Source organism: Cinclus cinclus, chromosome 11, assembly GCF_963662255.1.
Source record: "Cinclus cinclus chromosome 11, bCinCin1.1, whole genome shotgun sequence".
In the NCBI taxonomy this organism is placed as follows: Eukaryota; Metazoa; Chordata; class Aves; order Passeriformes; family Cinclidae; genus Cinclus; species Cinclus cinclus.
Genome location: NC_085056.1, coordinates 16,139,029 through 16,260,924, shown reverse-complemented (window position 1 = coordinate 16,260,924; position 121,896 = coordinate 16,139,029). Strand labels below are relative to the sequence as shown.

General features: G+C 48.6%; 2 protein-coding genes across 2 annotated transcripts; one reads left to right on the top strand and one right to left on the bottom strand.

The window, feature by feature from the left end:
- Positions 1-577: 577 nt before the first annotated feature.
- On the top strand, positions 578-71,319 carry LOC134048140 (hydrocephalus-inducing protein homolog). Its single transcript, XM_062499739.1, has 64 exons — positions 578-1,093; positions 4,022-4,141; positions 6,123-6,242; positions 8,622-8,756; positions 10,156-10,358; positions 13,515-13,643; positions 14,974-15,168; positions 18,080-18,272; positions 19,374-19,473; positions 20,676-20,794; positions 21,976-22,199; positions 23,974-24,041; positions 26,262-26,494; positions 27,286-27,386; positions 28,627-28,762; positions 29,210-29,374; positions 30,290-30,442; positions 32,235-32,473; positions 33,708-33,882; positions 34,150-34,293; positions 35,614-35,757; positions 36,247-36,563; positions 38,132-38,294; positions 38,829-38,888; positions 39,195-39,404; positions 40,270-40,398; positions 43,260-43,437; positions 43,947-44,149; positions 44,875-45,008; positions 45,961-46,097; positions 46,689-46,781; positions 47,871-47,992; positions 48,080-48,307; positions 48,711-48,821; positions 49,866-50,105; positions 50,359-50,539; positions 51,012-51,179; positions 51,477-51,650; positions 52,778-52,905; positions 53,363-53,491; positions 53,783-53,957; positions 54,437-54,578; positions 56,912-57,170; positions 57,659-57,817; positions 58,246-58,433; positions 58,608-58,790; positions 59,030-59,149; positions 60,394-60,553; positions 60,659-60,831; positions 60,987-61,185; positions 61,860-61,959; positions 62,527-62,626; positions 63,113-63,281; positions 63,563-63,801; positions 64,123-64,180; positions 64,797-65,001; positions 65,369-65,601; positions 66,178-66,329; positions 67,264-67,456; positions 68,003-68,111; positions 68,704-68,958; positions 69,301-69,443; positions 69,789-70,010; positions 71,158-71,319. Exons 1-64 carry the CDS (start codon positions 578-580, stop codon positions 71,317-71,319), a joined length of 10,815 nt encoding a protein of 3,604 aa, XP_062355723.1.
- A 9,753-nt stretch (positions 71,320-81,072) lies between these two features.
- NUDT7 (nudix hydrolase 7) lies at positions 81,073-85,536 on the bottom strand. The gene is made up of 3 exons (XM_062500160.1): positions 85,291-85,536; positions 83,718-83,876; positions 81,073-81,870 (listed from the first exon to the last, which is right to left on the bottom strand). The coding sequence occupies exons 1-3, from the start codon at positions 85,534-85,536 to the stop codon at positions 81,487-81,489; spliced, it is 789 nt and encodes a 262-aa protein (XP_062356144.1). The 3' UTR covers positions 81,073-81,486.
- Between the last annotated feature and the right edge of the window lie 36,360 nt (positions 85,537-121,896).

Here is a 121,896-nt window from a genome sequence, read left to right as displayed (position 1 = left end):
ATTTTTTTCCCTCCTTTGTTTTCAAAAGTACTTTCTTAATTCTGGTTGACTCAGAAAGTTTTTCACTTCAAAGTTGTTTTACTAAGACAAACCAGTTCTGCTGAAGACACAAACAATCTGTGCTGTTACTCAGCAGCATGGAGTATGCACTCATTTAACAAACCTAAGTTTTTTAAAATATATAAACCTATATATTACAGATAGACTTGGAAAGAATATTAAAACCCCAAGTTTACTGCAAGTAGGAAACTTGGAACCATTATGGTTCTAGTGTGTTTTAATTGCAATGCTGGGAATACAACTGAAAATCAGTCTTGCATTTCATTCGAAGACAGAGGTTGATAAATATTGTACATTTTGGTTTTTCTTTTAGCACACCTTTATTCTGAAAGACAATGACAAAGAGAAATACAGGATGTGGTAATGTCAGTCTTCTGGAGCACCAATTCCTGGCTGCTGATTAGGTGCTGAACCATGACACCAGGAAATTACTTCTGCTGCTTGTGTGTCCCTAAGAAGAACGGGAAGCTGCACGCTAGTGCCCAGGACCTGCAGCTCGCTGACTGGCACTTGCACGATGCGCCGAACACAAACTGTTGAGACCCTGGGTTTTCCCGTTCTGACGGGCGGCGCGGAGCTGGGTGCGAGGCTCTGGCGGTACCGAGCGCTGCCGCCGTGCCCGTCACGTTCCGGGCCCCGGAGCGGATCGCTCCCGCTCGGCCCGGGGACCGAGGGGCACCAAGGCTGGAACAGGCGGGGATCGAGGGGGGGAACGAGACGGGACCGAAGGAGGGAGCGAGGCCCGGCCGGCTCCGCCGCGCCTGTCGGGTGCCGCGGTTGCCCGGTAACCGCAAACGCGGCCGCTGCGGCTGCGGCGGCTTTGTGGCCTCAGCACCCGCTGAACGCGCTCCTGGCCCGCTGGTCGCAGCCTGAGCGTGTGCGGGCGGCCACACTGCGCCAGTGGCCAAGTGAATTGTTGTCAGAGCTTTGGTCTCTGAGGGCGAGAACTGAACTCGCAGTTTGGTTTCTGCGAGGGAATAATGAACTTGCAGAGCTTTGCTCTCTGCGAGGGAGTCCCGAATTCCATTTGAAGGTAAAGATTGACTAAAATTGTACTTTTTGGTTTTGTCACATCTGTGCTCTGAAAAAGAATGCCGAAGGGAAATACAGGATGTGATAATGCCAGTCTTGGGGTGCAGCAGTTCAGTGGCATGTAACTGAACAGTGGCTGAGTGAATGAGCAATATGTGGTCTACTGATTGGGCTTTATTTTCACTGAAGAAATCCAACCTTTCCTAAGTATACTAATCTCTACATTCTTTTCCCTGTAGTGATTACTTAAACTGCTTAAAGGTGGATGAGTTCTGTTCAAGTTTCAGTGGGTTGTTATGATCTGGCTATCAAAGTTATTAAGGAGTTGCCTCTGAATTAAGGTGCAAATGAGACCGTATGCCAAAGTAAATAGTCTGAATTTTATGTAACAGTAAATGTGAGGAAGAGAGAGAGAAAGAAATGGAAAAAGAGGGGGTTGGGGATGGAGGTGGGGATTGGGAAGGGAAGGAGAAAGAGAGTGATAGAAACAGATTAAGTAGAAAATATCACCCTTCCGTGGATCCCACTGACATACCATTAAATGTTCTGGTCTTTTCCATGGTGAAGTCTCACAAAACACAAGACTCCAATGGATTAATACAGACTTGGGCAATATGGGACTGCCCAGGTATCTACCTGAGGAGGGGCAAGTGTCTTCTGCTACTATCAAATAATACAAAATCTTTAGAACTAGTATATCTCAAGTCTGCCATGAGCTGGGCTCTGGATTTTCAGATCTGTTGTGTTACTTTGCATCCCATGCAGTCATCTGGTGCAAGGCCTCAGGCGTGGGTCTGGGGGCACTTTGGTGGGCTATGACACCCCCTCAGCTGCCCCCGTGGGAACGTCCTCTGGATGTGGTCTCGTGGGAGTGGGGAGTTTTAGAGCCAAGCCAGTTTGTGTGAGGGAGGATGGGTGTCCACTGCCTATTGCCAGAGGTTACACCACACCCAAAATTTCCTCCTTCTCCCTCTCTTGATGGGAGGTTTGTGTGCAAACCTGGCCTCAGCAGAGGAGCCTGTGGCTATGACTTCCCCCCCCCCCCCACAAACTCAGAGCTGATTTTCAGGACAGCTGCTGGGTTTGGCTTTGTTTTAGATGCATTTTTCTCCCTCAGCCTTGTTTAGGTCTCCCCAGACCTGAAATAATAGGACAATAGTGTCACCTTTATCTTGGCTTAAGTTCCCTTAGGCAGCTTAACTCACAGTCCAAAGTTCCAGTCAGGAGGCATTTTCAGTGAGGGGTGGGCTTTGGTGGTCACAGCTGCTTTATACAGTTTTGTCACCTAAAGCAAAAAGTATTTTATAACAATATTTAAGCCATTAGCCATAACATTCCAGTCTCTCACAAGTCCTGTGAGGAGCAGCTGAGAGAGCAGGGGGTGTTTAACATAAGAGGAGGTCCGCTCTTGCTATTTTAAAGTAATATTCAAGCTACAGTTTTGTCTGTCCTGTCATTAATGTTCAGATTTTTAGCTCCAGGTTTCAGTATGATCCATCTTTGAATTGCACAACATAGTCATATAGTTAAAATAAAGTCCAACTAGAGGCCTAACAATACTAGTTACTTATGCCAAACAAGCACTTAGCTACTTTCAAATAATACAAAAATTTTAGCACCAGTATATCCTTTGAGTCTGCCATGAATTGTGTTCTGGGTTTTCTGAGTTTCATTGTTGCTCCTTCCAGTTTTGTTGAGGCATTGTCGTTCATCTGCGACATCCTGCCTCCACAATGGCTTCTGCATCCCCGAAAAAGACATCGACACCTCGTCTTCTGTCCAGGGAAAGATTGAAGTCTATTACTGTAAGTACCCACTGGAGCTGTGTTGAGGCTGGAAACCCCCCTCATGTCCCTCCTCTCCCTGCCCTGCCTGTTGTGCAGCAGCACTGTGAAGCTGCAGAACCCCTCCCCACCTCTCTGTGCCGTGTTCCTGTGGCTGGGGGCTGTCCTGGTGCAGTAGGGAACACTGAGTGTTGCTTCAGGGACAGTCCAGCATCCTGCCTGGCTGTGCCACTGTGGTCAAGTAAATCCGGGTTCAGCCAGTGTAAAGGTGAAGCCCCAAGCGTGTGCTTTTTTCCCTTTCCCTTTGTCACAGTAATTCCTTCTGCCAAGCTGGACACTCACCTGTGCTGCTCTGACCAACCTGCTCCTGGGCATGTGAAGGGAGGGGGGGGGAAAGCTCAAACTCTGCCCAAAGCCTTGAGAGGCACAGCTGGTCCCAGCTAGAATAGGTTCCACACCAGCTGGTCTCGCTCATCTCCTGTGTGGGACACAGATCCAGCCCTGCAGACAGCAGAGGAGGAGTCAGGGCCACAGAGGTCCCTTGGCTGTCTGGAGCTGTCTTGACTGAAGATGCCCCACTGCTGAGGCTGTGTCAAGGAGATCCTTTTGGTTTCTTCTGTGGAGGGGTCTGTGAGCCAAGCAGGAGAACACAAGTGCTGATTAACAGAGAGAACTAAAACTTGGACACATTCCTGTGCACCTCCCTCTTGGTACAACTTTGCTTTCTTGTGTCTCTTGGACTCACCCAGCGGTGTTCTCTCCTTGCTGTGAGTTTTGAGTGTTGTGCAGGGATGGAGTTAGGGGAGTTCTGAGAGCTCCTCCCCACTCTCTGAAAAGGTCACTGCCTCAGTCCAATGACACAAAAGAGGAAACAGGTGCCCAAAGAGCAGAAATCCCCAAACATGTCACATCTAATCACAGAGAAGCTAATGGCACAGAGCCATGTGGTTGAAGTATGTTGGAGCATTGCACTCTGGATGCTGAATTTGCTGATGCTAAGTATTTCAGCAGGTAACTGCCAGGGCTTGCAGAACTGTCCTAGGTGATGAGATCGCAAATTATTCATTAGTAGCAAGTGACCAAGAAAAGCCTCTAGGAACAAGGGCATTTCTCAGGCTCTAGCTGGTGTTTTTTTCGCCTTTCAGCTGACCCCCTCTACCTTACTAAAGGAGGAGTTTTTCAAGAGGAAGGAGCATGCCAGTACTGGAGGGAGTTTTCTGCCCAAAATTCACCCATTGGTGGATGTGGCTAAGACTGATCAAAAGGTAGCCTTTTCCTGCTCTTTTCTATTCTGTTTGATGCAAAGTTTGAAGAGGGTGTGTGCTTGTGACAGGCTTGTCTCCAGCAAAATACCTCAGTGTCCAGGTCCTGCTGTCATTGCAAACTGCTGGAAGTGGGGGACTTGGAGTCCTGATCTGCACTAAGCCAACACAAATAACCTCTGCTGAAGCTGCTGGGGTTTGCTGGAGTGTAGCTGCCATTGCTAAAACAAAGGGGGGAAGGCTGGGGACACAAAGACACAAAATTGCCATTTGCCATTCTCCTGCTGAAATAGCCACCTCTTGCTTTGGTGTGGTCACCATCAAATGCTTGGGGTCATAGGATTCCCTCCAGAGTGGCAGTGTTGGCCTTTGAAGGCCGAGGACCTGCAGTAATTCCTTCAGATTTAACAAAACTTAATGTGTTAATGTTTTGGGTTGGAACAATGTGTTGGGACCCTGATGGGGTGTTTGATTTTGCAGGCTGTCAGATGTACAGGGGACTCCCCCTGGGCAGAGGCGATGGATGTGCTTTATCTGGATCAGTGCCTACATAGAGAGGTGTGTTTAAAGCTGCCTTTCTTGCAGGACTGGCTCAGTATAAAGCACTGTCCAAACAGGTAGGTGACCAAGGTGGGCTGTTGAGCAGGAAATTGGCAGCAAGAGGCATGTAATACATGGGTTAAGGATTGCCCTGGAGAGGGGCCTTAGGAGCACCTCAGAGAGGGGCACAACTAAGGGAAAAGTGTGCTGCAGCCACTCCCTTCAGCAGATTGTGTCTGCTGTGAAGGCACACAGGAGACCTGCTTGTGTCTCTGCACTGACAGCAGTGTGGCTGGAGAAGGCAGACAAAGCAGGGGAGAGTTTTCTCAAAGCTATGTCTGCTCCAGAAGCATTTGCTGCTGTTGTGGCATTCCAGATGTGCCACATTGGTATTAAATAAGATAGCAATAATAGATTACAAGAAACCACTTTTACTCTTACCCAAGTTGCTTAGAAAAGAAGTGAACCTTATTTCTCATTCAGCATTCACCTTATTTGTCTTTTTCCCAACTTCTGTGTTACTTTATTTTTGCCTTTACCTCTGTTAGAAATGTACTAACGCTTAAATTCAATTAAAAGGGAACAAAAGCATAGAAGCAAAAGAAAACTGTTTATTAGTAATGATTCAGCTGAGCCAGGTGTGTCTCCCTCTCCCCTGAGACAAACACACCCTCAAGGAAAATGGCAATCGTTCTATACCCTTTATACCCAGCTGGGGCAGTCCCTGTCTCCTTTGCCATTGGATGGGTACTGGGGAACTCACATTCTCTCCCGACTGACAGCTTTTCTGTCCCCTCCCCTCTCATCCTACTTCCATTTGGTCAGGTCTTCAAGCCCATCCCTCTCCCAGCTCACCGCAACACCCAACAAACCAACCTGAACAAACAATCAAAACAACACAGAAAACCAAAATTTTTCATTCTTGAACTCAATAACCTTTTTGCTTCAGCAAAATTTCACCTCATCTCTCACATCTCCTCTGGTACTGTTCTGTATTTAATGATGTCTAAGTTCTAGATCAAAAAAGATAGTTGCAGTTGTGTGGGCCTTGGTTTCCCTGTCTCAGAGTAAAGGACATCCCAAAATTGTTTCCCATGGAGCCTGATCTAAATTCCTGGGTTTTACTTACTCCATGAGTGCTCAGTCAGTGCCCCAGACCTGTGTGATCACATGGGCACAGAGCTGTGTGTTAGGTAAGTGCTGCCTGGCATTCTGGAGAGGAAACCTGGAGAAATACATGCCAAAAGAGCAGCTTGGCTTGAGCCTGCTCTATGTGGCCCAGCAGCTCTTGATCAGTTCAGAGTGGAGGTGGGTGAGCTACTGTTTCCCCAGTGTGTCCTGGGCACACCCAGAGTGTGTACTTCAGTGGGGATCAGTGTAAAATTCTCCTTCATGAACCTTCCTCCCAGCAGCTGAACCTCTCCCTGCTCTCTCTTGCCTCCAGTTGTTGCCAGTTGCCCCGAAAGAGACCTTTATTCAGGTTTCCCCACCAGAGATGGTATTTCAGAAATTCGTCGCTCATAAGGTCTCGGACGTGGTACTGTCTCTCATAAACAAGGACAAGGTAAGTGCTGGGACGTGGAGCTTTAACACTGTGCTGAAAGAGGAGAGTGGTGTAATTCCCATAGTGTACAGCAAAGTGAGTTGTCTGCTGCAGCACATCCAGAAGAAAATGTCTCAGCACCTTTGTTCTGCAAGATGGTGGGAATCTTCCTGGGGAATTTTGGCATACTTTGATGGTTGATTGTTGCAGTGGGCGATGGCGAGGTACTGCAACTTTCTGAAGGCATCTCCAGTAGTGGAATAGAGTCACTTCAGTGGCACAGGCTTATTCATGGGGGAAGAATCACACCTGCTGGATAACTCATGCAACAGACAAAGGAGAGACAGGAAGCGTCTTTGTGCAGGGTTCCACAAGGCAGATTTATTCCAGCACAGGTGAAGGGCTCAGGGGCTAAGGCAGTGAAACATCCAGGTTTAAATATGGGGAATGAGGGGGCAGAGCAGAACATCAGGGCCAGTGGGCTGAGGGCTCAGGGGTGGTACAAAGGTGGGACAAAGTGTGATAGTCAGTAGGGTAAAAGGGGGTGGGACATTGCAGCAAAATGGGGCCAATGGGTAAGCTGGGAAGGGAGAACATTCCAGGGAGCATATGAGGGGAGGGGAAAAGAGGTGGAGAAGGCCAGTGGGCCAGCCAGGGAAATACAACTGGGATGCATTAACATAAAACTGCAAAGGACTGTGGGGAGAAGTTGTTCTCCATGCTCTAACGTCCCTCTCACAACTTAGGGCCTTTCTCTCCAGAACATGGAAATTGCTGACTCTTGGGCAGGCTCCAGGGCCTCCACAGTTGATGATATCTATCCCAAAGGAGTGTCCTCTTGAAAGCTCTGCATTGATAGGGATGTTTAGAACTGTACAGTTTTTACCTGCTTGCATGCTTCATCTTGAGTGTATACCACATCCTGTGTCTCCTTGGCTAATCTGGGTTCCTAGGAGGACTCTCTGCCTCTGTCAGCCTGTTTGGCTTCCTTTGTGCAGCTCACAGTCAAAGCTAAGAGGCTGAGTCTTCTCCACTTTATGCTGGAATCACTTACCGTTAATGGCATTGGCACTGCAGGAAATGTGTTCTGAAACAGCCCTGGAATCAGACTGATGTAGCAGAGGCAGCAGGAGGCCTTTAGGTGCCACTTCAGGCTCCTGCTAAGCTTCATCCAGCTCTGCTCAGGTTTTCCAAAAACAACATGGTACTCTGCTTTTCCTTTGGAGAAACCACAGCACATCCAAAGCCATGTGCTCCTGGAGGTTTTCATCTTCACCTGAAGAAATTGTGATTGTTTTGCAGTTTCCCAAGATAGTTGAGAGGGAAAAGGCTGAAAAATGTCAGCAGTTGTGTTCCACTGTAAAGAGGAAAACTGAGAAACTGAGACCATTTGAATTTCAGTAGTGGAAACATTTTCTTAAATGAGGCTTGTGCCAAGAGTGGTCCAGTGGGAAGACAGAAGAGAGTCAAAATCATCTGGGTTAGACTTTTTGAGAGCATGTTGGTGCTCAGAGGTTGATATCTGTGTGCTGGAAAATGCATGTTTGCTGTGTCTGTGTATCCCAAAGGGTAGAACCTGTCCTCCTGGCTGCAGGCAGGAATGCCCAGCAGCCCAGCCTGCCTGCACAGGCAGCAAGAACCCCCAGAGAGCCAAGACTGGCTTTTAATACTGGAACCACACTGTGAACCAGTGCTCCTCCAGACAGAAAATGCCTTTGAAGCCCATAGTCGATAGGGACAGCCTGTCTGTGTTTTTGTCACTTTAGGCAAACTGATTGCTCTCATTGTCTTATGATTATTCCTTGCTGCTTCATTGCCCATTTAAATTCTCTTTGCCAGCTCCTTGTTTTAGGGATTGTCTTGCTGTGTTCCTTCTTTTGCTTTTCAGGTTTGCTTTTATTCCCAGTAAGACCACAGTGTTTGGTCTCTTCTCTTGCTGGTCTGCCTGCATGGCCATATCCCCAGAAATGCCTTACCCAAACCTGATCTACTAGAAGAGAATTTCTTCCTTCCCCCAGAATAATGTGCTGTTTTGCTTTCCAGTAGCACATCCCCCCTCTGGAACACGACAGCATGGCTGTGTGCAGGCAGAAGCCAGCAGGTATTTTGGCCTTGTTGAAGATGCAGATCACTTGCTTCAGGAGCTCTGTCTCCATCCTGTTGGTGCTGACCTGCTCGGCCCTTCCTTCCCACCAGGCATTGCCCTACTGCCCCTGGCCAAAATGCTGCACCCAGACAGAAGGGATTCAAGTTCACCCTTGTGAATTATGTGCCTGTACCTCCACAGCTGCAAGTGCTTTGGAAAAGGGGTCAGGGAAGGATGTCACCAGGGCACGGACAGGTCTCCTCTTGTCCTGTTTCCACAAGTGGCAAAAACATCATTTTATGTCTTTCCTGCAGTTTCCTCAGCTGGTGCAGGTCTACATGGAGAGATCACCTTATTTCGAGCTGTTGTGCCCCAATGATGCATACCACATCATCCCACCAGGCACATCTTCCCATGTGCGCATCCGCTTCACCCCCGACGAGACCAAGGTGAGACTGGAGGAGCCAAAACACAGAATTATCTCCAATGCCATTGTTTTCCCTGCACTCTGGGTACGGCCCACTCCATGCTGTGAGCTTGGCTCCAGGCTGGGGACAGGCAGCCTGCAGCCAGTCACACCTTGGCATGTGCTGTCAGGCACTGCAGCCAGGCCTGACGGGCTCTGCCTGCCCTCCTTGCACATTGCTGAGCATTCCCGAGGGAAGATGCACAGGGAGCAGTCTGAAAATAGCAGAGGGGTGTTGATAGATGTTCAGCCATCTCTTGGTACAGTGGAAAGGGTTTAATTATATGGAAAACAGTAGCGGAACAAAGAGGTCAGAGAGCTTTCCTCCTTCCTGACTGGAAACGGCTTCCCTGCCTCACCCTGGGCTGGAGCAAAGATGGTGCTTTTTCACACCCTCTGTTCTCCAGTCTTGCAGCTGTGCTGTCCCAGAGCACAAATGACCATGACACAGCTGCAAGGCCAGGCCAGAGCATGTGCTATTCCTGTGAGCCCAGCCTGGCACAGGCACACTGAGCTCTAGGGGCCCTTAGTCAGCAGCAGGTTGCTGAGCTGCAGGGGACTTGGACACCTGCCTGAAAGAGCTCGTGTAGCACAGGTACAACCTGCAGGCAGACCTGTGACCCCAGAGCCTGTGGCGGTGACACTGCTGTGGCTGTGTCTTCATGCCTGTCACTGTGGTTGCTCTGTTAACTGGAACCCATTCCATGCCAAGCATGCTTTTGTGTGGAGGTTTGAATACCAGTGCTGAGGCCCTGGCAAGTCTGATCTCAGCGCTGTGATCTGGAGGCTTGTTCATGCAGAAGGGTTTAGGACATGGCATGGAAGGGAGGAGGGAAAAAAAGAGAGGCTCTTTCCAACAGCATCCTGCTACCTCTTAACACTGTTCTTCTCCTGACTTGGTTGGAGAGGCAAAGTTAGAGTGGAGTTCTGAGCCAAGTGATGTTTCTACATCAGGCCAGAGGTGCAGGAGTTCTTTGGATACAGCTGTTTTCTCATCTTCCTTTTGCTGCTTAGAGTCAGTTTAACACTTTATCCTACTCTCAAATAGCGGGGATAGAAACCTAAAGAGGAATGTCCTGTGTTCCCTAGCTCCGTGTTCCTTAGAAGGGATTTAGGAATTATTTAACATCATTAAAATTTAGAATAAAAATTACAGTAGCCTAGGGCAGTTCTCTGTATGACCCAAGTGACACAAGAGATAGGTTTTGCAAAGTGCACTGGTGCCTTTAAAATGTGACAGTTTAGTACAACTTAGTGTTCATTTTGTAGTGGAATAGGTAAATTGATGCCCTTGAAGGATTATAGGAACTGTTGTTTTTGTTTTTTTCTGCCATGGGGATGGCACTAAATGCCCTGTGCTGAGACAGTTTCTTTTCCTGCAGGATTATTCCCACGAACTCATCTGTCTCACTGCAAGGGACAGGATAGTTGTGCCAATTCGGGCCATTGCTGCCCAAGCTATCCTCCTGGACTTCCCTGACCAGCTGGACTTCTCAGAGTGCCCAGTCAAGTACAGCAGCCAGAAGACTCTGCTGGTTCGCAATGTTGGTAACGTGGAAGCTCATTACCAGCTGAGCACCCAGAGGTGAGGCAGCTCATCTGTCCTTGTGCAAAACACCTGTGGGTGATAGCAGAGCTGGTAAAGAGCAACAAAAGAACCAGAGCATGGGAGCTGCTGCCCTGCAGCCCTGGTTGGACATGTGGGGTTTGCTGGTGCTTCTCATGTTTTATGCAGGATGCAGCCTTTGAGCTTTGTGTGTCCCAAATTTCCTGGAGGCTGCTGGAACATGTTAGTAGCTGGCTTGCACTCTCCTGGGCACAATCAACTTCTGAAATGGTTACTCAGCACTGTCAGCCAAACAGACCTGTTCTCTGGGAGACCACAGGCACGTGGCTTTCCTGTGGTCCCTGCATCAAATGCCCAACATGAGCTGTGTTGCAGGCAGCCAGTGCAGGTCCTGTCACTAAAAGCTGATCTGATTTCCCTTGTCAGCTGAGGGCATCAGTCAACTCTTCTGTTCTATGACAAACCTTTGCAAGCCAGTTTAAAATTTCAAACAGATGATTTCAATCTCTGAATAAGGTCATGCCCCCTTTCATTGAGATTTCTTTTTAAACACTCTGAAGTTTCTGTGTTTCTGCTGATTTTTCATTTTGGTTTGTGTTAAATGTTTGCTCAAAGATCCTGAATTCTTCATTGGGAACTTTAATAAAGGGCAAGCTCCTCTCATGTCTATCAATATACCACATGCCCATAGGTACATGCACAGGTGTATAGGAAATAGGAGATATTTAGTGAATATGTGAAAAGCATTTGGACTGATTCAGAAGATAAAATTATAGAATGACTTTTGCTGGAGGGGACCTCTGGAAATCATCTGAGCAGAAACACTGTTCAAAGCAAGACTGGTGTCTGGGGATTGCAAGGTTCCATTGGGAGATCTGAATCTGTCTTTAGATGCCATACAAGAAAACAAGCATAAAAATGGACCTAGTTAAAAAGCAGAAGAAAACGACCTATTGAAACCCCCTCCATACCTTATCTTTTCTGCCTGTTGGGTGCAGTAGTGATTCACTGAAAGGGTAGATCTAACAGGATAAGACTATGTTAAGGAACAGCTCACAGTCAGCAGATAAAAGCCAAAAATTTAGCCTGTCAGCCCCATCTATTGCTAGTGGTTTTCTTCTGGTTGGTAGAGTGTCAGGATGTCTTCTTCACAGCTCTTCTATCTGTGGGCTCAGGGAACAGGCTCAGCTTAGTGATGTTGGCTGAAATTCAGATGAGTTAAGTTTAACTGCAGAGCTTGTGTCCTTGGGTCTTGGGGAGCCAGGTCTATGTGAGAGATGACTGCTACAGCACTAACAGGGGAGTCTGCTGGGTACAGCCTGGGGTGGGATGTAGGAGTTGCAGGGGCTGATTTGCACTCAGTTTTTCAGTCCTGACAACTGAGTCCTGAACTTGGCTGTATCCTCTTCTCTTGATCATTTGAAAATAAGAAGATCCCCTCCTTCTCAGGCAACCCTTGAAGTCACCCCCAGGATTGTTATTCCCATCCTGCCATCTGAGGGCATGTAACATGGGGCAGGACTGGGGATGGAATGGAATGGAATGGAATGGAATGGAATGGAATGGAATGGAATGGAATGGAATGGAATGGAATGGAATGGAATGGAATGGAATGGAATGGAATGGATGGCTGAAGAGTGGCCAGGGATTCCCTTAACTGGCAGCTTCTCTGTTCTGGCAAAAGAATATGTCCTGTGCCTTGCCCACACCAAGCCCCAGCAGAGACCTGCAGCAGTCTTGGCATCACTCCTGGGGCAGATGCAGGAGCACGTACAGTAATCCAGCTCTGGGGCTGGTGGGGTCTTGTCTTCCCTCCCCTCTTTCCAAAGTCTCTCTTCCAGCACATGAACAGTGCTGGCCCAAGGCTTCTCCCTCAGCCAGTAGTGATGTTCTCACTGGTGGTAATGGGAACAGCTCAGGCCCATAACTGCAGCAATAGGTCCTTAATAAGCACAACCTGAAGCAAGTTCATCAGCTGTCACTGCCCACATGAATAAAGTTCAGCGTGCCAGATGTTCTCCTTATTTTTGCATGTGATGCATGCATCACCAAACTCCCCAGAACACACTCTTAAGTGACAGATTGACCACCAACAAATCACCGAGGCCAGGAACTTTTGTTTCCTCAGTGGGGCTGCAGAAGAGCACAAAGCCCAGTAGCTGCTGGGCAGAAGCACATTTCACCTGAGCTGTCCCTGAGCGTCAAAATATAGAGTCTTGTGTTTGTCAGGCAAGAGCTGTTGACCTGGTGACCAATCCTGATTGCTCCTGTTAAATCCAAAGTGCACCAACATATCTGCATAATTATTTCCAACACATTGCACAGAGTTTGTCTCGTGGGCCAAACAAACAGTTACCAGCCTGGATGACAACCTAGAGTCCCAGACTGCATTGCTGGTAAATACACAGAAACCTCCTGTTCTGCTTCCTGATGTGCTCCTGCTAACACTGCTGCATTTAGCTCTGATTGTATCCTTCACACTGTAAATGGCATCCTCCTTTTGGGTCTTGTTTCCATGTCACTGTATTGCTCTAATCTGCATTTGCACTTTTTCAGAGTTTTGATTGCTCCTTTTCTTAGAGCAACTTTCATTGAAATGATGATAAAATGTGCTCTTTTTAGGCTAAATTGGGATGTCTTCAAGGTAAAATAAACCAAAGAATCACACTGCAAATTCAACAGAAACTATTCCTTGCTCTTCAAGGAAAAGTTCCTTCTCCTTGTCTGATTCCTAGGCTGTAATCTCACAGGACAGGTAGTGCCCTAACATTTGCATCTCTTGAGATGAGGTTTATAGGCAGCAGGAAAAGGGAAATTCCTGAGGCAGTCGGTGTCAAGTTGTGCATGCAAATAGCTCGTAACCTTCTCTGTGCTTTTCACAAACCATTCTCTGATGGGATTGCTGGCAATTGGACCCTTGAGTCTCATTGCAGAGGGCTGGGTGCAGAGTATGGGGGAGATGAGGTCATTTTATCCCACAGGATCTTCTGAGGGCTGGATCTCCTCAGAAGTGGGTCAGTAGCTGTTCCTGATCCTGTCTGTTCTGTCTGTCTTCTGTTGACTGTGATCTGTCTGCTCCCTGATTGCCCAAGTGAGCTGAAGTGACCTGCACTGCAGAAGGAGTATCATCCCCAGATGTGGCCCTGAGTCCTGATCCCTGTCTTTGTGTTGCAGTCCTTTCTGCGTGGTTCCAGACAGGGGAACTCTGGCCGCTGGTGACACCATGCAGGTGACAGTGGGATTTCACCCGCTGACGGTCGGTGACCATTCCGGGTCCCTGGTAGTGTGCTGCAACACAGGTGAGTGCTGGGCACTGCATGGGGCACGGGACAGTTCTCCACCATCACTCCCTGTTGTCCCATCCCCCTCGATTCTCTCTAGTTGTACCACCACCCCTGTTACAGCTTTACCCCAAAGAAATCTTGAGAACTCATTGGTGTTTAGGGGGTTGATAAAGTGGATCCTCTCTTAACAGGGCAAAGATTTTTGGAATCCTGTTTTGCTGGGAGTTGCTGAGTGGAGGAAGGAGGAACCCTGATTCTCCACTATTGTGTGGCTATGCCTGGGTGCAGTTAAATTATTTTATTGTTGGGCAGTGCTGTATGTGAGGTGTGAAGTCTCCAGCACAGTCTCTCCAATGCAATGTATTTCTTGCACACCTCTGTCCCGTATGCTGCTTCTCCATTGGCTTGTTACAGACCCTTTTTCTGTGTTGCCCTCTACACATATATTTAGTTTCTGTCTAATAACGTTTCCAGGCCCTCGAGTTCCTGTTTGGTGATAAATCAAGACAATTTTTTTCCTCATCCCCTTTTCCCAGGCAATTCATGCTGTTGCAAACCTCTCGTATCTATCTCCCATTTGATTTATAGACTGAGAAATCCCATTCAGTCTTAATATAGAAGCTGCTCTGTTCTTAGTAATCTTTTTTTTGTCTCCTTTTTATTTAATTTGAAATGCTCCAGCTTGGTTTTTGAGATCAGAGCAATACAAAATATTTCAAGACTGATGTGGCTGTGGGTTTGGACAGGGAGATGATGATGGTGATTTTCATGGTGTTCATTTTGTAGAGGTTTGTCATCTTGCAGAGCCGGGCTGGTTGTGTTTCCTCATCTGTGTCCCCTCCTGCTGTGGGCTGTCACTTCACTGGTTCCTCTGGGCCTCCTTTTTCTGCCTACATGCCCCCAGGCATATTTGCTTGTCAGCAGCAAGGGGTCCAAGGGATCAGGAGAGACAGGAGTCTCGTGGGATGCCCAGGGGAGACCCTGGGCAAGGCAGGACTGAACAAGGCTCCTCAGCATCACGTGGAGGGCTTTGATGCAGAAATCCTGGTGATCTGAGTGGGTCACCTGAGCACATCTGCCCAATCTCCTGTACGTACTGTCACCTTGGGGCCAAACCTCTATCAACACAGTGAGAAATAAGGTGTTTGAGGAGGTGCCCAGGACATCCTCATGCTATAAACGCAGAGCTGTCAGGATGCGATAAATGTACTGATCCATCCATTTTAACTCATTCAGCTAAAAACTGTGACACTTCCTTCTGCAACCTGTGGTTTGTTCTGCTCCTTGTGCTTCCATCAGCAACTGAGCTGAGCAAAGACTCCTCTTTGCTTTGTTCCAGGTGAAAAAAGCATCTACACAAAACTTCACGGAGAAGCTGTAGATGTCAACGTTGGGTTGAGCACCAATTCCGTGGAGGTTGAGAACACTTTCATCACCACATCAAGCTACACAACCGTGTTCATCGAAAACAGGAGTAACATCACAGCCCACTTCCAGTGGAAGACTTTTCCTACTGAGGAAGATGAGAATGAAGAGAAGAGAAGGTTGGTTTGAAAGATGCATTTCTTTCAAGTGAGATACATGGGCCAAGACTAAAACTAACATGGCCTCAGGGGGGTGTTGGTGTTTTTGAATGGTTTAGGCCAAGTAAACTATCCCTGGCATTAGGATGTGTGTCTTGGGCTTCAGGAGCTCAGCACTCAGCATTCCAGTTCCATTTATACTCCAGCTAAGGATAGCATTTTGGGAAGGAAAGGTTGATTGCAATGACTGGATTTCCTGAAGTTCTAATTGGGATTTTGCCTCTCTAATCTTCTTCCTACATGACCTGGCAACATCCTTAAACATTTCCTGAGTTGCCAGCCCCTCTTTCCAAAGGTGATACACCCACCTATTTTTTTTTCTCCTTAGTTCCTTCAAAAGTCCCTTGCCCCCATCCAGGCTGGTTGTGTTCCCTGTCAACTTATCTTTCAGCACACAGGGACAGTCTGTTCCTGTGCCTTCAAGACTTCTTTCTTGAAGTATGTCTATCCTTCCTGGACCCCTTTGCTTTTAAGGGCTGTTTCTCAAGGTACTCTCCAAACCCGTCTCTTGAACAGGCTGAAGTCTGCCCTCCAGAAGTCCAGAGTGGAAGTTTAGTTGATGCCCCTCCTTGTTTCACTGAATATTGAGAACTCTATTATTTCACAGCCACTGTACACCAGATAGTGGTGAGCAGATGAAGTTCATTAGTTCTTAGGGAATCTCCTGCTGATATCCAGTACCTGGGTCCCAGGGAGGCAGCAGACTTCCCTGTGGAATGGATCTGGTCAATACACAGGGCCCTTAGTTCCCCTTACAGGGGAGTCACCCACTACCACTACCCTTCTTTTCTTCTTAATACTTGAGGCTGTGATCTGTCTGACAGACAAAGTGCAACTGAGGCACTCTCCAGACAGAATTTTTTCTTTAATGTCATTTGCCTGACCCTCTGGATGCAGGGCCTCATACCTATTCTGTCAGGGCACTGGGTAGATGATAGGGGTCAGGATGGAATTTTATTACCTCTCCAGTAGAGAGCCATTTCCATTCCCCACTGTCTCCTAGGTCTCTTCCTTCTGCCTGATTGCAAGAAGGGCAAGGCTCCTCTGACTCCTGCTGAGCTTCTCTCAGGGTTGGAAGGGTGTAACTCCACCAGCTAATTTCTGTTTCACTCTCCCTGATGCTCCTCAGCCTTTGCACTTCCTCCTTAAGCTCCGCCACCAGACAGAGCAGATCATTCACCTGCTGACACTGCACGCAGGTGTCTTTTGCACTATCCTCTGATATTAACACCAGGCTCAGACCCTCCTTGCAGCCAGGGGCTGGACAGCTGAGTCCTTCCTGGGGGGTTCTGTTTGAGTTAGTACACTCTTGCTGGCAGCAGCAGCAATGGATTTTGATCATTTGTAAAACATTGCTGGGGAGGAAAAAAAAAAACAAAAAGAAGAAAGAAAATTAAGGCAATCACCTCACAGCCAGTCAAAAGACATAACCCACTACACAAGAAGGGTTGATGGCTGCACTCTTTCTGCTCAGCTTGCTTGCGTGAACTGCAGTGCAGAAACTGAAACAGCGCTGTGCAAACTGCCATGCCAAAACTGCCATGTAAAAACTATCATGCCTAAACTGCCATGCCAAAAAACTGCCATGCCTAAAACTGCCATGCCCAAATTGCCATGGCAAGCCCCAGCTTTCTTTGAGCCAGGTCCCAGGTCGCTTGCACTCCCCAGAGCCATTTTAAATCACTTGCAAAGGACCAGGAGATGGACCCTTCCCCACCTGAATGGCTGGCAAAAGGGTCCTTTAGTGCCCTGGGCTTCTTGGTTTTCCACTCTTCTCTATCAACTTACACAGTGTCTGACTTCCATACAAGCTCTCTGTGTTAAAAGAAAATCCCATTACCTTCTCTGGCTACTTCCCTGGGTTGTTTATTTCCATTTTTTCCCACTTGCTTGCCTCAGCCTGGACCCCAGGTGATCCACATTTCCCTCTGAAGCAACTAGGTTTTCCCAGAGTAAACTTCAACCTGGTTTTGGTTTTGTGGGTTTTTTTCCAATTACATCTGTTTTCATGCCAATTTGTGTTCTAGACTGTCACCAGGACATTTTATTCTTCCTTACTTCCAGTCTTAGGGATGGTTTTATCTCCAAGGCCACTGTACTGCTGTCAGAGAAGCTTTTGAGATCTCAGAGCAGAGAGGTTGTTTTCATGAGAGGAGATAGTGCAGGATCCTTTCCCTCTTAGGACATATCTACCACCATGCACTGGGATGGGAACTCAAAAAGCTCTGAGATAATGAAAGGATCTCTCCAGGAGTTTGCTGTCTCCCTCTTGCACAACAAAGTCCTTCCCCCTCTCAGAGCGTCTGTTTTCATCCATATAAAACCTTGAATGTCACTGAAGGGGTTCGGTGTCTGAATTAATCGATTTCCTTTGGAATTGCTCTGGGATGATCTTGTGAAAGACAGAGTAGGGAACAGGCCAGGTCCAAAATGGAAGAAACAAAGAGTGATGCTGGTAACACGTAGCTGCAACCCAGCGTTGTCTCCCCTTCCCAGGGAAGTCCTGCAGTGGGTGCTCTGTGATCTTTATCTGCCTTCCCTGAGCAGCTCAGGGGTAGGAAAAGCCAGTTGAGGTGCCTGGTGGATTCTCCCTCAGTTTTGGCAGAGGCTTTGAGGCAGGAGGTTCTTCTGAGGGATGCTGGCTTTCCAAAACTCTCCTGAGCTTGCAAACGTGGAGTAAAACTACCTGCTGTGCCAGTGAACGAGTTGTCCTCTGATCCATTTAGGACCCTCCATGGCTTGGGGTCAGTGCTTGCTGGGGAGCTGCTGCTGCTCCTCCCCAAGTGCTTTGCCCTTCTGCACTCACACTTCTGTCTGCAAATATGTGGTTTATTAAATGATCTGCTGGTTTTGTCTCTCCCTGTGGCTGCAGGAAGTGCTATTTTCTGCGGCCATGGAATGAGCTGTGGCTGGAAAGCTTCATGGAGGATAAAAAAATAGAGCAGAAGAAGGGCTATTGTGAAGATAAAGCTGCCCTCATGAGCCATATGGTCCAGGAGAAGATGGCAAAGGTGCAAGAAGACCCCATGCTGTTCTCTGATGACATTTTTTCCATTGAGCCAATGGTAAGTGATAGCTGAGAACCTAATTTTCCTCCTCTTTCTCCTCCTTCTCCTCCTCTTCCTCCACCCACCCACCCTCCCCATCCTCCTGGATGCCAATGTACTCACTCAGCAGATCCTCAGCTGGCTCCATGTGCTGGGAAGAAAGACATCAAGTCTCTGGTGCTGCTGCAGAGTTCGCTGCTAAAAGCATTTCTGCCCTGCAGGCTCAAGGCAGGGCTGGGAGCCTGACAAAGCTGAGCTCTGCTGTCAGAGCTCCAGCTCAAGGGCACTTCAGTGAGTGTCCTTGCACTGTCCACAGGGACCAGTTTGTGTAGGTAGGGGCTCCCCTGTATGTGGTGTGCAGGGTTTAGCAGAGGGTGTTGGAGCTCTGCCAGTTCACATCTTGACCTGAAGCATGCAATGGTTTGCTGGAAAAAGGAGGCCAAATTCAGCCCTAGGTTAATCCTAGAAATGCCAATCCCTTCCTGCATCCATGACTTGCACTATTTCTGAGTCTCCCTTCCAGTGTCATCTGTGAGCCTGGACTCAAGGCTGGAAGGTTTAAATGGGCCTTTTGAGTTCTCTTGCACACAGGGACAGTAGACCTTTTATTTTCTGTCTATGCAAGCAAACCCCCACCTCCTCCCATCAACCAGAGCCCTGATTCTGAGTATTGGTATTGTGAGACGTGATGAATGCCTGGTGTCTGCACAGTGCAAAATCCCTTCTCATCTTGGAGTAAACCCTAGAATAATCTCAACCTCTGCTTTCTTTCAAAACACATTAAACTACTATTTTTATTTCCAAGGAAGGGGATCTTGGTCTCTTCTTGAGAAGAGCCACCACTGCACAATGGCAGTTCCACACTGCTGTAGCTGACAGCAGCATGATGTGACCAAGAGCTTGTGTCAGAGCAGTAGGATTGCTGTGGAGAGTGGGAGCTGATCAGCTGAGCATGAAGAGCTTCCAGCAGTGTGCTGAGCTGGGTTTGGAGTGTTTCCTTGGGCTCCTTGTGTTGTTCATTCATCATTGATGCTCTAAATAAGGGTTTACAGGACTGAGGTTGAAAACAAGAAATGTGAAGTTTGAAGATTAACGTTTTGCTGTCTCTTTGTGCCTTAGGAGGGAGAAATTGGGCCGAACTGTTGCGCCAAAATCAAGGTGACCTTTAAACCTCTAGAAGCACTGGAGTATCGAAGTGTGGCTTACTGCAACATCTCAGGTACAGCTCCTTTCCCCTGCTTGTCTGACCCACAGTGAAGCCATGGTGCAAGCCTGAGCCCACTGGGCTCCCCTGTAACTGCTGGGAAGAGTCCCTGCTCAGCAAGGCAGAGCTGGCACATTCCCACTGGCCCTGCAGCTTCCAGGGAGTCTCTCGTGCAAGGCCAGGGCTCAGAACACCTGTGTCTGGATTACTGATCCCAGAACAAGCCAGGCAGTACAGGGAGACGTTTTCATGCCATGTCTTTGCCAGCATTTCCACAAAGGCCAAAGAGCTACAGAGCAGAACAGCTTTAGTGAACCAGCGCTAAGCCCCTCTAGACCACTGACCTCCAGGATGGGTCCATTTGACATGGATCCATCATCAGGCAGTAGGAGCTGAGTTAGAAATGTGCTCCCTGCCCCTGGATCACATCCCACTGCCCAGACACCAGCAGACCAGAGGTGGCCGAGTCCTGCTGAGCCCAGGGTGTTGGTAGAAGGACCACCCTTGGCCAGCAGCTTCTTCTCTCCCTGTGTGAGAATTGTCACCTTGCAGCTCTGTGGAAATAGAACATGGTACTGAGTTTCAGAAGTTGAGGACTTCGGCAACAAAGTCATGTGCTACTGGGCCAGGTAGTTGGGCAATTGCCAAACTCTTTATGAGCTTTATGCCTTCATTGAATGGATTTCAAAGCTCCTCTAAGTGAATGGGAATGAAACCATAGAATCATAATATATTAAGGATGGAATGGACCTTAAATATTCTCTAGTGTCAAGGCCCTTACCATGGGCAGGGACACCTCCCACTAGACCAGGTAGATCCAAGCCCCATCCAGCCTGGCTTTGAATACTTTGGGCTGGAACCTCCACAGCTCCCCTGGGGAACCCGCTCCAGTGTCTCACCCCCCTCACAGTAAAAAATTTCTTCCTAACATCTAACCTAAATTTCCTTTCTTTCAATTTATACCCATTACTACTTGGCCTGTCACAAGACATCAAAGATGTTTTAAACTCAAACTGGTGGCTAAAATTGGAAATCAGCCCAAGGAATGGCTTAGAAATTGGAAGTCAGAGATATCCTGAGGGAAGGGTCCGTATCTTCTCCTGGAACATCAGGAGCTGGTCCCATGCAGCTCAGAGTCTGGGACTAGCAGTAAGGCAGCCTGGAAAACACAGAATAACAGAGAGAATTATTGTACTGAAATGGACATTTCTCCCCAGGCCGAGAGAGCAGGCTGCCCCTGCGCCTCAGAGGGGAAGGCCAAGAACTTTTGGTTGAATTCAGCTATCATACACTGAACGTTGGGAAGATTTTAGTCGACACCCCCCACGTCTATGAGGTGAGCAGCAGGGCTTGGGATGGATCCTGATGGCTCCTGAGGCAGCAGCAAACCTGGTGGACCTGTGGAATACCTGGCAACCTGGGCAGTTGTGAGCAGGGAATATTTGATGTACTGGTCAAATCTGGGGGGGGGTCAGGAAGGTGTGTCTGTTGTTCATGAAACCCCAGTTCCTGCTGTTGGGCAGCCTTCCTTGGGGATCAGCTGAGAGGCTTCCTGAAAAACAACCCCCTGGCATATGAAACCAACACTGGGTCAAAAAGCTGCACGTTCAGAGGCTTTTGTGGCAGCTCCAGACACAAGGCACCTTTGTACTGAGATGTTCAGAAGCAGCTGGAATAAACTGGCTACGTTTGAGCTTCGGTCCATTGCAAACAGTTTTCAGTCAAGTGTCTCCTGCTTATTCCTGGAAGTGACAGGAAAGTCATCCAGCCTGCTGGCTCAGTACTGGCCCTTACAAAGGGCTTGGGAGTTCTTCCCTTGCTGACCAGTCCTTCACTATACTTCAGCCTTGGTGCATCTCTGGCTCTGGAAAGAGAAGAGTGTTCCTAGGAATAAAGCAAAGGATTTTTCTACCTATTTGCTTCCCCTGCAATAGTGTCAAGTTTGTTAAAAAATAAAATCAGAGAGAGCAACTGAAAGAGGTAGAAAATGAGGCACTACATCATGCCAGACACTTTCAAAGCTTGGCTGTGGAAGGGAAAGACATTCTGATCTTTCCTACCAAAAGATGGTGCTGTCTATGCATTTTGATGCCTCATTTTCAATGTATTGTTTTCATGATATGGGACAAGGTGAATGAGTAGATGGTACTGCTGGAGTTGTGCTAACTGGGCCAGCAGCAGCAGCTCTGTGGTGAGTCACTGTGCAGCTGCAATCACCCCATGCTGCTCTCAGGGCCAGGTCTGAATGAGCTTGCTGATGCTGACCAGAGGTGGACTGCTCTGTGTCCATGGGATAGCCCCAGAGTGACTCTGGTTATGTGGAGTTACCACTGCTTTGCATGAAAACCCAAAGGCAGAACTCGTCCTGTTGTATTTTTTTTTTTTTTTATTTCTGACATTCAGCAGCACAAAGCATCTTCTGCTGCTTTTTCTGGGTGTTAATCATGTCATTAGACAATAATTCACACGAAGGGAAGATTGCACATGTATTTCCATTTTGCTTTTCTGCTGCTGCAGGTGAAACTGATTAACCATGCAGCTGTTGATGCTCCCTTCACCTATATCCCCTCAACCTCAACCGTGGGCTACTGCTTCAAGTTTGCACCTGAGGAGGGCATCATTGCACCAGGTGGGATCCAGACCATCCAAATCTCCTTCAGTGCCACTGTACTGGGGAGGTTTGAGGAAGAATTCCAGTTCAGTGTGGCTGGATCTCCTACGCCTGCAATCCTGACAATCAAGTAAGGACTTTGGGAGCTTACTGGGCCCATCTGTAGCTGACTCTGGGACATCCCCCACCTACCTCATTTTGTGGTGGAGCAGAGAAAAAAGGCATTGCCTGAGGTCTTAATCTTGGCTCTGGTTCTGGCATCCCTTTAATGTGGGGGTGCCTGCTGCCCTGTGTGGCTACCTGGGAGCTGGAGTGACTACTCCCTGTAGGGATGTCTCCTGCTTAGGCTGTGGCAGGCAGTGGGATGGATCAGCTTTGGGCAGTACTGCTCTGGGATGTCCCACCTGAACACCCAGCAAGGCCCCAGGGCTTTGGAAATGGGCCAGCCTGGGTGATTTGGCACCAGCAGCAATGGTTTTAAAAACTCTCCTTAACAATCCATCCCAAATGGGCAGCAGCAACCTCACCTCACCTCACCTCTCATGGCTATGGTGTGGGGGACAAGCTGTGCTCCCAGCTCCTGTGCAGAGTGCTCTGGTACCTTCTTTCCACAGCCAGGAAAAGGCTGATGTGGGAGGCAGGGAACCGTGCAGCAGGAACTGTCCCAAGGATGTGGGCATCATCCCGTGGGCTGGTGCCATTGTGAGATAATCCTGGCCCAGCAAAAGGGAGAAGGGGTGATAACAGGGGAGGCAGAGCTCAGTCCTCAGGACCACAGCAGCATGAAGGCTTGTCCCTGCTAGCCTGAGCCATGTGCTGGTAGGATGATGTAGTGTAAGCAGGAAAGCTGGTGCTCTGGAGCTTTTGAGCTAGGCTGTTGCTGTTGGGAGACCCTGGATCAAGGCAGTAAAGAATGAAAGCAATCTGCAGTCAATTATACCAATAAGATAAGGGAGACGGATAAAAAAGAACAAGAAAGTTATTACTTAGCAAGAGAAAAGTGGTGAGTAGGCCTTCCCATGGTAGGGAAACAATTGTGCTGACTTTGTTTTTGTAGGAAGAGTGCTGCTTTTTTATATTGGAAATTAAGATGGAACCTTCCACCGTCAAATAATTGATTTTTGTCTGTCCCTCCCCCAAACTAGTCATGGGATGTTATGGCATAAGCAGCTTTCTCCTTGAGCAAGGGCAAGTGTGTCCTGTTGAGATGTGTAGAGCAGAGCCAGTGGCAGTCCAGTGAACACAATAGGAGGCACAGTTCACTGGTCCTTGATTTTTAACCAAAAGGCTGAGTGGGCATTGATTGGCATCAACCATGAAATAAACTCGAGTGCTGTGCAGCTTCAAGTGCTGACTTGAGTGGATGTTGGTGACTTTTGGAGCCTGTCTGCTGAGTTCATGGATAGGTGAGATGGTGTGGTAGATTCAGAACATCCATGTTCGGCTGTTTAAGCTATTGCTCTTGACTGTGCTAGCTGGTGCACTGGTGACAAGCTGGTCCTTTCCTCTAGGATCCATCTGTCCACTGTTGCTGCTCTTTTCAGAGGAGGTTTGGGGCTCCCCTGGCTTCATATCTCAAAACTCTGGTTACAGAAGTTTGTGGGGACACTTTTATGTCCATCATATTACAGATGGGGAAACTGAGGCATGGAGCCATGTCTGGGTTTGTGCTCAGGGTCCTTCATGGGACCACCAGCAACTTGGGCACTTTTCCTGCCTGCCCTGTGCCCAAAGCCGCATCCGTGGCTGTGGCTGCTAGCCACTTGGGCTTTAGCTGCCTCCTGTCCACATGACACATGGTGGTGTGTTGATCTGAAACCCACAGTGCCCCTGATTAGGTTTTATGCCCCCAAACCAGACACTTTGCAATTGCCTTTAACCAAGCCATTTCCTCCTCATCGCAGGGGACATGTCTGTGAACCGACTGTACACTTCAACGTCGATGAGCTCGACTTCGGTGACATTTCCTTTGGTGAGTGTTCCCTGGGCTTAGACACAGCATGAGGGATCTGTGCATTCCAAAGTGGAACGCTTGAATGTGAAGGCATCCTTCACTCACGTTCTGCCACTGCAGCAGCCTCTTCAGGGTGTGAACTCGAGGGCTGCTGCTGCCTCTGGTAGCATTTTGCCATTGTGAGATCAAATAGTACCAAGGAATAGAAAGGCATTATTTTTTGGTATCTCTGTCCTGGTTTAAAAGACAGATGTCTGCCAAGGAAGGTGGGGATCTTCCTGAATGGGAAGATGACCCCCTCCCTCCAAATTACTATACTTTTGAAATTCCAGGGCTTCCAGGCAAAAATATGGGAAAAGGAATAACAGTTCTTTACTAGAATATATAAGGACAACACATAGAACAAGACAATAACTGAAGTTTCCAACCCGGAAAAAGTACTGTTTTTGCCCTTTGGTGTGGTTATGATCACAGGCAGGAGGAGCTGTGGCCTCTGGCAGGGCAGTAATCCCCTCCCAGCTGGCACCGGCAGGGAGGGCAGGGAAGGGAGGAAGGGAGGGAGGGAAATCACTCCTTCTGCAAACTCATGGGCAGCAGGGGATCTCAGCAGTGCCAAACAGCAGCAGGCAGAAGCAGGGAAGGCAGGCGAGTTTGATGATGGTGCTGAGCTGCAGCCTAGTGAAGTGCTGGGGACAAGCACTCAACCTCCCACAGCACCACACGGCCGAGCTTCTCCATCCCCGAGTGGAAGGAAGGAAAGGTCTGCTCCCTGCAAAACCTCAGGTCCCACTTCACAACTGCCCATGGCATCATGCCATAACTCCCAAAAAACCCTGAACAGAAAAACCCACCCCCCCCCCCCCCCCCCAGCCAAAACCCCCCAAACCCCTATCCCCTTCCCAGACCAAGGGGGAAATTCACTACGAAGCCTAAACCCACAGCAATGAAGTTCATGAACTTTCTGAGAAAACCAATTGCCTTTCCCAAGCTGCTTCTTCCCCACCCTGCATCACCACTGAGGCACTTGTTAAGCTGCCTTTTGAATAAATGAAGTAAGAAAGGCATCAGGTAGAAATACTGTTCTGTAACAGGAGATTGGTCCTGCTTAATCCCATTTCATTCCTAAGTTTTCTTCAGCTGAAGGCAGCTGTTGTATCTTTTGAGTTTTTTGAACTGCTGATTGTTGTCTGCATGTGGTGACCTCAGTCTCATTTGAGGTTTTGACATCTGTGTTTGTCCTTTTTGTGCCTCTCTTGCCTCCCTGCTGGAGTCACTGCTGGAGCTGGCACTGATCACTGTCGATGAGCGTGGAGAAGCCCTGGGCTGTGCCTGCAGTTGGCTTTTCCTCCCCATCTGTTTTCAAATGACTCTTGGTGAGCAGGCCCAGGAAGAAGTCTCCTCCACACAGAGCTGGCCAGCCAAACCATATATCCACTGCAGAGCAGGTTGTGGCTGGTGCCTGTGTTCTGCAGGACATCCTCACCATGCATGGCTGTATCTCTGGCTTTCCAGCATGGAAAGGAAATCTCACAGCTAAAGTGGGGTAAACCCTTGCAGGCAGCAATCACAATGAGCAACACGGGTGTGAGCAACACGGGTGTGATATCTGGGTTTTTTGGGTGAGATGGGAAATGGTTACTAATTGCTAATCTCAAAGCAAGGCTTGGGTTTGCCTGCAGTTTAGTGGGCTCTGAGCTGTCATGTGCTCAGTCTGTTTGGCCCAAACCAAGAGATGCCTTAAGGATCCTGCAGAGAAAACCTGCATTAGGGTGCTTTGCATCATGTTGTAGTTCCTGATTCCATCCTCACTTTCTTTTACTGTAGCTTCTTCTCAATGACAATTCAGTGTTTATGTGTCTTGAAAGCAGTGGGAGTGTTGGCAGATGTAACAGGGAATTTTACAGCTTGAATTTTCAGAGTAAATGCTCAGTGTGGGTACACACTGATCAGTGAGAGATAACTGGTGCTGGTTTGGGGCAGGTGAGGGAGCTCCTCCCCATCAGAAAGAGAGAAGCTTGCAGAAGTGTTCAGCGGGACTAAGAGTGGGCATTTGAAAGGCTGCAGTCTGGAATCAGTGTCAAAGGGAACTAAGTGATGATTCATTTCTCATGCAGCTTCTCAGTGAGCTGTAGTTCAGATAATAAAGAGCTAAACTCCAATCACACTTCTACCAGGATATTCCCACCAAGAGTCGTGACATAATTGCTGCCTAAATGGATATTTGTGTCCTTTTCCTAGGCTTTCCCTACACCATGACCTGTCGCCTCACTAACCCCTCCCCAGTGTCCCTGAGGTTCAAGCTCCGCATGTCTGACGATGGCACTCAGCCTGCTGTTAGCAGCTTTGATCAAATACACAAGCATAATGACCCATCCTGGAAGCATGGAATTCATTTTTATGTGGAGCCAAGAGAGTTTACAATGAATCCCAGCCAAGGGACCATCCTTCCCCAGGGACACCAGGATATCGAGGTATGGGAAGAGTGCAGCCGGTGGGGCTGAAGGTTCACTGCAGTGTGGGAGGGCTCTAGCTCTGCTGCCAGCTTTGAGCATCGTGTGAGGGAGAGATGTGCACTGGCGTGAGGCCTCTGTTAGCTGGCTGACTCGGCATATTCCTCGAGGAGACCTGTTTCACTTCCAAAATCACAAGCTGAAATCATGTACCCGATGGTCAAGTAGTGATGCTGTTCTTGTGTTTTTGAGAGCAATTTCTTTGATTGCAAGTGGGCAGAGGAAGGATGAGGACACAAGGTGGCTGTTAGAGAAATGTCATTGTATAAAGCAGTTTGCTTTTGTTCTTGGTTTCATTTCTCTTCTCCTGGGGAGCAGAATGATTTGTGTTCACCGCAGGGATCTCCAGTGGAGACAAAAAACTCTGCAGCCATGAACTGCCCAGCACCTGCTGGGCCACACTTTTCCCTCAGCTTCCTGCTGTAAAGCTGAACTCAGTCTGTTCAAGTCAGCAGATTTCCTCTGCATTTATGTCATTGTAGTCAGATTGGCCTCTTAATTTGAAGACAGTGGTGTGTAGAACTTTGTCTAATGTTTTGATTTAGCTGACCTATGTCCTGATAGCAAGGTATGTTTAACAAATCTGGTATTGCCAGAAGGCTTTTGTTACTCCAGAAGACTGTGTTCTACACATGGACCAGCAGAAGAATTAAGGCAAAATCCTCTCTTACCATGAAACAAAAACTGGAGGATATAACATGTGGGTAATGAGCTTTTGTAAGGAAGAATTTACTGTTCTTCTCTTCCACCAGGTGACCCTGTGTTCCAACACCATGATGGAATTCTACCGGAGAATGCTGGTGGACCTGGAGGGTATTGGCAATGGAGTGGCATCAGTGACCATCATGGCCAGGTACCAGCACTTCCCTGGCCTCCCCCAGCACGCTGCCTTGACCAGGGTTTGCTGGCTGGAGCTGCCAAGGAGAAGTGTTGTTTAATGACCTCATGTTCTGCCCAGCCGGATGAGAGAACAGCAGTGCTTGGAAAGCAGCCTGTGCTGAAAAGCACCCCTGCTCACAGCCCAGCATGGTCCTGGGCCTTTTTCTAAAGGGACCAGGAATGATGTGATTTGTTGGCCTGGTTTTTGGTGCTTGAGGTGGAACAAATTTCCCAAGGGCCTCCTTTCCCCCTTTCTGCAAGAGGTGGAGTCGTGCTGGGTTGTAACCAACCCACATTGGTTTGGGACACACCAAGCAGCTTGCTGAGAGTCAGGGCCTGGTTCTGTTAATGAGGGCACGTGACAGTGGGAAGTGGCTCAGAGCAAGAGTGATGAGAGCATTATCTTATGAGGGGAAAAAAGCCCTTGATGTGGCCGGTCAGCTCTTGTTTTTCTCCTTGCCTCTGCTTCCCATTTTGAGCGTTAATGTTCTCAGACTAAAACCAAAAGTTGTTCTTGCTGCAGCAGCATTCCATTCTGCTATGCTGCCGCAGGCGTCAGTTTAATGACAAGAGAGATGCAGTTCCCTGGTGCTGTTCCCTCTCCCAGGCAGAGCCATCCAGTCAGTGCCTGGGCTGCAGTTTTGTCAAGCAAGTGCAACAGGGGACAGTCAGTGTAGAGGCGTGGGGTGAAGAACTGAGGGAGATGTAGGAACTGGGAAGGGGTGATCACCCACTCTGCAGGACAGGTAGTGTCTCATGCCCTCCAAGGTTAGGGGAAATTGTTGAGTTCTCAGGCAGGGCAACAGTGCCAAGGGAGAGAAGGGAGTCATTTTTACTGAGACACTAGAGTCGTGTGTTCCTTGGGCCTTGGTGAGCACTGATCCTTGTTGGGAAGGCTCCCCCAGAGCTCACGGATCACTGGGAACTGTTACAGGAGTCCTTGCAAACCTTCTTGGGTAAAGGAGGGGCTGAGACAGCTGTGGGACAAAGTGCTCTGCTTGGGGCATTTGGCAGCCTCTGGGTGCTGCCTCTCAGGGTTTGACCCTCCTTGACAAGACATGTTTGAGTGGGAAGACTTTGAAGGCAATTTATCACTGTAGGGCTGTTAAATATCTATTTGACAGTGACAAACATGTTATGCTCCAATCTTCGAGGGTAAACGTTCTCCATCCTCTCAGTATCTCTGATTCCCCTGGGGTCATCTCATTGCCCAGATGTCTCGTTCCTGAGCTGCGAGTGTACCCTCACGTCCTGCTGTACAATGAGTGCCGCCTCAAGGTGCCCTACGAGAGGAAGTTCCTCGTTGTGAATAACACCAACCTTCCTGGCTGCTACGGGCTTATTCCCCAGGTTTGGCATCACATGCACCTCCTTCTTGCAAATATTACTGAGGAGATTATTACAGGGGAAAAGGGTTTGGATAAGTCTTTGCTGGTTTCTATTCAGTCTTAAAGATCTGCTGAGAGCAGGATCCTACCTGAATGTAAACTTCAGGATGCAGTGTAACCTCCTGAGGAAACAGTTTATGTTTTAGTCTTCAGGGTCTTTTCTTGTGGGACACCTTAGAGGGTTGTGAAAAGCTGCTGTACCCACAGACACCAGCTCCTGTGTTGGCAGCCTCCTTGCAGGATCCCCTGAGGATGCTAAGCCTTCAATTCTTGCATCTTGTTTCTGCCTTTTATCTTTGCCCTGGGGATTTTTAAAAATGTGTGTAAGTTGCCGTTGTGGTGGATGTTAAGGAGTTTAAAGTTTATTCGGACATCCCTCTGAAGTTGCATTTGATTCTGTCCCTTCTAGAAACGCAAGGAGGACACTCCTGTGTTCTACTCCAGCCCCAAACCCTGTGGGATTGTCCAGCCTCACAGCATTGCAGAGATTCCAGTTACAATCGAAGTCCAAACATTGGGCGAGCATCGCACCAGTGTTCTTATCAGCGTGTTTGGGGATGAGAGAAACCCACGGGTGAGTGCAAGGGGAGATGTGTGCCTTTGTGCAACTCGTCCTGGCAGGCTGCAAAGGGTATGGGGATTGTTCTGGGGAAACCAGGCACAGGCTGCTTTGGAGGACAGGAGGGATTGGTGGCATAAACAGCTCATGCCTTATAGGTGGTAATCTCAGTGTCTGACACAGAAAGTAGTTCATCTAAGCTGGAACCTAGGATAAAATCAGTTAATTAATCTTTAAAATGCTATTAGCTTTGAAAACATCTGTTTTAAAATGTCAACTCTCTGAACACAAAAGAGGACGTCAGAAGACTTCTGGGAACCTTGAGCTTTCTCTAAAAGAAAGGAAAGCTGGCATTTCAAGAGTAGTTGCAAGGATTTAAATTTATATTAAAACATATGGAAATGATGATGCCAAATTCCCTGGATGGCACCAAACATCTGAACCTGGGCCATTGTGACACTGCATGTAAATCAGTCAGTCAGGAAAGACAGACAGTTCAGGCTGTGCCTGGGAACCTAAGTTTGACAAAACAGTTGTTTCAACTATCAGGCTGCTTACCTTAAAGAGGAGGGTTTCTCCCCACCAGAATAACCAGTTGTTTAACTTTCTGCCTGGTCTTAACTAGAAATTTCTTGCAAAGCTTTTACCTTTGGGTCAATAATTTTGTAATTTGAAAGTTTCTCTTACCTTAATCCATTTTAATTTGGAGGTGAACATGTTTTGTGTGGGTTTTTTTTGTTTTGTTTTGTTTGTTTTGTTTTTGTTGTTTTTTCCCCAAATGCCCAGTATTTCAGCTGGAGAGTGGTAGCTGTCCCTAAAGAAATAACTTGAGCAGAGTTGAGCTGTTTAAGCTTTTTTAGGTTGCCCTGTTGCGGTTTGTTTTGTTTTTCTTTTTTAAAAAAAATCTTTCTTGCCTGCTTCCTGAAACAGCATATAGTATTACAGAGCATTGGAGAGCTGACAGACATCAAGCTGAGTCCAGGGCTGGTAGAGTTTGGTGTGATCCCACTGCTACAGCCTAGTTCACAAATTCTTACCCTCTTCAACAATGGTCTTATCCCTGTAGACTTCAGGATACAGATGGTAAGTATCTGTGGGGCTGTTTTCCAGGGAAATCCACTGGTCAGTAGCAGCCATTGCTTGGTTTTTATATGCCCGTTTTTCATATCGCCCTGTGTGAGAGGAGGCAAGATACTCCAATATTCCATCTGAGCGAGGCAAGAGAAACCTGGCTCTGGAGTGGTTTTAGCTGGGGCACCCTTCAGTGAAATCAGATGCAGAGATATTGGAGCAGAAATTAGTCTGGATTGTGTTGACAAGTTCTCCCTTAATTTTATTGAAGGTCTTTAGCTGTCTGTGTCACATTTTTGGAGTCTGAGATCAAGGGAAACCTGTGGTCCTTTGCTCTCCAGAGAGCATGGATTTCCCTGTGGTTTCCCTGTTCCATCTAGACTTGCTTTGTGCCAAGCTGCTGTTAATAGTGGAGAGCAGGGTGCAAGGTCTGTTCTCAGACTGCTTGTCCACACAAAGATGTGTGGGGGTTGTGTACCCCCACAGCCTCTGATCTCTGTGCTGTTGAAGAGCCTCTTTGGGGACCAGCTGCAGAGAAAGGCTGCTCAATATGTCGAGGCTGCATAGGGCAGAAGGAGCTGGACCTACTCCCCTGGCAGGGGGAGCAGGGCTGGTGCAGCCAGTGGAGGGCTTGTAGGCTGGGGCTGGGACTGGGGTGGAATGACTGCTGGAGGGGGTGATCTGTGAGGGGCTTGAGATTTGTTCCTCTTCATGTTGGGTGTGTTGAACTTGTGGAGCTGGTTAAAACCTCATACTATGGACTTGTTTGAGTCTGTGGATAAAGCATCAGGCCGTGTGGGAGAGTCCAGGCTCAGCCTCCTGGGCCAAGGAGGAGAGGCATGAACTTTCCTCTTGTTTCTTTTCCAGCTGTTTGGGGATAATGCAACCTTAAAGTGAGGGATTTTTCCAGGACAGCTTTCCCTGACTCCACAATGAAATTCTGCTTTCAGCCTGTGCAGGGAATAATGCACCTTGGCTGGGTGGGCCTGGCGTGTCAAGGATGGGTTTCACATGCTTGTACCAGGGCCAGACCTGCAGAGCTGTGTCTGTGCAGCTGTGCTGCTGCAAGGCCTTTCCTCCCTCCCCGGGGCACTTGCAGCTCTCTTGCCCCATCTGTAGAGGGAGGTCCATGAGAAACCAGAGGATGAGATGCTTGGGAAGACCAAGCCATGCCCAGAGGGCAGGTCCTGCAGGATTTTTTTCTGCTTCCTGCTTTCCTGCTCTGCTATTTAGAGGTGCCACTTAGAGGTGACTTTTCCAAGGCAGAGGGCACTGGGGCACCTCTGTACAGCTGATGATGGGTGGGAAGCAGGGGTCCCAGTCCTTCAGGGGCTGTTGAGAAGCACTGATGGACCCTGGAGAAAGGAGACTTGGGGGTTTTGCTCAGCTGGCTTTGCACAGCTATTCTTCAGGCTCTCAGCAGTGTCCTCCAGCTGTGTGGTTTCTGGAGTAGGATTTGAGCAGTCCTGGCTTCCTCTGGCCTTGAGCCTTTGTGGGAAGCCAGGAGAGAGAAAGCAGCTTTCCTTGGCACACACTCCAGAGAAAGACTAGGGAAAGAACACACTCTTGAGGATAAGCATCCCTTGGGTTGGCCAAAACTGGGTTAACTAGGTGAGTCTGTTAAAGGAGGGGGAAATATGGATTGAAAAACTCTGCTGTTGCCTGATACTGTAGCTTAAATATAGAGAAAGTAAGGCTTTATGATTTTTATCCTCTCCCCCTTTAGTCTTTCCTTTTCTTATGTCCCGCAAATAACCAGGGTGTATGGTTTCCATCCTAAATGCATATTATGCTTGTCTTACAGGGTTTCAAATCCCGGTACTTCAGTTTTGAACCCAAAGAAGGAGTGATCCCTGCTAGGGGCGAGTTTCCTGTGACTGTCACAGCAACCCTGGATGACACTGGGTTTTTTGATAACACTATCTATGTGTTCATTCACAACACCTTGTCATTCAGCGTTCTGGTCCACGCTATGGGCATTGGCAGCACAATTGTCATAGACAAACCATTCATCCCAGAGCTCAACCTGGGATACCAATTCAGGTAGGAGATCTCTCCACTCCCACCTTACCTCCTGTCTCAACAGGGAGTAGTTTTGCTGTAGTCCTTCAGGAAAGATCCTCTTCAGTGTTCAAAGCCCTGACTCCTTCCCCGAAGGCAGAGATTCCTTTAGAAACATGTGATGGCCAGTTGAAAGTTGTTAGATGCCCTCAAAAGCCACTGAAAGGGAAACCAGTTGCTAAATGGCTAGTACATTGTCCTGACTTGACCAAGTAATGCTCTCACAGGCTCCCCAGAACAAAAGGTTCTGAAATGGTGCCCGGATGAGGCGGTCCCTCCGTGAGGCTGAGGGACCAAGGGAAGATGGCATCACAGCCTTCCCTTCCAAAATGGTGCCTCTCAGGCAAGCAGGGGCCCTGGGGACAAAGAGACAGGAGGGTGACAATGCCCAGCAGGAGGGCAGGAGCCCTCAGAGCAGTTCCAGAGGCAGATGGAAACTTGCTGGTTTGTGTGGGGTCCACAGCACCGCTGCCGCTGCTTCCTTGTGTTGTTCATGGGCTCTGCTGCTGCCCTGCTCTGCCCAGGACCTCGCTTGGTTTTTTGCTGCCAGCAGAGTTTGCAAAGTTCACTTTAAAACAGCTTCTAATTGCGAAATGGATGCCAGTGCAAAAATTCCTACAAATGACTATCAGAGCAAAACCAAAGCTGCTGCGAACAGGAGAGGTCCTGCTCCCCTGGTTTCCTGTCCTGGAGCAGGCAGGTGATTTTTACCAGCTTGCTGGGATCATCCAGAAAGTGTCTCTGAGCTGGCTTTTAAAAATGCCTGCAATCGTACCCCCACACAGAAGGTTCCCAAGTGCAGGATCTCAAAGATTCAGTAACAGTTTTGGGTGTAGATTAATACAAAATGCAGTCACAGTATGAATGACCCCAGAACAAACATTTTGAAGGAAAACACCAGGTTCTGTTAGCCTCGCCTGGAAAATGCTACATTACCATTATAAACATATTTCTCTTTGCAATAATGACTTCAGAAGGGCAGCTTATCAGACACTATTTCTAATCCACATAAAGAGCTGGAAATGAAGACAGTCTCCAAGCTATTAACCCCTCAGATTGGTCATTAGGAGCAATCTGATGACCAAGGAAATAGCTACTTACATACTGTTTTCCATCCTGGCTTCTATTCTAGCTTACTTCCCTGTACTCGTCGGTTCAAATTAACAAACCAGGGCCGCCATTTCCATCGGCTCTTTTGGAGTGTGGAATGTCACAGCCCACCTGAGAAGAAGGGCCAGAGCATCCCAGCCCTCAGCAGCCCCCTGGCCGAAGATGATTGCCAGAGCCCCAAAGGCACCAGCCCCGTGTTTGGGCTGGAGCCACTGTCGATGGAGCTGCAGCCGGGCGAGTCTGTGGACATGGTGCTGCGAGGCTTCTCCCCCATCGAGCAGGTGAGGTCCCCACCAAGAGCTGAGCCTGGGGAGCCATCAGATGCCCTCCCCTGGGCTTGTTCCACAGTCCCTTGATATTGGGGTGCAGTGTTACAGAAGATTTAGTGCAGAATAAAGAAGCTGCATCACAGGAAGAAAAGGGGACATTTGCCATAAGTCTTAAGGCAACAATAGGGCCTGTGGTGGGTGGTGGGTGCTAAGCCAACACAGGGCATTTGCTGGATGCCCTGCCACCACCCAGCAGTGACAAGAGACCTTTGCATGCAGGAGGTGCAGGATTGCGTGATGTGTAAAGCTGACATAGAGGTAGCCAGCATGACAGAGAAGATAATAGAAACAACCATTACCTGCAAGTTTATTGATCCCTCTATAGAAGTATCAGCCAGACAATTCTCTTTCCGGGTGGAGAAGGTAAGTTTCTGGATTGCATCCTGACATTTAACAGCATGGCTGAGGGGGTGTGTGCTTGTGTTAAAGCCCCTCTTTACTGAGGCACTTTGTGAACTGAGTTAAGATGCTTTTAGAGATGAGACTGGTATTTAATTTCCCCAATGTAAAATTGCAGTTACAGCTGCACTGCCAAGGGGGATCATGGCCACTTCCAGAGAAATGCCAGTCTCTCTGCTCACTGCAAAGGGAGATATTTCAGGATCCTCCAAGGCACAGGGATGTCTGTACCCCAATGCTGTAGGGAGGCTGGGAAAAATGGAGATTCCTGTGAATTCCTCAGGCTGACAAGGAAAAACCCATCATCTCCTGTGTCTCTTTGCCTTCTCTGCTGTTGGCATGGATGCTTTATGATATAGATATGGTATAGCTCTGTTCATTTCCCTAAGCCTCACCTGCTTCAAAGGACCCCCAGACATCCTGCAGTTGCAGCAATGATAACACTGAGGCAGAGCAAGTGTCCTTTAGTCGCTGGATCCCACTCCAGCATCATCTTTCCCTATCCTGCAAGTTGTCTGAAAAAGAGAAGATGTTTTGTGATCTGTTTTTTGTAGTTTCAGGCCTCTCGTCTGATTCCTAGGCTTCCACTGAAGTACAGAATCCCTGGAACAGGCAGTTCAGGTGTAACTAGAAGCTTTTCAGCTCTCCCTGATTCTGCCTGGCTTCTGCTCAATGCCACACACACAGACTGATGGCATACTATGGCACAGCACCTGCCTGATATCAGTACATGCAGAACTAGTTTCCCAAACTCTCTGGTTTCTGTAAACCGTGCAGGAAGCCCATCACTATGGATAGAGAGGAAGGAGGAGCCTAGGCTGCTCATAGCTTTGAGACCAGACACTGTGTCCCTGTAGCAGGGGCTGCAGGACACATGTTGCAGATGAACTGCTTTGATGAGGCTGCTAGAGCCTGTATGGTTGTAAGAAATGTCTGTATGTGAGTGATGATCATCTACTGCTGATCTGCCCAACAGAGAGACAAAACTGGAGACAAATGGTCTGGATTCACTTTCTGCTTTGGATCTTGTTCAAGCAGCCACCTCCTCTGAGGGGCCTATTCCCTCATCTGCACTTGGGAATGTTTCCCTGTCCCCCAGAGGATGCTGTGATTTCTAAACATGAAAAGCATCTGCTATAAAGAAAAATCTCCTGGAAGGGTAGACACAAATAGAAAGGGTAGAGATGTATGCACTTCTGGGGCTGAAAATTGTGAGATGCAACAGAAGCAGAAAGAGGTCTGTGGCTAGCTGAGGCTGTTTTTCCTTGTCTCCTGTTTCCATAGAAACCCAGTGATGATGTCCTGACTCTGCAGTACAAGCCTTTGGCTTTAAAGAACACCTGCTTGCTGCCACTCGACCTTATGCTGGACTTGGAGCAGCCGTTTCTGCTCTGCGATGCGGACCAGCAGCCCCTCCCGGATGGCCAGGTGAGCAGCCCTGGACTCCTCCAGTGGGGTCTGAAGAGGAGGGATGTGGTGGTGCCTTTCTGTTGGGAGAGCCTTGAGTCAAGAAGTTTATTCTGTAGTGTCAGCAGTGGATTGGCCTGAGCTGCATCAGCAGAGCTGCTGAAGGAATCAAAATCTTATCTGAATTGAGAAGGTCCATCCTGGCTTTAAGGCACAAGGAGAAGGAGCAGGCAACTAGGTCTGGGCCAGCCATGCAGTAAAGGTGTCTCCTGGAAAGCATCCCAGCTCTCCAGCAGCCACCCCCTTGTATTGTTGCTGAGCACAGAAACTTGGGCCTGAGGGAATCCTGGACTAGACTGTTGTGGCTGCAGTCACACCCTTGCTGTAAAGGAATGAATGATGAACCAAGAAGCCCATGCTGGGAATCACACTTCAAGCATTTACTGTTTCAGCTGTGAGACCTTGGGACGTCATCACACGGGTGATTAATTACTGTTCATCTCCTTGCAGCCTGTGCCACTGGATGTAGGACAGACCTGTCATCTCTACATTGCATTTGACCCATCTTATAAACTGGATTTTCATAGCTGGAAAAAAACAGAGGTTCTGAAGATAAACATGGTCAGGGGCCATCCTTATGTGGAGTGTATCACCCTTCAAGGAGAAGTCCACTTCCCCAATCTCCAAATCCAGCCCAGCATCCTGGAGTTTGGCTGCATCCCAGCTGGCACTGAAGAAGTGCGTTCTCTGGAGATAACCAACTGCAGCCCACGGCCTGTCCAGTACCACTGGTCATTCCATTCAGACAGCCAGGTGAACAGGCTGAGGTATGTGTACCTTTGCCATCTTCTCAAAGCTCTTGTTTCTGGTGTCCTGTTGTACTTTGGCAAAAGCAAGGCTGTTTGCCTAGGATCTGACAGACTCTTCTGACTTTCCCTGGTGCAACTAGCACTGACCAGCTGTAGTCAAGCTGGATGTTCAGGGAATGGGTTTTCCACCAGTTTGGTGCTGCATAGCCCCCATAGTGGTTTCCCCTGGGAAGGAAACTGCAGTGAAAGCTGCTTTCTCATATCTCTGTGGCCTGAGGCAATGTCTACCTTGATGAAGGGCTCCTAGTCCCAGGTCCACAGTGCAACTGGAGGCCCTTTTGGCCCCCCCCCTGGTTTGGGATGGGTCCTCTCTGCAGGAGCTGCTCTCTGCTCCTTGCCTTCCTCCCTTGCATCGTGCTGGAGGATGCCCAGAAAGTCCCAACACCAGAGAAAGAACTACTGAGCTGATGCTGAACATCTTGTTACCTTCCCTTTCCTTCTTTTCTGAGACAATTTCTTTAGTGCTAGGATGATTTCTTTCCCAGGGGTCAGCTTTCAATGGACACCTTGGATTCTTCATTCCCTTTTTTTGTGACACTTGTTACTCATTTTGACTTTTCCCCACTGCAACATGTCCCTTATGGGTTCTGTACTGCTTGGCATCAGGACTTGTTCATCACATCATCTCCTATCCCTGCTTCCCAGAGAGTTTCTACTTTAGAGTGAAAAATAAAATTTTCTGGGCACCGTGGTCCTGAGAAGTTGCCTCAAACCATTCATTAAAACTAAAGACAGTAGAACAGATTATTAGAGATCTCTTGGAGGTTATGATGAGAGAGCCCCTCATCCAGAAATGAAACCCAGCCTTAGATAACAAGCTACAAAGCTAAAGACAGGGATTCTTTGGGGAGCAGGTCATTATAGGCACTGAATGCCTGTCTGGGAATGGAACATCCAGGTTGTGTTTGACTGTGTGGGGAGTGCTTGCAGCTCAGCAGGGTGACAGGCAGGCATGGCTCAACTGTGTCTCTGACGTGGCATAAGAAAGACAAGCAGAGTTACCCTGAGCACCTGCTTCAATTTAAAATGGGGAATGTGACCTGAGTCACCTGGGAGTGTTGGAAAATGTCATCCAACTGCTCCAACACTGTCAGGGAAACATCCCTGATAAATACCTGGTAGAGCTGCGGAGTTTGTGGAGTTGGGCACTGGGGAGGGGGCTGTGCTGGCTCATCACTGGCCAGGTGTGCCCCTTGGTGCCTCAGATCTCACCTTTTTGCTTGCTTTCTCTGTCTCTTCCTCTCCCACTGTGATTTTTGCATCCCCACAAGGTGTTAATCCCAGTCCTCTGGAGTTCCTCAATGCAAGCAGTTGCAGCTGCCTGCACCACTGCTACCTCAGTGTCATCCCTGGGCTGTCTTTAGAACAGAGCTGCTCCAGCCTGGATTGAGAAGGGCTGGATCAAACCATTTCTCAGTTCAACGCACCAGCACCCACCCAGCAGCTGCATCCTGACCAGGAGCTATTCGTGCAGGTGTCCCTTCCTCCCATGGCAGGTCCCTGTTCATAGTTATGTTATTTTCCAGACATGAGTGTTACCCACCTAAGTTCAAACCCCAGCCACCAAGGGTGAAGAGAACCTGTTTGCCTTTGTCATCTCCATGGAGACGCTTCAAGATGACAAAGATGAAGGAGACAGCCTCACTCCTGAAAGAAGAGCAGGATCTTCGCCAATCTTTAGGAGCAGAGGTAGATTTTCTTGTTCACTTACTGCTTGTGTTGCCTCCCCAGCTTGTCACCACCAAGTCATGGTCGTGCTGAACTCCCTTTTTGCTGACCTGCTGTCCTGTGCCCCGAGGGTGGGCTGGGCAGCAGGGCCAGTGGCTGGACATGGGGTGTGTGGGAAGGAGAAATAGGAGAGTTTTCTTTGGAGAAGCATGCTGAGATCCTACAGACCTGTGCTGAGTGTGGAACTTTGTGGCCATGTTTTCTTCACAAAGATAAGATGAGGCTTTTATCTGCATCATGATGATAAGACCTCCAGCTTCCTTCCCAGAGCAAGCTGTGATGAGTGCTGATCTCCATGTACCCTCTTCCCAACCCAGCCAAGACCACCTGTTTCCAGACCTCTGCTTTTACCCGAGAGCTGGTATTGCAGTGGTGGCCCTGAAGGTGTCTTATAAACTGAGACTTTGCAAAGTAGCTGTCTCTTCCTCCTAGCATAGAAAATAGATTGTTTTTCAGGTGCTGCCATATACTCCTGAAATACTCCATTGCTCACAGGAGTTGAAGGAATTCAAGTTATCCATGGACGTACCTCATACTCCCCTTGAAGTGGAGAAGGTAAGAGAGAATCTGTCTCACTTCCACATTTTCAGTATGGCAAGCAGGACTGTAGCTCCCAATCCCATTGGTGGCCTGCAGCATTGCCCACAGAGGGGCCTCACATCCCTCTAGACCCATCACAAAGCACTGCTGAAGAAACTGTTTGTTGGAGAGGCCATGCAGGACATGTCATAGGGCTGCCCAAAGATGCTGTGCAGCACCTGTGGAGGGCTCCTCCAGCTCTGACTGTACTTTACTCCAAGGCACAGCTGTTCTTCTGCATCCATTTCCACACTCAACATCTCAATCGTTCCTGTCCTCCAGGCTTTCAGTATCCTGCCGCAGTCGGGTGTGCTGCAGCCAGGAGAGAGACAGAAGGTCTCCTTCAGCTTCTTTGGCCACCTCAACACCATCGCCAGTGTCACGGCGCTGTGCCATGTAGAGGGAGGCCCCACCTACGAGGTGGAGCTGACCGGGGAGGCCTCATGCATCAGCTACTCCCTGAGCCTCCAGGAGATCAACTGCGGCTTTCAGGTACCACACGTGTGCCCTGGCACAGCTCCTTGCCTTTGAACCATGGCCGATGGGTTCCTGCCCACCTCAGTCCAGGGCTCCTCCCCCTTCCCAGCCCCTTTGTTGGCTCTGGAGCTTGGAATTACAACCTTTGAGGGACACATCTGGCATCCAAGCTGGTTTTAAATGGCCATCTCTAACCCTCTCCAAAATGCTGGGAATGCCTCTTTTTCAGGGTACCTAACACTGCTTCCTGGGGCAGGCAGGGCCCCAGGGGGGATGCTCAGAGGGGCATGTCCCTGAGACATCCATTTGCTGATCCACTCCTAAAGCCTGATCTTCCCAAGGACATGCTCTTGTCTAAAGCTCTTACTTAATCCACACAATATCCAAGTGAATAAGTTTGGCTTCCAGTCACTATAGTTGGAGAGTCTGTCCCAGAATAATCCCCACATTCACTGTTTTTCAGTTGAAAGGGGCAGATATTTCCAGCTGCTGGCCCTGTCTGTTTTGCCCTGTGTGACTCCCTTGTTGCATGTATGTTGCTTGCCAATACTTGCATACAGGTGCCTTCTGGATTGCCTCAGTGCTGTTTCTGTTCCTCCTGGCTGTTGGTGAACCCTCACAGTGCAGAGGGCCTGGGTCCCCTGGTTCCTTTATTACTGGCCCTCACATGGTTGTTTACCACACCTCTGTGTGCTGCCAGAGCTCCCTGCTCCTGTGCAGGTGCCCTGTGCCTGGGGGTTCCTTAGGTTCCCCCGTGCCTGTATCTCCTCCGTGGTCCCTGCTCCCATTATGTGTCTGCTTTCAGCCCCAGGAGAGAGGAAGGAGATTCCCAGCAGCAGGCCTGGGTCTGTAACTTCCCACTCCTATGCCTTCTCTCCAGATATTTAATGAAATTTGTCACAGCACAGTCACCCTGGCGAACACTGGCAAGATTAAATTCAACTGGGTGCTAAATCCTAGCACTGCAGAGCAACATCTGCCTGGCGTGTTTCTGGTCATCCCCCCCACTGTAAGTACCACATGTGACCGACCCCAGTCCTGTGTCAAGTGGCCCAGGAGAGTGTTAAAGGGAAAAAAGAAGGGGGGGGGGGGGGGGTGGGAGGGGGAAAAAAATCAGAGGGGAAAATCCCAAACCCAGCCATTAGAGAGAGAGGGCTGTAAGTAATTTCTGCTGTTTCTGCTGGGTGCAGAGAAGCAAGTGCTCTCCTGACAGACTCCCTCATGGCCTTGGCTGGTGGGTGGCTCTGCTGTCACAGGGCACACACCAGTGGGAGGAGGCACAAGTCTGTTGGTCACCTCAAGTGATGCGCTTCACTGGGTTCCTCTGAGAACGAGCTGTGCTTTTGGAGCCCGGAGCACACTTGCTAAAAACAAAAAGTGGCTGACAAAACAGGCGAAGGGCAGGTCTTTGTATGGAAATCTGAGGGAAGGTTTATTGGGTCTGGAAGGGAATCCAGGGACAAAGACAAAACTGGGTTGAGGGCACAGGGTTAAATATGGGACGAAAGAGGCGAGTCCTGAGGATCAAGGTCCTATAGGGACAGGGAAAAGCGGTGCAGAGGAGGGGCAGCCAACCAGGGGAACCAATAGGGTAACAGGGCTGGAGCAATAGGGCAAACTATAGCCAAGGGGCATCAAGGAAAGGAAGAACTTTCCAGAAAGGGTACATCCAAGGTGAACAGGGGTGGAACAACTGTACAAACCAATAGAACTCAAGATATTAACATGTGCCTGCAAAGGCCTCTGGGAGGGAGGCACTTCTCACCCCAGCCTTGCCTGCTTCTGCCTCTCCAGAGCTGAAGTGGTACAGTGCCAGTAGCAGGCTGGTTGCCCTTCACAGTTATTGTCTTGTGCTGCTCTAAGGGGAATAGAATAGAAGAGAATTCTATTTGCTAGATTTCTCAGATAAAAACAAAGTGCAAACAAAATGCAAACAAAGCAAGTATTATATCTGAAAATTGCTTTTTGATAAAGAAAGGGTGTGGTCCCAACCAGAAGGGGATAAAACAGACAGCGGAGAAAGTGGGAAACTCGAAGTAACAGTTGGCAGGCACAGAGCGGTGCTGCTGTAACCCTGGGGCGCTCTGTCCGTGTGCCGCTCGGCAGATGGAGCTGTGTGCGGCCAGCCGCCCCGAGCGGGCACGCCTGCCGCAGTGCTGGCCACCACCCGCAGCCGGCAGCAGGCGCGGCTGGCCCGCGGGCAAACAGCCGAGCACCAGGGTGCCGCGGCGAGCGGGGAGTGGCTCTGCCGGGAGCCGGACCCTCCAGCTGTTCCCAGCCCAACAAAAAGCCAAAAACGGCAGGGAAAAACTGGCAGCGTTGACTGCTTTCATATGGGAAGATTCCTCCCGTAATTCAGCCCTTTTAGGAAGACTATTGGTCAGACAGGCAAAATTCTCCTGGGCTTTGGAGTCTGCTCGCAGCCCCCCAGAGCTGGAGCCTGCATGCATTTTCTCCTCGCAACCTCCTTTCCACGTGGGGTGTGTTAAGGGTCCCGGCACATGTACAGCCCTTATAGTAATTTTCCACCCCGTATCAGAAAGTGTCTTCTTAACATATATGGAGGCATAAATTAAAATTTAACTGGTTCCTCACAGTCACTCTGGGACTCTGACAGCTGAGATCTCAGGCTGTGCTGGCACTGGAGCGTTGCTGAGGGTCACCTTAGCCAGGCTGTGCGATCACACAGGACATAGCCCTTGGCCCTGCCTCCCTGCTGCCAGCGCTAAGCAGCACTTCCATATCCCTTCCTAGGCTTGCTGCTCCCTGCCTCCTGCAGCTCTGCTGCTGTGCAGCGGCTTTGTGGGGCAGTGAGGGAGCTAGGGAGCAGCAGGGCTGGAAGAGCAAGGAGAAAAATTAGCAGCATCCCACCACTGTCCAAGCTTCTCAGTCCTGCCTGGATGTCTCCCAGCCGAAGCAGCACTCCTGCCTTTGTCCCTCCTTGCAGCGGGAAGAGGAAGCCGATGGCGTTCCCATTTCTTCATGCCTGTCTCCTACAAGGGATGAGAGGAGCTGCTGGCCCTGCTGAGTGCAGGGATTTCTCTTCCACAAGAGAGCCCTTTTTTTTTTTTTTTTTTTTTTTTGTTAAGGTGGGCTCTTGTTGGCAGAGGGCAAACCCCATTGGCAGCAGAGCTGTGCTTATATCAGGCTGTGCTGAGGCTGCAGCCTTATGAGCCCTTGGGAAAACACACTGCACCCTGGGGCTGGAGGCTCGACCTTATGGGCACAAGGGATGTAGAAGGTGTGAGAAGCGAAGCCCACTCCTCAGTTAAAATTTAAAGAAAATTAAGTAAGAGACAACAGGGGACAAAGTCAATAAATCAAGTCACAGCACTGGGTGCTTGGCTTGGGTGCTTAGCTGCAGCCAGAGGCACACCAGTCAACACATCAAGACCCCTTATATACCCTGGGTATTGCATCAGCCTCATACATATTTACAAATGGTTATATGTATTGAAATATTTTAACATAGTTCCTCCTCCGTCCCACCTTTTTGGAGCATGTGCAGTTGTCCTAGTCCTGGTCATTTGTCACTCTTCAGCACATTCAACAGGTTTCCATTCCTCCACTGGTTAAATGTTAATGTTGCATCAACTCTTCACCAACATTGGTGTCACAATGCAACATAACATTCACGTTAAAAGAACTCTAAACTTTAGCAAAACTTCTTTTACAAAAGTCATCATTATGAAACATAGTATTTACTTTAACAATTGCCAAAGCCAAGACTGTAATACATTTATCACAGAAGTGATGTAGTCTGATGGTTTCTTCTAGATGAGGACCTGTCCTCTCAGCCTGTCTGTCCCCTGAGCCATCCCCCCATCAAACATTCTGATGCATTCCCTCCCTCCTCTCCCATCCCTGCAGGGCTCCGTTGCACCTGGTGAGAAGCAAGTGCTGAAATTCTCTTACATGCCAGGAGTACCAGGAGCCTTCAGCAGGACTTTCCAGCTTAAAGTGGCAGAACTGGACCCAGAGGATATCTACCTGAAAGGAGAAGCATCCTTTCCCATGATCAGTGTAAACCTACCCTGGAACACCAAAGGTGGGCACTGCTTGTCTGCCCCTAGGAAGGGTCCCTCAGGTTTTGTTCCCTACCATATGCACATAGGGTAGCTCATGCTCACGTCCACCAAGCCTGAGGGTTACAGGACTCCCAGACCAACTCAAGCCCTCTGACTGCTTCATAGGTCTTGAGCAGGGGATCCCACATGGGCTTTGTCCCAGGAGCCATCCTGCAGAGCTTGCCTGCACATCTGGCAGGGTCCTGAAGGATGATGGCTAGACTGAAAGGCTTGGGAAAGCTGTAAGAGAGCCTGGCAGGGCTTCTGACAGGGTTGGATTTGCGTGACATTGCAGGCAATGAGATGCTCCTCTGTGGGGAGGAAGATGAGTGGGAGCAAACATGAGGATTCAGAGAGGACTAGCAGCATCCATTTTGCATAGATAACTTCTTTCTAAAAGAGCGATTTCTTTCTGGAAGAAGCCAGTGTTGGGAGGCAGTGACTTGCCACTTAGCTCACACTTCTCTTTGTGGATGTTTTCTTCCTTCAGGAAATGAAGAAAATGAAAAGCTCCTAAGACCCCTGCAACAATACAGTCAGCGGAATCAATCAGTTGTTCAGAAGAAGACTCAGAGCCCCAAGACCTTGAATTCTCAGACCCCAAAGACTAAGACCTTGAAATCTCCAACCCCGAAGACCCAGACCTTGAAGACTCAGAAACAGAAGCCCGGAGTGCTTGACTCTGGCATTGTAGTAAGAGCAGCTGCAGCCCCATTTGGCACATGCCACCCTCTCCATGGCACCTGAGCCTCTTTCAGCCCACAGCAGTGTCCCAGTGCTCTGATGGCACCTGGGACTTCCCTGCCCACTTAGAACCATGTGTCACCGCAGCATTGCCCCTAGGGCTTCCACTCTGCTCATGCTCTCTGCTGGGGTTGCACTAACTTCCTAGCTATCCCAGGGGAGAGATCCTGAAGGCCATGCTCAAGGGATGGAGCTGATGGTGCTTTGAAAGAGATGCAGGTCATTGCTGGGGAGTTTGTTGGTCCCAACCCATGCCCTGCTAGATTTACAGACCTGAGCAGCAGCTGCCTGATTGTGCCCTGGGACTGTGCTGGTGCTGCTCATCTCCAAGAGGCACCAGCTTGGTCCCAGTTCCCTTTCAAGACAGCTTTTGTCCAAGCTGCCTTGGTGCTGGCTGGGGGCAGGCAAGTCTCTGGAGCTCTGGAAGGTTCCTGGCTTGTCTGCCTGGCCAGATCAGGCAAACTTTGCTAACAGTGGCTGGGCAGGTGAAGATGCTGGATTTACTTCCTTGGAGATGAGGTCCTGGCTAAGAGAGCAGGAGGTGTCACCAGCACTGAGCAGCCAGACAGGAGGACCCCACACCCCCTCTCAACAGGAGCAGGGTGGGATCCTTTCTCAGATGCAAACCTTGGGAAAGACCTTTGCTAACCAGGCACTGTCTTCTCTTTCCTCAGTCAAACACTCAGCTGCAGATAGAGATGGTGACAAAGCTGATAAAGAAGCCTGCTCTGGAGCTGCAGGAAAAGCTTCCATCCCATCCCCCAAACAGCAGGTTCCCTGGCAAAAAGTTGTGCCAGAGTCTTGTCAAGTGAGTAGGGACTCCCATTGCCATCTCCAGGTGCCCCGTGGGGAACACCCAGCAATGTCCCCTTGTCCTGAGAGCTCCTTGTGTCTGCAGAGCTGAGAATAGCCTGGACTTCAGACAGGATGTGGTCCTGGTGGCTGTGACACTCTCCATGTGAGCAGTGGAGTGTCCTCTTTTTGCCAGCACCGTGCTGAGCTTTGGACTGCTCAGCTCCCCACTGGTGTGGGGTTCTGTCCCTTCAGCTGAGGGGACCCAGTGCAGACCTTCAAGCCCTTCCAGACTGCATAAATTCTGTCCCTGCTGACTAGCCCTGAAAGAGACAACTCCCATCTGATGTCTTGGTTCCAACTAACAGAGCACACTAAAGAAAAGGAGAAGGCAACTGCATGTCAGCAAAGTCTTTAAAACTCAAAATCAGATGTCTTGAATGCTGGTGGGGTTGCAGGGCTTATCTAGGTGACTTGGTCTGTCTCTTTGCAGCATCATGATGCAGCACAAGCATGGGAGGCTTCAGTTCAGGAAGAAGATGCTCTGCAGAATAGATCATGTGATCTGGTTGCAGAGCAGTGAAGACTTCCTGTGAAGGCAAATCTTATTCCTAGGCCCCAAAGCAATTTCAGGCTCAGGCTGTACACCAAGCTAAGCAGTTTCAGTGAGATTAGTGGAGTCCCAGTGTACTCACCTACACTGACTTTTCATGGGAGAGGAGCTGTGGCCAGTGTCCATTTTAAACTAATTTTATTTTCAGGTACCATTAGTAGCTGATAAAACCTGGGGCCTGCACTCCTCCTGAATTCCCAAAGTCATTGCCAGGTGGTCAGGCCACAGGTTTCATGGGTTTGAGCTGAGTTTTTACAGCAGTGAATAAAGAATTAGCCACTTGGTTTGTATCCCCCATCTACTTGGACATGTAGCCAGGCTGTGGTTTAACAACTGTCCTTATCCCTTCTTGCAGAGTTGAGCTGCCCGAGTATGTCCTGGACATGGGCACTGTCCTTCAGGGTTACACTGAGAGACGCACTCTGGTGATCACCAACCCTGGGCAGATCCCAGTGTCCTTCCATATCAATGTATCTGCCCTGCAGGACACAGGTAAGCAGTGCTGGAGACACTTCCTGTGGGCTTGAAGGAGATGTCTCAGACAGATTATGTTAAGACACTGAACCTGGGGAGGTTTTCGAGCTTTTTTTTCTCAGTGCCCCTGCTGGGAGCTTTAGAGGCAGAATTCTCCTGGCCAGTCCTGCCCAGGGACCTGGCCTGCCTGTGATTGCCCTGCACTGAAGTGCAGGGGCCAGATGAGCTCATCACTCTGGTCACCTCTCAGGATCTTCTGCCTGTGGCTCCTGAAATGAATGGCCAGGAAGCCTTTATTAAAGGTTGGCACTGGGTACAGAACCCAAGGGGTTGTGCACAAAACAAACCCTGTTCCTACTGGACAGTACAAAGGAGGGTAAATTCAGCTTTGCCAGACAACAGAGTGGGGGCGCCCATCCTTGTGAGAATCCCTAGGAAAACGTTTGCTGGCTCTTGGTCTATGGATGCCATGCCAGCCGGGTGCTATTGAAGTCATGGCAACAAGGTGAAAAAAAGCTCTGGTTGGTGATTTCGTCTTGTCCACCATTTCCCCCCACCTGGGAGTACCATTTTTTAGTCTTAGATGTGATACTGGCTCGTTGTTTTTAGGGGTTTTTACCACTGAGTGGAATCCCATGAGCACTTGCTGTCATGTGCCATTTTCAAGGAGGGTAGTAGAGGTGGGCGTGGATACAAAAGGAGGTACTTGTAGCAGCCTGGGATCCAAGCCCTGGCTGCCACCAACTTACCCAAATAGGCAGTTCCACAAGGAACAGCCTCTCCTGGTGTCTCAGGCAGGCTTCAGCCACAAAGTACCAATATGCAAGCAGTGCCTGGAGTTCAGGCGATCAACTCTTATAATGATTTCAGCTCCAAGTGATTTCAGCTCGGCTTGCAAGGTACCTTTGGCCAGCACAGAGAAATGAGAGTGGGAGCGCTGTGTAGAGGTTTTGCAGGGTTGTTTATTGTCTTCTGCAAAGGGGAGTCCAGGGACAATAGCAATCCACTGAACTCAGTGAAAGTAGGGGGCTTTATAGGGAAGGTATGGTTTGACAGAATGACTGATGGTTTGGTGCTAAGGAAATATGACCAATAGTGCTACAAGGAGATAAAGCAGGGCCCAAAGCAAAGAGAAGGGTCTCTAGCCTAGTCACCGTGACTAAGCAGTTCTTATCTAGGGGATAGTTCTCCAAGGAGGCCTTGTGAGGGGCTTTGCTCCCTCCACAGGTACTGGGACGGGGGAAAGGGACAAACAGCTAGGAGCACTAACAATTTACAAAGACATAAAACGTTAACAACAAGTAGTCAACACAAGCAACAGTTATGGTCAACTGGGTAGACACATCAACACAAGCAACAATAACTGAGTGGACACCTTGTTGAGAAAAACTTGTGTCTGGGAATTTATTCCCCACAGCTTCCATGAGCATCAAGTCTCTCTGGCTGCTCTGTAGGCTTATTTTGCAAACTAGCGGGGTCTTCTGTGTTTTGGAAGTGCTTTGGTTGGAGTTCACACTATCACAGCACTTGTATTCAGCCTTTATTGAGGAAACAGCCTGTGACATCCTCTGGTGGATCAAAAGAGGCCTTGAGGCAGGGCTGGGTTTCCATCACACAATGGCTCACTGTGTCTGAGGGGTGTTCAGGTGCACTCTTTTTTTGTCCATGTCACACCATGGCATGGGGTTTTTCCCAGACCTCTCAGCCAGGACACCTGTAAGGCCTTAAAGTGCGTATGACACGTTTTGTGTTTCTTGTGTATCTCAGCTGCTTTGTTTTCATCTGTTCAAGGTTTCAGAGTGAATCTGGACCAGATGCAGGGCCTGCCCCACAACCAGACCAGAATGCTTGAAGTGTGCTTTGAAAGCACCCGCTGGCTACGGGGTGATGTGCATGTGCTGCTGCCCATAGAGGTACCAGAGCTCTTGGGGCACGCAGCAGGCTGGGTGCAGCAGCAGATGTCACCTGCACCCTCTGCTGACTTCTCTATCCTTCTCCAGGTGGCAAAAGGCCCCACATATAACATCCGCCTCCGTGCCACTGTGTTGGAACTGTCACTCACCCTTTCCAAGAACACACTACAGTTCTCTGATATCCATGTTGGGCAGTGCCAGATTGAGACAGTCCGACTCTACAACTGGTTCCAAATACCCTGCGAGTGGTTCATTACTGCCATCAAGCCTGTCAGGAAGGTAAAGCACAGGCGATGTCGAACATGTAACTTCTTGGTTGGGTTTTCTTTGTGTCTCTTGCCCTTTCTGCTCCTGTGGCTGCCTGAGCACTTGGATCTACAGTGTGTCTGAGGAAGCTTCTGAGGGACTAGATCAAGACTGGTTTGCCTGGACGTGTTCCATTAGCTGATGTTTTACTTTTCTGCCATCTTCACCCGTTCCTCCTCCTCTCAGGACAGTAGTTCTCTATCTGCCCACCCAGTTTACAGGTCTTCCCTCCAGCTCCAGGCTATGGGAGTCAACCTTGGTTTGGCTGTGGCTACTCTCAGCACAGTATCAGTGTCTCAGAGCACTACAGGAACTGAGGTTCTGTCCTCATACACTGAGGAGACCTCACACAATTGGTTTCTGTGCCCAGGATAATCAACGCAAACGCTTTACACCGGCCATGTGTCAGAAGCAGCAGGTGCTGGAGGATGAGCCCTGTCCCTTTGAAGTGACGCCCTCCAAAGGAACCCTTGATCCAGGAAGGTGGCAGAACTTACAAATCCAGTTTACACCCAAGCAGGAGGTAAGATTGGCAGGTGTCAGCTCAGGAGGCCTGTCAGGGCTATCTGGAAATGAGGGCCTGGTGCAGAGGTATGAGCTCTGCCTTCACAGGGAGCTTTCTGCAAGCTCCGTTCTCAGCATGGCTCAGTTCACCCCGCAGAGCACTCCTGTGAGATGTGCTTCAAAATGCCCACAGGGAGCTTGCACAGAGAGAGAGCATCAGGGCTCTGTGGCTGCCTCCTGGCACATGGGAGGGATGTGCCCAACTCCCCTCAGCCTCCCCTTTGCCTGGCTGTATTTGCCGCTGCACACTTGCAGAGGACAGTCCTGGAATGGCCAGTCTAGGCTCGTCCTGCTGCAGAACTGACAGACAAAACAGTCACCAGACACCTTCCTGGGCACGGCAGAACAATCACCTGTACTGGTGTGCTGCCAGCAGTCCCTGGGGCTCTGGCCTGCCTGCTCATTCCTATGCAGCTGGGGATTCAACTTAAAGGATGGAGTATTCCCAAGAGCAGTTTTCCTGTGGCTGCTGGCTTTTGGAAACTGACAGTGTGTACCAGTATGGACACAAGTGCTTCTGTGCCCGCTAACAGTCCCAGGGGTCTTTAATTGCTCGAGAGATGTAACCATCTTGTGTCTGGCTATGACCAGAGCCAGACACTAAGCAGAGAAGATGACCCTTATTTCTAGCCAGTGAGAGCTCATTTGCTTCTCTCCTGGAGCTGGTGTTTGCCTGACTTGGCAGTGCCAGGACTGTGTCTGGACACTGTAACCCCGAGGGCCCTTCTCATGAACATTGCACTCCTGCATGACTAGGTGAAATGCCTGACAGTCCATTGTACATCCATCTGATACCCAAACACCCAGTTAGAATGCACACCAGGATTCATCCCAGTTACTCAGACCCAGGACACAAACATTGTAGTCCCTAGCATAAGTAAACATCTGGTTTCCATTCACCTTGGAGGGGCTGATAACACCCTGACCTTGGGGCAAACGTTGTATTTGGAGTCCTGTCACCTGGGACTCCATGGATGAGTTTTCTTCCCTTTTCTCTTTTCAGAGGTCTTACAAGAATGAGTTGAAGCTTAACATTTGTGGAAGCATCAATCTCTTAAAGCTGCACCTCTCAGGACAAGGTCTAGAGCCACGGTTGGAGTTCACCCCCCCAGCACTCAAGATGGGATGGGTGCTGGTGGACAGTGATGGGGTGGATGCCACAGTGGTGGTGAAGAACCCATGCAACTTCCCTGTTGAGTTTTACTCACTGGATTTTGATGAGCAGTACCTTGAGGAGGAGAAGGTGAGAAGGCAGGTGTGGTCCCCATTGTACATGCTGCCCAAGCTTCACAGCACTCCAGCATTCCCAGGCTTTTGCCAGGGAGATGGAGGCAATCCCCAGGGCAAAGCCAGCTCTGTTGATGTGCTGTGGGAGGACTTAAATACTTTGAGTTGTTGGGAGGAGGGGAGGAGACAGAAAATGGGTTTGTTGAGTGTGTGTGAAGAGAGGCAAGAAAAGGAATGTTGCGTATGGTTTCTGTTCCCTACATGCACAGATCCTGCGGATAGCAGTGGGGTCTGAGTACCAAAAGAACTTTCTAATGCCTCCACGCACCGTGGGTGGGACGCTGCCCCCAGAGGTGCTGGAGTACTATGAAGCACAGAAGAGGCTGAAAGCTCAACAGGCAGAGCTGAAGGCTAGGGAAGAGGCCAAGGCAATGGACAAGGCAGCACCAGGTCAGAAAAACAGTGAGGGTTTGTCAGTGTCTGTCTTGAGTGTGGTCACAGCAGGGAGCCCATACACCCTGAACTGTCTGTCACCTTGTTCTCCAGGGAAAGCCCATGCTTTTAGCAGCTGCCTGTTCCCCAGCTTGGTGGAGGAACTCTTGGGTGAAGGGCTGGGGCATCCTCTCCCAACCCTGAATGTAGCCAAAGCAAACTCCTATCTACCTGCCATAGACTGGGGAAATAATCAGGATATTCCCTTGTGTCCCTTAGCCAGAAAGACTAGGACTGGATGAGTTCTTCAGCCAGTAGGACCAGATCTAATATCCCTGGCTCTTTTATATTTGCACCTTCCTAGTGAGAAAATAACAAGCTCATGTTGCTTTTATCAAGTCTCCTTTCGTGGGATCTGAGGAGATGGGGAGGATGATGAGGATCAAAGGAAGGCGGGAGGCTGACTTTCCCCCCTGGTTTTGCACTGCAGCATATCATGGGGCTGTCACACCCTCTCCTGAGCCCATGGTGGAAGTGACTGGGAGCCCTATCTCTCAGGCTGTCATGCACCACCTGGGCATCGACCCATCTTCAGAGAGTTGTGAAGCACAGCAGGACAGAGGGATTGTTGTCATCGTCCATGGGCCCCCCCGGGCAGGTATGTGAGCTGCAGCCCTGGGCTGCAGGGAGAGGGGCAGGCAGGAGGAACACATCCTGGTGGACCATGGTGCTTAAGGCAAAGTCCTCAGCTGAACAGGAGGTGGAGATGATCCTCTTGGCTCTAGAATTCAGAGCTTGTACCCACACTCCAGCTGCCTCCCTCATGGCCTCCCCAGAGGGACACTTGCTTTCCCACTGTCCCTTTAACTTTGAAATCTTGTTTGAGGTTTTTCCAGGGCCTGTCCCTGTAATGCCTCATATGCAAGTGTCACCAAGCAGTCCTCCTCTCTCTCAGGAAAGACAGAGATAGTGGCGGCCCTGTGTCACTATTATGACACTGCTCACTTGTCCATTGACACCATGGTGAAAGAGGCCATCGCCAATGATCAGAGCCAAGCAGGGCGCCGCGCCCGGGAGCTTTGCACCAAGGCTGCCATGGAGCTGAAAGGCGAAAACCAAGATGATGCTGGTAAGGAGAAATGCTGGACCCAGAGCCAGTGCTTGAGAAACCTACCATAACTGTCCACTTCTGCTTACTCAGAGCAGCACCTTTTCAGTCCTTGGGTCTCTTAGGGAACATGGGTGAAGTGCATCTCTGGCTTGTCTAAAAAAAAAAGAAATAAATTTTAAGGGCTCAGTCAGGGGTTCTTTTATAGCCCCTTTGCTGCCATTCTTGGTACATTCTTGGTACATACTTGGTACATGTTCATTTTTCTAGGTATGGTGAAGCACATCTGTCCCTTTCCCAAATATTTTTATTTCCTCAAAGCTGAATCAAGCTTGCTCCTCGTGGGCAGCAGGCAGAACTGCTGCCCACTTTAACAAGGAAAAAGCCTTCTGAAGTGGCTCATTAAGCACAAGAGGACTGATTATGAGTGTAACCTCACAGATGAGAGGAAGGGAAGGACAAGCTCCCAGAGGAATTTCCAATGAGAGACATGTTACAGATGAGTTCTTTTGTCCAGAGATTTACCTATGCCTACTGTCAGGGTACACAGCTCATGCATGCTGGGCTGTTCTACGTGTAAGACTGAAGACTTTAATGAAACTTACTGGGAAGTTGGTACCCTGAGCTCTGCAGGGTGAGGCAGACCTGGCTCAGTGCAGGAGGAAGTTTTGCATTGCTCGGTTTTGAACCTGGCTGGGTTGGGAGCTGGTGGAAGGAAGAAGAGTCTGGATTCCAGCTGGGATTTTCAAGGAGGATTTCATTTCAGTGGAGACAGGTCATGCAAGTGGGGTAAGGCTGTAGGTCCCCACATGAGAATGCAGGATGGGTGCAGTGTATGGAAAAATGGTCCTGAAGGACAAATCTTTGGCTTGATCTGCAGGGGAACTGCTGTGCAAGAGTGTCACCTGCATGCACAGTTGTTAGGAGGGACATAGTGCTGGCTTTAAAATCAAATATGGGATGGCATGTTTTACCATGCTGGTAGGAGAAGGAGGGAAGGAGCTGCTTCTGGGAAACAGTGCTGCCAGTGCCCAGCAGACTGGGGGAAAAGTGCCAGATTCCTTCAAGGGCCTAAGGTTGTGCCCATTGTGGGGAAAGGTGCCTAATTGTTTTTCAAAGCCCCCCTGAACCATCTGTCCCCTATGCAGGTAAAAAGCTTACTGCTCGGACCGAGAATAAACAAGCCTCTGGAGAAAAAATCATCAAGAAGAATGCCAAAGGCAAGAACACTCCAGCACAAAAGAAAAAGGAGCCAGCCAGCAAATCCAACAAAAAGGTAAACACAATCTGCTCTGGTTGATGTCTGGGACTTTTGCATTATTTTTGAGATGGGCAGGGGCTGCTTACCGTGGAGGCTGTGTGCCAGCCAGGGCCTGTTATGTGGGTCCATAGTGCCAAGCCCAGCTGGCAGGCTGGGTATGACTTGAGCTGGGAATGTGCTCTGGCAGACAGCTATACTGGTTCTAAGTGGTTTGCTGGTGAAGTGCAGTCCTGGCTAGTATGGCTGCAGGCAGTGAGCAAAGTGCTGGGAGGCTGCACTGGGGGCTTGCAAGCTTGGGTCTCTGCTGGCCAAGGCATGGACCCTCCAGGACCATCCCCTGGAGCCTCACATACTGCACTGCAGGGTTGTTCTACTCTCCACTAGTGAGGAACCCCAGCTGCAAGCCCAGCAGTGGGAATTGTTCAGGGCTTTCCACCGTGGTTTATTTTCCTAACAATGCTCCATGTTACAGTTCACAGTTTCCACTGCTCCTGCACCACAACAGCTGAACATCGTCAGCAGTCATGGGGAAAAGCTGAACTGCTTGAGCTGTGTGCTGCCCGAGGACCTGCTGGTGGACATCTTCTGTGAGAGGCTGAAGGTGTGTGGGGTGGGGGAAAAGGAGACATTCCTGCTCTGGAGAGACAGGCAGAGATGTATGACTTGGAGAGGAGGAGGTCTGTACATGCTGCTGGAGGATCCTGGACTGTGTGCAGGGAACCTTGGGGGAAGCTGCAGATGCCCCTAGTTGGCAGAGCCTAATGACAGATCCAAGCTGTTCTTAGCTAATGCCCTTTGAACAAGGATAGCTGGTACCCTGTGACATATCTTTACTGTCCAGCTGTGAGCCCCCTGCGTGCAATGGCTGACTTGCTCTTCCCTTTATTCGCAGCATGAAGACTGCTCCAAGGGAGTGGTCTTTGATGGCTTGGAGAGCCTCTTCACAAGCAGCCTGGAATCTTCTCTGCTCTGTGTATTCAAAGCTGTCAACAATCATCATCATATCTACATGGTGAACCTGCATCAGGATTGTGCTTCTTGGATAACCAAGGAGGAAGATGAAAGAAAGAGGAGGGACGCTAAAAGAGAGAAGGAAGGTAAGATATCTCCCTCCCTCTCAAATCTTTCTCAAGCCCTCGACCTTATCTCTGCGTATCTGGGTTTGCAGCAGAGCTTGTAAGAAACATTTTTATTAATCTTTTCACCTTCTGCCTCAGCATAACCAGAACTCAGAGTTTCAGATCTGAGGTTTTACGACTCACCCTAATCTCTAACATTAAAGTTTGGGCACAAGTGCAAACTGCTGTAGCTCAGTGACAAATGACTGTCCTCAGCCTTGGTGCGCTTAAGCCAGGCAAAGCACAGGAACTCACTGCCCAGCCATAGTTTGGGTGATTGTTTGAATTTTGGTGCAGGGATATGAGCTCCCCAACATCTCCTGGTATGGTAGGCTGGGTTGGGAAAAGCTGTGAATCCTTGCGGCTGACCCAGAGCACCCAGCTCTGCTTCTGGTCACTCATGGTTTTTCCTCTGGTTTGTGCTAAAGAACTGCAGCGGGCAAAAGCTTTTCAGAGGAACATGCAACGTATCTTGAAAATGGATGAGGATGAGTATTATGCCCTCCCTGAGGAGAAGCAAGTTCTAGTGGATAAAATAATACAGGGAAGAAAGTATCTACGGAGGGAGAGGTGAGTAAGCCCTCCATGGGTTACTGCTTAGAGTAGTGTCCCTGGAGGGTTTCCCTGCTCCAAGGCCTTTGAGCTCAGTTTGATAGCAAAGGCAAGAAACAGCACAGGGATGGCCACTCTTAGCTCCCTGGCTCCCAAGAGAGGAAAGACCTTCTTCTACTGAGATAGAATATCTTCTCTAATTTAGTGGTGAGCCCTCCCGGTTTAGATGCTGCCTACAGGCAGCTGGGCTCAGGGCTTGCCTGTAGAAGTGTATTTAAGTCTATGGTGTTGATTTGCACTTTATTCATCATCTCCCTTCTTCACCAAAACAGTGGGATTGTGGTATGGGCAGGTGTGGGGCACAGACAAACCCTTGGTTTGGGTCCTGGTCCTGCTACAGATGAAATCCTTGCAATGCTGACCTGCCAAGGTTCTCCTTATGGTGGGACACCACCCATAAAAGCCCATGTCCTTTAGGCTCCCCTGAAACTGCAGAAGTAGGCAAGCTCTGCTCCAGCAAGGCAGCCCAGCTCAGGACAAACAGGAAAAGTGTGGAGCTGGGAGGTGAGGCTGCTTAAAGCAAGCCTGTGTATCAGGACTTCTTTCAGCTCAGGCTGAAGTTGGTTTCATGGGGAGGAGACAGACAAGGCTGCTTCAAATTGTTTCTATGGCAGATAGCACAAGTTTGCCTTGGTTACAGCTGGGTTCCAGCAGGAAATCTAGCTGACAAGAGCCTGTCTTGCAGGAGAGGAGTTCCTGCAGCCTTTGCTTTGTGACTGATAGGATTATTCTCATTAAGGAGCAGGCTATATCCAGGGAGAAGGGGGCTGCATGAATCGAGTAAGAATTGTAGGAGGGACAAGCAAATGTTAGCAATTTGTGAAGTGGTTTAAACTGGGAAATCAAGAGACAAAGGGCGTTTTCAGTCATCAGTGCGGAGAGCTGCTGGATCAGCCTTTGGCAGTGGGCTGGAGGTGTCTGGGTGTGTCTTAAGAGGGAGGTTGCACAGTCAAGACCTTACAATGGCAAGGCTTAGGTTTGGCTGGTCCTGGAGGTCCCCTTCCACAGTTCACTTGGGGTGTTGCCAATCTCTGTGGGTTGAGGAAAATTCAGGGAAATGGTCTCATGGTTATGCCTGGCCGTAGGGTCAAGGAATAAAGTGCAGGGCCAGCCAGGACTAGTGAGCCCAGGTTTCTGGTGGTGACTCTCAGAGATGTTTTCTATTTTGTTTGCTGAAGGGAGATGAAGCAGCTGGCTCAAAAGCTTGAGGAGGAGGCAAAAGCCTTAGAGGAAGAAGAGAAGTGGAAGGAGGAAGAGAGGCAGAAGGAGGAAGAGAAGCAGAAGAAGGAAAAGAAGGGTGCCTCCTTGGGGAAGCAGTCTGTGAAACCAGAGAAGAAGGAAACCAAAGCCCCGGAGAAGAAGGAAACCAAAATCCCAGAGAAGAAAACCAAGACTCCAGATAAGAAGGAAACCAAAGCCCCAGAGAGGAAGGAAACCAAAATACCAGAGAAGAAGGAAATCAAATCTCCAGGGAGGAAGGAGACCAAAAGCCCAGAAAAGGGGGAACCCAAAGCCCCAGAGAAGAAGGAGACCAAAAACCTAGAGGAAAAGATAACCAAAATGCTAGAGGATATGATAAACAAAGTCCTAAAGGATGAGACAACCAAAATCCTAGAGGAGGAAACTGAAATCCTAGAGGAGCATATATACAAAGGCCAAAGGATCTGGGAAATCACAGAAAAGGAGGAAACCGAATCCACAGAAAAGGAGAAAACAGAATCCCCAGAAAAGAAGGAACCCAAAGCCCCAGAGAAGGGGGAACCCAAAGCCCCAAAGGGGGAACCCAGAGCCCCAGAGAAGTGGGATACCAAAGCCCCTGAGAAGGGGGAACCCAAAGCCCAAAATAAGGGGGAACCCAAAGCCCCAAAGAAGGGGGAACCCAAATCCCCAAAGAAGGGGGATACCAAAGCCCCAGAGAAGGAAGAACCCAAAGCCCCAAAGAAGGATGAACCCAAAGCCCCAGAGAAGGGAGAACCCAAATTCCCTGAGAAGGAAGAACCCAAAGCCCCAGAGAAGGAAGAACCCAAATCCCCAGAAAAGGGGGAACTCAAGGATGTAGAGAAGGGGGAGCCCAAAGCCCCTGACAAGCAGGATACCAAAGCCCCTGGGATGGGGGAAACCAAAGCCCCTGACAAGGGGGAAGCTGAAATCCCAGAGTACCCAGCTGAGATGGATAAGAACTTGATCCAGAGGTTTCAAATCTATGAGTCATCACAGCAGGTCCTCACACAGCTTTTCTCCTACGGTGACAAGGTTCAGGGTTCTGTGCAGTTACCCGTGATCCAAAACAGAAATACGTCCCTGCCTTCAGCTGAAAACAAAGGTCAGAAGACCTATAAATCTCAGGAGAAGGTTGAGAAGAAGCCTGAACAAAAAGGTGGAGGCCAAAGAAGTCTTCAGTCATCTCAGCTGGAGACACAAAGCAAAGTTGCAGAAGGGGCAGTCAGAGATGAGCACGTCAGGATGCGGTGCTTGGACATCCAGGTCACAAATCCGAAGGCCATGATTAGGGAGATCCTGAGGGATGGGAGGTTGCCAACAAAAGATGAGGTAAAACCTTGCAAGGCTCAGATTTTGAGCATGCTGTGGTCATGGGCCCTGGAGTATTGTGTCCCCTAGGTGATAATGGCACAGAGCCCTGTCCAGGCCCCTGATGATGTTCCACAATGACTCCGTAGCATCTGTGTGGATGGGGAGGTTATCACCATCCATCCCTCAGTGGGCAGAAAGTGGGAGTGCTCTGTGTACAAGTATCCCATCTGTTCAGAGTTTCCCAGCCTGGAAATCATTAGAAATGGTCCCAGGACAGGGCAGCTCATGGTCATTGTTTTCTTCAGCTGAGTCACTTGGGAGAGGTTTCTCTCCCGATCCTGCTTGTAGCTCTTGCCTCTGCTCTGGAGCCTGCTCACCCCACTGGGCATAACAAAGCAAAGCACTTGCACTTCATATAAATGAAAAACCCCATTGCTAAAAGATCAGTGCCTTTAAAGAGGATGAAGGTAAGAGAAGTATAAACAGGACTTTCTGTTCTGTTTCAGATGCTGAGACATCTGGGACTGCATCCCGAAGGGCCTCCCCTGCCCCCTGCTGCTGTCTTCTCCGTAGTCAACTACCCAGAGGAGCGGTTGGGTTCTGCAGAGTGTGTGAAGCCCTTCACCATTGTTGCACCAGAAGGTGCTGCTATGGAAGACAATCGGGTGGGTGCTCCAGTGGTGCTGGCACTGAAGGTGCCAGGGCAGGGACCAGGCTAGATGGGGGCATGGGGGACAGGTTGGATGGAGAAGGATCATTGTGGAGAGGTAGTGAAGATGTGATGGGGCCCCATGTCTGCAGGTCTCCTTTCTGTCAGGGATGGGACAAAAGAGACAGCTCTGCGGGAGACAGAGCAGTTCTATAACACAAGGAAAAAAAAATCACTTAAAACCATCAACTTCTTTGAGGAGAGGGTCCTGAGTGAGAAGGGGTGTCCCAAGTAAAACAAACACCAATAAGGAAGACCAGGTCCATGGGCAGGTGGACTTATTTATTTATTCTCTCTTCCATTGGCTGACCAACTCCTGCTTTGCTTTCCAGGATGGGGATGTCTCAGGGCTCACCTCTTCCTCCCTTTTCTCTCTCCCCTTAGGCCAAGGCCCCAGATGCCAAGGGCAGTTCTACCAAGGGCCAACCAAAGTCACATATAGCAGCCAGCAGAGACAGCTCTCCAAAGGATAACCAGATCTCCACACACAGAACAGAAAGTCCCCAGGATTCCTCTGCAACAAGATCCAAAAGTGTGCTGAAAAGAGCCTCAACCCCCACAGAATTCCTCAGGTGAGCCGCATGGGAGGAGGTGATGCCTCTGCTTCTTGGTCCTCTTGCCAAACAAGGTCCGTCATCCCCAGCTCCACAGTGACCCTGTGCCAGTGCCTCCACGGGATGGCCAGTGCACCCTCCTTGTTTCATTTGCTCCTTAGCAATGTCTGAAGCCTCCTCTTTAATTGCCAGGCTGAAACGGTACCGATGGATAGTGCCTGACCACGGTGAGGTGGAACTGAAGGTCCACTTCTCCACCAAAAGGCCAGGGAAGTTTGAGCACACACTGAGGTTTGAGCTCGTGGAGACAAAGCGCCAGTACGAGCTGCCCTGCAGTGGCACGGGCGTGTACCCCAGCATCAGCCAGAACCCGCGGTAAGGCTGGCCCTTGGCAGCCTCCCACACTGCTGACCCCTGAACTCACAGCCAGGGCTGCCCCTTGGTGCTTCTGGCCTGGGCAGGTGGTGCTGCTTGAGGTCACCCAGCATCACTTCCTGTGCTGGGAGCTGGGAAGGCAGATGGTGCCTCAGCCACCAGGAAGGGTTATGGCTTTCTGACTACATTTCCTACTTGGAGCATCTCATAATTCCTTCTTGCCCACTTTCTCTGCCCAGGCTGGTGTTTCCACAGTGGAGGGAGACCATGGAGACAGATGAAATCATTTTCAAGGAATATGTTGAGAGCACAAAGAAATTCCACTTTGGACCTCTGCTGTGTGGGAAATCAAGAGAGTGGTATGTACTCCCTGCTGGGCCTTGTTCTTTCCTGGACATGCTTGGAGAGACATGCTGTACTGCTGGCACAATCCAGGGCAGTCCCCAGCAGAGTCCTGGGAGACACATGAGTTTTAAGGACCACACATGTATGAACTTGAGCAGATAAGAGGCAAATGAGCCTTGGAGGAGCTGCTCTGCCTACCCGGTGGATGTCTTGGTGGCCACCTAGGTGGCCAGAGCCACATGCTGCTGCCAGACCAAAGGAGACTTGGGGGGGCAACTTCTGTCCCCCTCCACATCTCAGACTCACCACTATGGAAATGAACTTCTTAGAAGTGCTTTGAGCTCTGCAGGTAGCCTGACCGAGCAATTATTCTGTAGATGGTTCTGTAAACCTTTTATTTAATCTGTAACTATTAATAAGATTTTATGGTTGACCTGCCAATGGGTGTCAGGGGGAATGTACAGCAGGAATTACATTTTCCTGTGATGACATTGCATCCTCACTGCTAGGTAAAGTCTGCCTAAACACGCTGTCACTGAAGCTGTTGTGTATTTCTATTTTTACCGTCACTTGTTTTTTTAATAATATTTAACATTTAGTTCTTGTCTCCATGAGAGCTCTGGAGGGCTAGGTCTATTTTGGCAACCCAAGAAAATGAAACTGAAATAGGTTAAAGAAACAGATAATCTTTAGCCAGGTTGATCGATGTTCTGGGATTTCTGTTTGCTTCTTTAACCCTTTCGCTCCAAAGTAATTTCCACACCTGAGAGAAGAGTCATTTGTTATCCTTTTGCATTCCTCTTGGGAAGTGATGCTTTATATTTTTTCTCAGACTTTGAGCTAACCTATGAAATCCAAAGCAGTTTCATGAATTTATGAAAGAGATTAGCTAAACTCTTTATCCAAAAGCCTTTCTTTATACCCTGCAGGGAAGGCACCCCAAGAAAGAAGGGGAAGAACCCATGTGCCTGGTGTACTGTTGTTTTTCTAGGCACCTTTGAATTTACGTTATATCAAAAACTCTTGAAGTGGCCTGAGCATCATCAGGCTTCTGGGGTGGAGGCACCAAGTCCAGGGGAAGGCATCAAGGCAAGGCAAAGATGAGCACACAGCTACACCCCTGACTGGCATCCATTTCCCTCACTTGTTTGTTAGAACTGGGTCTTCCAGCACCTCTTCTTCAGGTGCACATGGTGCTCTCCTGACGTATGGCAAAGGCAACAGTCTCCTCTGCAGCCTTTTCCCCTTTTGTGGACAGGTACAAGGCCCAGAACTGTTCCAGCAACTCGGAGAATTTAACCATCCTCAACAACTCCCCCATGGATGTAGAGGTCCAGTTCTCCTTTGAGAATGATGGGAAAGCAGAGACATTCCTTTTGGACCCTCCCAGCATGACACTCAAACCAAAGGAGAAGCAGGTAGGAGAAGGGCAGGTAGAGCTGGCACTGTACAAGTGCCCAGGAGCTGCTCCTCCTGCTCACACACAGTGCTCTTTCTATTTCTTTCTGTGGGGCTGGGTCCAGGAGCTGACCATTTGGGCATACCCCACTTCCCCTGGCTTCCTGGAAGACAAACTCATCTGCTGCATTGAGAAGAACCCAGACCCAGTGGTTTTCAGCCTGTGCTGCCATGGGGTGCACGTGATGCTGGAGGTCAGCCCCCTGGAGCTGTCTTTTGACAAGCTGCTTCTGCACAGGTCAGTCATCCCACAAACACTCCAAGACTTGTGACAAAGAAAAAATGTTTGACCTGGTTTCCAGGGCATGGATGGAGCTGCTGCAAGTTGCATTCAGTGGTGAGGCTGGTGTGACCGTCCAGCAGCTAATGCCAAGTGCCTTCCTGTCTCTGCAGGACTGACAGCAGGACCTTGGTCCTGAAAAACAACACCCTACTGCCCATGGCCTGGCAGCTCACTGGGCTGGATGACCTTGTTGAGGCCTTCTCCTTGTCACAAGATAACGGCATCATTGATCCCCGCTCAGAGTTTGAAGTGACCCTGAATTTCAAGGCCGAGCAGATTGGCAGCATTAAGAAGACCCTGCGACTAGAGGTGAGAGGGACTGGGCCCTGCCCTGCAGCTGTGTGCTCTTAGGGATGGACTCAGGAAGAGCTGCACCTGACAGATTCAAGGGTGCTGTGACCCCAACCTCTGCCTCTACACAGCATTTACCAGGACGTGCAGTGCATCCACATCCCCCCAGATAACCAGACACTGCATCCTGAGCCTCTACAACCACCTTGTCCCTGTGAGTGGTTGAAGGCTGTTGTTTGGTTGTACAGACTGCAGTGTTATCTCTACATTCCTCCTGGACTTTGTCTGAACCTCTTGCATAGTGCAACAAACTCTCCCCCTGGATTTTTGTTCCCCATGCTTTAGGGACTGCATTTCAGAGAGGGTGCTAGGTGATTGGAGAGGCATGTCAATGCCATCTGCTCTGAGACACCTCACAGTTCTTGTGGTGGTTCTTACATCCCTGTGCCTCTCAAGGATGCTTTAGCAGCAGCATTCCCTGCTTCAGGAATGAAGAATTGGGCTGATAGGGCTTTTTACTGCAGCAGAATCCCACTGTGGCAGCCCATGAGATAAACAGGTTAACAAAGTTTGTGAGTCCAGCAACACTTGTGAAGCCAGGGACACCACAGGAAGCAGCCAGCAGAGACAAGGACTTACAGGCTGTCTACCAAAAGAATCATCTGAACAATATTTGTTTCTTGCTGTCTCAGGTTTCCGATACAGAAAACATCCTGGGGATTGTTCAGGCTGAAAACATTGAGATCTCTGCAGAGGTCTACGACATTTCTCTGAGTCTTGACATGCCTGAAGGTCAGTGGATGCCTCCCAAACAAATCAGTCCAGATGCACTGCATTACCTTGGGAGGTGGGCAACCAAAGCACTGGGATGGGATGGGATGGGATGGGATGGGATGGGATGGGATGGGATGGGATGGGATGGGATGGGATGGGATGGGATGGGATGGACACATAAAGCACATACCCTGCAAGCTGCATGGAATAAAGCATTGTCAGGGCACTGACAGCTTTAAGTCTCTCTCCTCTGGACTTCGAAGTGTGCAGCTTCATTGGATTTAGGAGCTTTGAAACAACAGTGACATGAACAGGTAATTGGCAATTGCCACAGGCTCAGCACAGCATACAAAGTAATAGGATTTGTGCTTGGAAGTGAGGAAATGGAAGCCAAGTTCCTTGGGTACTAAACCTGCAGATATTTTGAGTGAGAAAGCAGAGAAGTAGCTGGAAAACACTTTCAACACTTTCAGATGCTTGCTGAAAAGGGTTTTGTGCCTAGACCTCCATGTAGCTTGTGACCTGGTGTATTCTGCAGCAGCTCACAAATACTGTGTTTGACCTTATTCTGCGGGTTTTCTGCAGGTCCAGATGGAAGCTTGGAATTTGGAACCATTCATGTCCTGGATAATGTGAAGAAAGTCCTGACTCTAAAGAACAAAGGGATGTACAACACTGAGTACTGGTAAGTCCAGCTGCCTGGTAGTGAACATTTCCTGGGGTTGCCAGGCCTGCCTTCTGCCTCTGTCAATGGCTAGAACGTGTTTCCATGCTTGCTACCTCTTGATAAATACAAAACCTGGGCTCTCTAATCTCAACTATTTTCCCAGAGAATCCAGCCACAAACCAGTAGTTCTTCACAACTCAGCAGGAATCCAGAGGAGAGCCCTAGAAATTTCAGCCACTGAAATGCTGAGATTCATTGCTTTTCTTTGATGGTCACTTCCTTTCTCTTTCTGAGACTCTGTAAAGGAGTGAATGAAAAATTTCAGTCTCAAGGTTTCTTGCAGTAACTTTGTGATTATCTGCAGTCTCTGTCAAGATCCAGAAGTCCCTGAGCAGAGTTGGACTCTCCTTTTTGTTTTCTGGTCCTATGCGAAGTCCTGGCTGTGCTGGTGGCAACTATACTTTAACTGCAGAGATCTCCATTCCTTCCCTTTCTCCCCTTCAGTTTCATGCTGAAGGGTTTAGGTCCCAGGATGCAAGATTTGGCATCCCACTTCACTATTGAGCCTCAGTCGGGCATGCTGATTGCCTCCCAGCCTGGTGTGAATGTTGAGATGCTCTTCCACCCCACAAGGGAAATGGTCGTCAAGAACAAACCCATCCTGTACTGCCAGGTGAGCCCCCTGGGCCAGGCTCTGTTATCACACGGTGTTTTGGGAGCATCAACAGGATAGGTATCTAAAGGAAGGAAGGCTTTAACTGGAGAATCCTCTCTCCTACATACACAAAGTCTTTCAAAACCATTGGGAGGCTTCCTAAGTGGAGCTGAGAATCTGACTCTGGAGGAGGTGCTTAAACAGGGAGGGTAAACTGATGGAGGCCTGCGGTGGAGGCTGGGGACTGGGGTAGAGGCTGGCCTCTTGGCTTTGTTTACCACCCCTTCCTGTGCACACAGGTGACAGATGCCAGCTCAGGGAAAGGAAGCCAGACTGTTGCCACCATCCCAGTGAGGGTGACAGCGAAAGCTGTGTACAGCAAGTACAGTATTGAGCCTGCCTCACCCATCAACTTTGGGGCCATGCTCAAGGGCACCAAGAAGACCCAGACTGTCCTTCTGGAGAACAAAGGCATGCTCAACTTCAAATTCCACATCCTCCAAGCACCCGAGGATGCATCTGCATTGGCAAGCAAAAGGTATGAGAAGCCCTGCACCACCCTTCCTGTCTGAGGAGGCACCACCCCATGGCTGGTATGTGGCAGGCAGCCAGGAGACCTGGGCTATCATCCATCTGCATCCCTGGCTTGGGGAGAGGGAGCAAAACATCTCCTTGGTATCCCCATGTGTACTATGAAGCTGGTGGTAGAGCTGCTCTGTCCAGCACTGGGTGCTGCAGGCTGCTCTCTGGGAGCCATCAGCAGCAGGAAGGCTTTCCTCTGTGGGGAGGAAAGCCAGCTTTGACCTCAGAGAAAGGCAGGGGGGCTCAGCATGACAAGACACCTCTGCTTTCTCCACAGTTCAAACCAAGGGGAATCTGCTGCATTGGCTTCAAAGCTGAAATCAAGCTCCTCACAGGTGGGTGACTCCTGCTCCCCAGCAGTGCTGCTGCAGGGGATGTGAGAACATGCTGCTGTGCCCAGGCTGGGGGCTGATCACCACAGGGTGGGATGTAGTCTGCAGGATGAAGTCCAGGATCTGCTCAGTCCCACTGACAGTCCTGTATTTTGGCTCAGACCTGGAGCTGTGGGGTCAACAGAGGGGAGCAGGTCCTGTGTTTGATAGCTGCTAGCCAGCATAGGTGTGTGAACACCACAGAAGCAAAAACATCCCCCACTAAACTCTCAGTCCACAGAGCTCAGAACACATTGCTTTTTCTTCTTCCCAGTCCCTTACCTCTCTTACATAATTTCTCACAGCAATTTCTGCTCTCCTGTGTTACCTCTGGAGGTTGAAGGATCACAGCTACCACCTTCATTCTTTACAGTCAAGCTCCTTTCTCTCTGCCACTTCAGATAGGCTTGCAGATCCTCTTGGCTTATTGGTCTCAAGCCTTTGGGCCATGGATTCATCCTTCCCTGCCCTGGGACTGGGTACTTGGGCCCAGCTGGAGGCCAAGGCAGGACATACTCTTTGTTTGGGTGCTCAGGACACAGCTATAAGCCATCAGCCTTTCCTGGAACTTTTTCTGCAGGGTTACCTCAGTCTTGGCATGTTCACAGTGTCCCCCTGCTCCGGCTCTGTTGCTCCATGGGGCCAGCAGAAGATCACAGTGGAATGCCTTTCAGGGCAGGAGGGGACATGTGAAGAGCAGCTCTACATTGACATCACGGGCAGAAACCCCAAGGACAATCCCCTGGGCATTCCCTTTACCCTGATTGCCGAGTCCTGCCTCCCAGGTACGTCCTGTGCACAGGTTCCCTTGGTCACACCTGCTGCTGATCAGCACCTCAACTTGCTGCTAGGATAGAGAGGCACACTTGCCCTGGTGTCCCACCTTAAACTCCTCAGATGTTCCAGCCCTCTGCAGGTCCACCAGTGGACTCATCCCTCCCAGGCTGAGAGGGATGCATGGAAAGATAAAAGGAAAGCAATGCTTTCTGAGGATGACTGAGCTCCATCCTCACAGCCAGCTCCCCCATTCAAGCCTGGGTTCAGCAGTCACGTGGGCAGAAAGGGCTAATCAAGCCTTCTGAGAGGCCAGCAGGGTGCAGATAAATTCATCAGGGACGCCTCTCAATGCTCATTCCTCTGGTCTATCCACAGGATTTGTTGAGGATGTCACGTTAACCTTCGAGGAGTACCCGATCTGCAGCAGCACCAACCTCAGCTGCAAGCTGCGGTCAGTGAAAGGCACAGGTCTGTTTGTCAGAGATGAGAACAAATTTGTCTTCACCAAGGTTCTGGTTGGGCAAGAGGCTGAAGCTAATTTCAGTATCTACAATGCAAGTGGTCTGCCATGTGATGTGGTCCTCTCCATCAAACCCCTGCCTGGAAAGGTAAGATCAGGAGGCCAAGGTGATGGTTGCCCTCTAAGGGCTGTGTGAGAGCCTGTTTTGTTCTCCAGATGGATTGCTTCCTGTGGCCCAGACTAGTCTAGCTTAGTGCAGGTTAAACTGCAGGGGACAGCAGCAGAGCCAGGGAACAGTTGTTTGAAGTTTGTGTGTCTTGGGCAAGGTTTTGGTTCACACCGCTGGGTCTTCAGTGGGAGAAATGAATCCTCTTGAACCTCTCTTGGAAGCACACTCAGAGAGGGGCTGTTACAAACTGACACGCCAGCCCTCAAAGCAGAGGACTTCCCTGGCTTTCCTTCTATTTGAAGGCCAGTTCTAGGTTATTTGCAGGGTTTTTGCATGCAGTAGCCACCTTCCATATATGCTGGGGCAGCTGCCAGCACTCAAAACACACAATGCTTTAGCACGAGGTCAGCATTCCCTGGGAGAGAGGGAGCCTGCCTCGGGAAGCAGGAAGGATGACACACTGTCTGGGGCTGTTCTCAGTAATGCATTTATGAATAAAACTGTGTCATGTTGAAAGGTGTTTTCTCCTAACATTCCTCTCTATGTTCTCCCAAGGAAAAAAACCCTATCAACAACATTTTCAAATTGTGTCCAGACAAGATGTCTGTTCCCGGCTCATCCAAGGCCGTTGCTACAGTGACCTTCACCCCACCGGATAAGCAGAACTACAGTTGTACTTTCAAGGCTTCCCTTGTCATCCCAAAAAGGTAAATGACCCTGCAAAATACTGGGGGAGACCTCACCACTCAGATAGCTGCCTCTCCACTGGGAAGGCACAGATCTCTTGTTAGCTCTAATGCTTTCAGTAGCCTTAGGCAGAGTACTTGGCATGGGAGGCAATAACTGTTAGAAAGAGCAGAAAAATGAGGCTGATGGTTTAGCCTGGAGGAGGAACTATGAAGACACAGAAATATTAGGTAGCCAACTGGAAGTTACTGAGATGTGCTGCAGCTGAGCTGCGGGTTTCCAAGGACAAAGGCTTAGATGAAGCACTTTTGATGCCAGCAAGTCATCAGTCACAATTTCCTCTTAGTTTCTGTAAAATTAAGTGATCCTCTGTAATTCCCTGACATTCATTAAGCTGTTTTATGTGAGTGATTGGAGCTGGTATGAAAGAGGAGCCCAGTTCCTCTGCCCTGGGACCTCTGCAGTGGGGCTTTGACCTGTCCTTCCTCAGCCCTTTAGTGGCTGAATTGGAACAAGAGAAGTCTTAATTGTTAATAAGCAATTGCTTTTATACTGTTCTTGGAAACGATCTGTATTCATGGTGACAATGATTTGCTTTTGCCTTCTTGTTTTTGTACTGCTTTTCTGCTGTGCTTTTGCTTGTTGCAGATGTCTCATCTCACTGCAGCCAGGGGATTTGCCATATCTCATCTAGTACCTCATTATTTACCTGCTGTACTGCATGATTCAATTAAGTGAAATTATTAACTGTTATTGTGGAAGTCTCTGGCTCTTTGGAGCAGATTCCTCTTGTGAATGGCCCTGCGTGGATTGGGAAGAGGCTGGTGGGGGGCTGTGTTGTGGGGTACAGGAGCACCAGGCAGGGAAAACATTGTGGGTGGCCCTTGCTGCTTCACTTGCCCAGTGAGAAATGGGTTAGTGCCAGCTGAAATTGTTTCTGTGCCTTTCCTGCAGCTCTGTGAAAATTAAGCCCCAAACCCTGACCTTCACCATCAGTGGGAAGGGGCATGAGCCACAGGTGACAGTCGTGTGCCCAAGTGCTCGCAGCAAGAGGGGAAATGCTGTGCTGCGCTTCAAGAGACTCCGGGTGGGGGATTCAGAGATGCTCCCCCTGGTCATCCATAACAATGGCATCGTACCTGTCAAGGTGAGAACCTGCTCAAGGAATGGTCTGATTTGGGAACAAATGCCTGTGGCACAGGGGAAGGGTCTCAAAAAACATGGCAGACATAGGAGGAGGTGTCAGAAATTCTTTTTAAGCAAGTGACTGACATCCAAGAAGGGAGTTCTTGGAAAATTTTCTTCCAGTCTTTCTTTTTTAAGTTGAACACAGGAAAGATGGTGGAGTATTTTCCCCCCTGTCTCTGGTTACCTTTTGTTCTCATGGACATGTGTGATTTCCCAGTTCCATTAGATTGTATTTGATCCCAGTTTGCTACATTTTAAGTAAGCTTGTGGTTTAATTACATTTTGCTCATTACTTCCTGTCTTGTTCGGTTCTGTGTCAGTTCTATCCAAATGCCTCTGAACACCCTTTTTTCCTGGCTGGTTTGACTTGACTGTTGTGCTGAGGGCTGTTTGTAGTGGGAGAGGTGCTGGGTTCCCCTGCGGGACCAGCAGCACTGCAGTGTCAGTCCCTGTGCCATCCTGTACTCACACCAGTATCACTGTGCTCTCTGTTCCCTTTTCTCAGTTTATGTTACACCTGGAGGATGAGCACAGAGCGTTCTTCTTGAAAGGCAGGGGCTCCACACTGGAGAGTTTCTACACTGAAGATGTGGAAGAGGACTGCGTTGGAAATGGTAAATTTATTAACCATGAAGCGTGATCATGCACAGAGGGAAAACATGTGCCCTGCTCTTGGCTTCTCTGAGCAGCAGCCAGAAGTTAGACACAGTTTCTTTCCTTGGGCTCTCTGTCCCCCCAGCTTTTCTTGGGGACCTTTTGCAGGGTTTCCTCCTAGAAAGTTGTAAGAAGTTGTTCAGTTCTTCTAGACATGGTGGGTTGAGCTGTGGGGGACTGTCACTACCTCAGTGGACCCTCTGAGGTATTTGCTGCATTGGGAAGGTACCAGCTGGAACAGATGCAGCCCCTGAGCACACAAACAGCCAGCAGAAGCCAAAAGCACTCTCTGGCTCAGCTTTCCATATGGCTGGAACTGGCTGGAAGCAGATGGAATGACAGCTGGGCATCAACGTGTGGTTCAGCTGCTCTAAGTGCTGATGTGTTTGGAGGTGGCAGTCTTGTGAACATAGGAAGAGGATCTGGAACCACTGGGGGTAGAACCTGTGCTTAGAGGGCAGCTGGTTTCAACCTCTTCTTCCTCATATATCCTATGGATGTATTTCCTCTGTAGAGCTGTATCACTTAACTCTGATTTCCATTGCTGTGCAGAGAGCAAGCCCCCAGAGAAGCCTTTCTTCCTTCTGCATTGTGGGCAATCAACAGAGTTTGATGTCATTTTCAAACCCACCCTGACTCAACATCTGGAAGGGAATATTCATCTGTTAGTGGAAGACATCTACTCTAACAAGACCCTAATAGAGCTGGTGGGTGAAGGCCACATGGATGAATTCACCTTTGATGGATTAGAGGAAGACATAGAGGAGAGGAATGCTAAGAGCAGTCTGAAGAAAGACATTATTGATGGTAAGAGAGGAGAGGCTGCCAAGGTGGAGCAAGGTAGAAAATATCTGATCAAGTGTGTCCTTTCTCTAGCCAGGCCTGGGCTGTCAGCCACGGGACTTGGTGGCCTGTGGCTGTGGCAGCCATGCATGCAGAGCAGCGTGTGCCGTGCTGCATGTTGCTGGCTTAGGGATGTGTCAGAGTGTTTCTCTGAAAGTGGTGGGATGGGGAGAGGCCTGGGGAACTCCCTCCCACGGGGAGGAAGGCTTGGAGCAAGGAAGCATTGAACATACAGCTGTCTGTGCACGTGAAAGGGGCGGGTGGAGCTCCCTGCATACTGAGATCTCTTGCTCTCCTCCTTAACAGCTGTCAGAGTGAATCACATCCAGTTTGGGGACTGTCCTGTCGGGAGGCCCTACCGCAGGACCTTCACCATCACCAACCATACCAGTATGAAGGTCATGCGCTTTGAGTGGGAGGCAGACACCGCATTCCAGTTCTCCCCCAAGGTGAGCGTGGACTGCTCTGCCTTTCCCCATTGCTCAAACCCTGCCCTGCTGTTCCTGGGCGCTGGCAGGGAGTCCTGACATAGCAGTGATAGCCACTTCCAGTGCCATCCATGTAGGAGATGCAGTCCCTGGCTTGGCTGGGCCGAGGCTGCCAGCCTTGCAGAAAAGGCTTCACGTTATGGGAGGTGGCACCTTCTGTTCACACTTTTGTCTATCAGACTTCACATAAATCCACACTGAGGTGCAGATTCCTGGCACAGCACCTCACCACATCAGTCCCTTTTGCTGTCAGTCCTGCCTTTGGCAGTGCTTCCAGTTTGGTCTTGACTCCCTGATTCTCCCTAGATGGGACACCTCCATCCTGGCTGTGCCAAGGACATCACAGTCACCTTGAAATCAGATGTCCCAGCCACCTTCAGGAGGCACCTTGTGAAATGTAAGGTGACCAATATCAACTTTGAGCTGCCACGAAGGAAGGCTCAGGACTGGGACGACCGAATGTCCATTGTCACATGGAAGGATACCACCAGGAAAGACCCAGAATCCAGGTGGCCTGAGAAAGAGAAGGTAATGAGCAAAATGGCAAAATAGCCAACCCAGCTTTTACAAAAAGAACCACCATAACACCATCACTGCTGGCTGAGCAGTTCCTGCTTCCTCTGGACATTGGGCAGCCATGGGGTTCACCAGCAGTGCATTCTAGGGGAGATGCAGTGACTACATACAATCACACAAGAGGGGGAAGCCTTCTGACAAGAGACCTTTAGCCACACACAAACTATCAGTCTGTGCCACAAGCACAAGTGTTGCAGCCCATGTTGAACGGAAGACAAGGCTTTATGACTTTATCCCATTTTAGGGTGTTAGAAATCTCTTCATCTCATTTGGTGACTTTTCACCAACAAGGAGTTAAGTCTGTTGCTGCACTCTTATCTCTTCTTTTGAAGTGGAGATAAACAACACTTCTACTGCATAAGCTGGTAAACTCCCAAGTTTTACCTGCCTGGATACCAGAGATTTTGGTTGTGGTCTCCGTATTGTGTGGGGTATCTTATCATGGAGTAGCCCAGGCACTGTATGACAGAATGGCCGAGTCTGTAGAAGGATCATCTCTAGAGACTCCTGCTTTTATTGTCATTATTGCCAAACATACTCATCTTGGGTGAAGGTTCTTTCCGAGTTTCTGGACCATTTTAAGGCCTCTAAATCATCCTCTTTCCTAGTGAGATCTTTCACACCCCAAAATGCCCATCCCCAGCTCCCAGCAGTGTGGCTGTTGCTCCACACATGGCATCTGGAGAGCACTTGCTCCTAAGACAAGAAGAAAAAGGCTCTTTCTAGAACTCTTCAGTCTTGGGGTTCTCTATCCATAGAGCTCCAGCAGGGGAACTTAGCCCAAATTTTGAGACCTGCTTGATTTATAGGAGACCAGGAAAAAAGGCAGTCCCTCTACAAGGTTGAAGTACAGGGACTGGAATGCAGCTATAGTCTCCATGGATATATTAACAGCTGTGGTAGTCAGTGACTGCTTTGATCAGCGGATAGAAACAACTACTATAGCAGATCAGTCCCAGTCTTATCATCTTTCCAGGGAAGTAAAAGTGAATGGTCCTTCCTAGTCCTTCTGTGAGGCTGATCTTGGAGGCCAAGAGATTCCCTTGTCAGCCTGACTTTGTGGGCTCTGCTCAGTGATTCTTCCCTCCTCTGTTTGCAGATGGTCCAGACAGCCCCGGAACCAGCTTACACTGCGGATGAGAGCATCCAGGAGGCCGAGGTGTACCTCAGTGCCTTTGTTGCCTACACCGAGTTCAAACTGAACACAGTTGTGGTTCAGTTCAAGGATACCTTGCCCAACCAGACAAGGACAGCCATGTGAGTGCTGGAGGCCAGCAGGGCCCTGTGAGCGGGAGCTGCCTTTGCCAGGGCTGAGCCAATGCCTGCTTCCCAGAACTCTACCCCAGCCAAAACCAGCACAGGCCCATTTATGTGCACACAAAGCCAAGCAGGAGACGGTGGTCAGCAGAGGTTCAGTGCTGCCATATCTTTCTGCTGAGACCAGCCATGGGTTTGTTTTTACTGCATGTCACTTGTCCTCATCTGCTCAAGAATAAGTTTGCAGTCAAACCAAGACCTAAAGTCCAGAGTAGGGCTCTTTAGCTTCAACGTCCTGGGCACCATGTTAGCCCTTTCATCTTAAACTTCCAGACTTGGAAATACTTTCTGGGCTACCCAGGACAGCAGTCTGAACATGGCAGGGTTGCCTGGGGACAAAGATGCTCCTGAGGAGAAAGTGATACCAGGAGTCTATCAGACAATGTTACTGTACTATATGCTTTATATTTATTGGACTTTTTTTTATTATTCCTCTTTCTTGCTTTCAGTTTCAGGATGTGCAACACAGGGAAAATAGCCCTGGAATACACCTGGATGGAAGCTGCACATAGTAAAGCAGTGAAGAAGCCATACTCAACTACTTGGATGCGTAAGGGCATTTCACTTGGTGGCTGAGGGCTTGGGGAGAAGACTCTGCCACTTCACCCCAAAACATGAATTGCTTTTGCATCCTTGTCCACATGTCCACTTTCATCAGCATCTTCCCAACTGCAGCTGGAGAGTTTTGTCCTTGCCCCCTCTGCTTTCAGCCTCTTCTGTTCTTGCTCTGCCACTTCTGCTCTGTAAAGGAGCCGAGCCAGTCTCTGGGGAGAGCCACACGCTGAGTCAGGACTGGAAAGGGGGACATCACGTCATCTTTGAGAAGTCTGAGACCAGGAAAAACAATGGTGTAATGAGTGAGCTGCCCTGCAGCCACTGTCTGTGTGCAGTTCCCCACTCCAGGGCAAATGTAAAGTCAGTGTCTAAATCCAACTCTTCTCCTTTGGCACAGGAGTGTGTGCTGCAGGCAGAGACCCTGCTCCCAGATGCTCTATTTCCTGCTGAAAATACTCAGCTAGAGATGCTCCAAGTGCATCCCAGCTCTCTTCCACCTACCTGCAGCAGGAGGCAGAATTGCTGGCAACATAGGATTTTGTCTTTGAAAGGTGTCATCTTCCTCTCTGCAGGTCAGTTCCTCTCCTCTGCTACTCTAAGGCATCGCAAAAAGCTGCTGCGTCGTTTCTGGTGGCAGCAGGAGCATCCTTTTGAGATACATCCTTCTGAGCTGCGGCAGCTGCGGCAGCTTGCCAAACTGCAGCAGCAGCAGGATTCCGAGCAGCAGCAGCAGGATTCTGAGCAACTGCAGCTTTCTGAGCAGCAGTACCAGCCTTCTAAGCAACTGCAGCCTTCTGAGCAGCAGCAGTCTTCTGAGGAGGAGCAGCTGGATTCCAAGCAGAAGAAGAAGCATTCCAAGAAACAGCACCACTCCAAGGATCAACATGTCTCTGAGCAGCAGCAGCAGCCTTCTGAGCAGCAGCAGCAGGAGCAGCCCAAGGAGCAGGAGGAGCAGTCTGAGGAGCAGCAGCCCAAGCAGAAGGACCACGCAGAGAAGCTACGCCGCTCGAAGCAGAAGCACCTCTCTTTGCAGCGTGTCTGTTCCTCTCTGGAAATCTTTCCAGATGTCATCCATGACCTGCCACTGTTCTCCATCCACCCCTACCATGGCATCATCCCTCCTGACCAAAAGCAGATCTTTCACGTGCTGTTCTCCCCAAAGTGCGTGGGGAAGTTTGAGACCACCATGCTGTGCAGGTGGGAAACGTCTACGCACTTGCCCAGAACTCCCACTTCGGATGGGTATCACTGAGTCACAGGGTGGCATGGGATGGAAGGGACCACAGTAGGTCATCTGGTCCCAGTTCCTTGCTCAAGCAGGGTCGTCCCAGATCACATGGCACAGGGTTGTGTCCAGAGGGCTCTGGAATAATTCCAGTGAGAAACACTCCATACCCTCTCTGGGCAACCTGTCACCTGCACAGGGAAGAAGTTCTTCCTTAGGTTCAGGTGGAATTTCCTGTTCAGATTCTGCCCATTGCCTCCTGTCCTATTGCTGGCCATCACCAAGCACAGCCTGGTTCATCCCCCAACACCCTCCCTTCAGTCCCTCTGACTGGGATGGGGAGGTGGGCTTGGAGACAGGCAGCCCCAGAGAGGCAGCAAAACACCCAGAGAAGCACAGAAAGATCATCATCTGGCCTTGCTAGGGAGACGCTGTGAAAAGACACTCTATGAAACATTAAGCTCCTGGAGGGTTGCAAAATCTGTAACGAGACATACGGGGACCAGCCAGTCCCTAGCTCTGCTTCCTTTTGGAACAAGCAAGGCCTGCTTCTCCACATGGAACCCCATGTGCTGTGGCTGGTCCCCAGGCACTTAGCTGGTCATGTTGCTGCCCTTGCACCTCTGCAGCCTCCCTGCAGCGAGTGCAGTTGTTTAATTTGCTGCTCACTACTTGCACAGAGGGAGGATGCAACAGTGTGCAGTGCAAGGAGACAGAGAAGTGGCTGGCTGGAAATGTTCATCTGGCTAATACCAGTCCCTTTCTTCCTAGGATTTCTAACCTGAAGCCAACTCAGAAGAAGGTGCGGGTGATTGTGAAAGGCAGAGCCCGGGAGCAGAAGAGTCTTGATAAACCAAAACGCTCTGCGTTACAGCAGACAGAGAAAGGCCAAGGACCCAAGAAGCAGGTGCACTGGAAACTAACACCTGAGTGACAGCGTTTGTGTTAGCTGCAGCATCCAGCAGGAGCCAGCAACATCGTGTCTTCTGCTGCTGATGGTCTCCCACCCTTCACCAGAGACCTCTGCAGCTACCCTTGCAAGCTCCAGTGAACACCTTTATCCTATTTTTAATTACCTAAATTAATTAACTAGTTGTATATTAATTGTTAATTAAACAATTGGCAATAAATTGTTAATTGTCAGCTTGTCTTGGTTGGAAAGACAGGTGTCTGCAGGACCTCCCTGGAATGGAGAATATGACCCCCTTCCCTCCAAATTATTCTAACTTTGCTGGAAAGTCCCTTAGTTTCAAAGATACAGGAAAAGGAGTAACAGTTCTTTTCTAGGATGTATAACCAGGCAAACAAGCAGCAGCACTGGCAGCAACAACAAACAGAACCAGATACCCAACCACAGCCTTCTCTTGGCTGCAAGCACTTTTCCTTTTGTGTAGTTCCAGTCCCAGCCAGGCAGGGAAGGGAGGCAAATAATGAATAAAGCAATTCCTAGAGAAATTTTAATTAAGCTACACCAAGGAATACGCTGAAGAGCTCAAGCACTGTGTCATCATCAATTCTTAAAAACTTATTGCTGTGAGGGTGTCTATACAGTAGCTAAATAGTGACTGAACAATGCTTGATTTGTTCAAAGAGAAAGAAGAAAGTGATGAGAATACACCCTAGTGAGGGAAGAGCCCTTAGACCCTTTCAAAATAGGCAAATAGATTACACTGAGTTTCCCAAACTCCAGAGATGGAAGTATCTTGTTGTAATAGCTGATCACCTCACCCACTGGGTAGAAGCCTTTCCTAACTCAGCTGCAACTACCTCCAAAATGGCCAAGATGCTATTAGAAGAAATAATTCCCAGATATGGGATAACTGAAAGAATGGACTCAGATAAGGGAACACACTTTACTACAAAAAATTTACATTCTATATTAGACGTACTGCATTAGACGTAAATTGGAAATTTCATACTCTGTGGCACCGTCAATGCTCTGGATGTGTGGAGAGAATGAATGCTCTCCTTAAGAACCATATTTTCAAATTAATGACTGAAATCAGATTAGCAATATTACAGATGAGAACTGCTCCAAGAAAGGACATATGAGTTTCTCCCTAAGAAATGTTATTTGGGTCACCTTATCTGGGGAGGGAGGGGGGGTTGCCAATGGCTGGAACTAATGAGTTCTATCTCAGAAGTTATTTGCAGGCAATTACACTTTATTTTTACATGGATCTTAGAAGAAAAGGGTTGTTATCCCAACATCACCTCTAGACTTTCACATACACCAGGCAAAACCAGGAGATTTGGTTCTAATAAAAACTTGGAAAGACGATACCTTAACACCAGCATGGAAAGGTCCCTTTCATGTACTTTTAACAACTGGAAACAGTTATCAGAACTGCAGAAAAGGAGTGGTCTCACACCTCTCAAGTCAAAGGACCAGTGGATGCTCCTCCCCAAACTTGGACAGTGGTACAAGGAAATGACCCTTGAAAGTTAATCTTCAAAAGATGATTTAATAGTAAATAGTCAAGGGCAAGACTGGACTGACCTCTGTATTTGCCACCGGCGAGACTTTTGCTCCACTGTGGGCTGCAATCTCTCGGGTGTTGAGCAGTGGGAATAGAAATCATACCAGACCTTGACAAAAGAGGAATAGGAAATGATGTTCCAAGACTCTGGAAATTGCTGGGTGGAGTGTCATGGCTTCTGTGCTTCACCTCTATATCCCTACAGCGTGCTGTTCTAGTGCACAGAACTTGGGAAGCAGGTATGGATGAGGAAGGTCATTTCTGTTGCCACAGTTACAATCTGAGCTTTGCTTCATCCGAGCAAGCGCGGATGGAACTGCTGATGGGAGGCACTGCATACAAGTATATCTGCAACTCACTTCACTTGAGTTGGAGGAGAACTATGGACAGCAACATGAACTGACAAATCAGGAACTTTTAAATAGACTGAATGTAACACCTACCTAATAAAAGACCGATTAATCTTATTTATAACTGCTTTGCAAAAGGAGTAATTTTATGCTGGCCAGACAGGATAATTACATCAAGGACTTCAGCAAAAAAGGAGAATAAAAGGAAAGAGTGGATTGTGAGGGATGAGGTGATATTTTGCTGAAGCCAAAAGGTTATTGGGTTAAAGGATCAAAGTTGGTTCTCTGTGCTGTTGTTTGGATTGTTTAGATTTGTTCAGCTTGGTTTGTTGAGTGTTGCTGTGAGCTGGGAGAGGAATGGCGTTGAAGAAGTGACTAAAAAAGAAGTGGGACCATAAATTTGCAGATGACACCAAACTGGGAGCAAGTATCAATCTGCTGGAGGGTAGGAGGGCTCTTCAGAGGGACCTGGACAGGCTGAATAGAGGGTCTGAGTCCAACAACATGAAGTTTAACAAGTCTGAGTCCTGCATGTTGGCCACCACCACCCCTGCAGCACTACAGACTGAGGACAGTGTGGCAGGACAGCAGCCAGACAGAAAGGACCCTGGGGGGACTGCTCGACAGCCACCTGAACATGAGCCAGCAGTGTCCCCAGTTGGCCAAGAAGGCCAGCAGCTCCTGGCCCATTATCAGGAACAGTGGGATGAGTAGGACCAGGGAGAGCAAATTGACAATGGTTATTTCAAACACTTTGCCAAACATTCTTGAACAAGCAAAAGTGAGTCATGCCTTTTTCATCAAAATGCTCAAACACTTAAGCGAATATTTCAGATTTCCAAAAGTCAAGCTAAAGGTATCATTAGCACTTGCCCTGATTGTCAGCTTGTGCAACCTCCTGTTTCTACAGGAGTGGTCAACCCGCAGGGTTTGCAAAGCCTGCAGTTATGGCAAACAGATATCACTAAATACCATTCCTTTGTTAAATTTAAATATATTTATCTTTCAGTGGCCACGTTCTCTGGTGCAGTTTTGCTTCTGTCCACACAGGTGAAACAGATAATCATGCCTGTCAATGATTTTGCAATCTTTTGCTTCATTGGGTGTGCCCCAAGAAGTAAACACAGACAATGGTCTCCCATATATATCTCAAAAATTGGCCACATTTTTAAAGGATTGGGGTGTTTGTCACATCTTTGGTTTTCCTCATTCTCCCACAAGTCAAGCAATTATTAAGTGGTCACATCAAACATTAAAACATATTCTTGATCAACAGAAGGGGGGGGGTAGAGGTCACACCACAGACGAGCAAAAGCTTTGTATGTTTTTAATTTCTTGAACAGCTCTTTTGCAGAACCTGATCCACCAATTTTTAGACATTTTTCAAATAATACACATGCAAAATTGAAAGAAAAGTCTCCTGTTTTAGTTAGAAACCCTGAGACAGGACAAACTGAAGGTCCTTTCCAATTAATAACTTGGGGGGAAAGGGTATGCTTGCGTCTCTACAGGTGCAGGAATTAAATGGATGCCAGCAAAAAACATCAAACCATACGTGCTGATGAGTTGGAGACTGTAGAAGCAAGTACACAGGCTTGAGCCAAACAGAGGGATCACAGGTCACACCTGACGTTTCTTGTTCATCAATGGAACCTGCAAACTCTGATTTTGTGTTATTTATAAATGTGTTAACTGTTGGTTTCATTGAGCTCTTTTGGCAAAAGCGTGGTTTTTGTTTTGTTCTATTATAGATCCCCTCCCCCAGCTCAAATTCAAGAAGATGATGGGTCATTGTTAGATGGCTGGCTCAACAAATTGAGCTTTGCACCTTGGGTAAGAAAACTTTGTAACATAGGTTTTTGGTTGTTGGTCTTTTTAGCAGTAATATTGATAGCCATGCCCTGCAGATTTTGCTGTGCATGACAAATGATGGACAAAACTATCAAAGACGTTTTTATCATACAAAAGAGAGGTAGGAAATGGATTTACAGAGAGTTCTCAAAACTTTACAGAGATAGTGGATGAAGGTACAGATGTGGAGTAAGGTTTTGAATTAAGACTTTGGAAGAGGCGAGATTTTTTTCAAACAATGAATCGTAACTGCTATCAGATATGACTTACATCCTTTGAACAGATTGGATTTTCACAGCATTAAAATTTCTGTGTTGTAACCTGGCAACACTTAATGAAAGGAAAAACAAGATGCTTTAAGCAAGTAATTAGAAGATATACTATAGTAAAGCTATGAAACGCAAGGGAGTTAATAAATGACAAGGTTACAAGTTTCTTTTCAGTTGTACCAAGAGAGGGAATTGTGGGAATACTTAAAATTGAGAGGGTTTTGGGAAAGCTGCAAAAAGCAGGCCTCAGAAACAGCAGAAGTCGAATTAGAGCTAAGCAGTACCTGTAAGATTTGTCAGCAGAAAAGTTCTATGAGATGTAGAAGGCAAGGACAAATAAAGCAATGGTCTGTGTATCAACGCTTGCCTAGAATAACTCCCTAAGCTGCAGAGAAGTATATCTAGCAAGATATTAGGAAGGTCTAAGCTTAATAATGGAGCTCAGTGTATTGTATTTTAAGGCTTACAAGCAGGTATTGTACTCAAAATAAACAAGCATTGTTTAACCGAAGGTACGTGTACTTACAGCAGTTGCATAAAACTACTGTCAACATGCTTTTGCATTGTGTCATTGGTCAAAAACTTTTGGAGTGAGTTGTAACACTGAGTTCTGCAGCTGCTGCTGAGGACTTGAGCTGCTGGCATCTTCCCATTGTCCCAACCATGTAATGAGACTGATGCTGGAAAAGAAACAGCTCGAGACACGTTCCACAGCAGTCCCGTCTCGTTCGTGATTCTGTGCATAAATCCATGGCTAGCGTTAGAGAGGACACTCCACTGCTCACATGGAGAGTGTCACAGCCACCAGGACCACATCCTGTCTCAAGTCCAGGCTATTCCCAGCTCTGCAGACACAAGGAACTCTCAGGACAAGGGGACATTGCTGGGTGTTCCCCACGGGGCACCTGGAGATGGCAATGGGAGTCCCTACTCACTTGACAAGACTCTGGCACAACTTTTTGCCAGGGAACCTGCTGTTTGGGGGATGGGATGGAAGCTTTTCCTGCAGCTCCAGAGCAGGCTTCTTTATCAGCTTTGTCACCATCTCTATCTGCAGCTGAGTGTTTGACTGAGGAAAGAGAAGACAGTGCCTGGTTAGCAAAGGTCTTTCCCAAGGTTTGCATCTGAGAAAGGATCCCACCCTGCTCCTGTTGAGAGGGGGTGTGGGGTCCTCCTGTCTGGCTGCTCAGTGCTGGTGACACCTCCTGCTCTCTTAGCCAGGACCTCATCTCCAAGGAAGTAAATCCAGCATCTTCACCTGCCCAGCCACTGTTAGCAAAGTTTGCCTGATCTGGCCAGGCAGACAAGCCAGGAACCTTCCAGAGCTCCAGAGACTTGCCTGCCCCCAGCCAGCACCAAGGCAGCTTGGACAAAAGCTGTCTTGAAAGGGAAGTGGGACCAAGCTGGTGCCTCTTGGAGATGAGCAGCACCAGCACAGTCCCAGGGCACAATCAGGCAGCTGCTGCTCAGGTCTGTCACGCATTGGGCATGGCAGGTCCCTCTGGTAAGTTTTTCTGTTCTGCTTTGGTGTTATATTAAGCTTTTAGTTTTTATATTAAGGGTTACTAGGATCTTTTCACAGGGTAGTGAAGACAAAACAGTCCTATTCCAGCTGGGGACTCAAGGACAATTTCTTCAAACTTCAGGCCCTATAAGCATAAACAACATGGAAAAAGGAGGGTGGGCAAGCAAGCAAGCAAGGAGGATGAAACTTCCATGATTTGAGGCTATTAATTGGACAGCTGACTTCTGTATGCAAATGGACTAAAACCAATAAAAAGATGAGATCTCATGACCAATCTCTGCAGTATGTACCATTTCTGTGCAGATCAGGTCGAGAAAGGAAAAAGCTGGGAGCAGAGGAGGACCATAAGTTAATGTCTCTTGGTTCCTTTCTTGTTTACCAATCAAAGATCTAATTGCTTTGCTCCATTTTAATTAAAAATGTTTTATTTTAATTACTCGCTTTTCCTGCATACATTAGCAGTGAGAGAAAGCATTGAGTTTGCACCTAATATGATGAAGAGATTAAAGTCAAGTTTTCAAAAATTTGTTTCAATAATTTCACGAGTGCTTAATAATGAAAAAACTCCCCTGCTCTTCATCCATGTGGCTTCTACTTCTCCAAGGATTTCATCCTTGGACCCAAAAAATCAAGTTGTTTTTGTTTCTTTTAACTTAAAAAGGCAACTGATATCAAACATAATGAATGGAGGATATTACCAACGTAACATTAGCGGAAGGAGCTAATGACACATTTGTTAATATGAGATGTTTGATGGCAGTTACTGCATGTGCACAGGAACTGCCATCAGCTTTTACTTATCACACTTGCATCAGTTAGTGACTGGAGCAGGGGCAGCACAAGTGCAAAACACCCACAGGAACTGCTGAGGGTTTTCTTCATCTTACTGGAACCTTGCACTCAGGCACAAGATTCCAAAAGACACCAAATGCTTCCAGCTCACCTTGGGATTTGGATCAGCTGTTCAGGCCTGGTGACAGCTGGAATCCAGACTAAATCACTCAAGCTTTTAAAAACATCACCATTTGCAGTAAAGTCCTGACCACTGGGAATGAGCTACTAGTTGAGCATCAGTGAGGGAACAAGGATTTCGAGCACGAGGAACACCACGTGTCTGACACTGCCAGGGTGCCTGGTCAACTACACATAAGCATTTCTGTCCTCGTGAATCCTCACCTTTGCTTCTCTTTCCTGGACAAGACTCCTGCCAGCAGCTCAGTGAGGTTTGATAACAATATGGAGAGGGACAAACTTCAGTCTTGTTGCCTGTATCTTAAAAATTTTCCACAGCCTACAGAACCACCTTGCAAGAAAGGTTACATTGACCAAGATTTATTGCACATATTAACCCACCCTCTTCCCTCCACAAGCCCAAGCAAAACAAAACAAGATTGTGACAACACCTGAAACCTTTTGTATTTTTATTGTGTGTTCTATAAGTGCTTAAAGATACTGCACAGGGCTGTATGGAGCACGTTGTCCATGTATGGCCCGTGTAAGAGACAGACAGGTCCCCTGAAGTTTTCATATTACATCAAATTACATCAAATAGTCATCGTATCTCATTATAGACACGGCAAACCACAGAAAGTATCTCTGATTACACAGAGCCAAGCCACTGAAACTCAGAAGGAACTGATACAGATCTTTTAGAACTCTGTTTCACAAAAAAATATGGTGTGCTTCTCGCAAATCTTAGAAGAGATTTAAAAATACATTAATCTAGTTAGGCACTGTCAACTTGAAGTTCCCAATTCAGAAGAAATTCAAGTGTAGTTTTCAAAAATTAGGTACAAAGGAAATAAACAAACCTTGTTTTTCCTCTTTCAAAATAAATTAATTGCCAGATTAAGTTGTCAGAGATTACTCTTCTTTCTTTCATATATAGATGCATACAAATTAAAGAAGTAATTCTCAGAGGATGACATTAAGTTGTCAAGATCATAATCCACTTCAAAGGTAGGTCTCTCTCCAAAAATTACAAGAGCAAGAAATACAGCAAAGTGTGCAGTCAGTCCCCATATCTTGAATGACCTTTTATGTTCCTGGTCATCATATGTAAAGCAGTGTATCCGAGTTAAATAACCTGAGGGGGTTTCATAAGAGAAGGCCTTGTAATTTAAGGGCTTGACAAAGTACTCCAGAGGCACAACAAAAACCTCGCTCACTTCATCTGGATTAGGAGTGACCTGAAATGTATCCTCTACAAATCCTACAACTGGTGTCACCAAGTTATTCATCTAAAAAGAGAGAAGAAAAACCCAATAAATAAATAAAATTTAAAAAACCAACAAAACTCTCAAGCATTTATGTTTGTACCAAGTAAAAGTGCACATTATCTAAAAACAGATTTCATTGCTACAAAATGAGTACAAGAAGCCTAACAGCTATTTTTAACTGCAATGCAATTTAATCACCCTAATGGCAAGCCATTTAACTTGTAGAATTTGAAATCATATTTTTGTATTTGTCAAAAATGATTTTACAAATTCTCTGTTCATCCTGTATAATCACAGAAGTTAAAAAGGCTTGCCAGTCTGCAACAGAAGTAAAAAGGTATGCATGCTTTCTCATGGGTCTTCTTTATTTACTTTTTAAAATTCTGATTTTAATCCAGATTTTCCATATCCTTCATCGTATTTCTGTACTGTTTTCCTGGGATAGAGAAATTTTCAAGAATATGGAAGTATTTTTCTATCGATATAAAAATATTTTTGCAATGTATTTCAGCATAAAATGTAATGCTTTTTGAAACATCTTAATTATGGACATTTTAACGCTAAATGTAATCCCTTCTTCCACTGGAAGGCAAAATCTACTGAAATCATAGTTTGCATCAATGGAACACCAAAATCCTTTAGGATACCTTGCTAGTTCTATTTATTCACACTAACAAAGACAACTGTTCTGTAGAAAGGAGGAAGAGCAAAACAGTGTTTGTGGCATTCAAGTCTGGAAAGACTGTCCAAGTCAGCAGCACCTGGAACATATGCATTGAGGAGAAAAAGTATCTTCTGACATGTAAAATATTCGTGGTCCAAAGCCCACATCATCTCTCCTATTGACTGAGGTAACTGGCTGGTAAACAGGGAAAATTTGATCTTTTTACACACTGCCTATGAACTATGTGGCTTTAAGGTTACCAGTACATAAATTATAATTTAAGAAGTTAAATAAAGCTTTTTGCAATACAATTCCCAAAGTAGTTCTTCCCTTTTTAAATGGGGAGAGGATATTGCTAACAGATAGGAAAACAGCAGGCATAGAAATAAACCTGGTGAACAAAAAATTCTCAGAAACAGCAATTCCTCTGTTCTATGGGAAAACCGATCCTATGTAATACTGAACACTGCCATTGAAATTAAGAATCTGTTAGTTTACAAATGGTGACCTACACTCCAAAGACACCTCTAGCAGTCTCCCTGCTAAAGGTCTCTACACAATCCCAGTGCACATCCCCTCTGGTGGTCCCTCTCCATCTGCAGAGCCCTGGAGTAAGCAGACACTGAAGCAGACCTCTGTGAGGCTAGAGCAGCCTGCTGGGACCCTGCCTGGGTGAGTGAGCTCTGCACATCTCCAGGGATGGAGATTATACAGCCTGTCAGGAACACCTGCTCCAGTTTTGGGCTGACGTCATGGTGAAGAGTATTTTTTTCTTGTATCTCATCAAAATGTCCATGTTGCTGCTGTGTCCATTGCCTCAAGAAGAGTTCTGGTATTGTCCTCTCTACGACCACCCAGAAGAAGTAAGCAGCCAAACCCCGTGGTGGCTTTCAAGCTGAGCAAGCCCACCTCTCTCAGCCTCTCTGCTCATCAGCCACTCGCTGGAGCCCTGTGACTGTGCTCGTGGCTCTCTGCTAAACTCCTGCCAGCGCAGCACTGTCTGTGTGGTACTCCAGAGCATCACTAACTGGTGCCCCAAAGGTGGTCTCACAAATACCAAACACAGAGCAAGAACCCTTTCCCTTGCTCTGCTGGACAAATGGGCTGCACACCTGAAGAAGCAGGTTGCAGGTTTGAAAAGGCCACTGCCAACCTCACAAAAGCAAACCACCCAAACTTATTTTGTAATGATATGCTGACTCACTTTATCAATTCCAGGCATCAGCCTACAGATGACTTCCACCTTCTCTGGCTCAAGACCCACTTCTTCTTTAGCTTCTCGGAGAGCAGTGTCAATATCATCATCATCAGTGGCTTCTCTTTTACCTCCTGGAAAACACACTTCCCCTGGTGATCTTCTCAGCTAGAAAAGGACCACAGGACCAGAATGTACTACTGTTAAATATAACAAGGCTTATATTTCTTACTGGATCCACGCAGAGGAGTGTTGGTATTGCAGTATCTGTTTATGTTTATCTTTCCAGTCAAAGAAGCTGGAAATGGTGGTTAAGGTTTCTGAAAAAAAGAAACATGCAAGGTAGCAAGAGTAGCTACCTAAGGGAATGCTGAGCCTACTCCCTGTTAATCCATAAACCCTTGCTATCAAAAATGCACTGCACCTGTGCAGTGTTGTGTAATTCATACTGTAACTTCTGCTTTTGTATGTCAAAGTTTACATTTTGCATCATCTTGTTTGCATAAATGACTGACAGATTAATCCAGACAGATAACCTGTAGAGCAAGATTAAAATACTCTCAGAGCAAAAACTTCCGAAAGACACAATTAAATAATGTACCTGCGAGAGAAGAAATAACATTTTGCTTTAACCCAAACACATTACGGAGCAAAAGACTGAAATCGCTTGGTTCTGTTTCCTATTTGTTGTTATCTATAGTTGGGATGGGTTTTGTTTAATCTGCTGAGTGTTGTTGAGAACAGGGACAGGGTTGAAGATGTGACCAAAAGAGGAAGAAGGATGAGAAGGGAAGGGACAGAAGAGCTGGCGGTCAGGAGAGAGCCTAAGTTCCTGAGTAACCATTCAGTGGGAAAGGGGACAGGAACCACCCCCAGCCACAAAAGGCTATAGAAGTTTGCCATTTTGTCGAAGTGTGCCTGTGTGTTTCTGCCTCTCGGGACGCAGACACACACGCGACTCAGCAGACTCGTTCCAAATGAATAGTTACTTAGTTATTGCTTCCGAGACTGTATCCCCTCCTACACTGTACATCGAAAGGGAGTTATTTCTACGATACCTTTAAGTACATTCCAGTAGTAGGTTTGTGCATCAAGAATCAGTAAAAACCACATTTACACTCAGCGTATCAGCTCCGGAACTGCGATTATTTGTTTTTTAAGCAAGACCCAGCAACAGAAAGAAGTAATTCCTGGGTACAGGCAGCTGATGTGAGGCAGGGACAGAAAACAAAATCCTGGAGAAATAGTTCTGGGAGCCTTAGGCTGTAGCCTTTTATGTATTAAAGAGAGAAAAGAGAAATATTAACTGCAGACCAAGGAATCTCATTTAATAAAGCCGCACTGCGTTGTCAATTTCCTTATTTAAGTAATCAATCATTGCCGACTCTGGAAATCGTCATTTCCTGTCCCGGGTTTCCGGGGACCCGGCGTGTTCCTGGCAGGCAAACGCCAGATCCCAGCAAGGTGGAAACACCTGGCCGTGCCCTTGGGAACAAGGGCGGGATCGGGGGTGCGCAGGTGCCGGGAGGGCGCGCACCGATGGTGTCCCGGGAAGGATCGCGCCCCTGGAGCCCCCCGGTACCTGCATGGACCGGACGGTGAGCAGCAGGTGCAGCCGCCCCAGCCGCACCACGAGCGGCAGCAGCACGGCGGCTCTGGGCAGCGGCAAGCGGCAGAACTTGTCCCCGACATCGAACTCCCTCAGGCGGCGCCGGGCTTCCTCCATGAGCCCCTGCCTAGGAGCGGGCAGAGCGGAGCACGGGCACCCTCCGGCCGCGCCCCGGTCACCCGCTGCGGCCCCGGGGCCCAGCTCCCGCTCCGCCGCCATCTGCGGCACCGCCGGCGGCTGCGCCCTGCCCGGCCCCGCCCCGACACCGACATGACCCCGCCAGTCGGGCCGATCATTCCCTTTCCCACTCCCTGCCGTGTCGCTGTGCAGGGAGCCGCGGGCCCGCTCGCTCACTGTCCCGGACTGCGGCGCTGGCGCTGCTCGGCTCCATCGGTTCCGTGCGGTCCCGGCAGCTCCCAGTGGGAGAAGGACCGTGAAAGCGCTGCATTCGTCACACGATCATAGCACACGAAAGGGACTCGAAAGATCACCTTATTCCATCTCCATGGTTTTAAGTGTTACTCTATCTGTCCAATTTACCAAACAACGAAAAACATAAGCAGCATTTTTCTTAAAGTAGCAACTGTATATAAATGAATACAATCAAATATTAAATGTACATGTTTAAAAATATACAAAATTTGGCAGTAATTTAGTAAGATTTAGGTTAGTATAAAAGCATAAGCTAAATTGACCAGGGATACAGGTGTTAAAAACAACTGAAAAGACTCTTTGGAGACACAGCTTGGCTATTTATTTATGAAAGCACCGAAGGCAGGAGCCCAAGATAAGCTTAGACCCCACTCGGTAAGCCCGACAGGCCAAACCACTACAGAAACTGTGCCCGCAGCACAGGGCACTTCCCAGGAGCCCGAGTTCCCTCAGAGGAGCCCAGGACAGAGCAGCCGGGGGTTCTTATAGAGCCCGATCCGTGCTGATTGGTGTGTTTTTCAATCCCCTCGGTGATTGGCTCCTTCTTCGCCTCCCGATTGGTTCATACCACTGTTCATTCTGGGCCAATCATTTCCAAATCCATCGTCCCCATTGGTCAGCACATGGTCCAATCATGATGCAGTCCGGTGTCATCACCTTAGGACATAATTGGTCTGGAAAGTTCTTTCCTTCTCTGTCCAACAAGCACCAACCCAGCGACACCCACAGCTTGTCAACACCCACAGCTTGTCAACAACCACAGCTTGTCAACAACCACAGCTTGTCAACACCCACAGCTTGTCATCACCCACAGCTTGTCAACACCCACAGCTTGTCAACGCCCACAGCTTGTCAGCATCCACAGCTTGTCAACACCCACAGCTTGTCAACACCCACAACTTGTCATCACCCACAGCTTGTCAACACCCACACCTTGTCAACACCCACACCTTGTCAACAACCACAGCTTGTCAACACCCACAGCTTGTCAACACCCACACCTTGTCAACACCCACAGCTTGTCAACAACCACAGCTTGTCAACACCCACACCTTGTCAACACCCACACCTTGTCAACAACCACAGCTTGTCAACACCCACAGCTTGTCAACACCCACACCTTGTCAACAACCACAGCTTGTCAACACCCACAACTTGTCAACAACCACAGCTTGTCAACACCCACACCTTGTCAACACCCACACCTTGTCAACAACCACAGCTTGTCAACACCCACAGCTTGTCAACACCCACACCTTGTCAACAACCACAGCTTGTCAACACCCACACCTTGTCAACAACCACAGCTTGTCAACACCCACAACTTGTCAACAACCACAGCTTGTCAACACCCACACCTTGTCAACACCCACACCTTGTCAACAACCACAGCTTGTCAACACCCACAGCTTGTCAACACCCACACCTTGTCAACAACCACAGCTTGTCAACACCCACAACTTGTGAACGCCCACAGCTTGTCAACACCTACAGCTTGTCAACGCCCTCTGCTTGTCAACACTCACAACTTGTCAGCACCCACAGCTTGTCAACACCCACAGCTTGTCAACGTCCTCTGCTTGTCAACACTCACAGCTTATCAGCACCCACAGCTTGTCAACACCCACAGCTTGTCAACACCCACAACTTGTCAGTCATGACCTCCCTCCCCCCAGTTACCCACAACAATTGAATAACAATTCGTAACTTCAACAATTAATTAACTCTTTACACAACTTATTCATAACATCACAATCAATCAACGTTTTACAATTCTTCAACAAACTTTAACTCCACCCTCGTACATGTTCTTATTTATAACACAGGCAGGGTCCCGCTGTTCCTCACGTATCAAACGTTCAGGACAAAAATCCCACTTCCATACTATATGCTAATACATATTAATACAAAACTTTCTGGAAAACTCCTCCTAGTTTCTATTCCTAAAATCTATGTCACTATATTGTGTTGTGCATGCTCTACTAAAAGTTAGGGGTCTCTCATCCTCTCGGGGTCTTATTTCCGATGAAGGCTCTTTGTCTTCATCAGCGTCCGCTCTGTAACCTTGCAGGCCACTCAGCAGCACTGAGCTTGGTGTTATGTAATTTCAAGTTCCATGCTTGGAGATATACCAGTTTGGCCCAGTCCAGGGTCAAGTAATGGAAATGTGTTGCATTTTAAACCAGAGGACAGGAAATGAAAGCACTGCCACAGGATTTGGCAAAGCAAATTTATGCCAATATGACTTATCCTCTTGGCTGCTCAGTTATTGCAGCCCTTTGCTACTTTACCATTTGTCTTGTTTGGAGGTTGTGCTCAGATAATTCAATGATGGGTACAACGGAAATTAAATTAATCACAGCTGATCACAAAATAATACAATTTAGGAAAATTCAAATGGATTGTGAAGTATTTACCTCATGGTGATGACAGTTATCACACAGAGACCAAAACAGGTACTTTTAACAAAACTCCATTTATATCCTTGTTCCTCAAGCCCTACTATTCATTTGTTTGCTTGATGTAGTATCATGTAAAAATACTGTTCGATATCTTTCTACTGCTTCAACGCTCCAAACAGGGAATAATCCTTATTTTGCTTTGCTTGCACACAGAACGTTGCCTCATGTACTAATATGTCTTTCTCTGAACCCACAAGTTTTCTGTGTTGCCCTTCTCTCTGCCCCACCCCACTGCAGAGGAGAGATGAGAAAGTCTGTGGGGTTTATCTGCCTGTCAGACTTAACCTACAGCAAAACTAAAACCACAGCTGTCTTCCTTTTATACTGATTTTTGTAAGTAAGCTCACAAATTAGGAAACATATCAATTTTCCTAATATAAAAAAGGAAACAGCATGCAACTTGTTGTTGGGACCTGATGGCTCTACACAAATCATTACACTTTATGCACAGAAGTTTAGTCAACTCAGAGCTAGTGTTAAATAACATGGTTTTAAGTGAAGGGAGAGGGGAGGGAGGGGGGTGAGTGTTGCCTGTTAATAACAGATCACCACAGCTTAATTAGTGAGTTTAGCTTCAGGCTGGAAGCACTCTCCTGGTTCACCCAGAAGAGCTGGCATTTCAACTTGTAAACCACCAAATTCAGAACAACGCAGAGGGCTTCAGAACCTACAAAACAAGGCACTGAAGAATCCTAGGAGACTGATGACACACAGGAAAATCCTGAGCATTTAATGACTGAATGCCTAATATTAAATACACTGTAAACTGAAGACAAGATAGAGCAGTATGAATTTGAGTCGAGAAATCAATTACCAAAAGAGCACAATCTGGCAAGTATGTGGTCACAGCTAGAAATCCCCACTCCGTGGCACAGCTGGCACGTCTGCAGTTAGTCTGGAGACAGAGAGCTGCAAAAATGGGTGCCCCTGGGGATGCTCCTCTTGTTAAACTCAGAAGAAAAGTGGTGCAAGTTAGAGCAGTGGTTTTCACTTTTGAATACCTTGGCCTTTGGGAGTGCACCTCACGGAGGCTGCTCTTCTGGAGTCTGAAATCCCATTATTGATGGGAAAGTATCCAGAAGGTAGAGGAAGAGCTGCAGCATCAAGCCAAGCCTTGCAGGGTTCCCTTGCACCTGGCAAGGAGCAAGTGCTGAAAGGCTTGTGCCACCCTCCTCCTGTGTCCCTTGAGCTCCTTGCAGGCCCCAGCAGGCTTCCTGCTGCCTCTGACTGCAGATCCAACTAAGATCCAGTCATGTCCAGAGATCAAATCCTGAAGTAGCTCCATAGGTGCTTTGTTGCTTTGTGTCTGGGAGCTCTGCAATACCAAACACTGTAAACCTGTAGGTTTCTAACCAAACCTGCTTCTATTCTAGCCCTTTAGACCTGCTTATATTCTATACTGCATTGATGATATTTAGGTACTGAATTATCAATAACTTTAGTCATAATGATCCACATAATCAGTGATCCGCATAATCATACCTCTCACACTGGACCAAGAGTCTTCTCTCTACGAGTCTGCCACAGTCCCCAGTGTTATCTGGGCCAAAGTACCACCAAGGTAACGTATTTGCTATCAGATCATCATCCGTGATCCTCAGAAGGGTGTCATGGGCTTCATGGTATGGGCTTAAGAGTAGTAGCTATCCAATTCCAGTGGCAAGGAACATGGCGGGACTTCAAGTAATGGCTAATGCTGGCTCTAAAAGTTCCAGGTACTTCACAAAGGTGGACAGAATCCAGTTCCCTGTCCCTGAAAGCTTCACCTGGAAGAAGAGGAAGACTGCGCAGGATCTCATGGAATTTGTACCATGCCTGGCTAGAGAGCTCAGCATTCACAGACTTCTTCACATAAGACATTATTTTCCCTGCTTTATTGGTAAACGAGCTGTGCCAATGCCAATCCTCGAGGTTCTGGTCACACAACAGGTTCTTCAGTTCATTCACTGAGTCCTTCAGAGTAAGTGAGTTTCAATGTGATCACATTTCAAAGCACCCACTGCCTTAGCATTAAAAAATCTTCTTCATGCAGAGTTTCCCAGTTCCTGAAAGAATTTCAGTACTGAACTTCTCCAGCTTTGTCTTCAGAAGAATATGTGGATGATTCCGTTTCTTTATCCTCAGCTGAATTCACAAGGTCGGCATTACTGAAGCAGAAAACAACACATCATTACCATCACACAGGTATAGAAATAGGCCAAGTTTAGTTGGTTTGTCTTTTTTTGTTTTTTTTTTTTCAATAACATTTTTTTCTGCTTAACGTCTGTATTCCAGAACAGGAAAGAAATGCTTAATGGAATCATATACCAATAAGAAAAGTGAATGAGGGCTATCATGAATAAAGCCATTTGGAAATCACAAAGTTCACCAGTTCCACTACAGAGAGCTGGTAAAACCATGTATGGACAAGAGCAGTAATAAATGAACCAGGGGACCGGGTCCTCTGCACTCTGAGGAGTAACCAACAGCCAGGAGAAACAGAGGGGGGGGGGCAGGTGAGGTGTGTGAGATGAAGCCAAAAGGTTCTTGAGCTAAAGAATGGAAGTTGTTGGTTCTCTGTGTTGTTGTTTGGATTCTTTGGATTTGTTCGGGTTGGTTTGTTGGGTGGAATGCCTCTGGGCATCTTCACTGGGACCCTTGTCTTCCCCAGGAGGCTGTGTTAGATGCCTTGGGGATGAGGCTGTGATGTCCCTCGGCCGGGGGGGGAAAGGAGGGGAGGGGTGGAGTTGGCCACTTTAAATCAGCTTGGATGCTGCACATATTTCTCCAAGGTTGTGTTCGAGCCCCAGAGCCAATAACGGAGCTGAGAAGGGGATAGAGCCTGCGACTGAGGTGGGCAGGAACCCACTGTCCATGATTCCAAGACAAGGAGCTGGCCCAGGAGAAGCCTGTGGTACCTGCAGCCCTCAGTCCATCTCTTCCACATCCAGTTGGTGGCTAGGGGCGAAGCTTCCCCGGTCACCACCACCTCGTAGGTGGGGCCTCCCTCCACGTGGCACAGCGCCGTGACACGGGCGATGATGTTGGGGTGGCCAAAGAAGGTGAAGGTGACCAGCTGGCTCTCTCCCGGCTGCAGCTCACCCCACAGCGGTCGGACATCAAAAACCTGGTTGAGGAGAGATTGAGATGTTGAGTGTGGAAATGGATGCAGAAGAGCAGCTGTGCCTTGGAGTAAAGTACAGTCAGAGCTGGAGGGGCCTGTTCTCCAAACACAACCAGAATCACCCTGATCTCATCCTGTGTCCATGCCACGGACCAGTGGAGGGACCATGGGGAAAATCTTCTCCCATAAGCACCTTTCCATGAATATACACTACATTAAAGTAAACTGCAATGTCTCCCAGCAGCAAGAAATTCTCTCTGCTGCAGAACTTGTCTTTGGGAACACTTCTCACTGCCTTCAGAAAAACAGGAGACTTGCAGGTGGGAGCCCTTGGAGCTAGGGGAAGGCTCATCTGACTTCTGAGGCTTTTCCTTCTCTCTCTGATTTACGTGCTGCTCTCTCAAGCTGCTACAGCCAAAGTTCCTACCCCAATTTCCTGTCAACCACCTGATGAGGTAAATGGGAGCAGTACCCTCCACAGGTGCTGCACAGGGAGCATCCTGGGACAGCCCCACAAAACATCCTCCACGGCCTCTGCAGTGACCAGTTGCTTCAACAGCTTTGCGATGGGCTTGGAGGGAGGTGAGCCCCCTCTGTGGCCAACGCTGAAGGCCACCAGTGGGAGCAGGGCTACAGAACCGCTTTCCACATTGGGAAGACGGACATGAGACAAATTCCCACGTACCTCCTGCATGCTAGGGTTGGGGTGCTTCACCTCTGAGATCTGACCCAATCCCCTCTTCCTCACCGGCCTCTGAGGCTCCACAGCAGTGGATGACAGCACCTGGAAAACAAGCACCACAGGCTGCAGTGAGCAGCTGGCTGCTCTGAGCAAGATCTCTCTGCTGCAGGCTCCACCACCTCACCACAGCAGCAGCAGCTGAAAAAGGGACCTGGGCACAAATCAAGTGTGGAAATATCCATGCCATCAGTCAAGTGTGGGAATGTCCATGCCGTCAGTCAAGTGTGGGTCCAAGCCCATGCACACATGAGACCTGGACTCCATCAGCACTTCCTGCATCAAACTTGCATGAGGGAACTGGGTGCCCCCAGCACTCAGGCAGGGCACAGGACAGAAAGGCAGCAAAAAGGGACGTTGACACAAGCATGACTTTTTTTTGTGGCAAGCTGAGGAGGCAATGCAAGCGGTAGGTGCACAGGAAAATCTACCTCTGCATCTGCTGGCTGCTGGGCTGAGTCCTCTATTGTTTTTGGGGTTTTGGTTGGCTCCTCCACACATTCAGTCTTGAAGTGTCTCCTTGGAAAGCCTCCCTTCTTCTCTGATGACTGCTGTTTGAATTGAGGTGGTGAAGGCCTGAACCTGGAAAATAACGTAGCTATGATCATGGACTTGTAGTGGGAGAGAGAGATGCCTGCAAGAGCAGCTCCTCACTGGGATGCGGCCCCTGGCTGGCTGCTGGGGTCTTGAGCTCAGGAACAGCCACTCCAAAAGCAGGCTGGAGCAGGTCCATGCTGGAGCAGCACAGGGATGATGCACATACCTTATGGTGTTCACCTGGCGGTCTGTCAGGAATGACCAGTGGTACTGGGCGGGAATTGGGCCGCAGTTGGTCATCTCCATATGCAATTCTTGTTCTGTGTGGTTTATGATGCAGCCAAAGTCCACGGCCTCAGCCTGGAGATGGAGATTTGGGAAGTAGACTTCTCCCCGAACAGTGATCTGCTCCTCATGAGGATGCTCCATGAAGCGCATCCTGAGCACCCTCTTTACCACCCAGCTGTTCAAATTCTTCTTATAAGCTGGGTTAAACTGGATGTAGAGATGAAGTTCCTCGCCTACATCCAGCGTCAGAGGCTGCAAGGAGATAGATGAAAAGCATTAATCACCTTTGTGATCAAGTCCCAAGGCCTGGCAGCAGGAAACAGTAAATGTTCCAAGTGAGACCCCAGCGTAGGCTTCTCAGTTCACCATCATTTCTTTACAGTGAGGATCTGTCTGCAGGCACTACGCTCTGATCTGAGATTCTCTCAGCCTCACGTTTCTGTGCTCAGCAGCAAGACAAGGGGATGGCTGCTGGACAGCTGGGATGCTTGCTAGGAGACACCTTTAGTGTGTGGCTTGCCCCGATCTGCTTTCCCACTCCCCTCTCCTCATGTTTTACAGCCAGCATGGATGTTACCAATTCAGATAAGATTTTGATTCCTCTGGCAGCTCTCCTGATGCAGCTCAGGCCAATCCACTGCTGACACTACAGAATAAACTTCTCAACTCGAAGACCTCTCAACAGAATGCACCACCACATCCCTCCTCTTCACAGCCCGCTGAAAAAGGCCACAAATGCTCACCTTGGAATCTGCAGGGAGGGGCTGCCGGTCCACACTGCAGATTTGGAACGGCTGCTTCAAGTTCAGCACAATGCTGAATGGCAGCGAGCAGATGTTTTTTAAAGACAGAGGCTGGTACTGCAAAGTCAGGACATCACTGGGTTTCTACACAAACAGGAGACATGAGAAAACAACCTCAAGCGGCCATAGACCTCCTTCCCCTTCCAATGCATTTCACGTTTTTCAACACCAGAAGAGCATATATTTCTCTTTACTTCCAGCCAATTTAAGAGTTACACCTCTAAGTGCCAGGATGCAATCCAGAGACCTACCTTTTCTACACGGAAGGTGATTGCTCTGGAAGATATTTGTACAACAGGCCAAATGAACTTGCAGGTGACATCCACTTCCATGACCTGTTTCTTTGCAATCTCTTTCCCGAAGGCAGCATAACACAGCAGCCGGCCCTTCACCTCCTGCATGCAAGATTCATTTGTCACCCAGCGCGTGCTGGCAGGCCAGACACCCCCCAGTGGCTTGCCACCCACCCATGGGCCCTATTCCTGTCACTTATTATTAGTAACTGTCATTAGCCTCTGCTCTCCTCAATACCTCCCTTTTCCTTCTGTGCCGCCGCCAGTTTATTCTAAGTATCTGTGCCCAGGGGTCCTGGAGCCAGGGAATGCACACCAGACTTAGGTGGCAGCTTCTCTGCAGAGTTTCATTTCCCCTGCAAAAAAAGGTCCTGGCAGGAGAACACCCCAAGACTCTGCTAAAATCTCCCCCTCTGAGTTGCTCTCCAAGGGTGCTGCAAAACCTGGCTGCCCCTGGGACACCAGGGCTGGCTGAGAGACAGGGTCATGCAGTAATAGAGAAGTTGAAAAAAGTCAGTTTGTCAATTATAATGATCCCTGGGAACAGTTTCCCACCTGGATGGACATCACACTGATCATTTGAGCTGGCACACTGCATTTTCCCCCTCCAGGACTCAGGGCTAGACCAGTCCTCTGCCCATGTTTGTCTTCAGAGGAAAAGCAGTGCTGCTCCCAGATATTCCTGCCATTCACAGGGCTTCTGTTTTACTCCCTAATTCCCTCAGAAAAAAACACTTGACAGTAGTTGAGTTTACTTCCTGCCTGGGCTTCTAGTCTAAGCTCAACTTATTTTCTCTGTTCTTCCTTTCTGCCTCAGCACATGGCAGTGGTAACCCCTGTTTGCCCGAAGGAGCAGTACTTCCTTCAGCCTCAATTTTGGGAGCAGCAAGTTGGGTTTATGGCAGCTACGGAAACACAAAAGGGCCTTAGCAACTGATGGTGGCCAGCAAGTAGAGCAACTGGCTTTAAAACCGTTTCTTGAAGTCACTTGCTCCTTTTGCCAGGCAAATGCCAAGGGGCTGCAGAAGAAGCCGCAGTGGAGGGGATCTGATAGGGAAGACTCTGCCCTTGGCAGGGCCTCACCTGGACTGTGCTGGAGCAGCCTTCCAGCACCATCTCCACACTCTGGCCCGGCCTCACGCCCACATGCAGCGGCCGGACCTTTAACACTGGGCTGCCAGGTCTGCGTGCCCAGGAAGCATCTTTACTCTTGGTGCCCCTGTGGGCAGGGAGACGAGTGCTCTGCCCAGAGGTGCTGAAACCTTCTGTTCTCCAGTACAGCCAATTGGTGTGGCATCCTCTGTTTGTCACTTTGAACTGGTAACAGCAGGGAGTAAAGCTAGAAGAGAAGCAGAGATGGAAAATGTCATAGGAGCTGCCATTTCCCTGCCATCATTCAGCTTCAGCTTCACCCTGATGGTATTCCCTGAATGCACACTCTGCAATAAAACCTCCACCCAAAAGGCTGCCCAGGCTCAAAGCTTCAGCCTGGCCAGGTCTTCTAGCTTTTCCATTTCTGTGGTTTGCCAGGATATCTAGCGACCCTCAGATGACGTATTTCTAGAGGAACTCCCGTGGCTTCAGGGAAACAGAGCTGGGACTTTGACTACTGAAGAAGATCTAGCCTGAAGGACTATGGAAAAATTATTCCTTGCTGAACCCACAGGAGAAGTGGAAGCTGAGAGTCTCCTACCTGCAGTAGAACTTCAGGTCAAGCCCTGAATCCAGAGGCACGTCAGGGACAATTGTGGTGCCAGTGCCCACAGCCTGGACAGAGATGATGGTCGTAGGGCTGTTCTCAATGAACACCTTCACCTTGCCCTTCAATTCCTTGACATCATTCAGGTTGGCTGTGACAGTCACCAACAGCTGACATTTAGGGGGGACCACTCCTTTACTGGGTTCAACCCTCCAGCACGAGTGTTTCCCAGCCTGTAAGACAAGCCAAACATGAACTTGGGATGGAAGCCGTAGACCCTGCTCTGCTGTGAGCTGCAGGAATCAGGAAGGCTAAAGAGATGAGTGGAAAAACTACAAACATTTCATTTCCCTAAATGTAAGCTATGGTGTCTGGCAACAGCAATTCTCTTATACAACCTGTATTTTAGCTTCCTGTATTAGACCCAGGTGATTAGCCCTGTTTTGCTCAACTGAAGGGATGCTCCTCCTCAAGAGAAGGTTATTCCCCCTCCTGACTCTCTTTGGAGTGCTTGCCAAGGGAAGCTCTTGACTCCCTCCTGGCTTCCCAACAGCAAAGCTGGGCCTGCACAAAGGCTCAAGATCAGAGGAAGCCAGGCCTGCTCAAATCCCAGCCCAGCAGTCACACAGCTGGAGGATGCTGCTGAGAGCCTGAAGAATAACTCTTCAAAGGCAGTTGAGCAAAACCCCCAAGTCTCCTTTCTCCAGGGTCCATCAGTGCTTCTCAACAGCCCCTGAAGGACTGGGACCCCTGCTTCCCACCCATCATCAGCTGTACAGAGGTGCCCCAGTGCCCTCTGCCTTGGAAAAGTCACCTCTAAATGGCACCTCTAAATAGCAGAGCAGGAAAGCAGGAAGCAGAAAAAAATCCTGCAGGACTTGCCCTCTGGGCATGGCTTGGTCTTCCCAAGCATCTCATCCTCTGGTTTCTCATGGACCTCCCTCTACAGATGGGGCATGAGAGCTGCAAGTGCCCCGGGGAGGGAGGAAAGGCCTTGCAGCAGCACAGCTGCACAGACACAGCTCTGCAGGTCTGGCCCTGGTACAAGCATGTGAAACCCATCCTTGACACGCCAGGCCCACCCAGCCAAGGTGCATTACTCCCTGCACAGGCTGAAAGCAGAATTTCATTGTGGAGTCAGGGAAAGCTGCCCTGGCAATCCCCCACTTTGGGGTCACGTTTATCCCCTAAACAGCTGGAAAAGCAGCAAGAGGAAAATTTGCCCCACTATTCCTTGGCCCAGGAGGCTGAGCCTGGGCTCTCACACAACACCCGATGCTTTATCCACAAACACAAACTAGTCCACAGTGTCAGGGCTGGCTTTAACCAGCTCCACAAGTTGAACCCACCCAATATCCAGAAAATCCAATCTCTTTTCAAAGCTGTTTTCAAGCCTCTCACACATTCCCCCTCCAGCAGGGAGCACACCCCACTCAGCCCCAAGCCACAGACCCTTCCTGGGTGCATCTTCTGCCAGAGGAGCAGCTACAGATCCAACCCTGCGGCTTGTCTCCACCAATGAAATGACCTTTCCCTGCAGGTGGTCTCCAAAGATATTCTGCAATGCTACAGAGACCACAGGCTCTGGGGATGCACAGCCCTCACAGGTGCATTTGTGTGCAGCAGCCCTATAGGCTTGACCCACAGAAGTTGTGAAGCTTGCCTTCCCTCAAGCACTTTGAGGGCAGATCTCACGCCCTGGTTTCTGCCATCAACAGAAGGTTGGCACAAAGCAAGTGCAGATGGAAGGGGGAATCCATGAGGAAATCCATGCCCTCTCAGCAGCAGTGGTCCACAGGCTTCTCTTGATCTCAGTGCCCCAAAACCATGACTTGCACAGCTAAATATCTTCCACGAAATAAAGAGAGAACATGCAAACAGGATCCAGTCTCAGTTTCGCTCCAGCCCTCTGCAAACTATTTCACAGAGGCGTGCCTGAGATCCTGGCTCCTCTTGCTCACACTTGGAATATCTTGCTTCCACTCACACAGATCAATACAGAAACATTGCATACAAAAAACAACTCAAGGGCTGCTACTAAACAGCCCTATTCACTGCAAAACAGCCCCACAGACACTTACCATCTCTATCCAGAAGGGTGCAGGAATGTCACAGTGATTGTCGAGGTGGAGACTTCTGGAACAGTCTTTGAAGGGTTTGATAGTGCCAAAGTTTATCTCACTCGGATGGACATAGACAACCGGTCCCTGGCCAATGCAATGTAAATGGATTTCCTGTTCCAGGAAGAAGGTGGGAAACATCAGAAAAGTCTGCAGTGATCCCACCTGAAAGCCACAAGCTCCCATTATCAGGGGACAAAGAACTGCTGTTTGCCACGCTTGCTTCTTCACGCCTCCTCCACACTGCTATATCCTCTACCTCCTGCCTGCTTCCTTCACTGCTCCATCTCAGCCCAAACCACCTGCCCAACTTCTGCTGCTGCACAGCCATCCTTGAACACTAAGTGCTTCAACATTCACCAAGCTCCACTGGTGAAACCAGCACAAGACACAAGCAAGGACGGCTCTTCAGAGCAGACATGAGGCAAGTTAGCTGCCTTCAATTTGTGTTTATGTGTATTCTTCATTTGTATGAGTAAGGGGCATTAACTAGTAAATGCATCCTTCAAGCAGTATTTTTTTCTTTAAACAGAAAGTCTAAACTGACTTAAAAATAGCCTGAAACTCAAAGGGTTCTTCTTGCAGAGCTGGCACAGACAGCAGCACAAGGAACATGGATCCCCTTGCTACCTGCTCACCAGTGGAAACCAGGACCATTTGCTCAGTCTTGCTGGAATTCACTGGTCCTAAAGATCCCAACTCTTACACAGGACTTGAAAGCATAAAACTCACAAAACCAGTAAGATTCACTGGAGGGCTTGGATCCTGATTTAACTACAGAAGAAACCAGCCTCCATGATGTAAAGCCTTTAGTGACATCTGACTTGAGGGAATGGCTTTGACAGCTGCCAGAATTTCCTTCAGTCAGAAGGAGCAGCATCCAGAAATGCGCATCCCTTTGGGACATACATGACTGTGTGCAAAGAAGAGCCAAAAGCTACATAGCATGGCTGGGACCTCAAGAATAAGGAACTAAAGCCCTGCACGATGACGGATCTTTTATCCCTCTGGGACAAGGCAGGCCTAGGGGGCTGCAGCCTGGCTGATGCTGCCCAAGGCTCCCTGGAAGGACAAGCTGGAGGGAGGAGCTGTGCCTCACCAGCTGCCTTTGCTTCCAGGTGACGGTGGGGCAGAAGCAGCAAAGGCAGGGCAGAGCCCTTTGGAGATGAGCAGAATAGCCCCTGGAGGATGCCTGGCCCAGCTTCAGGTAGCGTGTAACAATGCAATATATCCTCACTGAGGAAAAGGCTTATAAAAACACATGCAAACCCTTCATCTACACTCTTCTTAAAAGGGACAAGAAAAGCCCTGTTCACCAGCACTACAGGCAATGGGACACACAGGAACAAGAAGAAAAGCAGATGGCAGCTCTGGCCTCAGTGTTCTCGCTACATACACACACCCACATCCTGCAGCACTGCTGTCTGTGGAGGGGTGGTTATGTCACAGTTCAGACTACTTAGGCATGAAGAGCATCCATGCCTGGCAGACAGGGCCTCTATTTTGTCATCATTCTCACTGCTATAACATATGCCGCTTTTAGGAGCTCTTCTAGAATCTTCTTTAGGGTCCTTAGAGTCTCCTTTAGAATCTTCAGAATCCTCTTTTAGGAGGGTTTAGTTTGGGAATTGCTTGCCTCGTCCATTTCCAAACTTGGAAAGAACAAGCAAAGTCTGTGCTCCAGATGCAAGTTGTGTGGACATTCATATATTTTTGGCTGGGCTTCTGTTGAGGAGATATGTTGGATATTTCTCAGATCCGAGGGAGCTGGGTTTTAGAGAGAGGCCTCAGTCCAGCTCTGCACTAAACACATCCCTTCAGGGTGGCCTTGTACGCAGTGCTTGCGTTAGCAGGAGTCAGGGATGTCCATGTGTGATCCCAAACAGTTGTCATGAAGCAGCACTTGTGTTCATGTGGTAACACAGCAGAGTGTGACACCCAGGGACTGGTCTGGCTTTCAGACCGGGCTTGTTATCCCATCTCCCAGATTTGGAACTACGTGCTGGGCCAGGCACTGAGATTGCCACCTATGAGGCTTCCACTCTTCCTCTTTTCTAGGCAGAAGCTGCTGCTTGTGCCACCAATCCCTTCTGTCCTTGTCCACACCAGCCATGTATCACAAGTTCCTGGAAGAATCCCTGTCCACTTTACGCCCCACTGGGATGAGTTGCTCAATGCACACATCTCCCCTGGCTCTCACCAGTGGGGATTCTTCTCTCCCAAACACGGCGACCTCAGCAGTGATGTTGCACACTCCCAGCTGCTGGGCCTCAAGTGTTATTGGGATCTCCACCGAGCTGTGAGCCTTGATAATCCCAGATGGCATAGAGCTGGAGTACCATGCAGCAACCTTCTCCTTGTGTTCCTACAAGGGACAGAAGCAAAAGACACTTCAGAACTGAGGAAACTTTAAATTCCTTAACATCTACCACGAGTGGGTGCAACTCACACACACTTGTAAAAATACTCAGGAGAAAGCAAAAGACAAAAAACAAGATGCAAGGTGTAGGTGCCGAGCGTGCCCAGGGGGTCCAAAAGTTGCTGCCTCCACTGACGCCCGCCTCTGTGCTGACAGCCTCCTTGCATCAGATTTTCACTGCCCTCTAAGTTCTCCCACTTAAAAACAAGTCAAAGACTAGAATAGAAACATCTTCATCCAGACATTAAACTGTTTCCTAAAGTTCGCATTCGGTTTCCTGTGGTCACAAAACCTTTAGGTTTGAACAGAAACCGGCAAGGTCTTATCCAAACCCTTTAATTCCCTTGATAACCTCCCCCCCTCTTCCTCCCCCCCCCCCCCCCCCAGTAACATTTGAGGGGAGGAGCTGGAGGCGAGGCCAAACCTGAGAGAGAACACTGTAGCAGCCAGGAAAGTCACTGTCATTCACCAGGGTCACCTTCTCCTCGTAAGGGAACTTTAGGCAGCAGCGTTCAAACCTCACGACAGGGTTGAGCACTCGCAGTGCAGGAACGACGCATCTGAGCAAAGAAATTACCCCAAGGCAATTAGAGATCCTGAGAGCATTGAGAACTTTTGTCCTCAAAGAGAATGGAACGGAGCATAAGACATTTGTCAAATCAACATTTTCACTGATGCGCTGATACAAATTTAATAGTCCTACAGGGATAAATTACCTCTAACTTCTTTTCACTCAAACACCCCTTGTCAGGGAGGGGCAAAGCCTGAGGCTTTGCACAGCAGAGGTTTCCAAATGCCCAGGCATAGCATGTGCCCTGTTCCTGAGCTCTCATAGCAGTTTTGGCCCTTCTTTGCCCAAGGACACTTGCAAGAACTCCTGAAACAGTCCCAGTGGTCCATAAGCTCTGGGGGAGCCTTTGCAATGAGCACCAGTGCCCACCAAGGCTCAAGGAACACAAGACTCTGGTGTATCAGTGAACATGACTCCCTTTTCTCCTACAGCACCGTTGTCCTACCTGAAAACGGAGCCCTCTCTTCTGGCAGTGGAGGGCACAAGGCCTACAGAGTGTGTGATCAACCTCTTGCAGTTCCTGCAGCTCCCTCAATTCTTTACCTCACGCCTCTACACTGACTGTCCCCCGCTGCACTTGCTTGACAAAACTGCAGCCCAGGCACTGACTGGATGGCTCTGCCTGGGAGAGGGAACAGCACCAGGGAACTGCATCTCTCTTGTCATTCTATTGACGCCCACAGCAGCACAGCACGATAGAATTTGGCTGCAGCAAGACCAACTTTTGGCCTCAGCTCTGAGAACATTACTCAAGAGAGCCAGAAGGAAGCAGCGAAACTTGAGCTCGCCTGCCACATCAAGGACTATATTCTTCTTTGTAAGATCTTTTGCCCTCCTCACTGCTGCCTTGAGCCTCTTCCCCACTGCACGTGCATTGTTGAAGTGAAGCAGAGCCCAGCTCTCAGCAGGCTGCTCACTGTGTCCCAAACCAATGCTGCAGGGCAGTCACAAGCCAGCACAAGTTCCCCACTTGCAGGAACAGGGACAGGCAGCCCTTGGGAAGTTTGTTCCATCTCGAGCACCAAACCCCAGGCAACAATTAATGGTATTCTGGCTCCCTTTGGAAAAGCCTAGGGTCATGCCTGGCTGTGAGAAGGGGGGCATCTCACCATGGGCTGCTTTCCAAGCAATCTCCTCATGTCTAGATGGGCAGATGCAGCTCATTAAGCAACACTTCTCCTTTGGAGCTGCAGCCAGGCAGCGTGCTGGTGCTGGATGCAGGAGGAAAGACAAGCGGCTGCAAGGAAAATGTTGGTACCTGGCTGTGAGGGGCAGTGTCAACCACTTGTTGCCAACACCGACCACATCCACCACCAGCTCCAGCTTGTACTCTCTGACTGTGTTGGAACACAGCGTGATCTGGTAGAAGAGAAAAGAAGTGCATCAAGGATTTGCTCACTCCCAAAATCTCATCACCCACATGTGCTGTCCTCCAAATCTTCTTCCATGGTACAGAAAGGGAGGATTTTGCCTTAGTTCTTCTGCTGGTCTGTTATTAGAGCACAGTCTTTGGGAGTAAGAAAAGCCTTCTGGCAATGTCAGATTGGTTCAAGGGACTAATTTTTCACCGGACTACAACCAACATAAATGCAAGTCTACTGTCTTGAATGGAACAAGTCCAGCTTTAGAGCAGGAAGCTGAGGGCAAAGTGTGGCCCAGCACATGCTGAGCAGTTCATGCTGCAGTGAGTACAACTCATCTGCTCCCCAGGAGAAGAGAAATGAGACCAGGAAGAAAAGAGAACTGCTTTATACAGTGCTGTCTCTGTCTTTAACAGCCACCTTGTGTCCTCATCCTTCCTCTGCCCACCTGCAATCAAAGAAATTGCTCTTAAAAACACAAGAACAGCATCACTACTTGACCATCAGGTACATGATTTCAGCTTGTGATTTTGGAAGCGAAACAGGTCTCCTCGAGGAATATGCCGAGTCAGCCAGCTAACAGAGGCCTCACGCCAGTGCACATCTCTCCCTCACACGATGCTCAAAGCTGGCAGCAGAGCTAGAGCCCTCCCACACTGCAGTGAACCTTCAGCCCCACTGGCTGCACTCTTCCCATACCTTGATATCCTGCGATCCCAGGGCATCGACGGTCGTTCTCCAGGGACTTATGACAAATTCCCTTGGCTCCACAGAACCTCGAGCTTCCTTCCTCCACGACTGGTTATTGTGTCTGAGCACCTGAACACAGCTGTCCACGCTGAACTCTCCCGAGCCGTCCCCAGCAATGTGGAGGTTAACGGTCATGGGTGCCATGGAGCTGTTGGACAGGCAACACTCCAAGGTGCAAGGAAAACCTTAAGAAAATGACACAAATATCCCATTAAGCATCAATATCTCAGGACTCCTGGTGGGAATATCCTGGTAGGATAAAACCGTGCTTGCATTTTCCCTCTTTATTACGTGAACAACAGCTCATTGCAGCAGATAGATGGTTTGGCTGGCCAGCTCTGTGTGGAGGAGACATCTGCCACAGCCTGCTGACCAAGAGTCATTGGAACACAGATGGGGAGGAAAAACCAACTGCAGGCACAGCCCAGGGCTTCTCCATGCTCATCGACAGTGATCACTGCCAGCTCCTGCAGTGACTCCAGCAGGGAGGCAAGAGAGGCACAAAAATGACAAACGGCACAAAACAGGCACGAGAGAGGCACAAAAAGGATGTCACAATCTCAAATGCCACCCAGGTGACCAGATGCAGACAACAGTCAGCAGCACAGTTAAAAGAAACTAAGATAAAACAGCTGCCCACAGCTGAAGAAGCCTTAGGAATGAAATCAGATGAAGCAGGATGCATCTGTTACTGCAGAACCATATTGCCACCTGGTGCCTTTTTCTATTTTTTTTTTTCTTGTGCCACTTCTTCAAAAGGAAAGAAGAAATGGCCAAACAGCAAACAGTGATGCTGACGTTCCTTTCCTTTGGTCCTGTTTGAGCTCACAACGGCAAAAGGGTACCTGAGGCACCAGCAGCCTTGGAAATAACACCCTGAAGAGGCTGTGGGCGAGGGATGAATGCTCTTATGTTCAAGTGCTCTATTCCAGCAACACACAAAAAAGCCCTCACACTCTGGCAAGAGCCCAGGGCACACTCACCAAAGGAGACATCACCGAAGTGGAGGGCGGGCACATTGAAATGCAAAGTCGGTCCCATGACACAGCCCCTGCAAGGACAAAGGCAGGGAGGCAGTGGCTTTGTTAAAGGGAATGGCAAAGGCTTCGGGTGTCCTTCGGGAAGGAGTGGATAAAGCTGCTCTCGGAGCCACCCTGTCATTCAGATCAACCCAGAACCCTGTCCTCAGCACAGCATCCACATGAACAGGAGGCAGCCAGAGCAAAGCAGTCAGCAGCAGACAGATGATCTGGGACAAGCCCTCAAGCTGCTGTGGTCCTGAGAAGTGAGTTTTACTTCTCCTATTATCACTTTTCTTCTTTTTTTCCCACCCCTACCCTTTGCTGAGTAGTATGTTAACCTTTGCAATGGCACCAGCCCACGGGATGATGCCCACATCCTTGGGACAGTTCCTGCTGCACGGTTCCCTGCCTCCCACATCAGCCCTTTTCTGGCTGTGGAAAGAAGGTACCAGAGCACTCTGCACAGGAGCTGGGAGCACAGCTTGTCCCCCACACCATGGCCATGAGAGGTGAGGTGAGGTGAGGTGAGGTGAGGTGAGGTGAGGTGAGGTGAGGTGAGGTGAGGTGAGGTGAGGTGAGGTGAGGTTGCTGCTGCCCATTTGGGATGGATTGTTAAGGAGAGTTTTTAAAACCATTGCTGCTGGTGCCAAATCACCCAGGCTGGCCCATTTCCAAAGCCCTGGGGCCTTGCTGGGTGTTCAGGTGGGACATCCCAGAGCAGTACTGCCCAAAGCTGATCCATCCCACTGCCTGCCACAGCCTAAGCAGGAGACATCCCTACAGGGAGTAGTCACTCCAGCTCCCAGGTAGCCACACAGGGCAGCAGGCACCCCCACATTAAAGGGATGCCAGAACCAGAGCCAAGATTAAGACCTCAGGCAATGCCTTTTTTCTCTGCTCCACCACAAAATGAGGTTGGGGGGGGGATGATTACCCAGACACAGCTAGAGATGTGCCCAGCAAGCTCCCAAAGCCCTCCTCACCTGGTAGTAAAGGTCACAGGCTTAGGGGATCCAGTCACGTGGAACCAGAATTCTTCCTTGAACTCCCCCAGGATGGGGGAACAGAAGGAGATGGCCATAAGCAGGGTTCTTTTTGGTGCCACGATGCCCTCCTGGGGCAGGAAGGTGAAGCAGGAGCCCATGGCTGTGCTTGGAGGGAGGAGGCTGAAGGCAGCCTCAATAGGCCCACTGTTGAACAGGATGGCCTGCAGCAGCAGAAAAGCAAAATGGAAATGCATGAGGAATCTTCCTTCCCTACACAAGTCTGAGTTACTTTTGAATTAAACAATTCATTCCTGTAAAAGGCAGAAGATGTCCTGTGCTGCTTCATGGCAGAAGCAAAAAATGCAACTTGGAAATACAACTTTGTATGCCTTTGGGTTTTTCATGCAAAGCAGTGATAAACTTCACATAATCAGAGTCACTCTGGGGCTTCCCCACTGGCACAGACAGTCCAGTTTGACCTGCAGCACAGAGGAGCTGCTTCAGGGGCATTCATCAAGTGCATTCACAGCCTTAAGGCCCTAAGAGCAACCCTGGGCATGGCAGCATTCCTATTGAAATCAGCACAGAGCTGCTGCTGCTGCTGCTGCTGCTGCTGCTGCTGCTCGAGGTGTGCCCAGCCCCACCATGGGCAGGGCACATTCAGCTTCCATTGCAGCCAACCTGTTTGCTGCATGTGGGTGAAACCAGAGATGTAAAAAGTTCCTTTGCTTCCTTCCCAGAAACACCTTGCTCTTTCTAGAGCCAGGGGCACACCACGGCTGAAGTGTGGTCAGGCACTGGTCAGCAAGGGAAAGCACTGCCCGGCACTTTGACCAGCGCTGAGCCAGGAGGACGGATGGCTCTCCTCTGACTCCCAGGAACAGGCAGGAGGGACTTGACGGAAAACTGTTTGCAATGGACTCAAACTCAAATGCAGGCACTTTGTTCCAGCTGCTTTTGGACAGCCTAAGCACAAAGGTCATTTGTGTCTGCCACTGGAACAAAAGCCTCTGAACACGCAGCTTTTTCACCCAGTGTTGCTTTCATGTGTCCAGCCATTTTGCAGCAAGCCTCCCAGCTGATCTCCATGGAAGGCTGCCCAAAAGAAGGGACTGGGGTTTCCTGAACAACACACACACACCTTTCTGACCCCATCAGAAAGATCCCGATTGCAAGAACCCCCCCAAATTTGACTGGTATCACAACTGCCCAAGTTGCCTGTAATTACAGAGGTCCACTAGGCTCACTGCTACCCCAGGAGCCACCAGGATCCACCCCAACCCTGCTGCTCACCTCATATCTGTGGGTTGCTCTGACACAAACCTCCCCGATGTTCAGTTCCTCAAAGCTGAAGTGAAGCTGGGGCCCGAGGCCTTCCCCTCTGAGGTGCAGGGGCAGCCTGTTCTCATGGCCTGGGGAGAGATTTCCATTTCAGTACAGTAATTCCTTCTGCTATCCTGCATTTTCCATGCTGCCTTAGTGCTAGTCCCTGACTCTCAGCTGCATGGGACCAGCTCCTGATGTTCCAGGAGAAGATACAGACCCTTCTCTTCCCTCAGGACATATGATACACCCATAAAGACCATCCTTTCTTCTACCCCTGTGGTGGTAGTGGAACTTTAGGGAGTGCCAGAAATTTTGTTCTTCCTCCTTCTGGGTGCACCTCAGAGAGTGTTTTTCCCAAGGGAGGAGGAACACACTAAATGCAGGAAGCATTCAGAAGAGCTGAGAGGGAAAAAGTCAAACTAGAGGAGATCCCCCGGAAGCTGCAGGGACAGTGGGGATGTGCCAGCACTGTCCTGCTGACCACGGACCCTTCCCAGCAATCCCACGGGAGCCCAGTGAGCTGGGGGAATGTTTGCACCTTGCCTTCACTGCGGTGAGAGAGGCAGGGCAAGCAGCTGTACCTGAGACGTCGCAGTAAAGTGCTTGCTTATAGACCCGGGCTTCCTGGGGCTTAAAGAACACGCTGATTTCAGCCAAACAATTTGGCCTGATCTCACCTTCCTACAGCAGAAGGAGACAGCAAACCATTTCTCTTCAAACTTCCCATTTCTTGTGTTCAACCACAGTCCTGTAAGCCTTTATTTAGAGCGTCAGTGACAAGCAAGGAGGGAGTAACACTCATCAGTAACCCTGATGATGGAGTTTGGAAGCTTTTGTCAGGCTCCTGCTGCCTGCCAGCAGCCCACAGGGCAGAAACGCTCTTTGCAACCAGCACTCTGAGCTCAGCAGAGTCCAGATGACTTCTCTCTTGGCACACAAAGCCAACTGAGGCAGAGATGGGTCAAGTGACCTCATTCAGGGATGAGGAGGAAGAGGAGGAAGAGAAGCACGAAGGGAGGTTCTCCACCATCACTTACCTTCGGCTCAAGGGAGAAAATGTCATCACAGGACTGCACGGGATCTCCTCTCACCTTTGCCCTCTCACTCTGGGAGCTGTGGATGAGAAGAGCAAAACATTCTTGGCCAGTGTTGTCCACGCCACAGTCCTTCAGAAAATCAGACAACTTGTCCTTTTTCTGCTCACACAGCCTGTGATATTGCCTGCAGCCACAGGAGAGACAAGCCCAGCAGGTTGTTTAAAAAGCCACGTATCTGCAGAGACAAGTGGAAGTGCAGGAGCAGCTCCTCTGCAAAGGGCTGACCATGAGCCATGGGCTCCCAAATGGACCTGAGGATCGCTGCTTGTTAACTCCACACTTGCAAGCTCAGGAGAGCTTTCCAAAGCCAGCAGCCCTCAAGAGAACTTCCTGGCTCAAAGCCTCTGCCACAGCTCAGGGAGAACCCACCAGCCACCTCAAGTGGCTTTTCCTGACGCAGAACTTCTTGGGGGAGACAGGTAGAGACAGGATGGTTCCCTTTACCCTAGGCCATTCAAAAGCACCAACATCTCCTGAAGCCCTACGGTTACTTTTACCCCTTGGGCAAGATATGTCACCAAAATGGATCTTTCAAACCTACCACAGCTTCAGCTGATCCTCCTCTCCCTGAGTATCGACAGCCTTCCACTGGAAGCACACGGTGACATCACTCAGGTTTTGGATGAGCACGGTTGTGCGGTTTAACAGTGTGATGTACGTCTTCTCAAATGTCACACTGTTCCTGTCCAGCCCAATGTGGACATCCACAGCTCTTCCATGAAGGCTTGTGTGGGTGTCTTCACCTGGAACCAAGCAGAGGGCAGTCTTTGCTCAGCTCACTGCCTGATGGAAGCACAAGGGACAGAGCAAACCACAGGTGCCAGAAGAAAGTGTCACAGCTTTTAGCTGAATGAGCAGTTCCATGGGTCGGTACATCTATCACATCTTGAAAGCTGCATGTGCACAGAGTGAGGATGCCCTGGACAACCTGCCAGCATGTTGCCCTCTAGAACAGGCCCCTACCAAAAGCTCCCTCATTTCCAGAGCTTTCAAACCTTCATCATTCCCAACCATCTCCCAGGATTTGTCTGGGCTCAGGCTTCACCACCAAGCTCACCATTCCTGTTGCAGGTGAGCGCTTCCCAGGCGAGATGCAAACAACAAATATCAGACATGCTCTCTAGAAATGGCATTTCTATGGAGCTCGATGATGGTCAAGAGGACAAATGACACGACTACAAACTAGATGACTACAAAATGAACACCATGAAAACTATCATCATCTCCCTCTTTAAACCCATGGCCACATCAGCCTTTCTGCTTTAGAAAGGGCTCTGCTCTGAGGGATGCAGAGAGTGCCCTGTGCAGTGCCCAGCACTCACCTGTGTCGTAGTGCACGACAAGGGACGCGGAGTAGTCACCAGTCCTCATTGGCAGAAATCCCACTGTCACCTGCATGCTGTCGCCCATGCCCAGAGTTCCCGTGGCCGGAATGACAGAGAAAGGGCTGCAACACAGAGATATCAGGACTCTTGGGGGACATCTGGGGATGTCATCCCTTTTGCAGTCCAGTTCACTTCTGCTCGCTTGTGCAAGCAAGGAGCATAACAACCACCGTCAGCAGAAGACACAACAAACAGCATCAGAAAGAGCTACTGACTCTAGTGTGAGGATATCCAGCCTTCACAAGATCCTGTGGGATAAAATGACCTAATCTCCCCCATACTCTGCCTCCAGCTCTCTGCAATGAGGCTCAAGGGTCATTTGCATCTTGCTTACTCTCTTCAGCCTCCCTTCAGCTCCCCTTATTGACAGAGCTGGGCAAAATTTATGGCCGGGAGGATACCGAGGAACAAGTACTCCTGACACGATTGAGAAACAGGGCTGGCAAGTGAGCAAAGCTGGCAATTTTGTTACCAAGACTCTCGGTATACACTGCTCACCTGCACTTTTGCTAAATGCTCTGTGCAAGGAGGCTGCAACTGACTTCAAGTCCCATGTTACTATTACCTGCTATAGCCAAACGTTGTTTTATACCCTGGTGCCTTAACTGCCATGATTAAATGACTTGATTTTGGGAGAACTGATCTCATTGAAAGCTGCCTCTCACCCCAAGGAAGACAGAAAAATTACTGCTAATTGAATTGCCTCATCTGTCCGCTAACACCCTTTGCAGGAAGAACCCCAAACATCCTCTAATCTTAACATGTCTTACTCTTTAGTGATGGTGTAACAGCTGAAGTCAAACAGCTTTAGCTATGCTAATAAATCCAGACTGTTAGGTTCAAGCAGCCATTGCTCCATCTCTGTGCTGAAACATTCTGTACAGAGTCAGCAGATCACAAGCTCCATCTTTCCCTCTGTCACTGCACCCAGGCTCTATTTCATCTACTTCAATATTTAATTCCCAGAGTTCTGAAACTCTTCAAATCCCTATCAAGCAGAATCCAACATGCTCTATAGCACTCAGTAGAACAGCTGGCAAGCACATTACAAAAGGACACCAGCCTTTCTTGGGTATTTATTTTGATGGTGACAAAACAAGCTCTGGAAATCCCAGAGAAAAAATGTGCATGGATTTACAGGTTCCTGCCTACACATCTGCACAGTCAAAAGCAGCAACCTGTTTGAACAGCATCCGAGGAGCTGGTTTCAATAACTTTGGCAGGCTTTGGTAGAAGTTCCTCTCAGACCCTCACGTTTCAGAGCAGAGAAGTCCATTTGCCTTTTGCCCTCTGTTTGGCCAGGGAAAAAAATCAAAGCCACTCAGCTGTGCCAGGTTAGACAGCAGGCCTGTGCTGCATTCCTCACCTCAGCTCCTACACTGACATCTCTGGTATCAAGTAACCCTCAACTCACCACCAGCCAACTGAACTGGTTTCCTTGCAGATACCGCGTCAAAAATGTATTACCCTCTCCAGTTCAGCCAACAGGAGAAACAGTTTGATTGTCTTCTGAGACTGACAGGAACAGCACAGGCTCTCCACAACACAGCTCACACTGGGCATCTCATGAGAGGACCAAGGGGAAAGCCACATGCCTGTGGTCTCCCAGAGAACGGGGCTATTTGGCTGCGAGTGGTGAGTAACCATTTCAGAAACTGCTTGTGCTCAGGAGGGTGCAAGCCAGCTACTAACATGTTCCAGCAGCCTCCAGGAAATCTGGGACAGAGAAAGCTCAAAGGTTGTATCCTGTCTGAAACACCAGAAGCAACAGCAAACCCCACAATGCTCTGGTTCCTTTTGTTGCTCTTTACCAACTGTTATCACCCAAAGGTGTTTTGCACAACAGAAGCTTAGCTGCCTCACCTCTGGGTGCTCAGCTGGTAATGAGCTGCCCGGTAACCACAGTTTCTAACCAGCAGAGTTTTCTGGGTGCTGTACTTGACTGGGCACTGCGAGAAGTCCAGCTGGTCAGGGAAGTCCAGGATGGCTCGGGCACCAATGGCCCGAATTGGCACAAGGAGCTCTTCCCTTTCAGTGACGCACAGGAGCTGGTGGAAGTAATCCTGCAGGACAAGAAACTGCCTCAGCACAGGGCATTTATCCCTACCTTCAGCATGGGCAAAAAGCATCTCCCATTTCTAGATCCAGTGCAATTCCACTGAAACTAGCAGAGGTCCTCAAAACCCAGGCCAAATGCCCTGCATCCAGCCTTGCAGGCTCACTTTCCACTGAAGCCTCCAATCCCTTGGGAGCTGCAGGCTCACCTTGTTCTGCTCAGGGGTGAAGAGGATGCAGACAGTCGTAGAGAGGCCCGGTGGCACCTTGCGGTACACATCATTGGGGCCCACCAGCTGGAAATAAGGTGAGCTCTCCAAGGTTACCTTCACCAGATGAGGAACCTGCGGCAAAGACACGGAATGATGGTTTTGCCCCTTGTGGAGACAGGTGGACATGGCCTGGAGCCATCCTTAACCACCCTTGTGCGCGCTCCTCTTCCAGCACAGCGTTAAATCTCCACCTGCCAGCACTTACCTTGTCCCTGTTCCTCAGAACCACTGGGATTTCACAGACCTCACCAGGGGTGTAGTTCTGAAACACTGCCTCTGGTGGGCAAGGCTGAAGTGAGCTCTGTTTTGGGTCAGCTGCTGAGACCTGCAAGGAGAGGCAAGAGAGAGCAGCGAGAGGTTCAGCTGCTGGCAGGAAGATTCTGCTCTCATCCTCAGAGAAGTACAGACTCTGGGTGAGTGCATCTGCCCAGGCCACACTGGGGAAACAGTGGCTCTTCCACCTCTGCCCTGGGCAGATCAAACGCTCCTAGACCACACTGAGCAGCCTCAAGCCAAGCTGCTCTTTTGGCACGCTCCTCAAAGATCACATCAAAGAGCAAGGGCATGCAAAGGCTACCTTGTGATGGGAGGTCTCCTGCTTGTCTTGAGGCAGGACAATTGGAGGCAGACACAGCTTCTTAGCTCTGGCCAGCCTCTGCTTGGTGGTGAGAGACATCTCTCTCTGGAAGGCAGAGGGGGTCAGCTGAAAGGCAAAACACCAGCAGAGCCTGTGAAATACCCTTGTTCCTAGAGGCTTTTCTTGGTCACTTGCTACTGATGAATAATTTGTGATCTCATCACCTAGGACAATTCTGCAAGCCCTGGCAGTTACCTGCTGAAATACTTAGCATCAGCAAATTCAGCATCCAGAGTGCAATGCTCCAACATACTTCAACCACATGGCTCTGTGCCATTAGCTTCTCTGTGATTAGATGTGACATGTTTGGGGATTTCTGCTCTTTGGGCACCTGTTTCCTCTTTTGTGTCATTGGACTGAGGCAGTGACCTTTTCAGAGAGTGGGGAGGAGCTCTCAGAACTCCCCTAACTCCATCCCTGCACAACACTCAAAACTCACAGCAAGGAGAGAACACCGCTGGGTGAGTCCAAGAGACACAAGAAAGCAAAGTTGTACCAAGAGGGAGGTGCACAGGAATGTGTCCAAGTTTTAGTTCTCTCTGTTAATCAGCACTTGTGTTCTCCTGCTTGGCTCACAGACCCCTCCACAGAAGAAACCAAAAGGATCTCCTTGACACAGCCTCAGCAGTGGGGCATCTTCAGTCAAGACAGCTCCAGACAGCCAAGGGACCTCTGTGGCCCTGACTCCTCCTCTGCTGTCTACAGGGCTGGATCTGTGTCCCACACAGGAGATGAGCGAGACCAGCTGGTGTGGAACCTATTCTAGCTGGGACCAGCTGTGCCTCTCAAGGCTTTGGGCAGAGTTTGAGCTTTCCCCCCCCCTCCCTTCACATGCCCAGGAGCAGGTTGGTCAGAGCAGCACAGGTGAGTGTCCAGCTTGGCAGAAGGAATTACTGTGACAAAGGGAAAGGGAAAAAAGCACACGCTCGGGGCTTCACCTTTACACTGGCTGAACCCGGCTTTACTTGACCACAGTGGCACAGCCAGGCAAGATGCTGGACTGTCCCTGAAGCAACACTCAGTGTTCCCTACTGCACCAGGACAGCCCCCAGCCACAGGAACACGGCACAGAGAGGTGGGGAGGGGTTCTGCAGCTTCACAGTGCTGCTGGACAACAGGCAGGGCAGGGAGAGGAGGGACACGAGGGGACTTCTCCAGCCTCAATACTGCTCAGGCCCACTCACAGTGGCTACTCACAGTAAGAGGTTTCTCGGCCTCTTTGACCAGCATTCGAGTACGAGGTTCCGCCCCTCTGCCCTGGAATCCAGAGGCCATTCTGGAGAATGTCTTTGCTCAACTGGAAGGAGCAACAATGGAACTCTGAAAATCCAGACTCCCATTCATGGCAGACCCGAAGGATACACTGCTGTCTCCAGGCTGTGGTATCTTTCAGAAGTGAAGAACATGAGGCTACCCCACCCTGATTCATCATGAGACCATATTTAAGTGGCTGAGCTTAAATTGAGCTAGAAATAAAACCCCAGAAGAAACAGACCCTGAAACATAACAGCCTTTTGTTTTGGGTGCAGTCCCATGAGCCACTCAGAGCTTTCTGGCACTCCTCATCTCCCACCTTTTCCATTAGAGAATGTCATTTTCTGAAATTATTAACCAAATGTCTATTAATATCCAAACTGTCCCTTATCATGCTTTACAAGTTTTTGGTGGGAGCAGCAGGAAAGTGAATGCCACATGGCTGCTTATGTGACTAAAACAGCTCAGCTCCTTCAGATGCTCTTCAGACTCGTGGGGAGGCTGAAGACAGATAATTACCTTGGACAGGTAATACCCTCTTTGAGAATTGACTGCTCACTGCTCAGTTGAGCTGCTAGAAATTAGCTTTCAGGTCACCAAAAGCTGCTTGAAGGCTGCAGGCAACCTGCAAGATCAGAGTCCAGACAAGGACTGCCAGTGTGACTGTGCTGACATCAACACAGCACCAACAGTGATTCATTGTGACGTCAGCGGCGGTGCCACAGATGGATCCCAGAACAGGGCAGAACCGAGTCTGTGTGTGCATGGAGCCTGGGCAGTGAGTGGGCAGAGCTGGAGGAGAGAGAGCTCAGAGCCTGACACTGGCCAAAGCACTCTCGTGTCTCTGTTCGTGAGCTCCTGCTCTGCTGCAGGATTGCGAGTCAGCATTGCTGCTGGAACACCACGACCTTGCCAGTGTGCACCTGCTTATTTCTTCTGTGAAAGAGAAATAGCCAGTAGCGTCCCTCTGAGGGGAAGAGGGAAGATGAGCCTTTGCTAGATGGGCCAGAGAAGTCAGCGCTTGGGTTTCTCTACAAAGAAAGACAAATCCTCTCCACACCCATTGGCAATTGCAGCTGCTTGGCCACAGTGTATTTAATCGTACTTTTACATGAAAAGTGGTCATACATAATCCGGGGAAGTGAAGACTGCTACGGCACCAAGGAGGGGCCAGGACATCTGCTACTGTGGCACAGAGTCTTGGTCACACTGCTGAGCCCCAGAGGGTGCCTGAGTCCACTGCTCAGGAGCTTCCCAGGGCCTTGGTTTAACCCTTTCCCAGAAACGGCTCTTCCTTGAAAGACTTTAGTTGGAAATTGGAGAAGGATCTGGATGAAGCCTGCCTGCATCCTGCTAAGGGGTCTCTTCATGCTATGGAAACACTGAAGCAGGACAGAGGGTGCTGCTGATTACCTCCCGGATAGAAGCAGCAGTTTTAAACTGGGTGGCTCAGCCCAGGAATCAGGAACAGCCACACGATGGCAACATCCGCTGCAGAGAGAGGCAGAGGTTCCTGCAGCTCAGAAAACTCCGCAGGAGCCTTCCCTGGGGGCAGAGCGCCGTGTGAGCGCCTCACGCTCCTGTTCAGGATAAGCTTACACTGCCACTAGACGGGACTAATCCTGTCCAAATGGCTTTCTCCTGATGGAGGAATCTCTCTGCTCCCAGCTCCTGGCTCTGAGCAGTTTGAGCAGAATAATCAGAGCCTAGCAGGAACCTACTCTTGCACTGCGGTGCTGGATGAGGGGGGTGTCGCGTTCCACTGAGGGGAACTGCGAGCAGCTCTTTTAGAAATAGATGGTCAGGAACGAAATTAAGTCAACCAAGACAAACATTGGTTGCTAAGGAAAGAACAAAATGAAAAGGAGTTACTCTATTAAAGAGGGCTAGAAAAGACGGAGCAAGAGGAAGAAAAATGGGAAAGGAATTGGCAGAGGGGTGGGGGGCAGAGAGTGTGAGAGAGCGAGAGAGAGAGAGAGAGGCCTGGCTTGGAGATGGGCAGGGTTGGACACAGGTGGCTGAGGGACACAGGGAGACAGGACAGATGTGAGGGCGAGCAAGATGCAGCGATGGCCTCGACAGGTTGGAGTCAAAGCAAGACACAAACACAGGACACAAAAGGCCTGCAGACTCAAAAGCAAGTCTCAAAGCCCCCCTCCAAAAGCCAAAAGCACAGTCTCCAAAGCCCCCCAGTGAAAAAGCAAGTTTTGAAAAAGCCCCACAGCTTGTGGTGCAGTCACTTTTTAAGCCCCCGTCTCCTCCCAAAGCCTGCCTGCTGCCAGGAGACCTTTGACCCAGTCCAGTGCCCCACTGCAGTCCATGGGCAGAGACCTTTTGCCGACTGATTGCAGAGGGTCTCTGGGGTACAGTGTCCTGGGGACTCCCCTTGCCCTGCTGACAGCCTGTCCCATGGGAGACGTGAACTGGCTGCCAGGCAAAGTCTCCTCAGAGACAAGGCTTTGCTCCATCTTCTCCTGGGTGCCTCCTGGATGTGGCAACCCCTGTGCAACCCCTTCCCCGTGTGCATCTGACAACCAGGGCAGAGACAAATCAAAAGTGAACTGGCTCCTCACAGGGGGTCATATGCTGTCACTGCTTTGGACACTGATGTGTCTATGCCACAGTTTCCCAATTAAAGGCCTCACTTTTCTCTTGTTTTAATGATTTAAGATTACCTCCGCCCTTTTAACTTCAGTTGTTCACTCTCTGATGTTGCTCACCAGCAGCACGGGATGTGATCACTTTAACTGTCCATGAGAATCTTGGCTAGAATTCTTGGTCAGTTCCCTCTAAACCTCGGCAAGACTTGGCTCTGTGTTTATCTGAGGAGGGCTGTGGTGCCCGGTTCATGTCTGCCTGCTCATGCAGGGAGCTGTCTGATGGTTGTGCTGTGCAGTTGTTTCTGTGGAGCTTTCCCAGTCTCCTGCAGGCCTCAGGCTCCATAGCCCTGAAGCTGGAGCACGACTGCAGAAGTGTGTGCTGTGTCCCTGATGCTTCTGGCCCACAGTACCTCAGAGCACTGAACACGGAAAAGATTTCTTGCCTGTCCTAAAGGAATGCTTTATTTGGATAGGGCGCATGCATTCAAAAGTAGCTCACAAAGCTTTTTGAACTGCTTCACATGGATTTCTCTTTTGATGTGCTTGCTTCCCATGAGCTGATACCAGATTCTTTTCTTTAAGGGCACTGTCTTTTGTCTCCTTTTCTTCATGTTCCTACCCAGGCTTCTCTCTCAAAATAGAGAAGGTTCAACACCCTGGCCACCACCACCTTGCCAAAAGAAGATAAATGTTGACTTCCTGGAGCACTGTTCACCTTTTCCAGAATGCACTGTCTTCTCTGTTAACTTGATTAACCCAACAGTAAATTCTACTTTTCTAAACTGGAGAGATGAAAGCCTCAAATTAAAGGTTTGAAAGCACTGTATGTCTCTTCCATCTCCCTTCTAAGAGGATGACTTCAAAGTGATTAGAGGTCCAGCCTTGTAGTGCAGAAAGTCTTTTTTTGGACTACACATGCTCAACAGTCCCGCTGATATCAAGGTCTCTGACAAAACTTGGGTGATATTAGGCGGAAAGAATTCTGATGCTGCAGCTCAACCAAGATAGTGTTGGCATTTGGATCTGATTTAGTAACACAATCCCCTTTGTCCAGCTGAGATCCCAGACACTAGTCAGCATCTCCACATTTAAAGAGAGAGGCTAGCTCCTTACCTACCATGAAAGGACATTGCTTAGCTCATGGTTAAAATATGAAGCCATAAGGTTTCTGTATCTTTTTCTTATATGGGGGGGAGGGGGCAAAATCTCTTTTTATAAGACAAAATACCAATTTGCCTAGAAACCTGTTTCCTTTATCCTGACTTCGCTTCCCATGTTACTTCTTCCTAACTTTTATTTTTGACCATAGATGTAAACTGCATTTTAAATTATTTCTTCAAAGAGTAAGGCAAATGCCAGCACTTGTACTGTGATTTTACAAAGATATTTGTGCTGAATTTCAAACTCCTGCCTTAAGTGTTTTCCAATTTTTATTCAAATCATCTGATGAATTGACCAGCTAGACTTTAGATATAGAATTACCTCAAAGTAAGGGGAAATCAATCTGCATGCTCAGGAAAAAGTTGGGGCCCTTCCATTTTACCCTGAAAGAAAAAATAAATTATCCAGAATTCCCAAGTTTTCTTGCAGGTTTTTTTACACTGGATAAAAAAGATCAAGCAAATGGTGGTTTACATGGGTACCCAAGTATGTTATGGCATATAGGGAGATAGCAAGTATGATATAAATTTCCACAGAGGAAAGTCATTTCATGAGGACTTTAAAGCCCTCTACTGATGTCTCAAAAAGACAGAAATTCTTAAAATGTGATCACAGAGATCACAGTCAGGCAATGCCAGGACAGTGTGCCAGTAAGAAGTTGCCATTTTCACCCCCTAACTGGAACTTCAAAGTCTCACGTGGCCGAGTTCTTCCATTCACCTTTAAATACCTTCCGTGAACACTTGTTCACGCTAGCTCACAACTTACCAACATTCTGATCCACCTGCACAATTTCTAGAGGGAGAAGAATAAGAGTGCTGCCCTTACACAACCAGATGCGTTGTCCGTTTTGTATCTGCAGCCACATCCTACTTTGCTAGCAAGGTTTTCTCTTAAAATGCAAACTTTGCCACAGTGAAAGAAATCTGAGAATGCTCTATGGGCTCTCATCTCCTGAACTTTTCCCCTCTGAATTTCCAAACACACTGACAAACCCTGGAATCTAGTGGACCAGATCTGATTTCTCAGAAGACTGGAGCACTGAAGAATCCTTTGTCTTGGTTGCAGCCTGGAAGGTTTACTAATGCAGCATTTACATTAATTCTGTCTCCAGAAATGGCCTTTATCTAACATTTAGCTGATCATTATTGAAAAATGAAATTATGCCAGTACGTCTTCAAAGCCCCTAAATGATGTCCAGGTGTTAGGAACATAAATTACTTGTTGGTAGAATTACTTTGTCTAGGGCTTGACAGGCTTCGATGATCTCAGGCCGTTTGGGAGGTTAGCAAAGCTTGGGAAGAAGGACATGCTTCTGATAGCGGGCACAGAGACTGCAGAATTTACAGGGCACAAGAACACTTGGCAGAAGTCCCAAGAGGAGGAAGAAACCAAGTCAACTCAGCAAGCATGCTAAAATCATCTCCAGCTGGGTAGAAGGCAATTCAGGCAGGGGAATATTGCAAGCACCAACTCCCAGCCACCGACCCAATAAACCAATGACTTAAAAGAGAAAGACTGAGCGTAGGACTAATTAGCATGGGAAGCCAAAGAATCGTGTAACCAATCAAAGGTAGAATACCAGTCAATAAGAGGACCAGGTAGCCTTTAGCCAATGAATACTGGTGCCTTTGCTAAAATGGTGTGAAGTTTGGATGGTTTGGGAGACCCAGCCTCTTGTGGCTTATCCCCCAGCTCCCTGCTTTGCACAAAGTAGAGCAGAAAACAGAAATACCTCATCTTGGTGTGTGAACTGGCACCGTGCAGTGGGCAGCAAGCCCACATTGGGGTGAGAGAAGAAACACAGGGGCACAGTCCATCCTCTTGTGTACTTACACTGCTGTCAGCAAATGCTCCAACTTCAGACTACGATGCCTTTTTTTTCCCATTGGCTTCCAGTATGGAGAAATACAGCTACAGATGGAATAAGTACATAGAATTGCAGAATCATGGAATGGTTTGGGTTGGAAGGCGCTTTGAAGGTTACTTCATTCCAACCCCCTGCCATGGGCAGAGACATCTTCCACTATCCCAGGGTTCTCCAAGCCTGTCCAAGCTGACCTTGGAAACCTCCAGGGGTGGGTCAGCCACAGTTTCTCTGGGCAACCTGTGCCGGGGCCTAACACTCACAGTAAAGGACAGATTCCTAAAATGCAGTCTAAATCTACTCCCTGTCAGTTTGAAGCCATTCCCCCTTGTCTTGTCACTCCAGGCCCTTGCAAACAGTCTGTCTCCATCTATGGTGGAGCTCCTGCAGGTACTGGAAAGATCCAGTTAGGTAGCCTTGAAGCTTCTCTTCTCTGGACTGAACAATGCTAATTCTCTCAGTCTTCCCAAAGTCATAAAACTGGAACACTTATCCTAGTGTTATTATAAATATTTATCGTTAGTAGAAATGCCATTATCCATAGTATAAGCTTACCCAAAGAACTTCACTGATATGCTTAACTATAAAAGAAGGAACTACTTCTCTAGGTGAACATGGCATGAAGGTTTTTCCGGCCTGTTTCCTGATTTATGAGTTTACTTATAAAAATCAGTATAAGAAGAAGACAGCTGTAGTTTTGGTTTTGCTGTAGGTTAACTCTGACAGGCAGATAAACCCCACAGACTTTCTCATCTCTCCTCTGCAGTGGGGTGGGGCAGAGAGAAGGGCAACACTGAGAAAACTTGTGGGCTCAGATAAAGGCAGATTAGTACGTGAGGCAAAGTTCTATGTGCAAGCAAAGTAAAATAAGGAATTATTCCCTGCTTCTTAGGCTGGCAGATGTTTGGCCATTTCCAGGAAAGTAGGGCCTAAGCCATAAGCCCAAATGTCCCCCTTTCCTCCTTCTTTCCCCCAGCAGTGCTTGCTCAGCAAGATGCCGTGTGGAATAGGATTCCCCTTCCATCTGGTGGGGTGTCCCAGCTGTGTCCCCTCACAGCTCCCCGTGCACCTCCTTGCTGCTGGGCTGCTGGGAGAAGCAGAAGAGACCTTGACACTGTGTAAACACTGCTCCGCAAGAACAAAACCACCGGTGTGTTATCAGCACTGTTGAGGCTGCAAATCCAAAATATGGCATCACACCAGCCACTATGAAGAAAAAGAACTCCATTGCAGCAAAACAGAATACAAGTTCTGAACCTTGCCTGCAAACTCCATTGCATTTATTCCATTTTAGAAAATAGCTGTTTCTACCAGCCCAAGTGAAATCCAACCTTGAAGCTATGTAACGACCAGTTCCATTAGCATCTTAAAAGTGCTCAGAGGAAGCCAATTTCCTAATAAACTGGTGTTTATGTTTGGTTTTATGGGATTTTTTTCCCTCCATAGGGAGAATAGAAAAGAATACAGCAGCATGCTCAGTTGGTTTATTAAAATCAATGAGTTAGAAAGCACTAAATCGCTATGGAACTGGGGAAAAGAGAGTATTAATAGACCATGATAAAACATTCCACAAAAACACAGTTATGCTAAAGAGTATCCTTTTCCTTTCTGCAACAGGTCTGTCACAGAGGGCACAAGAGGGGTGGTACAGAAAGCTGAATCAAACCCTTGTGGGGGAGAGTTCTTTGTAATGTAAATGGAAATTCTGTGCAGTGACAGAGGTCTTGTAAGAGCTGTAAATTAGTACAATGCCTTCAGCTTTAAATGCAAGCTAGAAGCATCCGTGCTCCCAGAGCAGCAACCTTTCTGTCATTGCTCTTGGACTGCAGCTTCAGAAACAGGCAAAACAGGCCTCAGCTTAGAAATCTGAAAAGCTCCCTTTGGTTTCCTTAAGCAGATTCAGGAGTTACCTGCATTATACATGCTAATACCTAAGAAGAAAAAAAAACAAGATCCTCAAAATGTCCGAACAGCTTGGTAATTTGTAGAAAGTAGTTTTGCTCAAAAATACAATGTCTTATTAGATCAGTCTGAAGATGACATTCACAGTGCTCCTGACGATATTGTGCACTGTCCTGTTACAATGGATAACAGCTGGACATAGCCAGTAGGATGACTGCATACGCTTTTCAGACTTATTCTTAGTATTCATTGAATTCTCATTCTTTTGTATACCTCAGCTCTGCTGTAAAATTCAGAAACATTTTTTAACAAGCTTCTAACAAGTTACTCTGGATCCATAATTACTGAGACCAAATGGAGTCAAAATGCCAAGTGGGATTACTCTTTCTCAAAGCCTGCAGTACATAAATAAACATAATAAAGCAGTACATAAATCATTGTGTGCATCCCCATACACGTAACAGTCCAGTTACTGACCATACTACTTACAAAGGGAGATTCAACATGTGCAATCACTTTTTACTTTTGCCACAAATTACCTAAAAGAATAACCTACAAATAATATCTTGAAACTGTTTAAATTCAGGAATGCTATTGCAATACCCTGAAAAATTCTACTGTACCTAGTGCTGGTGCAGTACTACAAGATAACTGTAAGTGTGTATTACTAGTTGTTATTCATATTAGGTCAAAGTGGCTCAACTCAGCTTTACAAAGCAGGGAAGAAGTCCTGGAGAGTTGAAATGATGGAACTGGGACAGTGTAACCAGTCTGCTTTATATGTGAGATGCTCTTAAGCATTGGTGGTAGTAATGTACTCATCTCCTGTAACTTTGCTTCTTGTAGGTGATCCACTATCCACCTCTGCATTTTTTCTGACCTTTTTTTTATCCTTCATTTCTTCAGTTGAGTTCCAAAAGGAAACAAAGAACTTCAATGTGACTACCAAAATAATAGACTTTTTTTTCAAAAAAAAAAAACTCAGGGCTTCTAGAAAACACAGCAGAAGTGTTGAAATGTATAAACAGTAGAAGACATTGAACCGTATTTTTACATGACGCTACATCATCCAAACAAATGGATAGTAGGGCTTGAAGAACAAAGATATAAATGAGGTTTTGTTAAATGGGCTCATTTTAGTCTCTGTGTGATAACTGTCATCACCATGAGGTAAATACTTCACAATCCATTTGAATTTTCCTAAATTGTATTATTTTGTGATCAGCTATGATTAATTTAATTTCTGTTGTACCCATCACTGAATTATCTGAGCACAATCTCCAAACAAGACAAATGGTAAAGTAGCAAAGGGCTGCAATAACTGAGCAGCCAAGAGGATAAGTCACATTGGCATATACTGGCTTTGCCAAATCCCGTGGCAGTGCTTTCATTTCTTGTCCTCTTTGGTTTAAAATGCAACACATTTTCGTTACTTCTG

Excerpts from the sequence above, each read along its gene's own strand:
- NUDT7 (XM_062500160.1), bottom strand. The coding sequence starts at position 85,536 with ATGGCGGCGGAGCGGGAGCTGGGCCCCGGGGCCGCAGCGGGTGACCGG. Across the intron at positions 83,877-85,290 it reads TCACCGTCCGGTCCATGCAG|CTGAGAAGATCACCAGGGGA; the intron begins GTACCGGGGGGC and ends GTCCTTTTCTAG. Across the intron at positions 81,871-83,717 it reads TGATGCCTGGAATTGATAAA|ATGAATAACTTGGTGACACC; the intron begins GTGAGTCAGCAT and ends CTCTCTTTTTAG.
- LOC134048140 (XM_062499739.1), top strand. The coding sequence starts at position 578 with ATGCGCCGAACACAAACTGTTGAGACCCTGGGTTTTCCCGTTCTGACG. Across the intron at positions 29,375-30,289 it reads GGGATGAGAGAAACCCACGG|CATATAGTATTACAGAGCAT; the intron begins GTGAGTGCAAGG and ends TTCCTGAAACAG. Across the intron at positions 58,434-58,607 it reads ACCCCCACAGAATTCCTCAG|GCTGAAACGGTACCGATGGA; the intron begins GTGAGCCGCATG and ends TTTAATTGCCAG.